Source organism: Perca fluviatilis, chromosome 12 (genome assembly GCF_010015445.1).
Source record: "Perca fluviatilis chromosome 12, GENO_Pfluv_1.0, whole genome shotgun sequence".
Taxonomy (NCBI): Eukaryota; Metazoa; Chordata; class Actinopteri; order Perciformes; family Percidae; genus Perca; species Perca fluviatilis.
This window is the reverse complement of record NC_053123.1, coordinates 18,685,214-18,804,986: the sequence shown is the minus strand read 5'-3', so window position 1 is coordinate 18,804,986 and position 119,773 is coordinate 18,685,214. Positions and strand designations below refer to the sequence as shown.

The 119,773-nt window shown below is 38.6% G+C and overlaps 2 protein-coding genes across 3 annotated transcripts; one reads left to right on the top strand and one right to left on the bottom strand.

The window, feature by feature from the left end:
- The first annotated feature begins 15,692 nt into the window (after positions 1-15,692).
- gpc6b (glypican 6b) lies at positions 15,693-100,299 on the top strand. 2 transcript variants are annotated; one of them, XM_039818677.1, is made up of 10 exons: positions 15,693-16,210; positions 34,612-34,770; positions 48,696-49,087; positions 55,344-55,509; positions 73,635-73,765; positions 74,419-74,562; positions 75,570-75,599; positions 96,933-97,069; positions 98,208-98,383; positions 99,025-100,299. In XM_039818677.1, the coding sequence occupies exons 1-10, from the start codon at positions 16,060-16,062 to the stop codon at positions 99,234-99,236; spliced, it is 1,698 nt and encodes a 565-aa protein (XP_039674611.1). In that variant the 5' UTR covers positions 15,693-16,059; the 3' UTR covers positions 99,237-100,299. The 2 variants fall into 2 exon arrangements, with proteins under 2 accessions (XP_039674611.1, XP_039674612.1); XM_039818678.1 differs by lacking the exon at positions 75,570-75,599 and having other exon boundaries at positions 15,694-16,210.
- Positions 100,300-102,434: 2,135 nt separating this feature from the next.
- Positions 102,435-109,881, bottom strand: dct (dopachrome tautomerase). The gene is made up of 8 exons (XM_039818923.1): positions 109,356-109,881; positions 108,687-108,986; positions 107,472-107,572; positions 106,004-106,170; positions 105,696-105,875; positions 105,459-105,594; positions 105,151-105,352; positions 102,435-104,101 (listed from the first exon to the last, which is right to left on the bottom strand). Exons 1-8 carry the CDS (start codon positions 109,642-109,644, stop codon positions 103,926-103,928), a joined length of 1,551 nt encoding a protein of 516 aa, XP_039674857.1. The 5' UTR covers positions 109,645-109,881; the 3' UTR covers positions 102,435-103,925.
- Between the last annotated feature and the right edge of the window lie 9,892 nt (positions 109,882-119,773).

The window sequence follows — 119,773 nt, the reverse complement described above, 5'->3', positions numbered from 1 at the left end:
TTGGCTCTATAATATCTTCCCCTGAAATACAGGGCAAAAGGAACATGATGCATATAATTAACTCTAAAATGTCGTGCTTGACAACATCTTCAGTATATTCACTATACTGAAACTTGCACCTACTGTAAATGTAACAGTTCAGCCAAAGGAGCATGTCAGTTGAAAAAGTACCACAGCACAACATGAAAAACTTTTAAAATAAGAGATAAGATAGAATTTTGTTAATCCTAAAGGAAATTCTTGCCAGAGATTGTTCAGAAATTACAACAACATAAGAATACATTTTGATCTTAATCTCACCTTTTACTGAAAAACTTTTTTCTTCAAGCTTGAATAAGTTTGTGACTTTCCAATAAAACATTGTCTAATTAAAATGTTGGACCATACATAGGCTCAGAATATTGAGGCTAATCGTGATTCAAACTTGTGTATATCAAGGATTCCTTAAGGCCCCCTCCCCTCACATCCAACTCTCATTCATTCAAAGGTTTTTTTATTTTTTCATTTTTGTTGCAAGCAGTTTGATGTTTGAAATCGAATGTATTCTTGATGAGGGAAGCTGGGAATTGGCTGGCTGTCAGATCAGCACTATTATCTGCCTTTTAGGTTTGAAGCAAATTAGACTTGGGGTCCCCAAGGTGCCTGGACCCTTGCATACTGGCAGTGTTGAATTCTCAGAGCGTGTCACTTCCTTGATGGAAATTCACTTTAATCAGAAGAAGATTCACAGCCCCTCTGGACTTGTTCACAGCTTTTTGATTTATTTTCAGGGCGTGTCAGATAGAACATTTTCACCTGAAACTAAGAAATGCTCAAGTGTATCAATTAAATACCGTATGACGTTTTGACCAGTTATTAATCTGGTGCAGGTGCGCTAAAAACGTTTATTATTGAACTATCACACCCAATGAGACACACATAACACCTCAACACATGACAGGACCAGTAGACATACTTTGATGTTGCAGCATGTACCAAGATTGTGACAGAAAAGTGAAATTAAGGTAAAAAAATAATGGATATGTACCATCTGCCATGAAAACAAATGGGTGCAATTCATAGAGCAAACTTCTCTTGGTACATACATTGAAAACACTTAACAGTTAATTCTATCCCAAAAATGTGTAGTTGGCTACACACTGGGCATATAAACTGCTTTTGTTTTGTGTTTATCTTGACAAGTATGCCAAAACAGTTGGGTGCAGTGCCTTGGGTAGAACAAGCTGAATGCTCTTGCTGGTGCATCTTTGAAATACACAATCAACTTTTCTGTGGTGGCCTTTGTTGAGGCACAGAAAGACAGACAATTATTTTTATTTTTTCTTGATATTTCTTGCAAAGAAAATGGAGATGCTGTTGTCTGAGACAATACACTGAGGATATCCCTGGTGAGAGGCCTTTGAAAATGTAAATATGTCTTAGGAACTAAATTTTAATACTGAAGCGCATGCTGTAATTTTGTTAATAGAAGGAGCTTTGTAAAGTGATGTTTACATCACTCTGGTGCAATTTTAGGAATCTTTTTGATTCATTGTTCAGAAGAAGGCAACCGATTTAAATGTCCAGCATAAGTTAGTTTACAGGAATCCAATGGCAATAACAGAAGTAAGGAAATGTAATAGTCTGACCTTGATTGTTGGGCTGCTTTTGTGTAAAATGCATGAATTGTGCAGTGAAGTGATTTTCGTTATGGAATCTGCCTCTTGGACCTTGGTGGCGAAAATGAATCCTGACCCCTAATGCTCACACATTGACATGCATACATGCTGTTTTCCACTTTTTTTCATGCCTCTGCTTTTTCATATACATGCCTGTGCACACAGAAACGCAAATGAAACGCATGCTATCAGAGCGCTCACATTTCTGTAACAGCACAGTCTGAATCTCGTTGCACCTTCTCTGTTCCCATCCATCTTGTGTTATCTGTGTTTATAAGCTATCAGGTGTGTTGTGTTTTACCGATTCCCACAGGTAATTTGACTTGCAATATATTTTCAGAACATCTTCCAGGCGCCCAGAATAGTCCAAATCATTATGGTTTCTGGCAGATACAGAGCCAGCGAAGGATTAAACCAGAGAGGAGCCAAGGAGTGTCAGGATTTGGTTTGTTTGTCCCAGCTGTGTTGTTTACAACCCCCTGTGCTATAGTCTGCTCAGTCCAGCACAACAGACCTCAGACAGCAAAGAGGCGTCGGACTACAGGAGCTTTGCCAAGGCCACCCCGCCCCCCACTCCCCACTCTTATTTGCAGGCTCTGTATGTCCGCCATTGGAAAGTGATTGACCACTAGCCTTAGATTGAAATTGATTGCATAAGGGCTATAACAATGAGAGACTGTTGGTATTCTGGCAGTGGCAGTGGAGGAGTGTCAAAGGATGGGATGCCACTGTCACTAGAACAACTGGGTTCTATATTAATGTATTGTCTAGTAGTCAGATTTCTAAGATGGGAGTAGGCCTTTGATCCGAGAGATACTGTGTTTCTAATTGGGTTGTATTGATCCATCCCGCTCCTGTTCATGACGGCACAGTTGTGATGAATGTCAGTCTGCTGTGCTGAATGAAAAACTGAAGTAACCATCCAAACGTTGCCTGGGGTTCAGCTGGGTTGTCTGCGTGATGTGCGGAGCCAGGGTCTAGACATTTAGAAGAGCATGAACTTAAATGGCAGAAAAGACATCATTACTAGTCTGTTTTGGATCACTGTTGTGGTTTTAAACCAGTTCACGGTCCAGTTTCAGTTTGTCATTCCCCTATTACCCTAATGAGAAACAAATCCCTGCCATGTCTTTTTTCAATCATCAAAAAAATAATTCAAAAATTAATTAAATTAAATGAATAAATGAATTCGAGGAAATTTGTTCACAGCTGCATTTTCATGAAAAAGTGCAGATGAGTAGGTGTGAATGAGAAAAAAGGATGCCCCTAATCTCAACCTAGAGCTGTTGCGTTTATTATTATTATTGCGTTATGGACATTAATGTATGATTTTAAAGTTATACAACCATCATTTTTAGACATGTTGTGTGGCATTTATTTAATTGCTCTGAACAAATTGGTCAGCTTAATGCACAACTTTAAATAAATTCATCTGACATTTATAACAAGCACCACAGTATAGTATACCAAATGCACAACATGTTTTGGATCATTTCTGAAAGTTTCATAGATCCATACCATTGACGTTGACACAGGATTCATCTAAGAGTATCTGCCACTGATTCATTATGCTGCATTAGATGCCTTGGGAGGAGAGAAGGGGCAAAGCTTGAAGGATTGCACAGCATATTAAATCTGTCTCGCTGAACATCAGTAGAATGAAGAAATGCCATGGAGATCCAAATGCAGATATAAAATAACAAGTCGCTGGTTGAAAACAAATGACTTTTAACTTGCATGCAATCCCAGGAAATGGATGGTCGCATAACTCTCAGGCGGTGATATGATAAAATATTTTTTTTTTTAAAGCAGGTCAATGTAATGTCACTTAATATAAATGGGTCATTTTATTGATAGATTTGTGTAGCTTTGTTGCCTGCAATGTTATAAAACTGTCCCTCCGCATGTGAACTAATTAGAGACTAATTGCAGAGATTACACTTATTTACTCATCATTAAATGTAATCATGAGCACATGTTTAAGTAATCAATCTTCAAATATTTGCAAAATCTACAGCAACATAATGAAACGTTCATAATTATGGCCAGCTAAGTGTTTGTACTTGAAACAAACCACGGTCTTTAAACACCACTACCATGAACGAGCCCAGACTAGACTGGGGCAGCCAGGGCCATCAGACTAAAGTTAAATCATTGAAATCGGCAGGTCTACTGACAGCACACTTATCTTTATGTGCTAATCTACCCAGCTTTATTGCTTTACCCTGGCTGTTTGCTAGTGTTTGCAGGTTCTGTCAGGTGGAATTTCTGTCCTCGCAGTGCTCCACATTCAGATTAGACTGCAACCAATGTTAGTAGAATGCTAATTCATTTTCTAAATCAGCGGGTCCCAGGGGGGAAAGGGGTATGGGCTTTGCTTTGTAGAAGATTGGAAAGGATTATAATTTAAAACTGTGCGTTAATTACATTTTTGCTTTTGAGGTTTACAAACTACAGTACATTTTGGTTTACCTGAACAGGGCTATGCTACAGTCGATTGGAGTAGACACGCAGGATTTATCAAGAAGAAAATGTGTTTTGTTACTTGCTGTATTTGCATACTGAAACTGTTGATCGTTCTTTGTTATATAATGGATTCACTTCTCATACTTTTCCCAAGACATGCCCCAAAGACATGTTTGTTTCTAAAGCAATAAACAATTGCTGAGGTGATGAAAAATGAGTAATGAAAACATATCCAGAGTCTTCCCTTGCCTCGGGCTTGTGGAGGATGTGTGGGACCTCTCTGGCCATACTTCACAGAAGATGGAGAGGAGTTCTGACGCAGAGACGCACAATTTTATCACCCATGCCTCAAATTTTGCACTTTTGTATATACCTGTAAGGTGTGGGTACAAATGTGACATTTAATTAGCTCATAAGAAGTCAGAAGAATTTGCTGTGCGCCTCTCTCTCTCTATATATCTATCTACTGTATCTCTCCCTCCCTTCCTCCGTCCCTCTCTCTTATATTTTTAAGGCTTCTCTGTGCTGGACCATCGGCCGTCTCTCTCTTTCTCTCTCTCTCTCATTCTCTCACTCGCTCACTCTCTCACTCTCTCTCTCTCTCTCTCTCTCACTGTCTCTCTCTCTCATGGACATGGTGTGGAAGGAAAGACTGCCACAGGACAGTAAACCGGTGTGGATACTCTTGTACAAGCCTACTCTGAACAAGAGGTCTGGAGACCTGCAGTGGAGGCTCCTCCACGAGGCTCTGGCAGTTCAAGAATCTCTTTCTGTCCAAGATTAATCCCACCATGTCCTCCACTTGTCCATTCTGTCCACAAACTGAAACCATCATTCACTGTTACCTGGACTGTCACAGACTGAAACCTCTTTTTTAACATTTTAAAAACTGTGTTTTTAGACTGTGGGGAGGTTTTTACAGAGACTGCTTTTATTTTTGGTGCTGCCTACAGAAAACAAAATGCAAAGAAGTTGCAATTGTTGAATTTTATTGTTGGTCAGGCCAAACTGTCGATTTATAAAAGCAGAAAAAACTAAATAGAAAATGTGTCCGGACAGGAGCTGACAAAAATGTATGTGTCTCTGGTAAAAGCCAGAGAGAGAGTGGACTTCAGATTCCATTTTCTGATGAAGGACATGAAGGAGTTTTTAGACCAGTGGTGTTTCACCACGGCTGTGTGTTCAGTGCAGGAGGAAGAGCTTGTCTTTCACTCTGTGTTTTTATGATATTATTATAGTTAATATATATATATATATATATATATATTATATTCTGGTAAAAAAAGAAACAATATAAAAATAAAAAATCTCTCTGTGTGTTTGTTTCAATCTCCCTTCTATCTGAATTATGTGCTTCAGTTTTTCTTCATGTGTGTTTGACGCTGTTTTGCCCTGCTTTTATAATCTGTCCTGAGTGAATCACCATCACAAGTGGACAGCTCTACGTTAGTATACACCTGGCATTAGAATGTGTCTTCGATCAGATGCATCTTAAATTACCACTTGTGATCAGGACGGATTTAAAAACTAGGTGAAAAACTAGGAGACGGCAATTAGCTTTGCACCGGATGTGGAATGTGATTAGTTTTTTAAAACATAATTACAATCTGCAGTTAAAAGAACTGTGTACAAGTGAGGTGTTTTATTTTTCAATTTTTAATGAGTCATGTTATCCCTACAGGAATACTGATATTGCCATATAACATAAAATATTATAATATTTTATACACTATCAACATGAAGCGCCTCAGCTTCACAGGATTCAACAGTCAAATTGATGACCCTATATAAATGAAAGTTTAACTTATATTACACTGATTACTTTCACTGACACTTCAACTACTTACCACTTACAGTACATGTCAACTGACAATTGAACTGCTTTCATCTCTTCCTCTTCAAATGACAATTCAAAAGCTTTCAGGACTTCACTCAGCACTTAAACTTAAAGTGACACTTCAACTTCATTCAGTGCTTACACTGAAACTGAAACTTATTTCAGCGCCTCCGTTTTAACTGTCATTTGAGCTTCTTTTAGTGTTTGTCTGCAACTTTAACTGTTTCTGTGTGCACAGAATTTTTCAGAAATGTAGCCTTTTCAAATTCTGCTTAGAATGGTATCCCTTTTCTTCTTAAAAGAAAACCCATAATGTACCATATGTTGCTGTGAGTAATGACAATGTTAAATAGGTTACCTCCTATATGACATCATCTTTTTACATTTTAGACACATCGGTGGGTTAGAATAAGAATACACGACTTAAAACTTTACATGATTTTATTTGTGTGGCATATTCCACCTCAAATTACAGACTTATTATGGTGGAGGGGTTTGTGAGCCTTGATAGCCATTAAGTTGTTTTGAGCCTCATGCTCAAAGGACACCCAGGGTGAAGTGGTCTCAGGTGTAGGCAATAGCAATTCAAGAAGAGCTCAACAAACAATTTGATAAAACCTCACCTGCAGTAAAATCCACAGGTGCCCACTCTCGGTGCAGGCCTGGGAGTGGGTGCACACAGTGAATGATTTAGCGTCCAGGTAACCCTTTGGGCTCAAGAACTGTGTAATTGTTTTGATTAGGCAACTTATTTAGCATCGGTGAAGCCAGTGTTTGTTTATTCCTTTCTCAGTGGGTCCTCTGCTGAAACATCTCTTTTCACTGGGAGTGGATTCAGAGTCCGTGTCCTCGGAGGAGTAGATGTTATTTCTCCCCACAGCTTACAGACTACTCATGCAAAAGCCTGTTGTCAAATCTTAGATGTGTAGATGGGGACAGAGTTGCCAAAGGTATAGCTTGATACAGGCTATTTCTCCCCAGGAGGCATTTCAATTTTGAAATGCCAGAAAACACAACTAAAACAATAGACATCAAATAAGAATTGTTTAGAGGCTGATAGACAAAAACACAAACACCATAACTTTTTCACATGCACTTATTTACCAGTCCCCAAGTGAGGGGTGGGTTGGTTTGGCAGGTTGAAAAGTTCACTGCATTAAACAGTTGAAATGATTTTTTTAACTGAATGTTCAGACGCTCTCAATTCAAAGTAAATTGGTTTATGGTGAGTTTCTTTCACTTGAAGAGCTTCAAAGCGAGAATAAAAGATTTTTAAGAAGTATTCTTGTCCTCTTTATTGTATTTCAGAAGGGGTGTTTAGCAGGTTTGTGTGGTTTATACCAATATACAAAAACTTTAGGTAGGAGGTTATTGATGTATATCATTGTTTATGAGTTGATTATTGCTTAGCTCTCTCTTCTCTCTTTTTTTTTTATCATGTATGAATCCAGGGTCATCTTAAGTTGATTAAAGGAACACGCCGACTTATTGGAAATTTAGCTTATTCACTGTAACCCCCAGAGTAAGACAAGTCGTTACATACCCTTCTCATCTCCGTGCGTGCTGTAACGCTGTCTGACGGCTCCAGCATTAGCTTAGCCCAGCACAGATCCTGCAAGTAACTGGTTCCAACTAGCCTACTGCTCCGAATTGTGACAAAAGTGACAAAATAACGCCAACATGTTCCCATTTACATGTTGTGATTTGTAGAGTCCTAGCGTGTACAAAAAACAACGTAACATGAGACACAGCCATCTTCTATCCATAAACAAACCGGGAACTACATTCTCAGACAGGCTTGCTGCGAGCATATCACTCCGCCCAAGTACTATATTCTTCCGCCTGAGAATATAGTTCCCGGTTTGTTTACGGTTAGAAGATGGCTGTGTCTCATGTTACGTTGTTTTTTGTACACACTGTGACTCTACAAATCACAACATGTGAATAGGAACATGTTGGCGTTATTTTGTCACTTATTCAGAGCAGTAGGATTACTGGAACCATTCACCTGCCTGTTCCTTTATGGGCTGATGCCGCTGGAGCCGTCAGACAGCTTTACAGCACGCACGGAGATGAGAAGGGTATGTATCGACTTGTCTTACTCTGGGGGTTACGGTGAATAAGCTAAATTCCCAATAAGTCGGTGTGTTCCTTTAATAATACAATACTTCCATAATATTTTGATGTATTGTATCATGACAAAGGGAACTCTATGGTATTTAATATACTGCAAGAGAATCATCTACAAAACAATATGAATTCTATGTAGGAAAATACACCCCTGAAATGGCAAACAAAAATGTCAAAGCAGGAACCACAGCGTTTAATAGTGCATTATGAAGTTCCAAGTTTTATGATATAAATATAATTTATTATTTATTATTTTCTTAATGCAACCTGTATTTAAACAGGCTCTCTCTTGAGATAGAGTATCTGATTGATAGAAATGTAGGTCTATTGAAATAAACTATTTGCCTAGTATGAACAAGTATACTCTTCATGAAAAATGTCTTGAAATTGGTGGTAATACAATAGCAGCAGTTGTAGAAGAAGTTGATCTTGTGAGATTTTTCCAAGGCCAGGGTGCATTGTATAACAACACAGTTTTTCTCAGTTCAGCATAGACTGTAGGTGCACTAATGTTTATCCATTCAGATGATCTGGTATGATAACTGGTAGAAATAGGGGCTTTTCTACAGAGGTCCAAGAATGGCTTTAAATAGCTGTATTAGCAATCCTCTTTTCAGTGTTTTCAATGTGGTCACTCCAGTTAAAATGTTTGAATTACAGTGATGAGTACATGATTCAACATCCAAATACTGTAGAATGAATAAAAAAATGGGTGAATGGTAGAAATGACCAATCCTGCACAAATAGTCAATGTGATACATGCAACAACAAACAACAAAAGGAGCACATATTTGTTTATTTAAATGTCAATGTGATCCAGTGATGAACTGATAAAGGGTTTAATATCTGCAGGAAAGAAAGGAACTTGTCTGCTTTCGTATCACAACAGCACATATAGCAATAATGATGTCTGTGTATAAGAAATCTTAGCAAAACATGTCCACCAAATATTACGATAGTGATGTTTTTGTCCCATGCCGACTCTCTAGGTTACGAGAAAAACGTCATGTGCTTTCAGCTACTCTACAGAGTGGTGTGTTTTGCACAAACATAGCTACAGTATTGTAGCCTATATGGTAGCTCTATGAAGATTACATGAAATTGAACGCTGAGGGGAAACGTTGACTTTGAATGTTTTGTGAAAAAGCCATTATTCAGACTGTGCATCATAGCATGAACCCAGGATCACTAATGCAACAGTCCTATATAAACATCTTAACTGGACTAATGCTTTGCTCGGATAACTGTTCTTAATTTTACCAGCATGTAAAGAAACCACTGGCCATCAAGGTAAATAATTGAGTATTGTTTGGGTTGTTTAGATTCATTGTTATTATTGATTAAATTATGCCTTTAATTTCAACAATAGCAATGACAAGGGTTTAAAGGGAGTAAAGCTCAGAGGTAGAACAGGTTTCAATAGCTACCAAAAATGTCCCAAAATATTAGTAAACATTAAGATCAAGGCTAACTGACCAAATACTTGCATAAACATATTTTCAGGCACATATGCCATTACTACTGAATTAATCACATAATAAGCAAGCAAGAAAGAAAGATGTCAAAGGGTAAAAAAAGGCATAATCAATTTCAATACTTATTTGAATACAGACAATCTCTGCACATCCCTATGGCCGACCAACATCAGAAGCCCATTGGGCAATAGATAACAATCACAATATTGCACAATCACTTCTGCAACAACTGGACACCTAGAAGAGTGTGATTGTGAAGGTGTAATTGGTCTTTTGTCTGACTCATAAAAAACACCTTTCTTTGCAAACTTTCCAAACTATACTTGTTACCAGAGAGAGAGAATCACTTATCAGTTTTCTTTTTTTTCTTCTTCTTTTTTTTTAACCTGAGACCATATTTATTGGACTTTTTGGGTAGTTGGTGAAACTAACCTATCAGCTGATCTGGTGGAGAGTTGAATCATATCACAAATGAGGTTGGTGTGTGAAATGTGCAAATATATAATAAGCATGTGTTCACAGGGAAAACTGTAGCATTGTTAATTTGTTTACATGGGTTAAACAACCCTTGTTTAAATTTTCTTGACAAGCAACCTCTTGTAGTCATGCAAATAACTTTCTTCTCAAATGACAGAGATGATCATATGTTGTTTCAACAGCATGTCATTCCTATAATAATAATAATAATAATAACAACAACAACAACAACAATAATAACAATAATAATAACTTTTATTTATATAGCGCCTTTCATGAAACCCAAGGACACTTTACAGAATTACAGTGGCTAAACTAAGGGAGTTGTAGGCTGTGGTGAACAGGTGGTGTTTCAGGAGTTTTTTTATTTAAATGTCCAGGGATGTAGCATTTCGTAAATCTGCATGAAGGGTGTTCCAGAGGGATGGGGCCGCAACACTAAAGTCTCTGTCTCAGAAAGTACAGAGTCTGGTGTGGGGAATGGAGAGCAGGCCAGCGTCTGAGAACCGCAGGTTTCGGGGTGGGGTGTATGGATGGAGGAGGTCAGAGAGGTACTTTGGGGCCAGGGCATGGAGGGATTTGTAGATGAGAAGGAGGATTTTATATGTGATGCGGGACTTAATTGGGAGCCAGTGAAGGTGGCTGAGGGTTGGGGTAATGTGCTGCCAGGTCTTGGTGTGGGTGAGGACCCTGGCGGTGGAGTTTTGGACATACTGGAGCCTGTCTAGGGTTTTGCTGAGGACCCCAGACAGGACTCCATTGCAGTAGTCCAAACGGGAGGTAATACAACCATTAATGAGGTTTTCTGTCAGAGAGTGATGTTTTTAAGATGAAATAAGGCAAATTTGTTGATAGATTTCATGTGAGTATGGAAAGAGAGGGTGGAGTCCTGGATTACACCAAGAACTCGACATGCATGACATGTCTTTACAGTGTTTGAGACATTTAGGAACTATTCATGTGGACTCAAAACAAAAAAACCTTAAGGAAACTCAGGCTGTTGATCGGACCTTAGAGTCAAGAGTAATATCAGATTGCAGAACAATACACTGTTTTCATTTCAACAAAGATGAAGGGACCATGGGGAAATGCTGACTTTATAAATTGTCATATAGCCTTTAGTCACCATACGTTGAGAGAGAGAGAGCTGTGTTCATATTGAGTACTTTCCACACATGACATCAGTTCTTCCAGTCAGGTAGACCACTTTGACTATTCACATATTCAGTAATTTTTCTATGACTGTCATGATTCAAAGGAGAGGCAGAAATCAGTTAGTTTGTATTTACCTTCTCCATTTGTATTTAAAATTCCATCCAAAAACATAAAACCCCTCTTTTTTTCTGAGAAAAGAACACTTCTCCACTTTTAATATAAAACTTGTTCCACTCATAACTGAGCTGGCCTCCTTCTTAACTGATCATGGGGTTATTTTGTTCTTATCAAGCCAACTGCACATGCACAATAACCTAGACAACTAATAAAACACAATACTTTTTCACAGACCTTTGTAATACAAATATACACATAATTACAAATTGAGCTTAATTATTCATAGTAAATTTTGGCTCTTACAGGTTGACCTAAAATGGGTAACTTCAACATTGGTCTTGCAGCTAAGTGAAACACCATGCACACACAGACTTGAATATAAAATACTTGGAAATACATCACAAAGGTATGTAAAACATGTACTTAAACCCCTTACACAAGCTCAGATAAAACAATGTACATAAGCATAACATATAACACATCCGATCATCATCACCCAACAACATTATGTGCGAGCATTTACAGTGCCTTGCGAAAGTATTCGGCCCCCTTGAACGTTTCGACCTTTTGCCACATTTCAGGCCTCAAACATAAAGATATAAAACTGTAATTTTTTGTGAAGAATCAACAACAAGTGGGACACAATCATGAAGTGGAACGAAATTTATTGGATATTTCAAACCTTTTAAACAAATAAAAAACTGAAATATTGGGCGTGCAAAATTATTCAGCCCCCTTAAGTTAATACTTTGTAGCCCACCTTTTGCTGCGATTACAGCTGTAAATTCGCTGGGGTATGTCTCTATCAGTTTTGCACATCAAGAGACTGACATTTTTGCCCATTCCTCCTTGCAAAACAGCTCGAGCTCAGTGAGGTTGGATGGAGAGCGTTTGTGAACAGCAGTTTTCAGTTCTTACCACAGATTCTCGATTGGATTCAGGTCTGGACTTTGACTTGGCCATTCTAACACCTGGATATGTTTATTTGTGAACCATTCCATTGTAGATTTTGCTTTATGTTTTGGATCATTGTCTTGTTGGAAGACAAATTCGTCCCAGTCTCAGGTCTTTTGCAGACTCCATCAGGTTTTCTTCCAGAATGGTCCTGTATTTGGCTCCATCCATCTTCCCATCAATTTTAACCATCTTCCCTGTCCCTGCTGAAGAAAAGCAGGCCCAAACCATGATGCTGCCACCACCATGTTTGACAGTGGGGATGGTGTGTTCAGGGTGATGAGCTGTGTTGCTTTTACGCCAAACATAACGTTTTGCATTGTTGCCAAAAAGTTCGATTTTGGTTTCATCTGACCACAGCACCTTCTTCCACAACTTTTTGGTGTGTCTCCCAGGTGGCTTTTGGCAAACTTTAAACGACACTTTTTATGGATATCTTTAAGAAATGGCTTTCTTCTTGCCACTCTTCCATAAAGGCCAGATTTGTGCAGTATACGACTGATTGTTGTCCTATGGACAGAGTCTCCCACCTCAGCTGTAGATCTCTGCAGTTCATCCAGAGTGATCATGGGCCTCTTGGCTGCATCTCTGATCAGTCTTCTCATTGTATGAGCTGAAAGTTTAGAGGGACGGCCGGGTCTTCGTGATTTGTAGTGGTCTGATACTCCTTCCATTTCCAATATTATCGCTTGCACAGTGCTCCTTGGGATGTTTAAAGCTTGGGAAATCTTTTTGTATCCAAATCCGGCTTTAAACTTCTCCCCAACAGTATCTCGGACCTGCCTGGTGTGTTCCTTGTTCTTCATGATGCTCTCTGGCGCTTTACACGGACCTCTGAGACTATCACAGAGCAGGTGCATTTATAAAGGAGACTTGATTACACACAGCTGGATTCTATTTATCATCATTAGTCATTTAGGTCAACATTGGATCATTCAGAGATCCTCACTGAACTTCTGGAGAGAGTTTGCTGCACTGAAAGTAAAGGGGCTGAATAATTTTGCACGCCCACTTTTTCAGTTTTTTATTTGTTAAAAAAGTTTGAAATAGCCAATGAATTTCGTTCCACTTCATAATTGGGACCCACTTGTTGTTGATTCTTCACAAAAAATTACAGTTTTATATCTTTATATTTGAGGCCTGAAATGTGGCAAAAGGTCGAAACGTTCAAGGGGGCCGAATACCTTCGCAAGGCACTGTAATAGTGAAGGGTCTCCACTGCAGTGATCCATGCTGGATAATGTGGAGAAATTTTTGACTCCCATAACATTTGGCTGATGACCAAAAGAATAATTTTGCAAATACAAGCAGCCAAATAAGCACTCTCCACAGGTGATTGTTCTCACTCTGAGATATGGTGAAAAGGTTCCGCAATGTCACATGATCTCAAAGCTGCACTATTGCCTTTTCATATTAGTCATAGCTAAGATGAGGTGTTTTAGGTACTTGGTGAGGATGTGGCGCTCTCCAAGGTGCTGATTAAGCAGCTGTCAGTGAACTGAACCTGTTTAACTATTGGATCATATGAGTTATTTCTCTTGGTTGCTTGCGTGTGTGTGCCTTTGCCTGATAATATGTTCTTCATAGTAGCTATTGATAAAGGTTGACAGTTTGGAGTATAATTATATCCTGTTTGAAGCTTTCTGTACTGTCAAGTGATCGCCAAAGTTGTAGTTTAGTCATCTCAGTGGCTGCAGTGTTTATTGTTATGCCAAGAAAATAAAACTACATTTTTCAGTGCATCTTCAGTCTCCTTTAACTGCACTTGAGTTTGTGACTGACTATTTTTTACACCTTCCTTTGGAGGAGTGCTGGGTATGACCAGCTGGAAGGAGACCCCAAGATATCTCTTTGACTGGTCCGGGAGTGCGTGGGATTCCCAAAAGAGCTGGAGTAAAAACATGTTTTGGCAACGCAATGTATCTGAAAATAGAATATGCATACATTTCATTAATGGTGTGCACAGGCAGCACTGAAGGCAGCCCATATGCACGCACGCACACACACACACACACACACACACACACACACACACACACACACACACACACACACACACACACACACACACACACACACACACACAGAAACCTTTCCTGCAGCTTTAAAGTTTCGTTAGGCAACTTGACAGCTATCTTAACTGAGAATTTCCCATGAAATTAATTTTTCATTGTATTAAAAAAATTAATTTGGATGAAACCATCTCTTGAGTTTCAAAGTTGGTTACGTTAATTAACTGTGACATGTCCAGGTCACAAGAAAAGAAGAGCGCAGAATTCACTCACAGGTCACAAGAAAAGAAGAGCCTTAGATAACATAAACAATAGCATCACATGACCACACACACTCCAAACATCTGAGACAGAGACACATAGGAGTGTGTTTTCTGATTCAAACTCTGTGTGGAAGTTTGACAAGGTTTCTGAGTTCACAATGTCAACAATGTTGTTTTTGGCTCAGGAGAAGATACAAAACTGCTACTGTGGTCAACGGACATATTCTGACATATTATAGCCTACTAAAAAGCATTTTTTTAACATGTTTACAAAAATGACTGACTTTCCTAAAAGCAATGACCTCATAAAAGCAGTGGATTTGGATGTTTGATCCTAATAATTCGAGGGCTGTGTCACCTTCTGAAACGAGTCACTTTAAAGCACCTTTCAAAATGTGGCATCCCATAGCAATAGGAACCCTACACAGTGATGGCAGTCATGTTAATCCACTGTTGATCTACCCTGGGATCAAGCTGTTCCGAAATCAATAAAGCCATGAAAGCTTGCCTTCTGGTCTCCATCACATCCTTTACATCCTCTAGTTAATACAGCTTGATACCGTGCAACTGGTGTTTCGCTTTGGTGTCAGATGAATGTGAAAAAAGAAACTGTGGTCATTTACATTTTCTGAATTGAGTCAAATCCCAACACTGGAACATAACCACATAGGCCAAAAAAGGATGGTTAAGTGTTTTAAATCATATTTAGAAACAGAAAATAGAAGGCGAATAAACCACATTTTACATCGAACAAATATTCATATATTTTGTTCAAAAAAAGCTGAAATATTATATTAAAAACAACCTAAATAGACCAATAAGGATGTAGAGTAGTGACAAGTTGTTACCTTATTGCATTACTAATATTTAAAATATTCCTACAGGGTTTTATAGAATCCCTGTAATAGTTAGAAGTCTATGTACAGCTGTATGTGTATTTTACAGTAAGTTCACAGACAGTTCACCCACCATCCTACCTATGTATTTTTTCTTATTTATTTATTTATAGCCCTACAACATCTCTGCTGGTGAGTGCCGACCCCCCCCCCAAAAAAAATAAAAAAATAAAAAAATGGGGATGAGGCTGGATTCCACTCCATATTTTGTGTCCCGCTTTGCCTCGCCGGTGAATCTGATGTGAACACAGAGCGCTCCTCTCCACACACAGCATTTCCTCTTCAGCAGAGCGACCAGGGGCTTCGTCTGCTCAGCGAAGTTGAGTCAACACGCCGGGAAACGCACTGCCTGGATTCATGTGGCACCTCCACACTCGCAGTCCTCTTTTTCTGCGGCGCCGGGGGACTTTGAATCATTATTGGTTGCACTAGAAACCCGTTTTGCTTTGGGAAATGTGTTTGTAGACACTAATAGTTGAGTTGCAACCATTAAACGCCCAGTCATTAAGTACCTGCGGATCTACTGCAGGGAGTTTTTTATTTTATTTTTATTTTTTTTATCATCAGAAAGGATACGGCAGAGAACCTTAAACAAAAAGGATCTTCACAGAAGTGAACAATGCTCCGACTAGAGACCATCATTTGCACTTTTTCTGTGCTCTCTGTTGCAGCAAGAGCAGATTTTAAGGCACGGAACTGCAGCGATGTGAGGGAAGCTTGTATCGGGAAAGGCTTCAGCTTCGCACATGTTCCTCTTCAGGAGATCCCAGGTAAGGCTGGACGAAGTGCGACCCGTCAAGTAGTATCACGACCTGCCAAATAGAGCAGTAGGCTATAGATAACCTCGGGAATAAACAGGCTCTTGTGTAATACACGCATCTGTATTTAATGTTAGTTAAGCTCTGGAAGGAAAAGTTAAGAATCCCCAAATATCCCATTGCAACTCATTTGTGACGCAAAGTCATTCCTACATTATTACTATAGGTCTTTGATTGGATGCTGCAGGGGTAGCCTGCTATACAGCAGAACCTCAACCACCTGTCACACTGTGAGTTTCAGCGAGTCTAACTGACCAAAGTTTTAAACCGCACAATAGTCCTAATTGACCTGATTGGATGACGACAAACAGCTGGGGCAGCCTCCTGCATCAGTGAAGTTACAGGCCTGTTGTTATCAAAAAAACACTCATTTCAAACGCCTGAACCCAGCTCTCCGTTAATGTGAGCTCATTTACTGATTATATATTCATGCTGCGACAACAATATTCTATCAGCCAGCATCAATAGGCTACTGGATGTGTAAAGAGTCCCCCAGGCAGCTCAGGGTAAGATCTGTGTCCAGTAGAGGTCTGCGACTGGGCTAACAAAGCAGAGATAATGAATGATCAACTGTGCAGATTAACTCCTGTAATGCGAAAATTAAGTGATAAGGTGAAATGGAATTGAGGGTTCTTGCAGTGCTTCAGTAGCAGTCCATAACCATGAGTCAACTACATAATTACAGCCACTACTACCCTTTGGAGCAGTTATTTCAAATACCTTACATAATGAATGTCACATTTAGTGTATTACATGCAGAGATAAATGATGCACGCAAATGATAGCCTACAGGTTTAGTAATGTAGTAACATTTTTCATATACATATTTTAGCTGCAAGTGGATATAAATACATTCTGTTTTAGCAGTTCAGATCATTTAATACAATGACTATTGAAACGTCTTAAACAATGTTTTACTGCAATAACATTTTATATAATAATTCCTAAATAGTATTCTGTGATTTCACATGATCAGTGAAAGCCATTTACTTGGCACATTATGTCTGCATCTGAAGAAAAGTAACTAGGAATAAAAGTTTTTTTTGTTTTGTTTTTACCCCCAGCTCAGTTGTCTCTCCAGGTCGTCATTGTTGTGCTTCAGGGTCAATCATTCTCTCTATAAAGCAGGAAATCTGGCACAAGTAAAAGGCTGCATATTTGATAACAGGCACACCTGTTCAGAGATGGGCTGAATAACCAACTGATTAAATCCTTTGGATCCATGTCCCTGACATCACAACTAATCTCCCAAATGAGTGAAATTTCAATCTCATCTCTGAACGTTGTCACACTGAATAAACGTCTTTTGATGTGGTCTTTGAACGAGTCATAACCTTACGTGTCTGCCGGAGAGACAACGCATTATCAACACCTCAGCAAATTCGCACAGTGATGGGCATGCCCTTCAGACTCGTGACTTATTGCCTCTCACTCATGCAAACAATAATGGAGCTAAGTTATTTCTTAGATTAAGTAAAGGTGGAAATACCTTTTTGTTTAAAAGTATCTTCTGATCAAAAAGCAAAAATAAAAGCTCAAAAGCAGGAGCAGAAATACATCTTCACTGTTTAAACTCTGGAGATTAATATAATTAATAAATTTGATCTCATGGATGGTACTTTACTTTTCTATACTATTTACATTGAGTCTATTGAGAATAGAGTAGTTGCTTAGGTTTAGTAGTTTATTTTTGGATAAATCTGGCATTGCCTGCTTTGATTTATCATTTAAGTATGTCCTTTCTCTGATTAAAGTGCACACAGTCATAGTAGAATTACTGTGTAGTTAAATGGTCTATAAAGGACAAAAAGAGAACACTCTATTGTGGTATACTTGTTTGCATTTTGGGGGTTTTGCTGACAGATTGCAACATAAACACTGCACACACACATTTGTGTAGCCTTTATTCATCATTCTCATGTAGCAGGTTTGTAATATTAGCTTTTTAGGAGCTGCCATGTGGCAGATGGGGAGCATCTTCAGTGACGAGAGGACTTGGGAGTTGATATTCCAGTACTTGCAGATTAGTTGGTCCTTGTGGGACTCAGTGTAGCGGGGCTCTTAAAGCTTCCCGTATAGCTTATTGTTTCTGTCAGCCTTACAGCTGCCATCACACTCTATTCACTCACTGATGATTTGGCAAAACATACACCTTCGTGTTACTGAGCCACCTCTATAAATGGCTGCTCTTTGCTGTTTGATTTCTTAAAATCTCTGTCGTTATCTGAGACTTCAACAGTAATGACAGAGGGATGTGTGTGTGCTCCCGCTGCTTTTGATGTAAGATGCCATTAGAGACCATGTTAGACATCAAATGAGATAGACTCCACTTCACATTTCTCTTATGAAGTTACATATATGCCACATTTTCTGACATACATTATCTGTTTAAAGTTAATCCTATTATACTGGTTAATTTGTAATCCCATTTATGTTAATAAATGCTATTAGTTTCCATTAAGAGCTATTTGCCTTTTTCAGATTTTACTGTTTTTGTTGTTGCCTTTCACATTATGATCACACTGTATGTTGTTTTTCCCAATATAAAGCACTCATTACAAACATTAGAAATATAATAGAGAAATAACAGCAAGGTATTATTGCAGGAGTATTGCACTCAGTGCCATTTAGACTGCTCAACCACTGCAACAATGTTTTTCACAAAGCTAAAAATGAAAAGCTTACAGTCCCATAGTTTTGGTGTTGTGTTTGGTCAAACAGAAGGAACCAGGTCAGGTGGAATGACAGCAGTGGAGTCAGTGTTATTGACAAAAATGTTGTTATGATCCAAAGCCTAAAGGCTCAGTTGGTACAGTAATTCCACAAGACTTAGGCGATGCTTCTGCCTGCTGACCAGGCCAGACTGGAGGCTGTCAACAGCTATGTGGTGAAGGTGTTTTAAGCGACGGGTGCATGGACTTGTGGATAGCTCTAAAAGTCTTTAAGTGTCTGCGCATCTGAAACAAGGATCTGGTTAAAGATCAGACCTGCACTCTGCAGTCTTGCCCCTGTTGTCTCAGTTTCCACTCAGTCAGTGGATTACCCAACATCTGAGACAAGATGGGAAGATATGGAAAGTGAGTCACGCAGCACACTGCTGGATTCAATGGAACATCTTAACATGCCATACTCTATGCTATCATTTGATGGCCAGCTCTGTTTACTCCCAGGCAGGAGATGGAGAAGGGACAGAAATAACAGCGCTGATATTTTATGTGATCCTTGGCGGCCTGCACAACGAGGCAAATGTTCTCTGCTGAAGCGTGTAATGTGCCCAGGTTCTCTACTGTCATGTAATGGGATGGAGAGGATTAAAAGGGCTAAATGGGAGTGCCTGCAGAGGCAATGGCTAGGTGACTTTGTTAGCCTCCGCAGCATACGCCACTGTTGCTGTGATGTATCGTCAGATTATTATGACCTCCCTGTCACTCACACGTGGAGAGATCTGGGAGTCCTGAGAGGTATTGCAGCTTTTGATGGGTTTGTGTTGTGTTTTTCTGCATTTACATTTCAATCTACAAACGATAAAATTGCAGATAATTGTTTTTTGTTTTGTTTGAGTTTGTATATGGTAGCACCACTATTTGAGGCTGCATTCTTCTACGTATATAATGTAATGTGAATGTGTCCTACTGAGAATCCACGGGGGGCACTATCAGGGAGGAAGAATCTAAACAATCATCATTTTTCCCGCGGCAGAGGGGATTTCTCAAACGCTGCCTCCATCTCCATGTCATCAATCATGCTCATGAATGCCAAAATGGCCTCATGATGGGCTTTCTCTGCAGGTGTTCCCTCTGAGAGCTGTAGGAAACATTGTGTCCCGCAAATGTTTTAGGGTTCCAGCATTAGAAGGAGAACAACACAACACTCAAAGCATATCAAAGCATAGATTATTTGTATATATATTTCTTTTTCTTTTCTTTTTTACGTTCGTAGTTCCCTTTTTAAATGGATGAGATACAATTTGCTTTACCATTTTGTATGATATTGTATGCAGAAGTGTATGAGGTACACCTGTACAATTTAATGCTGTCCAACTCATTAGTTCTGCATTAAATACCCTGAAACTTTATTTTCTCAGTTAGTGTCTTACTATGAGCTGTGTCAGACTGGCCCTTATCCCGAAAACAACCTATAGGTTGATTGTGAAAGCAGCTAATTACTCCCCATAATTATATTTCTTGTTAGGCGGCAACATCTCATTGCTGAAGTAATTATCGCGAGCAAACGAGGAAGCGAGGTGACAAAGTATAAGAGCGCCAAATTCCACGTAAGGAGGCAGGTTGGGGTAGTGGATGGTTCAAACAAACACAGGACTTTCACTCAGGACACCGGGATTCATGCACCGTGTAAAACCATAAGTCACTTTTTAAAATGAACTGACTTTAACCCTTACTAAGGACTTTTGTTGCCTAAACGTAACTAAATTAGTTCAGTTTTACAACGTTAACTCTGCTTTTAAAACTGTGCCTGTTATGTTAAATAGAATGGTCACATGATTGAAATTTCCACCGCGGTCACGTTATGGTCACATGTTTTAAAATGGCCACTGTGTGGCCTCATTTGCTCTACCTGCGAGAGGTCACTGCCTAACAGGAAACGTAATTATGGGTCGTTATGAGCTGCTTCCATAACGATCATATATGTTGTTTAGGGAGTCTTGACAATTGACCCGTTCTGTTACTTTATTATGAGGATGTGTTGGCCGTGGGGTTCAACATAAACACAATATTTTCTGCCAAAGTTTTCTTTACTTCTCATTTCTTCACGTTTTTTTATTTTTTTAAGATTATTTTTGGGGCTTTTCTGCCTTTTAATGGATAGGACAGCTAGGTGAGAAAAGCGAGAGAGAGGGGGTAGACATGCAGGAAATCGTCACAGGTCGGTCTCAAACCCTGGACCTCTGCGTCGAGGCATAAGCCTCTCAGTATATGTGAGCCTGCTCTACCTACTGAGCAACACATAGGAGTTTTTTTTACATTTGTGGTGTTGCCCTTACCAGGCACATTGGACTTGGGGGGGAAAGGGGACTGACTACCAAAATATGCTAGAATGAATAGCTGTGGATGCGGGCCAGAATTTTGTGCTATGCCCCTGGCCCTTACTATTTATGTTGTTGTATGTTGTCAGCATTGTCAATCAAATCTGATTCAACCACACCTACACATTCCTAATGAAGCTGTTTAACAAATGGGAGTTTTTGAGGAATTAACTCTAAATAACTAATAACTAAGAATGTTTTTTGCCTTTTTTACCAAATTTAACTTTAATGTTGCTTATGTAGTCATGAATATTTAAAGTTTTATAGAGATATTTTTATTTGAAACCAAGTTTTCAGGGGCTTTAAATCATGTGATTGGGAAGCTAATGTGCAGTTGACCTTATGTCAGAGATGTGTCATCTTGGTCTTGGTTTATACTGGACTTCATTATATTGACCTTTCTTTACATACATGATGAGCACAGGTGTATTTAATAAACTGTTGGTAATGCATGTTTTCTTCCATTCTTTGTACATACTGTATCTGTTCCTTTATTATATGTTGGCTTTAATTCATCATCAGATATTCACACTACCTCCATCACTGTCAGTTGTATATGGGCCATTTGATTTCTTCAAATGCAATATAGAAGTGGACCACTTGCATGATCACCTTCATAGACCCATGCAATTAGCTTATCTTTTCTGACCAACAGTGCAAAACCCAAGTTATTTCATTCTGTCAGTCTGGAACCTGCAGTCTATGCACTAATGCTCTGTTCCTGCTCCCAAAAGGAAGATGTCTGTTGATTTTGATGTCTGGGTTTCTACAGAAAAGGAGGGAAACTCATGTCTTCAGGCTTACTCTTTTTCTTTTTTTAACACTAAAAGTAGTTTCTGGATAATATTTCTAAACCCTAATCCTGTCTGTGACCCACACTTTCTGTTTATTCTGTTTGTGGCCTTCAGCAGGGTTTATGTCCAACTTTCTCCTGCTCATAACCCTGGTTGCTGAAGTGTTAGTACAACACACACTTTAAAATCAGGCAGTTACTAACAATGCTGTTTGTCATTATTCAGATGTTTTAAGTTGTCTTTAATTTGTTTCAATATAGCAAAAAGTTTTTTGTAAATTCTGAATACATTAAGATTGAAAACAAAAACATTAAAAGAGACACTTGGTTATTGAAGCTTCACCAAATACTGTAAGCCTGACGTGCCTTGTTTATACCGTTGATATGCAGCGGTTATCATAAAGGTTACTGAAGGAATGATGGTGAGAACACAGCCATAAAGAATTATTGTTTGTCAAACTCATTTGAGATAAATCTACTGTGAAAAACAAGGAAAATGGATTGAAGTGATTCTCCCAAGACGGCATGGCAATAGCTGTTTCATGGTTTAAGAATCATTTGAAATGTGAAAGAATGAGTGCTCCTGTTGTCAACAAGAGATTGAATAGATGTTATTTTGATCTATTAGTTCCTGTCAACAACTGTCCAATTAAATTCTAACCTGGAGCCACTGAGAAAGGGCTTTTTCATTCCTCATTTAACAAGCTGGCATAAACACATTTCCTCTAAACTGATCCTGTTTTTAGTTCTTTTTTTTCTCCTTTTTTTTTTAAAACTTTTGACCAGTACAGACTACACATACTGCATACTAGATGCCTGATTTGTTACAGAAATGGAAGCATCCAACTCCTTTTCGTGGGTTACATTTTATTGTAATCTGTTTCAACCAAGTTTAATTGATACAGTGGACATCATTCTGTTCACATTCTAAGCTCAAAATGGATGTTTTCACTTCTTTAGATTAAAGCGAAAGGCATGGAGGGGTTACCTACCTTGTGAGATTGACTGTCTCGTCTGCAAATCCTAAAATGCCACAGGAGATAAGTTCTGTATGTGTAATATTATGGATATATAGGTGACTGCAGTGGCGTAACGAGCCAACACCGGGCCCCTATGCAGAATTATCAAGGTGGGCCCCCCTACTACAGCACGTGATGACGGCGCAATGTCCACGAGTAGGCTACCATGAATAGGACAGGATAGGATCATAGAGACACAGCATATAAGAGATGATTGACAAAATCAGGAGTAGCCCACAACAACAACGAAATAACACTGGTGAATGTGCACCATAACACATGAAAAAACACACAAGGGCATTCCTTCCAGGATTTCGCGGCCTTTTTTTGAGATTGTTGCGGCCCAAAATGCCTGATTTCACGGGAGCTTTTGTAAAAAAAATTGCGATAAAAGTTGTGATGTCTTTTGTATGCTTGTTGTGATGAAGTTGCAGAAGACAGTGAAAGTTGCAAAAAAAGTTGCAATTTCTTTTTGTATAGTTCTCTAAAAATAAAAAGGAAACTTGTTTTGGGGAGAATAATAATTATTACTATTAATGAATTACTCTGGGCTGAGATTTCCTAGGAACCTTACCAAAAAGGCTCAGGATGCTGCAAATGTTGGTATAATATGAAAATGGCTGATGGATTTAAGACAAAAAATTATTTATTGAATGAATCAAATATGAACATATATGTCACTGTCAGTGGCTTGTTGATCTTTACATTGTTAGTTAATTTCTTGTCCTGGCCACACACACACACACACACATTCATACGGTTTGATAAAGTACTACAGTACCCTGATTGGTCCGGGCCCGTAAGCACCGCTTACCCTGCTTACCGATAGTTACGCGTCTGGATAACTGGCGTTATTATTCAGACATATTTGGCACGTATCTACTACTTGATATCTGACTACCTCATGTGATTCTATTTTTATTTTATTTTTTTAGAATTGTTTACACATTTCCAGTATTTGACACAATTCCACTGTCTCTTTTCAAGCTATCACTGCTTTTTCAGAAAACAATCCTCAGGATCAATGTGCGTCTCTTCATTGACATGAGGACACAAGGATCAAATATAGGCTTTTGGCTGTGACGTATAGCTGGTACCTTTCCCCGACACTTCGTCTGCCTGTCAAAACCTAGCCATCATGAAACAAAGTCCCCCTCGAATGCCGCGCCGCTGTCATTGGATCTATCTTTAGCCACACGTCTGCCACTCCTGTCTTGTTGACAACGTCTGACTAGACATGATGTGCAACTGGAGAGGATGCTTGCCTTTACATGGCTCCTTTGGGTGCTTCGGTGTGGCATTTTCCAGCAAGCCGCCGTGGGGAGCTGCGTGTTGTGCAGTTGTGTCCTCACCCTCTCATTTAAGCAGTCTGCTGACCTGAGGACACTTGCACTGTAACAAGTTAGCAGGGCTAATAATGTCCACTGTCTGTACACTAAGCTGTAAATGCTGAGTGAAAGGTAATGATCAGTGCAGGTCTCAAAGCCCTCCAGGTCTCCAAACAGCCACCAGCTGCTGCCTGTAGTGCAGTCCTCTGCTATGCTCCACTTAGCAAGTTGACGCAGGAGAGAGTGGCTTGCTTGCTCACGTCTCATTCTCAGGGGCTTCGAGGCGTGCTGCCCATGTGGATTGAATATCCACACCAGCCATCTCATGCCTCCACTAGGATTGTTATTACATAGTCCTCAATAAATATCAAAGCCAGACATAGTGCTACATATGCTGATTATGCGGTACTTGTGCTGCACATGGTGTTAGGGAAATCCATACATTAATCTTAGCTGTAATGATATTGGTGCACCTTGCAGAACGATAAGGCACATGAATATTCCATAGCTGTTACCCTCGGGGTCAAACATATTGTACTTTTTGGTTGTATATATATCTTCTTGGCAAAGATTTATACGATGAGAAAGCTCTAGTCTTTGTGTATTGTTTTATATGTAGGGGGATTGCCTCACTGTACGATGTAATGCAGGGCTGAAACTAATTATTAATAATCTAGAAATGTGTTCAGTCACCTTTATCTCTTCTGTACTAGAATACACAGACTTTTCAACTTTGAACCCAAGGGAGTAATTGTAGCTTCAGAGAAAGTTCTATGTTCAAATGTCAGTGTGAAGCCCAGTTTATATATATATATATATATATATATATATATATATATATATATATATATATATATACTTTTTTTTTTTCTCCACAACAACTTCTTCAAAGCCTCTTGAAAATGTTTCTTCTGCTGTCACAGAGGCCAGCTATGCATTTATATTTCCTTTCGCAAAGAGATTTTTGTGTCATTGTGTACATTTAAAAATATTTCAATATGAAACACCAGACCATTGTTTTATCATGCACACAGCCTTGCACATGGCATGTTGCAGTGGAATATCTTGACATATTCAAAAAAGAAAATACTGACACATGTGCTAGGAGAATGAAACTGTTCCAACATCTTTATTCCTGTCCTTTTTCCCTTCACGCTGACTCTCCTGAGGATGAAGAATACCATCATACCATTGTACTGTGCTGCTTTTGTGTAGACTGTTTTATGTCACTGAGAATTCATTTCCTCTTGAACCTGTCCTCATTCACCCAAGGACATACACTCCTCTGTAACAGCATCCCACAGTTATTTAAAACACAAACATGCCTTTTATTATGACTTCTGACATGACCCAAAATGTGATAGGAATAATACCATTCAATTGTCAGTGATTGATGCAAGTTCTAACTTGAGCGAGAAATTTGGCTATTCTGTACACAAAACCCTCTAGAGACATTAATAAGAGTGTCAAGGAAAGACTGTGTGGAAAACACTGATTTATAGATCCATGATGCTGATGTTCATATGCATTCCATTCTATCCTCGTGGTTCCTGAGGATCTGAACTCATTGTAGTTTTCTTAGTTTTCTTGCCAAAGTCTGATAGTCCATCAGTTAGAGGACATGTTTCAGTGTGCAATAGACTGAGGGGTGAAAATGAATCTATGTACATTAAGTGCCTTGGATGTCTGAGAGTGCATGACATTGAGTGGATATGATGAGTGTTGGATAGAACAGTGATTTATAGTAACCTCTAGCTAACCTCTTGATTTATTTTCAACAAGGAGATAAAACGATTGAGCAAACTTAGTCTGTTTTTGGTCTGATATAATGAGATCCTTACAAGGTATCCTTTCTAGATGTGATGATGCTTATGAAGCCAGAAAATAATTTGCATAGCAATGTATTCATACATACAGCTATATTATCCAACCACTTACAGTTTGACTAATTCCTTGATTTATTTGATGATGCATTTGTTCATTTGCTCATAGTTAGCCTGTCCATGCATGCCTCCCAAGACATCACAGCTAGCCAGTGTCCTTAATTTGATTCTCTGCAATAGTGTTTTAAAGTGCATATTGCTTTATGTTTGTGTCCGTGCTATGGATTCAATGATGTGGCTAAAATAACCTGAGTCTCACAGAGGTCAGCCTAAATCTCTTTAGCTCAGACTTTGCAACAAGATATTTTTCAGGGAAAATATCTGAGAATTGTTCGAGCCCATCAGTTAGAAGCTCTAAAGAAGTTGAATAGAAGCTGTCTATATGATAAAAGAATTGATTAGCACTGTTTTGGAGTTGAAATGAGTGTAATATTTTGTGTGCAGCGCTGACTGGATGAAGGCTGATTCTGATGCCCATCTGGTAAGGCAGGGAATTAGATCAGCCTTGGACAGCCTTTTTCTTGGGTAGACTATAAGCAAACATCAACTGAGCCATGTCAGTCCACAGTGAGCAAAACAAATAATTAATCAAATGAATTAATTATTTAAATAAGTAATTCATTTGTCAAAAATATTTTTTGCATTCTATTGTCTCTGTATCACCTGGAGCCCCAATGAAGCAATAAATCGGAAAACATTTCCAGAGCTTGTGAGAATGGCAGATAAAATGCATGAGTTCAACAATGTGGTTCGGTAGGAAAAAAATGGGCAGAAACTTGGACTCACTTTACTTAGAATATTCTGGAACAAGAGTAAACGTGTTATTGTGTAAGCCTATTGTGTAACCCGGACTAAAATATTAGCAAGTTTAATGACTAATAATAAAGATGTCCAGAGATTTTGTTGACAAAAATTAACCAAAAATATGAAGGAGTTCAGACTTAAACACAGGACTCTAAATCCAAGAAGGAAGTGCAGAACTATATTTAAAAAAAAATAAAAAATCTGCCAGAATTCAGAAGACTTTATAGTTGCTTTTAAGTGATGAAGTGATGTCACAAGGAAGAAGAAACTGTATAAGCAATGTTGATCTCATTAGGTCCGAGTGTGGCTTCAAGTGTGAACTCATACAGTTTGTCAGGGGGAACCAGGGGACACAGCAGATGGTAGAGTACATATGCTGTGGGTCTCTTTGGCCAGGTACACTGATGAATACTTCCGAGAGTTGGCCTACCTTTGCTGGAATGCCCAGGAACTTGGACAATCATTTCTCTCATAAGTTTGTAAAATATGCTAGTCATAATGTATTATAGACTAAAAAACTATTGGGATTGACAAAGCATATTGAAAACAACTGAAGTACTTCTTAAGTCATGTTCTAATTTTGCTCATAAGGACATGAAAGCGTGAACTACTTTTCGATTGCATCCTTCACTATAGTAGTCTTCCCTACTAAATGTATTACATTTAATTTGCTTCACCTGTGCACTCCTGCAAGAATGATCATAGCAACCAAATAGATTAGTGTGGAAACACTTGCATACAAAGTTGACGCTGATCTTAACGCTGGGCTTAGGTGCAAGGCTGCGACAGCTGAATGTGACAATGATGTGTTAATGTGTGTAGTTTTGAAATGGTAATTTCCTACACAACCTATTATTGTGGAAGGGGAATGGGGGAGCAGGGAAAACCTTGGACTTTCAGTATTAACACTGAGTCAGACAGCTATTTCTCAGTGACATAGAACTTGCATTGGAGTGACTGAAGCAATTACAGAAATAGCGGGTTTTTGAAAGGCACAATGTGGAGATGTTTTTTAAATGTTCTTAACGGTTCCTTTGGAAACGGATGCATGAAACACTGACTTCTACAAATTTATAAATAATGAACATGAAACATACAAGCAAAAGTGAGTATATCTAAAAAAAAAAAAAAAGAGACAGGAAAAAAACTATTTAAACATTAAATTAATGATGTAGGATTATTACAGATTCCCGTTAAGAAGCTTTACAAGTACTTAATTTCGAAGAATGGGGAAATGGTTACAGCTATGGAAATCCCAGTCATATTGTATTTGCAGTCCATAAAAAAGATCAATACTGAAATCCTACTATTAAATGACAGGTATGCATTGTAAAATATGAGCACATCTCAGCAGGAAATATATAATATTTTTTGTAGAGCTTCATCAGCAGTGATAATAAGCTTGTTGATTTGACTGACACTCCATTTGATTACAGACATGAGAGTGACATGAAGTAATTGCAATGTATGATGACAGCTTGTAGGTGTTATTAAATCACAGAGCGCATGCATCACCCTCTCATTAAAACACAGCTTTGAATTTTTCACAGTTTTGTTGCATGGTTAACACTTGTGACATAGCATTGATATGTGTATTTCTGTTTTGTTATTAATATGATAATGTGAGCAGGATCCGCTGCTCTGTATGCATGTTAAACATCTTGTGCCATGGCTCGATGCAAAGTGAAGTGTCCTGCTGTTTGCCCTGGACAAATAAAGGACAGGGAATGGGTTTGTACAGTGAGGTTAGGCTGTGACAAGTCTCTTTGTTTCACCCTCACAGCCCTCTTTATTCTGAATGACTTGTCAGCTTTGATATGAGGCTAGTGGGAAATAATTCCTCGGTCACAAACAGCTTTAGGGGGTAATCAGACTGGGTGCCATACCAGCAAAAAACTAACAAAACCCCATCTGCATAAGACTTGGCAGATCCAATGAGTACGCTATCCCAAAGCTGTGCTAAGACATTTACCAAAAGGACACTTTAGTTTTTACAACTGTTTTCACAAACTCTTTGCAACTCTCATGGGTTACACACACATTGTTCTATTCTTCTGTTTAAAACATTGGATCTGGGGTGATAGGAAAGCTGATACAATCTTACAGCTATAGTAAACTTCATAATAGAAAACACATTTTAAAATCTACACTGGTATCCAAAGTCAGTACAAAAGTACAATTTCATAATGTGTCTCTGTATGTCTATGTGAGTGATAGACAGGAGAGAGGAGCATTACTTCGACAATAGTTTGGATCAATGGAAGTACATTTCCAGGATAATTGCCTGAAATCCGGTGCGTGAACCTTCTGCCCTCTGTGTGTTGCCTTTCTCAAACTCCCGCTTCGGGAAAGAACAACAAACTTTGAGCTACCAAGGTACACGCTGAAACGGCAAGTTTTGAAGATAATTTGGACTTCGCAAACAGCAAACAGCAGGCCTGCTTGGTTCTTTCGGGGAATGATTGTAAAGATTTACAAAGAATATGTTTACAGCATTTACTATCTAACTGGGACGTTTTGGGACCGATTTGTGGGGATTTCTATGGACAAAGTACACAAAGCGATACACTGAGAGCAAATTACATTTAACCATGTAGCCAGCAAATTTAAATAGCTCACATTACTGTATTGTGTGAACAGTTAACATCATTTAATATTGTATGTGACGTTTTCTTTTGCGGGGTGCAAATGTTCCACCAAAATGTTCCTTCCTTTTTTGCTGAGCCACAATCGCGGAAATTAGCGCCACCCAAGACGATTCTGATTGGTTTAAAGAGATGCAAACAACCCAGAGCATTTTTTTCTCCTATCCTAGAAAGTATTTGTGGTGTGCTTCGTAGCACTGTGGAGAGTTCTGGCAATGCAAAGCTACTTTGACACTTTAGCAACGCTGTAGCGTGCCAATTTACAGTTTATTTAAAGAAAGTTGCTGAGTCCTATAGAAATGCTAACAATGGAACTGTATACAGCCAATAATGTCTGGCGGTGGACTTGATTGCATCGCCAGCTCTCATCTCCAGCTACCCATGGCACAGCAGGAATTTTGTATACCTTTTCCCAAAGCCATGAACCAGAAACATATGTGTACATTGTCTCTAATATAGTAGACCAGAGCTAGTGTGACTGTAATTTACTACTGAGACATATACTGAATGCCTTTTCTGAAAAAAATGCAGTGTGATTGCTGAAAGATCAACTGCTGGAGAAGTTGGGCAATGAACTGCATTGCTGGAAAAGCTGTGAGTGAAGAATAGGAGTGTTATTTGTACGTTGAGATAAAAAAAGGATAGAAGGATTAAAGAAATTAGTAGAACATAAAATTGAGCAAGCAACAAAAATACCATACCAAAGATGAAATGTTTTGTGCAACTTATAACTAACTGAAAAATCTTTTGACTCAGTGTTTTAACAAATGATCTATATGTAATAGTTATTGGTTTATTTCAAGCCCCATGAATTGAGCTCTGGGGTTGAATCACAATTATCTACATTGTAACTATGGGACTCACTAATGTGTAATAGTTTTTGGAATACAATTTAGGTCTATGGCAAAAAGAAGATGCTGTATCAGGCTTTTGCTGTAGGCCATACTTGTAAGTAGGATTAAATAAGTCATTGCTGGTTTCAGTCTTTTCATGTTAGATAGATGGACTTTATTGATCCCAAACTGGGACATTCATTTTATTGTTGACACAATAAAGAATAATAAAATAAGTTAATTTGCAAGACACTACAACAAACTTTAAGATGCAGCAGTTTGTCTTTGCTGTAAAAGAACTGTCTGGCCCACACCATCCTGTCAGTTGCTAAGGTGTGGTCTGTGCTCCACTGGATAGATTATCTGGGAAGCCACAGTGCTGTTTTAACCTTGGCAGGGAAGGTTGTGGTACTTTGCTGAGTGGTGAAGTCCCTTGAAAGCTCCTTCCCATATGTTGATGTATGACAGTCTTATTTTTAAGTGATATTGTTGCTCTGTTGAGACTGCTGGAGCACATAGGTTTGTATGTCAAGATGGATTTTTTTTTCTCCTCTTGACATATCTGATAAAAAGGCTGCACTCAAACTGTGTTGCCCAAGGGTCTTGCCAGTAGACTCTGTGTAATATTAATGACGTTTCTAAATCATAACTATATTTTGAAATTGAATTTCCAGTTTATGCAGGCCTGATCAGTATAGAGGAAGTGTGTAAAGAGAGAGGGGCTATGATGCTGGAATTGTGAGCTTCATGGAGGGCCTTATTTGACTAAACATCTGCAATGGGAGGTCCACCTGAATGCTCCAGTGACATATTTGCACTGGAGTCACCCTTTACTCCAAGATCAAAGCCTTTTTTGTGGATATGCATACCCTAGATCATACTGTGTATAAATGTCTCATTATTTTGATGGTATCTACTCTAATTTTCAGACACTTTCACACACCATGTTCTTGTTTGTGATAACCATAACAATGCACTTTTTTGGGAGAATTAAATATATAACATTCCCTATCCACATGCTTGGCAACACCCACTGCCTGTTGTGAAATGAAATAGAAGATGAATGGTACATTTCTATAAACAAACTCCCATTATGAAAATGATGAAACACTTTTTCCACACATTTGAATTCCATGCATTTAAAAAAAGGCTTTTATGTAAAACAAACACCCATGGTGAAGATGATGAAACAATTTAAAAGTCAAAATTCATACCATATAAAGTATATAAGACTTCTTCTTCTTTACCACCCTCTGTCTAGTTTTATGCCTTGTGTACCAACACACACAACGATTTACCCTCACAACTTGCCATTTAATGTGTGTTAAAAAGTAAGCCTAAGATTTATGTTTACTTTATGGAGAGTAAAGAGAAATTAACTGCACTGTTTTTATTTTCCACAAGCCTGTGTGGCTTTACCCAGCAACTTAAGCATTTGTTCTGCGTCTCTCACTGCCCCCCAGTGTGCAACACATTCACCCGCCCCCACCTGCACACAAACATTGCTGTACTTACTGAAAATAATTTAAATGAAATTATCAGCATAATGACACAATTTTCTATTATGCTTGTCACACACTGTAGTCACCATTCTGCATGTGTTTCTTGGTCTGCTTTGATATGCAAGACCCTGGCACTTAAGCCATTGGTTGGGAACCAATCTCTTATGACATATTACATACATTCTGGGTGTTGCAGTCTAAATCTTTAAGATGTTACCTCATGTTTCCATATGTAGATGCCAATGTGCAAAACGATCTCCTGCTCATATCATATTGTTGCTCACTCAATACAATACGGTGCTCGCTAAGTGAAATCCATTTCTTGTTCTGCTGCTGCGCAATCTATCTGTTGCTGCATACAGTGAGAATTTTACAGTTGCCGTCTGCTTACAGCTGCTTCCCTGATTGGAAGCTCATACTGATTGCAGACAATGTACATTAGATCTGCATTTTATGAGGGGAAACTGAAATCTTATTTGATTTGGCTTGTGTGGGGAGGATAAATCTGATTATAATGTGTGCAGGGGGAGAAAATGGTGAAATATCATCCATGTAAGTCATATGACTATTTAGGACATGCGATTAACATATTTTATGCCTATATGCATTATCGTTTCGCCTTGAATTTAAATTGTTGTGGGTGTGTTGATCTGATCACAGTAAACCCAACCACATCATATCAGGCTCATTAGATTTCTGAGGGCAGCATTTCTTTCAGAAATCACATTCAGCCTCATCCTTAAATGTGATGTAATTAGATTTTAGTAATTTATTGTCAACTAAGCGCATTTTGACTTTTAAAATAAGATCGACACCAAATAGGCTACTGCTCTTTGTCTTCACTTGGTAAAGAAAGAGGCCCCACTATCCCATCTTTTATTTAAAAGTAGGAACAGGATGAGCTTTCACGTCACAATTTAAATTGGGTCAAATGTAGTTACATAATTCCCAAAGGTTAAGTTGTAGATCTAGTGGCCCTCAAATTTGTTTTGTGCTCTCTTAAATCTTTTGTCCTCAATACACTTCCATAGTTTTTAGACTGTGAAAGGGAGAAATTACAGACTGAGTCTTCTTAAAATGGCTACTTGGGAAAATTGAAATGCTGTAGATCATTAACTTTTGATACACTTCAGTTTTTTACCAACGTCATCAATGATTTAATGATAGAGAATATTTGAAAAAAATGTATTATCTGTTCACCTCACTGATTTAACTTTGATAAGCCCTTGCCAGTGATACCTCTTATTGTCAGACCAAAAAGAAACACTACCTGTGATCCTCTTCTACAGTGCACAGAATCATGTTAAAGAACTTACAAGGCACACGCCAGTTTTTTTACTCTGTCCATTTCTGAAATCAGCAACTCATTTTCTGTACAGAGGAAATGCATAGTCTATCACATCTCATGTGGAGGAAAATATCATGTTGGTGACACCTTAAATCTTAGTTTGTGAGCTATAGTTCTGAGAAACCAAGGGTTATGTGAAAGAGCAGGAACTATAATGCACAATCTGCTCTCACCCCCTTATTTGTTTTGTATAGTTTTATGTTTAAAAGTTCAAATGTTTGAAAGGGCATCTGACAAACTGAAGTTCCAAATTATCTACACAGTAACATTTGACATCACAAAATTACATTTTTGTTTGCTACTGTAATTCATTACTGGCTCTTTTGTGGTGCCATGTCTCAAGGGAAAGGCCACAGAAGTTTTTGATTTTGTTAGGATATTTACGAAGTCTGAATATGTCTATGGTAACAAAGCCAATACCAAAAACGAAAAAGTGTGAATAGTTTAAACCAGTGTCGCTGTCTCTTATCCATGGAATGTAGCTAAAGCCAGGGGGAGTTGGTGATTGGTCGTAGGTACGCACATTCACAGCTCATTCACACTTCTTTGTGGCTACTGATTGATCGACTGAATGTGCTGCAGCTAGCTAAAGTTGATTTAATCTGCTAGAGACAGTTGTGATTTTAGGTGAAAAAGTCAACCGTTGCCAGCTAGAAATTAGATGCCTGTATTTGTCTACCTCTGTCTAAAATCAAGCACCCATTGTTTAAAAAATGAAAAATGACTATGAAATTTAAGTTGTAGCCTAAATCTGCCACGGGCATCATTGTAAACTACACATGTGCCCTGTAGTAACTAAGTGGAGATGAGGCTTAGCAAACTCTCAATTTGAACACATTTCAGCTAATTAAGACCTCCATGGGATTTTGCAAACCACAATGGAAGAACATAAAAGTTAAATACTGTTATCAGCTCAAATGATTGTGTCCAAAATAAGACATTTTGCTGTAAATGTTTTATTGAATCATTGAGTGAATTTTAAGCACCAGACTTGATGGAGTGAGAGAAAGAAAGGATTTCTTGAAGTTGAATGTTCTAATTTTATTTAGCCTACTCCAGTCATGTTGCATGTATTAAGTCTGTGTATAGATAGTGTCACTTTTAGTATGGATACAAAAACACTGTTCTGTTTTTTTGTTGTTACTATTTTGCAGGTGAACACCTTCGTGTATGTCCTCAAGGAAACACATGTTGCACCCAGGAAATGGAGGACAAATTTGGCCAACAGAGCAAACAGGACTTTGATAATCTGGTTGATGAAATAAGTCATGAATTGAGAAGCACCTTTGTTTCCAGACACAAAAGATTTGATGGTAAGTCTTTTTTTTTTTTTTGCTTAATGTTTTATGATGATACATTTTTCTATTTTGTCTCTTTTTGTCAACAGTTTGTTGGTAAGTCACCATAGAATAAAATGCTGCAATAAGGGAAAATCCAAGGATTTAGACTGTGTGTGTTAATTTGAAAAGGTTGACTGTTGTAGTTATGTAGCTGTCTTCCCTTAAGAGGAGAAAAGATGTGAAATCTCATTAATATGCTTTGGAGTGGAGAACCCTCTTGTTGGATTAGACAAACATGGCTTCTTGCACAGCAGATTGACAGCTTTAACAGCAGTACAGAGCCACACTCTGCATTATTAAGGCTGTTTGGTGGTCCTGTGCTCTGTGTGATCTTGTCGTAGCCCAATAGGGACTGTCTTGACCACCACACATCCACTGAGCTTGGGAGGGGATGTAGTACTCATTACTGAACTGAGACTCACTGTACCTCTCCACCTCTCCCTGTTGGTATCTTCTCTATGCAGTCTGCTCCTTCCAGTTACACTTTAATTAGAAATAATAATCCCTCCAACTCCCAACATTATACTGTGTAGGAAGCAGCAGCTTATCACTGTGGACAATAGTAAAGGGTGGTGGAGATGAAAATTGTTAAGCATAACTACCTGTCAGCATTGTCAAGCGATTTAAGAATGCAGCGTAAAACCTTTTAAGATTACAGTACCGTATCTGAATTATCTTTCTCTCCAAGTGAATGGCAGGACTCTTCCTAAGAATAGAATATATACTTTATTGTTATTGCACAAGCTTATGTACAATTAAATTTGCTGTGCCGTACCTGAATATGAAAGTAATAAATACACAAATACTCTAACATACACTAAGGCACAGTCATCACAGTCAATAAATATATGAACAAGCATGAACGAGGTGCTTCTCAGCATAAGGAAAGTGCCCTAGTGTTTCCTTTTTTAAATCAAGGAATATTGTATTATAATACTGAATGTACATTAAGAGTGATGAGACTTATAAGATGCTATCTAATATTGTTATTAGTACTTAAACCTTTGCATAGGCTATACTGTATACTTAACAAGCCTCCTATATTCAAAACCACACATCAGTTTTTGCTTCCAGTAGTTGATAAATGTTTAGTTAAAACCTTTTCCATTCGTAATCATGAAGAAATGGCAACGCTGCAACCATGTAACCATCAAACTTTGGCAGCCTTGACTGAAATAACGGGTAATTCTTCAGTGCCAGTATCAGCAACTTTATTTATTATAGCACTCTCCAAAGTAGTGGATACAAAGTGCCTTACAGGAGAAAGAAAAGAGAAATGTAGATACCACACATAACATCTAGAAAAGCCAAAGAAAACAAGAGAGATTAAAGTTTAAAAAGGCTTTTGATGTATACTGAGACTTTTGCGGGAGGCTATACTTCAGTCAAGGAGCAGCAACAGAAATAGCAGAATCATCGAAATAAAAGGATATTGTATACCCAACATGTTGCCATCTACGAGCACTGTAACATGACGGTTGATAGATGTTTACATTTGATTATGAAATCAAGCTCATTTATTCTATTGTAAATGGATCATATTTAGTATGATTATTACATAATATTGTCTTCATGTGACATGGTTTGCATAAAACAAGCTTCCTGCTTTCATGTAAGAGCAAGACATAAATTGAAGTTTGAGTCTTATTATCAAATTTAGCACATTTTCAGCTCTGTATTTTAAATCTATTTGCTTGCTTGTCATCTGTGGTATATAAATTGCAAAACGACTGTGAAAATGGAGAAAAGTAGGGGCCATGAATCTTAAATTACCTTTGAATTCAAAATTGGTATTGAACAGTAATAGTACTACTGGTGCAGAGCAGAGACTACAACACAATAAACATGTTTGATCTGATGTTTAACTAAAATAAAAGGTCACACTTTCTTTTTATTATTTTTATCTTGAATAGTTGTGGTCCGGCAGTATTAGCAAATATCAGCATCTTTGATTTCATGTCCTTGTCTGTTATTTGAATTAAGGCTTATCTTCCACTACAGTATATCGCCTATAATTCCAACATATACATTTTTATGAGACTTAAGGTTTTCTAGGTCCAGAATATACCACTGTTACATAATGCACACTTTGTGTCAGCACCTCTTTGTGCCGCATTACACCTTTTCACCATTCACAGTTTGTGGGATGATCTTTTACCATGCTGATATACATAAATTACATAAGATACCTTATTTCAACATGAATACAACCTCTTCTGAGATCTCATGATTGAACAGCAACACTCCCAAAGGTTCAGTTAATGTAAAGTAATTCTAATGTTGAGGGCTGCAACTAACGATTATTTTCATTGTCGATTAATTTTGTTGATTATTTTCTCGATTAATCGTTTAATTGTTTGGTCTGTAAAATGTCAGAAAATTGTAAAAAATGTTGATTAGTGTTTTCCAAAGCCCAAGATGACCTCCTCAAATGTCTTGTCCACAACTCAAATATATTCAGTTAATACCATAGAGGAGTGAAAGAAACTAGAAAATATTCACATTTAAGAAGCTAACTCAAACCGATGAATCGATTATCAAAATAGTTGGTGATTATTTTAATAGTTAACAACTAATTGATTAATAATAATCAATACATTTTTGCAACTCTACTAATCTTTGACCAAAAGCAAGAGGTTAAAGCATAGATATTCCATGTCTAAATATATCCAATGTCAATAACTGAATTGAGTGATTAATAGGACCATTCAATCACTAGGCAATGTCTTTCTGTGCTCATTCTTTTCAAACTATCCAACATACTGTATTATATGAAACAAATATTCAGTTACAGCATGCAACTCTCAGATGATTGCACATTGCCCAGAAACTCAATGTCACAATGCCTGGGTGATGGCTGTCTGTTTTTCTTTCCAGGAAGGAATATACACTTCTTTAGCTCACATGTGATTCCTGGAAGCGTGCATAAATAAATAAGTGTTATTTTGATCATCCGCTGTCAGGATAGTGAATGTCATAAGGAGCACTCCAGTGAGGGGAGGAAATGGGGTTTGTCTAGCAGCACTTAGATGCATGACTCCAGGCACCCCTGTTCCTCTTGGGGTTTGCTGCCATTCTCCATAATTCCATCAGCGTCAAAGCAGATGCCATATGCAGGGTTCAGCTCTGTAGCCCTCTGCTGTCTGGAGACTTTTGTCTGCTGATGGTCTCGACTGACCACCCGCTTGGAAATCTGACATATTGATTGCTGGATTTGAATTCCACCCTTATCTTTACACGGCATTAATTGAGTGTTGAAGGTTGTGTGGTTTTAATCTAGGAGATATCAGTTGAGATTTAACCAGCCAATAAATTTGAAAAGAAAATACATGTTTCAAGTGTTTCAAGCACAATTTGTATATTATAAGAGTCTGCATTTCTCTGACTCCATGTTTTTTCTCTTCATAAAGCAGTGATACCAACATAATTGTGTTGGCCTTGATACTGAATCCGAACACATACTGTAGTTAAGAATCCAAACAACACAGAGTTGTTAGATCATTTAGATGCTCTTTACTATCTATTTAGCACCTGGCTCTGGAGTCCCACCTACGCAGAGTCAGTGTAGGCTATGTGTATATTCTCTTCTCTTTATGCAGAGTTTGTGATGAGTGTTACTGTAGCTGACAGTAGCTGGCCAGCCTACGCATACCTGACACCACAGCCTACGTGTCACGGTGAGAGGGCACAGTCTCGACTATGCCAAGACCATCCGAGCACAGATACAGAAATATCCACAACAACCCATGTTGCACTGTACAGCTGTGTGAATCTAAGAGAGAAACGGCATCATCTGAAAAATCTGTGCCAAACATGCAGCCACTTCCTTACAAATTACTACAATGTATTAATACATTTAGTTTGCTAATTTATCTTTCAAAAATCATCTCTGAGTAATCTCATTGTTTTCCTATCCCTATTCCTAAGTCCTCAGGAAACAACCATTCAGATACATCAGATAAAGCACAGAGCATTCTTTTCCACTTGCTCATTAAACACTAAGTCAGGGGTCTTAATTGCTAATCAATTGTTGGCCCTCCTCTGACCATGAACACCATGGTGCTGGGTAGTCAAATAGAATATGAATGTGGTCCAACCTCCACAATTGATCTTCGTTGGAGTTAATGACTTATTCTGATATCGCTTGTCAAAATGTCCCTGGCAGTCTATTAAGACAATATTTAGCAGCTGGCACAAAATGGCATCAGTTGTATTGTTGCATCACTGTATCAAAATTGTAATACTTACTTACAGATATGTTGAAAATCACAGAAGACAATGGCTTATTTTGACTTAATGTTATTTTTTATTTTTTTTGTGTTGGGTAATTTAGTAAATAATAATAATAATTTAGGTGATATGGCCAAAATCTTAGGGTATATGTCATTTTATATCACGGTAACAGTATACATCACAATACAGTGATTGTTCTGTAAATTCAAATAGAAGTGGTTAATATAACCACACTGTATTTCATCACATGTCATTACTTTCTTCTTTTATTTCCATACAAACAAAGACAACTGCCTCACACGAGATAACACTTGAGTTAAAAACAAAAGACTCAAAACAGAAAAACTAAAGTTCTTTCTTTGTGTTTTAGAGTATACCAATAAAACCGACTTGATTTGCAGAATTCGCTCATCTATCATGTTTATGACAAAAACACTGTCAAAATAAACTACAGTGTGCAAATGTTTGGTAATTATCAACTCCAGCTTCAGTATAAACGAGAACCATATTTTTTATTATTATTAAGGTTGGGATGCCTCCTCCTGCACTGTATTTACAACTTCACATTCGTTCTTCATTCCCAAAATCACATTACCCAGCAGAGCAGCGGGATTCGTGACGAGATCATGCCAGAATCATTAGATCAAGCGAGAATAGCTACCATGGTGGAAATGGTATTGCCAAATCTCTACTTGTGGACCCATTTCTACAGTTGCACGGTATATACCGTCATGTTACCCAACCCCAAGGTTATTTATGATTATGATTGTGAATTTAATTGAATTTGTGTACCCTTTTGCAGTTTTGAATGTTGTTTTGTACAATTGATGATAGATTTGTAACAATTGTGAGGTAAAACTTAAAAATCATGCAAACACTCTGTTTAAAAAAAAAAAAAAAAAAAAATGGGTAAAGTTAACCCAGTAATTACGCTGGTGCCGTGCAGCGCTGAAAAGGGCATGCTTGCTCAGCAACACTCGCCTTTATATATGCAGTCCTATTGGACTATCCAGTTAGAGAATGGAAAAGTAATAGGGAATCAAGTAGAAATGTCACAATATCCCTGTGCACTACAGGATGTGGAAATGCTTGTGACTGTAATCTTCTGTGGGATTTCTGATTGACAAACTGAAACATTTATGGAAAGGATTTCACTGTAATTCTAGGACCGTATGCCAATCAAAGTTAATTCATGAACCAGCACTCTATCAAACATATTACAGTTTTCTTCCTCATGTTAAATAGTTGGATAAGCTAACTTTCAAATATGAGGAAATAGAATTGTATCAGATACACCAAATTAGACCTTTTTATTGTCTTGACTCACCAGCATACTATTCACTTTTTTATTTAGCAGCTGTGGTTTTACATTGAATTTCTTTGCTTTTAACTACCTCTGTGTGACTTACAATAGGCAGTCTACAAGGATTAACAAATGAAAATGGAGACACAAACGGCCAGCCATGTCATGTACTGTACAGTAGATAGCACTCAGATTAGCCATCTGTAGACCGGCGCCTCCTGTCAGGCCAATCAATAATCCACTTATGATTGACGTGGAATTAGAAGTGCTCCTTTTGCCACCAAAATTGTTAGTTTCATGTACAGGCATGAGAGCTCCAGTAGGTTGCAAACCAAGCTGTGTGTGTTATGTTATGCAGTTTAAATAATCACAAAGCGAGAGATGGGCTCCCTCTTTGATTGGCTGTAGTCCTGTAGGAGAAGACACTGAGTGGCTCTGCTGGAGATAACAGGCTGTTTATTCTGCTGCATGAGGGCCAAACAAGTCATTTTTGCAGTTGACTGGGTAGCTTCACTGATAAATTATAGATAGTTTATTATAGATAGATCTGAAAATCTTCTTGTATTGAATTCATCAACTTTCTGTGAATGCATTTGTCTCTTTTGGTACCTTCTATTGGAGTATGGCCATTAAATACAATGAGGCAATATGCTGTAAACTTGTCACAACACATAAATGTCATTGCAAAGGAGCTACCAACGACAGTGCTTACAATAGTAGAGCATTTTAGTTTTGGAAATTTCTTATTAGATATGCACAAGAATTAAAGCAAATTCAACCAGTATCTTGCATTGTTAAACAGTTCCATAATATTTCTGCCACAAATGTTCAGTTTGGAAGAATGCTAAATAATGCATGAAATAATCCAATTCAGAACCAAATTTACAAGCCCAGGTCAAACATCCTGGACCTCAACAAACCAACCAATCTCTCAAGTGGCACCAACCAATGCCACCTTGTTTCCCCGAGAGTTGTCTTCTCAGGCAGAGCTTACTCGTGTGGATTTAGAAGCCCTAACAAGTTCTACCAAATTATAGTTTGTCTCCCTAATTCCTTGACATTTTTTAACATCTCCATTTACCACAAAATAAATAAAAACGGCCTGTTTGTGAATGAAGCCACTGCAACTGCATTTATTTCTGCCTGAAATTATCACAACAGTCTCTGTTGGGACTGATTGGTAACCGAGGCCCCAGCTTTGATGAATGAAGGTGAACAAATTATCTACAATGTTCCCGAGATTTTACAGTATTTACACGGCCTCGTTGTATTGACTCTTAATTTACACTCCACTCTGAGGCCCTCTTTATACCACAGCTTGTGTCCAAATACTGTGTATATGGAATTTGTCTGAGACAGGTTAACACACATTTTCAGATATCCATCCCAATTCCCATCTCAAAAAAATAATTGCTCAAGATGTAAACAAAATTTAACTGTGCTGCTATATGGTCCATTTCCTGAAGTTTTAAACATTGACTATTAATCCACAGACTATTATATGGAAACCCATTTTAGGTGTTAATTGCATCCTGATATATGCTTTTGATTACTTTGTTTGTGCAAGCAGAAATCTATATACACACACACAATATATATATATATATATATATATATATATATATATATATATATATATATATATATACAGTGCCTTCTGCGAAAGTATTCGCGCCCCCTTGAACTTTTCGACCTTTTGCTACATTTCAGGCCTCAAACATAAAGATATAAAACTGTAATTTTTTGTGAAGAATCAACAACAAGTGGGACACAATCATGAAGTGGAACGAAATTTATTGGATATTTCAAACCTTTTAAACAAATAAAAAACTGAAATATTGGGCGTGCAAAATTATTCAGCCCCCTTAAGTTAATACTTTGCGGCGCCACCCTTTGCTGCGATTACAGCTGTAAGTCGCTTGGGGTATGTCTCTATCAGTTTTGCACATCAAGAGACTGACATTTTTGCCCATTCCTCCTTGCAAAACAGCTCGAGCTCATGTGAGTGTTGGATGGCGTTTGTCGAACAGCAGTTTTCAGTTCTTTCCACAGATTCTCGATTGGATTCAGGTCTGGACTTTGACTTGGCCATTCTAACACCTGGATATGTTTATTTGTGAACCATTCCATTGTAGATTTTGCTTTATGTTTTGGATCATTGTCTTGTTGGAAGACAAAACTCCGGTCCCAGTCTCAGGTCTTTTGCAGACTCCATCAGGGTTTTCTTCCAGAATGGTTCCTGTATTTGGCTCCATCCATCTTCCCATCAATTTTAACCATCTTCCCTGTCCCTGCTGAAGAAAAGCAGGCCCAAACCATGATGCTGCCACCACCATGTTTGACAGTGGGGATGGTGTGTTAAGGGTGATGAGCTGTGTTGCTTTTACGCCAAACATAACGTTTTGCATTGTTGCCAAAAGTTCGATTTTGGTTTCATCTGACCACAGCACCTTCTTCCACATGTTTGGTGTGTCTCCCAGGTGGCTTTTGGCAAACTTTGAACGACACTTTTTATGGATATCTTTAAGAAATGGCTTTCTTCTTGCCACTCTTCCATAAAGGCCAGATTTGTGCAGTATACGACTGATTGTTGTCCTATGGACAGAGTCTCCCGCCTCAGCTGTAGATCTCTGCAGTTCATCCAGAGTGATCATGGGCCTCTTGGCTGCATCTCTGATCAGTCTTCTCATTGTATGAGCTGAAAGTTTAGAGGGACGGCCGGGTCTTCATAGATTTGTAGTGGTCTGATACTCCTTCCATTTCAATATATTATCGCTTGACAGTGCTCCTTGGGATGTTTAAAGCTTGGGAAATCTTTTTGTATCCAAATCCGGCTTTAAACTTCCCACAACAGTATCTCGGACCTGCCTGGTGTGTTCCTTGTTCTTCATGATGCTCTCTGCGCTTTTACACGGACCTCTGAGACTATCACAGAGCAGGTGCATTTATAACGGAGACTTGATTACACACAGCTGGATTCTATTTATCATCATTAGTCATTTAGGTCAACATTGGATCATTCAGAGATCCTCACTGAACTCTGGAGAGAGTTTGCTGCACTGAAAGTTAAGGGGGCTAAATAATTTTGCACGCCAACTTTTTCAGTTTTTATTTGTTAAAAAGTTTGAAATAGCCAATGAATTTCGTTCCACTTCATAATTGGGACCCACTTGTTGTTGATTCTTCACAAAAAATTACAGTTTTATATCTTTATGTTTGAGGCCTGAAATGTGGCAAAAGGTCGAAACGTTCAAGGGGGCCGAATACTTTCGCAAGGCACTGTGTGTATGTATGTATGTATGTATGTGTGTGTGTGTGTGTGTGTGTGTGTGTGTGTGTGTGTGTGTGTGTGTGTGTATATGTATATGTGCACAGATGTCGAATGTGGACCAGGGAGAATGTAGTCCAAGAATGCCACAGTTTCCTCACCACACTTTTTTTTTTTATCATAAATTGTTATTAATCAACTGAAGAAAAGTGAATTGTGGTGGGAGACCAACCCTTTTAATCTTCCTATATTGTGGCAGGTTACAGTTCAGGAGACTTTGTAGTAACTAATTCTCCAGGCCACTTCCCATGAGGCTCCTCACAGTAGATGTCTTCCCATCCACAGCTCCCTCGGTTGGTTATGTGCTCCATAGACTCTATTGTTTCCAAAAACAGTGATCTGCTTATAAATAAAAAAGCATGCAACTTGCCTTCTTTTCTATCATCTAGCTCATATGTTTAAAATAGGAGCATTCTGTTTCAAGATTGTTGGAATTGAGACTACTACTGACATCTCTGACATCTAGGGGAGCATCCCTCACCAGGTTTCTGTGAGAGCAAGCAGCTGTGGAAGCACGGAAACACATGCTTTCTCTTTCTCACAGAGAGAATGGCTCTGCACAGGTCTGTTTGAGCCAAACTGAGGTTTCTTAGAGAAATGTAATAAACTCTGCAAGTTGGGAGTATTCAGATCACACATGTCCAGCATTTCAGCATCATTATCCTCTGTTTGCAGCTCTCTCAGCCATTCATTTGGACATACCTCTTAATTACTAAGATGTGTAGATTTATGTAAGCTTTCCTGACAATTTTCACAAAATTTGTTATTGTAAAATACGATCCCTCTTATGACTTTCCCCTAATTAGATTAAGCTGTCTGTTTTTTTACTAAATATATTAATCATTCAAAATGTAATTATTCGTCATTATCACTCCAAAACAGAGCTTAGAATGATATAAAATATACTGTCCACATAAATACTGCCTTAAAGGGGTGATAGAATGGTTATATATGGTATTTCACGCTGTTCCTTAAGGTCTCTTAATAGGGTATGTAACATTGGTTGGGCTGAAAATGACTCTTTTGCTGGTTTTTTTGGCGCTAATGCTACCCTGTTAAATGGGACTGGATTGAAACGAGAGCTTTTCTGCCTTTATACGGTCTGTTTATGAATATTTCGATGAGATGCACGCTGATTGGTTGAGCTTAGCACACACACACACACACACACACACACACACACACACACACACACACAGAGACACACACACACATTCCCCTCTAGTATTCCGTATCTCCTGAGAGAGCTCCAGCCAGCGTGCAGCGGGGTCTAACAGTCCAGGCAGAAAGTCAGCAATCCGGGCAGGCACTGCGCCGCTGTCATGGCAAACTGTGGAGCTCCTAAACGGCAAAACAGTCGTACTAAATTTGCAATTAGCCATACATTTTTGTAAAACGGCCCATATTTGAGCTTTATATAGTTGATTTCGCGCATAAAAAAGTCTCAGAAGTGAATTTAGTAATGCAACAGCAGATGAACAATGTATAAAATTTCGGAGATTTGCGTGAACGAGATTTAGAAGACTAATTGACCTCAGATCAGTTAGTGGCCTATGTAAATTTTGGGACGTTACAAAGATAGAAGGTAGAGCCAAATGAGAAGGAGTTGAGAAGTTGATGTCAACTTTTAGCTTTGTTCAGATTTCCCTGTTTTCAGAGGCAGTTTCAAATTGTGAGATTTGCAGAGGAAAGAGGTGTCAATGGGTTTTTGAGGTTCTATTTATGTCTATTTACCCTCCAAACTGTCATTTTTCAACTATGACAGGGTAAAATCGGTTTTGCATTCTATCACCCTTTTAATAACATTGGTTATATTCAATTAATATTTCAGTCACATTGGGCAAAGAACCTAACTGCATTTCTGAAATGCACATTTTTTAAATGAAATTAGTTTTGAAGATGTCATTAATCAGTGTGTATATCGCTCAGCACAACTGACTATTTTCATTAACAACGAGTCTCTGAAGCACAAATCATGCATGGAGCTTTGCATATTTAAAGAAGTGCTCACTGTAGTCTTTAATTTACTATAGTCTTAAGAATTACTTTGACCAACATCACAAGTTATGCGTACTGTATGTGCTACTGAAAGAAAAAGTCCTATCCTCTTAAGATAGAAGGAACATATGTGAAAGAGTAAGGGGCCATCCACACGGAAACGCTTTTTGGTGTAAACGCACGTTTCGCACTGCCTGAAGACGCACTTTTTTGAAACCTGGTCCCAGGGTGAAAAAATTTGAAAACCGCATACTTGCGATGATGTCATCATTACACCCCTCGACCTCTAGCCTTCGACCTCTTATCCCGTGATGGCGTCTCATAACAACAACAATGGCGGACTACATGCTTGTGTTCCTGCTGGAGAAGATATTGAGCCTGTTAGGGTTACTAGGGCTGTTTGGTTTCTTCTTCTACTGTCTGTTTGTATACAGCGCGCAAGCTTTATGCGCCTGCTCCGCCTCCTCTTCTCCATTTTGGTGAATTTCTGTAGCAGAAACAGCTCCACCTATAGGCCTGGAATATGAAGTAGCGTGTTGAGTCATTTACAAATGGATCCGTTTGGACGCAAACATTCTTGAAACGATGCCAGGGAAGACGGGGAAAAAAAGATTGTTTTGGTACGTTTGGATGTAGCCTAAAGCTATTTAATCAGTTCCCCAGAGGACATCTTACAGTTAACACTCACTGGTACCTAATAAGACGTGCTAATGAACAATAATTAATTGTGATAATAATAGAGAAAGCAAGTCTTTAACAAGCATATTGCATGCGATAAATCAGAAGCAGTTTTGGACTGAATAGATTTATGCAGGATTGGAATCTAGCATTTCTCCTGTGGCAAATGTGACCCTAACCCTCCAAGCTAACATGAAGTGAGTTATAGTAGCTGCTGGTTACAGCTAAAAATACATTTGTCTCAATCAGATAATAACATTATGAAATAACCTCCTGCGTGTTCTACCTTGCAGATGAGTCAGTCATATTTTACTTTCTGTTGGTGTGTGCAACATGGACAGCTCTTGTTAGGCTATCTAACCAGATGGGATTTGGTGTGGTATCATGGAGAGTCATACCATTTTGTTTCTATGCTGCTGCCATTTTTAATTTCTCCTGCATTGCTGAGCACTAATGACCACTTCAAATCCATTACAGTTCTGTCAGGGCCATTTCGATAAGTGACTGTAATGTGAATGACTCAGAGGGGCAGAATAGATCTCTTAGTGGATATTTGATCATATGACGAGCTACCGAATTGATTTACAGATGCTAATTCACGCCATGCTGATTGTGAGATATACAAGGGTGGCAGTTACTGTTAAATGCAGAGAAGGGTGGCAGTTACTGTTAAATGCAGAGACGGGATTCATGGTATCAATAGGCCGCATGCTGTTACAGGAACAACCCACACAGCTCATTATTTTTAATTATCCCCACCTTTTTATTGTTTGACTGCTGGCTTTGTTCACACCTTCACTGCTCTTATCACTAGGCCCTTGTACAGTGAAATTAGAGACTTTGAAGCTGCACTAATTCATTTTTCTATATTAACAATGGCTGAAATGACAATGTGTGATGTGAAAGGTGTTGCTCGAGTGACCAAACAACAGAGAATTACAGCCTCAACTCCCCAAAGTCTTTTAGAGTCTCTCAGCTTGTTTTGGTTTTGTGGCTCACAACTTTACTGTTGTGATTCACTCTCTCTGTTCTAATCAATCCTTTTCCAGATGCAACAGGTAGCTGTTTCCAATGACAAATCTCTGACAAACACACTGTATATACATATACTGTACGTGCCCAGCTAATGGCAGACAGACAAAGTTAACGACTGGCTGGTGTACATAGTGCAGCATTTAGCATTTTACATTAGGACTTGGCAGAGACCAAAACAGAATGGAAAGGAAAGTAAATATTGGACTAAAATTTGTGTCCAGAAACACGATTCCAATTAAATGCTTATCTCTCTGGTACATGTGTAAATAGGTGACTGTTTGCTAACATGTTCACCATATCAACATTATGAGGTGATTATATGTCAATATTGTATTTACAGCTTTCCGCTGATTCCAAGTGGCAAAATGAATTCTGCTTAAACGCTTTGGATGGGACATTATTGCCCTATAAATGACAATAACTGAGGAATATAACATACTTTCTGTCACCTCCATCACCCTTTATGACACTGGAGTCTCCTCTGTCTAGTCTGAATCTATTTCACTTTGCAGTTAAATGTGCAGAGTTTTGAAACCTATTTAAATTTTAATTTTGGTCCTTGAACGCCAGGACTATCATTATGGATAGCAGATGGTCAGAAATATTATCATATCTTTCCAATTTGTGGTGAGTCATAGAGGTCATGAGGTAAACAACAAGTGGTGTCTAAAAAGGAGAATGCAGAAAGGCTGCAAACCTTACAGACAAACTATTGTGGAATCATAATCATATTGAAGGACCATGTATTGCACTTCACCTGACAGCCTTATGCTTCCAGCATATGGAGCAATACTCCAGTGCAAATCTGTGAATAGGATATCATTCAGCAATATATAGCCTTTCTATCAAGGTACAGAAATGTATTTGGGGTTTACAGGCGATATATGGACAATATAGACCTCATGCACTGCAAACACAGAACTTATTGCTTTCCAGAAATATATATGAGGAAGGCTCCCATTGCAATGACAAAAGTAGTTTACTGAAGATAAAAATTAACAAAGATTTGACGTTTCTTCAAAATGAAATCAACATCAGAAGCCCTAATTCATTTGCCATTTTAGTATTTTTTGGTTGCCGATGTTTTTGCCGTCGGTGTCGCAATCAAGCAGAGTTTTTTTGCTGCATTCTATCTTGCAATCGGACACCGTTAATGTAATTTTGCTGCATGTCTATTTTAATCACAAATTAAAGAAGGGTTCCCATCAAGCCATATCTACAGTATGTTTTCCATGTAATGTATAGTATAACCTATACCAACACAGTCACACGTGAAATAAAATCAGACAATAAGTAACACTCTTTCTTTTCTTCTTAACCCAGAATTCTTCCTGGAGCTATTGGAGAACACAGAGAGGTCCCTTAATGAGATGTTTGTGAGGACTTATGGCAAGCCTTACATGCAAAACTCAGAGGTCTTTGAGAACCTGTTTGCAGAGCTGAAGCGCTATTACACAGGAGGAAATGTTAACCTGGAGGAAATGCTAAATGACTTTTGGTCGCGGCTGTTGGAGCGTATGTTCACACTGCTCAACTCCCAGTACGTCATCACTGAGGACTATCTGGAGTGTATCAGTAAGTACACCGACGAGCTCAAGCCCTTTGGAGACGTGCCCAGGAAGCTCAAGGCTCAGGTTACCCGGGCATTCATCGCTGCACGCACATTTGTCCAAGGGCTCTCTGTTGGCCGGGAGGTGGCCCAGAGAGTGTCTAAGGTAACAGTGCTCACCACTTTAGTAAAATTTAACTGGATTATAAAACACTCAATCAACTGCATGCTTCTGTCATTTCAACTTAAAACAAAACCATATTTCATTTGATTGCTCTCATTGCTCATTCTGATGGAAAAAGATTTAGTATTTTTTTTTTTTTAAGATCATGTTTTGGGGCATTTTAGGCCTTTAATTCCACATGACAGATGAAGACATGAAAGGGGAGAGAGAATGGGAATGACATGCAGCAAAGGGCCGCAGGACGGAGTCGAACCCGTGGCCACTGCGTCGAGGAGTAAACCTCTATATATGTGCACCTGGTCTACCAACTGAGCTAACCTGGCCGCAAAGATTCAGCTGAAATTGAGACTTGCTGTGTATCTACACAGATTTTCAAAAGGTCTTGTTTAGTGTTTTTGCAACAAGCACATATTTCCCCCTGTTTTTTTCCACTGCAAACAAGTTTCTCCCAGATACTTTTCTGACTAATGTGTGCTCTCTTGGTGCATGTCTTCAGGAGGTTTGGAGCTTGAGGCAGCTTGTTCAGGTGCTGTCTATAACACAGTGTTGAAGGGTATGTGGATTGCTCAGGAGAAATGCCCAGACAATGAAAAATAAGACAAAAGACATGTTGTGCCATCACTGTTTATTGCTCTATTTCCTAGTATGTGTTTACCCAGTCTACAGAAGCCATTAATCATGCTGTAGCCTTAGTATTCTGTTTGATGCGATGTAATCTTAATGCAGCTTCTGCCGTATATCACACTGCTCTGGGAGTGTGTGTAGTTTAGATCATGTATAAAGTAAGATTAAAGGAAAAGCAAGAGGCTAAGGCTTGGATTTAGTCACACTCCACAACAACAGGGCTCTTTCTACACGCCTTCTTGTGGGCTGAGAGAAGCACTGATAAGCACTATGCTGCAAATCCCCAACCACCCTGGTTTCTTTTCACTACTGTATTGATATCAGTTAGACTGGATTATCAACACTATTATGAATATTTATAGACCTGCTGTACAGTATATAAACAGAAGGCAGGGTGAAAATATAGTAACCCTCAATCACCAGAGACCGAGAGGAAGACACTAAGGAAAAGACACTACTTTTATCTGAGACATCCAAAATTAGTTTTCTTGTAGCCCCACCATGGTGCACTCATTGAACTTTAAACATGTTCCCTTCACTGCATGTATCAGTTCCCCCTTGCCAGTAGTAGTGGTAAGGCTCATTTAGGAGCAGCTACAGAGGATGTGTTGTTAGTATGAGTTTACTGAGTTACACTCTGCATTTCTCATAAGCCAGCATGTCCCAGCGTCACCTCTTGACATTTCAGTGGGACCTGAGATCCAGGTCATGTGTCTGGGACTGCAGCCCTTTGATCCCCAGGGTATAAACTCATCATGAGGGATTGGGTGTAAGCATAATGAAATAAGACACCCTGCTAGAGGTGTCTGTTGGACAGCACCTCTAAGATGTGACATCCATGCTTAATGCTGCTGGGATATATATTGAATTAAAGTAGATGATGTAGTACTTTATTGCTTTTCACAGCTTAAGAGACAAAAAACAAAACCCGGCGCAGCTTTGAGGAAGCTGTATTTGGACTCTGCATCTCATAAGCAAAGCTCATACTTATCCCAGATCATTACCCAAAGTTCATCTGTTTCTGCTTATCTGAAGTGATTCAAATCATATAATCATCGTTCTAGTTATTACTACTTAAAATATTTTCAACTTTGCTATCTGAATGCACTCACTGTAGTAAGGTGCCAATGAATTTGACAGAAGCAAAGGTGTAAGGAATGTGGCAACATTGTGCTCTCTTTTCATTAAAGTCACAGTGACCGTTAATGGGCTGAATCAACGTTGTAAAATGGAAATATTATGATATTTCACAGTATGTTGCCAGTGTATATTCCTAAGTGAACCATTGCCACAGGAGGGTTCCTTCACTCTATTAGTCACTTATTTGCATTTCTATTTCCATACAGTACAATGGAACATATTTATTGATTTCATTCACTTCTATTGTTACTAGTGTTGGTTATTATTATTTTGAAGGTTTTTGGAACTCACAATGTGCAGGAATTTGACACTCTTCACTGTGTTTGTATAGAGTTATTAAAGTGTGGAAGATTTATTTATTATTATATATAAAATATTAAAATTATTTTATCATTTAAAATACCAATATATCACTAAAGAATGTGATGATTCATAATGAATGCTAATAGTAACACCAATGATTATTTCTCCTCATGACCTCTAAGTCAGCTGAGAACTGTCTCCTGTCTATTTTGTAAGGTTGCCCTACCCCTGTGTCAGGTGTGATAGATGTTGACAGGAGCATTTCTATAATATTCTGTGTCAAGTTAATATGTGACATGTCACACCAGTTGTCGGTGAGGTGATGTGTGAGGGTTGTCTGTTATTCAGGGCGGGTGTGTTTGAGCCTTCCTCAAAGCCTGACTCTGGAGCTACAAAAATACCTCCAGTCCTCTCTTTATGATACTAAGCACTGGGCTGAGAAAGAGGTAGGGGTTCAGGCACATCACACATTAACACATATGACTAAGCTGAGGTCATTTCTCTTTTTTGCAGACCTAGAGAAGGTCCTCCATGTTTTTAACTCCTCCAGGCTTGATTGTAACTGTAACTCATTTTATTCTGATCTTACCAGGCAAAATATCCACCGGCTAAGACAAAATGAATTTTATCACATTCAAAGAGAATTGTCCGTAATAAACCAATCTTTGCTGCACCACACTTACCTGTCAATACAATATAACAATAATGTTACAATCATTGATTTGTTAAGATTTTATTGTTTGGTTTTAAAAGCTTTGCTTGGCTCCTGCTCTGTGATCAGCTCATTCCCCACAGGTCTGATCACAGCTTCAGCTCTTGTGGCAAAGCTCTTTCAGACTTTTAGTGGGTCCAAAATCTCTGTTTGTTACAGAACTTGTTGTCCGGGCTCCACATACATTTCTTTTTTTTGGAATTGGAATTTTTTTTGTCATCCCACTTTTATTGTACTTGCTTTTTTAACCATCCATTGCTGTATTATCCCTGTTTTACTAAAAATTACGTTGCAGCATTGTTTTAAGAAGTGTTTTTATAGATAAACAACGTATTAAAGTCAGATGCCACTGTCAGAATGAAACCTTCTGCGAAGTGTAAATTCACTTTACTTGTCAATTTCCTTTCACTTGACATAGTAAATGCTTTAACAACTTACTTGCAACAATATAACTATTTACTTAAAGTGCTCATATTATGCTTTTTTGCTTTTCACTGTCCTTTATAGTGTTATATATCTTTTCTGTGCATGTTATAGGTTTACAAAGTGAAAAAGCCCAAAGTCCACCCCAAAGGGACTTACCATCTCCGACAGAAAACACTGTTCACAAACAGCTCCAAACACCTCTTATGTAGTCCAGCCTTTACTTCCGTGACAAACGTGCATCACTTTGTAACACACGTTATAATGCTCGCCTAGCTGCTAGCATGGCACGCCTTCATACTCTGCTTCTGACTGGCTTGTAGTCCTTACCTAGCTACTGTGTGACTCCCAACAAAGATGGAACAGAAGTGTGATGCCTCACTCTGTAGCTAAAACAGAGAGCTCAACACACAGGGTGAAAAGAGGAGCTGCAGTAATGTGCAGTACAACAAATATGTTTTTTTTGAAAATTAAACAATGTAAACCTATTCTGATATAACCTCTAAATAAAATTATGAACCTGAAAATGAGCATAATCTGAGCACTTAAAATAATTAGATATAAAGCAGTACAGATAAAGATCTTGAGAATAGCAGGTTGTTTTTATAGCATCACTTGTTTTGTGACGTATTGTTCAGCCACAGCAATCGTATTTGGCTGTAGCTAAATCATCTGAAACTTATATCTGCAGCATAGAGGAAAAGAATTGCGACAGTGTAGCCAAATGTCATGACCACAAAGTCCCGTACAAAAACCCTAGCCTATTTATTAATATTTCATATGGTTGCCTTTTTCTATGCTCTGAGAGCCGACCATCGGCTGATTAAATTGTTGCCTAGCAGCAACAATATAACAATACTGTATAGGTTGTTCTGCTTTAAAAGCATAAACTGGAATGGCAGTCTTGTATCCCTGTGTGATAGGGCTAATATTCCACTGAGACAGAAAAATTACATTAATCATACTGCTGCGATAATGCAGTTACATTCAGTTTTAATTTTGTATACTTTGTATGAACTCATTTATTGTCTTTTGTGTGGCTTGAGGTACGTCATCAGGTAAAGAAACCTATGACGTTTGGTGTATATTTTCTATTCAATGTAAACCTATTCGCATAAGGCATAAAATGCGATAGGAATTTCTTCTCTTATGGGTCTTCACATTGCATTCATTTAGCAGAAGCTTTTGCCCAAAGCAACTTACAATGAGTGTGTTCGTCGTCTGTAGAAAAAGCTGGATCTCTTTAAAAATTGTTAGTGCATCCCTTTAAAAAAAATAATTAAAAGAAATACAGCAAGAGTGTCTTCAATGCTACAGTATATGTGCTTAGAGTAACATTTGTGTTTGTTTTATGAAAATTAGACATTAGTATGTGCTTGCATGGCATATATGGGTGTAGTCTGAAAAGTTGGGTTTTCAGCCTGTAAGATACTTACTAAGATGCTTGTTGGTGCTTCATAGAACAGACAAAAGTCCATTAGCTGCGACCCAGGAGCTTTCATTTCAAACATCTTGACAGTGCTCCATTATGCAAGCATTTGAGTGTTAAAGATAATGTTGAGTGCAGCGCGTTCTTAACAAATCTAATAAAATCAGCTTTACTAGGTCACGCAGTCAAGTTTGTATTTGCTATCTGAAACGTCACCATACAAGCTTACACGTGGCAAAACAAACAATCACTGATAAAATGTTGCACTTTAGGACGCACGTAGTCTACACATGTGGCCTGAATGTAATACAGCAGGGCGGCTAATTTAGCCAATGGTTAGCAGTTTCCTGTAGTTTGTTCTCTGGGTATTCCCTCACTATCACAATACCTCCTGAATGAGACAGATGAAAGCCTTTTCTTCTTTATAGCTTGTCCAATCCCTGCTGTTCACAAAAGTCACACCAATTGAGTCAATTTTATTTACAATAAATAGAAGAATTTGTGATTTTAGCTTTACAATTTGTATAACAAATTACAGTCTGTGTTGGAAAACATTTGGAAAGCATCAGTGAGTTGTGTTATGGGTAACTTGCTTTTGGATTAACAGCAACATTCTATAAAATGAATTCAATCATTGCCACAATTGATTGCTAATTATGTTGTTGTTTTTCACCCTCTTCAAATGCATTATGCATTAAATTGTGGCTAATTCATTCATTAAAAATTTGCCCACTAAAATAATAATCCTGTAGTTCGGACCAAAACCACTTGAATGTGCATCCAAGTGTTATATTTATGACTTGTGAACTGCGACACATCTATACAAGGAGCTCTTAAACACATCATAAGTAAGAGATCTGCGTTAGTATTGCTCATATGTCCTGAAATATATTATTTAGTTTCAGTATTTTTAAATCAATTTCTGTAACATAATCCTGTTTTAGAGGTACTTTCAATATCTGTGATAGATTTTTAGGCAAAAACACAAATGCAGGCTCAATTTAAGAGCTTTGAGATCTGTGGTCAGCAAATTGAAAGTCCTATCCTATCCATCCTATCCTTTTTGTATGTGAAATAATGGAAACAAAAAACAGAGAAAGATGAATAAGTGAAATAAAAAATGCTTGACAGCTAACTCTGGCTGATGAGCGGGCAAATGAAAAGTTGTCTTTTATTAATATTTTACATTTAAATGCAGGTTAAATTGTCTGTTAATGTCACCCACTCTGTGATTGACAGTTTTCACAAACATTCAAAAGTCTTTGGTGAGCAGAACATCTCTCTTGTCTCGGCTCTTCTGGCATTTTGGAACGTGCAAACTAAAAACATTTTAATCAAAATAACAAACTGACAATATAATTCGTATAGCTGGTAGTAGACTCTTTTTTGGACTCACTTTAAAATAGCCAAGAATCCTCAATTGTGGTGCGTTCAGTAACATTAAGTAAAAACAAGAAAAATACGTAAATGTAATGTAAATAACAATTATTTAAATCCTCCTTGAATTAATGCAATTACTAAAGGACAGAATGAAATTCAAATTATGATGGGTTTTGAAGGAACTGTCCAGGTGCTAATGACTGCCGTCACACTCTGTGTTCTTGCAGGTAAGCAGCAGTCCAGCATGTATTCGAGCCCTGACCAAGATGCTGTACTGCCCCTTTTGTCAGGGCATGCCGGCAGTTAAACCCTGTAAAAACTACTGCCTGAATGTCGTGAAGGGCTGTTTGGCCAATCAAGCTGATCTGGATCCAGAGTGGAACCTGTACATTGGTAAGTCTTTTCAAGTGTCACTCCAGCCGTTTTTCACCTGGGTCCCATCAGACCAATTAGATATTTTTATATGTATTCATGCCTTGGTGTATGGCTCTACAAAATGGCCAAATGGGTCTAATGGATGTGGTAGATATGGGGGAAAAACACATCATATTAGCACTCGCAATAATGACACATTTGTAGAATACATTTTCACATTCACCGTTGTGTCATAGCTGCAACAATGTGTTGCTTAACACAGTGTTGCATGGTAAAAAAAAAAGCTGTCAATGAGCTAAAAACAGTTTAAAGCATAAACTGAAAGCTGCAGACTGGAGTATTGCTTGAGTGAGATTGGCAATAACTGCAAGCAACCCTTTACACTACAGGGAGTAACTGGATTCAATTTATTATCACAAATATTGCTTAATGTGGCTTTACACCTTTTGTCTGCTAAGCTCATGAAAGAGTAAACACCTTAGTGTTTAAACTTTAATTATTTGGCACTTTGAGGCTGATGTTTTATGGTCACAAAGAAAGGCTGGTAAACAGCAAGTCCTCCAAACTATACAATAATATAGATACTATACCCTCTAATACCACCCACAAAAGCATTTCTTTGTTTGACCCATCCACCACCACATCCTGCCTCCTTACACGGAATTTGGTGCTCCTATACTTCGATACCTTACTTTCTGTTTTGCTCCCATCATAATTACTACGTCCACTACAGGGCACCGTCACTAAAAACGTAAAAATGAGTCGTAAATGCTGCTTGAACAAACAACTTAAGCAGGTGTTTTTCAGGGGAGGATAGTCTTAACTGTTAAAACTAATGGTGAAACAGAATTTATAGCACTGAAAAACTTTCAGCAGAATACATTTAACAAATAGGTATGGAGTTGCTCATAGGATATTAATTATAATGGCCTTTCTTTTCTTCCATAATTTTGGGTGTTTTTTGGGGGGCCAAAGCAAGCTGAATGTTGGCAACTATAGTAAAGCATTTTACACTGGTTTTGTTCAAAATGGACTGATATGATAAATAAAATGTAAAAACATCGCTCAGGTGAAAATGTTAACCTTGTAAGTCTGCAAGATTACAGAAATAGGTGTGTTATGATGTTTAGTTTGACTTTCTATTTTAAGAGAGGTTACAGCTGGTGCTGTGTTGTTATCATGTTTTGACAACATCTGTTCCATTGACACACAATGGGCTCTCGGATAAGAGGCTGCTTTATTTGTCATTCTTCTATTAGCGTTTTCTTGCATGAAAAGATTTTATTCATGGGAGTCCGCTCTCCTGCTGGGCTAAATGGGGACTTGTAATAGGGCAGAAGTGCACAGCGGGGAGTGTTAGGTTTTGTGAGGAGAAGTTCAGTGGGAACTTGTTCAGCTCAGAGACAAAAAGTACAAAGATGAATGTAATATTTATATATTTATTTAATATATCATAGAATGCCTAACACAGATGAATCCCGCTGTCATTTAGATAAGCTCATCCTGTAGGATTGAACTAAAATAGTGAGAATGTGACTAGGCTGCAGGAAAAGGAGCTCCCAGCACTGAAATTGCAGAAAATAAGAGTGGGAGTTTTTAGCAGAATTAAAGATACATTAAAATGAAAACTTTCTGGGGGCTGTTTCACAAAAGCAGAATTTATAAATCCAGGATAACCAGTTGAGCGAGGCTTGACCTAGTCTAATCTGTGCATCCTGGCTTGGTGCGTTTCACGAAGGCCAAGCCAGGTTGAGGAGGAGGGACTAGGTCGAGCCAGGATGAAGTAATTTGGATATATGCGCGTTCACGGCTTTCTTTAACAGACCGCAAGATCGATCACAGATTTACTGATGCTAAAATGAAGAATACGCATTGTTCCTACTTTATATAGTACAGAGTGAGCAGCAGCTTCTTGTGGAAGTATGATAACGTGAAACACATTATTTGTAAAAAAGAAACACGGCCTCTGTAATGAAACGGCAAAAGAAAGCGTGGCAGACGATCGCGGACAGACTGAATGCGTAAGTAGCCTAAACATATACATTTACTGACCACGGCTCTGAATTGAATGGCCATAATCATACCATTCAAGGATTAGGCTATCATTTGCACACTCTGAGAGTCCTGGCATCCGGTTGCCTTCAAACTCGTCCATGCTTCCTGTTTCTCCATGGTAACTTAGGCGCCTCTGCTTTTGTGAAACCGAGTCAAGGCTAAATTGAGCCAGGATAACTGGGAAATCCTGGCTTAATCCCTTATCTTGGTTTTGTGAAATAGCCCCCTGGTGCTGTATCCATGTTTCACTGGCTTTGTTACATCTTGTTCCTATAATGTATATATTTTAATATATGACCAAAAGAAGAAGACATACTTCATTGATCCCCAATGGGGTAATTGCATTTTTACACTCTGTTGATATTACACAGAAAAGACACACACATGCACATTAGGACCTATACATGCATTAATGGAGTGATGTCAGAGTGGGGGGGATGCCCATGAAATGCGCCCCGAGCAGTTGGGGGTCTGAGCTACCGCTCCCAAAAAGCATGTCTGGGCATTTATATTTCAAAATCCATCTTTTCTCTTTTTAATGCCACATCCGACATACTAGAGTGTTTACTGTATCCAGTCAAACGTGATATAGAGGCAACTAGCTAAGCCCTCCCATCATATAAAACCAAGTGTGGAGTTTGTTGGCTGTGCAGAGAGAGGTATGTGTTTACATGTCAGTTGGTAAAAGCTTAAATCTTTACATTTCCAGAAGAGCGTATTTAAGATCTAATTTATTTATTTCCTCTCATCCGCCTCCTGATCTAACATCACTGGTTGAGGATTCTCCAAAAACAAATTCTTGCAAGTCATGCTCACTTTTGAGTGATTAAAAACCCTGAAAGATTTGATCAAATCCCTCTCGAAATTATTCCCTTGCTCACATACTCTGTTTCACTCTGAAATATGTCACATAACAGAAGCTAATGCAAAGACCTTAGACATTTGTCTAACTTTGTTTCTCTGGGACTTAAGGCTAAGACGTAAGACTCACAGAAGCAGAGGCCTCATACTGTATCCGCTTATCAAGACTGTGTTAGCAAACAAACGGCTACTTACCTATCCAGCAGATTCTGAGCACTTGATGAATGTACCTCCAGTATCCTCTCTCCTTTTTAGCTTGTGTTTGTTTCTCTTTTTTTTCCTTTTCTTTTTTTTTTTTTGGGGCTTCCTTGATGTTTGGCCCTCCTCACCAGTCCCTCGCTGTCTTTGGCACTCTGCCATTTTACGTTGGGCATGTAGTGTACAACCAGCTTGTGCAAGCTTGTGACCTTGGAGCGCCTGCATAAAGTTTTGTGCCCGTCTTTGTGAGAGCCACTGGGACTGTTTGGACCAGCGGACCAAAACAATGACCAGCTCAAAGAGGGTAAAAGCCGCAAAGAGCTTCAGGGTGGAGGGTTGATCAGCTGGATCAGCAGCATTAGCAACATTTTCCCATTACAGAGTCATTTGATTCAGGGTTCTTATCACAACCATCTCAATGGAGCTTTGACATATACTGTATTTGATGTAGAATGAGTTTCAACAGCAACGACCACAACAGAGATGTCTGTAAAAGTGCATAATGAAAAATAAAAACAAATTGTTTATTTTCTCAGTGAATAAAAAAGCATGTGACTTGTTTTAGTCTTCATTTTGTTAGTAATCAAGAAGGTCAGGGGTATTTTTGCTTCTTTTGCAAAGCACTTGAAAACAACCATTTTAACAGATTACTGTGATGATATGATACATGATGTACTCTACCTCCATTCATGCTGTCTAACAGTTTATTTCTGAGACTATACATTGCATGACAGGAAGGAAAGAGAGCAACATCTGTGGGTGTTTGCTGTCAATGCATGCACTGATATCGATATGGAAGCAGATCTGTTTGAATGATCTATGCTGGCCTGAATGTCTGTTTTCAACAAGCACAGGGCAAAGCAGCTGCAGTGTGGAAGGATAAAGGACAAGTTGTTTGGGAACTTTCTTCTAAAAGCAGGGGTGTAGTGGAGTGTAAACACACATTATCCCAGTTAATATTCCTTTAGTGTTATCGTTCAGGAGGTTTTTTACCAGGAGCTGAATTATACACTCCAACTGGTAAAACCGGTAAAAACACTGAATAAAGCATTTTCACGTTGTAAATTAGTTTCTCTGATGCTGTTTGGCTCATTGCCGCTAACGTTAGCTCAGCTTGTTTCTCTAAAAACTTAAGATCCAGACGTTCAGGACCAGAGATCTCCTCCTCCTCCCCAGTAATGTAGAAAATCGATTGCTAAGAACCACCTGTCACAGATTACATTCAACAAGCAATCAACAAAGTAAATGGGGCCCCATCAGAAGTTGCATTGATATCCCTAAATGACAGTTTCAATCGGCCCAACAGCTGTTAAATTTACCTGTACGTCTGTATGTCTGTACTATAATGTTAATATATTTATCCTCTTCAGTGTCGTCAACCAAGTGTATTTCAATCTAACTAAAAGGGTTCTACATTTACTCCACTAAAAAGGAATATAATTCCGACACGGCTCAACTTGAATTTGACAATTTTACATTTTTGCCATTAACCGTTGTGCAGCAGCCATTTGTCTTCATCAGGACTCTTGTCAATTGGATTATTGTTCCTCAGTGTAGATTAAATGGCAGTTCTATATCTTTTGGCTCTGACATTTCATGCTCATTATAGGTCGAAAGATTTTTAATTAGCTAAGGTCTAACCACAAAAAAGGTATTGACTTGGCTTGTGGTGTTAAATTGTCAGAATGTGTCGTTATCTTACATACAAGCAAATGATTATTACTCCGACATTAGTGTTAGTCTTCTTGCCGTTATTTACATGGTGCGATCAAAGAAAAATGGGTCATATCAGCTCACTGAAAAAGAATAAGAAGCTTTGGCTCGAGGGCTCAAAGAGAAATTGGGAGAAATACCTGAGAGTCCTGACACAGAGCCAGTACAGACTTGAAGCTAAGATTTTGATTCCTGTTGCTTCCATTCAGACCAACATCATATACCTGCTCCACTGACCAGAGAAGACAAGATATTGGGGAGTGAAAACTAATCCAACCAAAGAGTGACAAATCCTTTAAACCTAGAGGCTGTGCCCATGATAGCAATGATTTTCCCCCAACACCTTCTCACTGAATGACTCACAGGAAATAACACCATCTGATTAAATGATTCCCAACTTGTGACAGAACTTCACATTAACAAAGGTCTCACCTTAATTTATCTATAAATCCATAATGTGTGGCACTGAAGAGACGAGCTGAAACAGATGTTTGAAGGGCAGCTGCACTGCTAAATACTCCTCCCACTTGAATTAATTTGCTGTATCTATACAGCATTTTTATAGAAAGAAAAAAAAATGTTTCAAGTTTCTCATTTGGACATATGGATGACTTTCTTTTTTTCATTTGTTGTTGAGGCCAGTGTACAATAAATTATGGAAAAATTGCCATCCTAAATCACATCTTTCCCCTGTATTTGTATTCATGTGATATACAGTATGCAACCGCATCTCGGTGAGGGAATCTTTAATGTATCCACTAACAACCTCAAATCAGTCCTTGTGCATATTATGCTTATTTTACTTGCCCCTGAGCAAGAGATTAATTAGACAAGCAAATCAGATATGACCAAGAAATTTCATTTAAAACATGAGCTGACTCTAGGCTCCAAAAGGCAAATGTCAATTGTACATACACTTGTCACACATTGTCATTTTAGATTCATTTTGAAAGGTGCTGTTCCTGGAACTAATACCGCTTTAGTTCCAGAGGGTCATGTCATTATTAATATTGATGTAAAACATTTTTGCTCAGTAGTGTTACTAAATATGTGTTCATGCAGCAGCTATAATGATATCTCTAGTTGTAGGAAACATAAGTTAAACAGAGCTAGAAAGTCAGGCTATTGTGTATATTTCTGCCTAAATAATACACTGAATAAATCAAATCTGAATAAATCATACAGTAGATTAAATGGGCTCTGCTGAGTAGTCAGTCTCTAATCCATTTGTTCCCACTGGAGAACAAATCCTTGCTGACCTCTCCCCATGCTGCGTCTGAAGACGACACTTGCTCTGGGCATTCATTATGGAACCAGATACTAATTAAAGAATGTTCATAAGCAATATATTATTTTCCCTTTTAATCGCAAACACCAACATTTTGAAATTCATTTATAATAAATACTACGTTGCTTATCATCATAAACCTGCATTAAAAAAAAACAGTACATGTGTGCAATTTGATGATTTTAGGAGTGGGATTAGATTTTAATTACATGAATTAACTGAAGCATGGAGCATCTGATGAAAAGCTGTCAGTCTGTTCACCACACCTGAGAACTCCATACTGAACATAATCAGGACCAACACATCAAGTCCTCTGGGATATATAGAGCATTACGCTTTCTGCATAAATCCCTGGATATCTGTTTTAAGATGATCACTTTGACAGTGTTTACTTGTCTTTGTGTTGTTAAAAAACTCTTCTGGTTGGGTTCTTTTTGTTGAACAATGTTCTGAGGCAGGCTGTTTTTAACCATTGTTATTTATCAGGCTGTCTGCACAAATGTCTTCTTCATCTCTTTTAAATATCAGTCACATGCTGTGGTGATACATATTGTCCCCTGCAATTTACACCCCGCCTCGTGTCATTAACTTTTTTTTTGTGTGGACAGGTAGTTGACACCTGTGATGGAACTTTTCCTCCCCACCTTCACAGTATTCTCAGTGACACTCACGATTGGTTTAACGTCATTCTTCAGTGAACTGGTTGACTTTGCCACAGCTGTATTTGTAATCTTGTGGCACTGGTGTTTACAGACTGTTACCGTTCTCCCCGGAGAGACATGTTAACACATTGGAAGTGATCTGCATCAATTCTATCTGCTCATTTCTTTTAAATTAGGTAATTTGTTTCACTTGGTAACTGGAGCCAGCCACAACGTCACTGTTTATGAAAATTCAAGCCAGCAACATATCCTCATCTTTGTGAGAAAATGCCCCATGAATAAAACATTGAGTGGCAAAACACACTGAGTGGAGAGCTTATGGCTGAAAGTCAGACCACAAACATTTTACACTTAACCATAATTTAGGCAAGCTAATACACCTTTCACACCTACACAGTGAAGCGGGTTAAACATGCGTTGCCAGCTAATCTAAATAGGTCAACTCATGTCACCTAATCTGGCGTAGTGACCCTCCTCCAACCAAGTTTGAATGTGGTTCAGAGAATACTATTAAAGTGCTCATATTATGCTCATTTTCAGGTTTATAATTGTATTTAGAGGTTATATCAGAATAGGTTTACATGGTTTAATTTTCAAAAACTACTACTTACTGCACATTGCTGCAGCTCCTCTTTGCACCCTGTGTTAAGCTCTCTGTTTTAGCTACCGAGTGAGGCATCACACTTCTATTCCATCTTTGTTGGGAGTCGCACATGCACAGTAGCTAGGTAAGGACAACTAGCCAGTCAGAAGCAGAGTATGAGGGCGTGCCATGCTAGCAGCTAGGCGAGCATTATAACGTGTGTTACAAAGTGACGCACGTTCGTCACAGAAGTAAAGGCTGGACTACCATAGAGGTGATTGGAGCAGTTTTTAAACAGTGTTTTCTGTTGGAGATGGTAAGTCCCTTTGGGGTGGACTTTGGACTTTTTCACCTATAACGTGCACAAAAAAGATATAACACAATAAAGGAAAGGGAAAAAGCCAAAAAGCATAATATGAGAACTTTAACCATATTAATTTAATTTAGTGTTATTAATATTTAACATAGATTTAACGAACTATCCAACTGATCTGACAAAGGAAGAAAGAGACAGAGAGCACATGAGTGGGCGAAAGAGAGAGCAAGTGCATTGAAAAAGCTAAAACGTATCTCTATCTGGTACCTATGCAATATAGTTGTACGTATTGAATTATAGTTAAAGGCTTGAGTGTTTGAACGGTAACAGCCACCGATTAACCTATGACAGCAGTCTCCTGTTAAATAACCAGTGGTGTAGGAAGTATTAAGATGCTTTATATAAGTGAAAATACTAAAAATGTAAAAAAAATTCAGTTACTTCTGTCTTTATTTTGACTATTGTCTAGCAAGTGGTCACTGATTTGTCTAGAATCAGCCGCTCTGCTTTGTTCATCCTGCATTCTGTATCATCATAAATTTATTAGATGGCCTTCAAGAAAAAGGGAGACAGAAAGCTGCATGCATCTAATCTGTGCCTTATAACACATCTGATTGTGCAATCAGTGCTACAGGGGATTTAAAACCAGAGAGCTTGAACTGTCAGAAGCAGCAACGATTCAACCAAAGGTCTTCTATATTTAGTTTGCATTAAATCTGTTTAACTCCAAAGGTGTGGGTGAAGTGGCTTTTAGGCACTGCTGTTCTACTGTATATCACTGCTGTTCAAATGCATCTATCCTGGATAGGAATTCAGACCTCAAACAGGAAGGAAAAACACGAAGAGAACAGAGGATGTAGTTAGTTTGCAGGTACATTTGACAGTAATTTTAGTTTGACATTACATCACAGATTTGACCCCAAACAGGTTGAAGACTAATTATGGCCAGTCACATTCAACCTTGGTCGGAGGAGGGTCACTAAGCCAGGTTAGGTGACGTGTGTTGACCTATTCAGATTGGTAAAGGTAAAGGAGCTTCACCAGGAGGGTGTAACTTAACAGTAAACCTTGACCCAAAGTTATACAGAAGCTGTGTTTTCTTAAAATAAGGCTTAACTTTTTTCAAAAAAAGTGCACTTTTTCTTAAAGCAGCTATAAGAATATTTTTGTTATAATAACAATGGATCAAATTACATTGTAACAATTGTAAAGGGATCACTTGTAGTGATGAACCTGCAGAGAATTATCAACTGAATCTGCAGCTCGCCTCGACTTTACAGAGTTGTATAGACAGTTTCGGCTCAGTTTTTTCGGCTGAAGCAGAAAGCTGTTTTCAGTGAAAAACTTCTAAAGCCCAAAGTATACCTGCTTAGCACCAAACAGCAAACTGGTAAACATAGTGGAGCATTTAGCAGCTAAAGAGCCATTTTACTCATGAGTTGGTAGAGACTAAAAGCAGAGCTAAAAGAGAGGGAATAATAGACTTGCATTTTATCAGGAGGCCAGAAACATGACTCAAAATTAATGATGATGCTGCTCTGTAACTGTTGGATGTCTAAATAAGTATTTGCTAACTGTTTTTATTGTTTATTTATGGGTTATGGTTGTCCACATACTTTTGTCCACTATATTTGTCCATCCTAATATATGACTTACTTTTGGTAGAGGGTGAGCTCAGTGAAAAGACTCCATAGTCTCCATGCAGAGGTTTGCTTGTTCCTCTGTCTTCATGCAGACATTAACTTAACGCCTAACCTATATAAATTATTGTGCATGCTATATAAGCATTACTTAACCATAACTGGTCACTTGATTAATGTATAATAATACTGAATAAGCATTACTAAACCATAATTAAACCGCTTTTAATGCTCTTTGGTAGCCTTACTGTAAAGTTGAGAACATATGCACATTAACTATCAATTGATTAATGTATAATAATACTAAATAAGCATTACTAAACCATAACTAAACAGTTAGTAATGGTCTTTGATAGCCTTATTATAAAGTTGAGAACATATGCACCTTAACTAACACGTGATAAATGTATAATAATACTGAATAAGCATTACTAAACCATAACTAAACAGTTATTAATGCTCTTTGATAGCCTGGAAATCCAGACACAAATCCGAAAGATTAAAGGTCTGGCATTGAGTAATGAAAATGGCCCAACTCGAGGGCCGGCACCAAACATGCATTTGAAAATCTCACTGCATGCAATTGGATAACACTACGACCAATCACAACAATACACGGGGTGACATATCCAGAGCCCCATACACTTACCTACCAGCGGAGCTAACTGGTAGATTAAACTGTTGTCATCTGTTTAGCTCACCTCTGGCCCGCCTATATCAAATACACTGATGTGATTGGTGCAGCTCGGCTAAGGGCATAGGTAATGAGCATCGTTACTCAATGACAGAGCGACTCCCTGAGCAAATTCAAATTGTGCTTTCGCGAGAACTCTGGATTTCCAGGGTTGTTCTGTAATAGCCTTATTTTAAAGTTGCGAACATATGCACCTTAACTATCACTCTATTAATGTATAATAATACTTAAATTGAGACAGCTAGCTAAACTATCTATCAACTGACAGTGACAGTTTAATTAATTATGGTGAATTAATGCACAATTACTCAAGGGGTATATGCTTTCGTCTTTACAATATTGCTCACATAGAGCATTAATAACTGGTTAATTATGGTTAAGTGATGTTTTAGCAGCACTAGTATTCATTTATCAAGTCTAGGTTAAGGTGCATATGTTCTCAACTTTCCAATAAGGCTAAGATCATTAATAACTGTTTATTTAATTATGGTTTAGTAATGCTTATTCAGTATTATTATACATTAATCAAGTGGCCAATTATGGTTAAGTAATGCTTATGTAGCATGCACAATCATTTATATAGGTTGGCCTTTAAGTTAATGTCTACATGAAGACAACGGAGCAAGCAAACCTCTGCATGGAGACTATGGAGTCTTTTCACTGATCTCACCCTCTACCAAAAGTAAGTCGGTCAAGTAAAGGCCGTTTTACAGTTGTGCGGAGTCTCCACGCAGAGCTCTCGCCGTAGCCTACGTAAGTGGCCTGATGTTTATACTTGTGCGCTGGTGTGTGCGTCGAGCCGGCGTGTGTGTGTGGGGAATGGGTGATAGAGCGAGGGAGAAGTGAGAGAGTACCGACTCTAGAGTCATAGTGAGAGAAACAAAGTGTCTCCCCTGTGTTTTCTGACCACGGTCTGAAATCTGGAGCAGGAAAAGTTAACCCTCTCCTTGATTTAACATTGTTTATGGAGAAGGAACAGGAAATGAGCCGGGGGAAATGCAGCGCTACCAAGCCACGGCCGAGCGACGTGCGTCGCTGCGGCGTTCATCACTGCGACGTTCATCGCTGCGACGTGTATTACATTTGAGAGGTGCGCATCAGGCTATGGCGTAGGCTACGGCGTAGACGCAGAGGGGTCTGCGCGGGTCTGCGGGGCTACGCCATTGATTTTACGCACGACTATAAAATGGCCTTAAGTTGGAGGATGGACAAATATAGTGGACAAAAGTATGTGGACAACCCTAACCCGTAAATAAACAATAAAATCAGCTTTCTCATAATGAGATGGCTTGGCTGTGAACCTTGAAACATACATGCTATCAACCACCTAGTAATATTAGGAAATACCTTAATTAACAAGTAAACCCTTCAAGATGTTTAATATTGTATGATTAACTGTTAACTGATGCGTATTACTGTAATAACTAATGTAAATAGCATCTTACAAACCATTAAATAAGGAATCAAGCAATACCTTAGTTAACATTAACATTAGTAAATGATAGTTTGACACTTTAGTTAGCTGTTATTTCCAGTTTAGGCTTATTAGTACATTAACTAATGTTAAAATAGACACCTCAGTTAACTGTCATTAACAGTTAGTCAATGCTTATTACTGCATTAACTAATGGTAAAATAGACACCTTAGTTAACAGTAATTAACAATTAGTTAAGACATTAACTAATGGTAAATAATGCATAAATTAATACCTTAGTTAACATGAACAAACATAAACATTGTTTAGACATTTTTATTAGACACCTTATTTAACTGTAATTAATGGTTAATTAATAACTATTAATGCATTAAGTAATGCTAATTAATGTACCCTTATTGTAAAGTGTTACCGATATATCTTTAGAATTGCCCTTATTTCAGTATTTGGAATAAATATACAACTCACCCATCCAGTTCATCTATTAATGCTTCCAGCTGTGAAAAAACTGTAAACTTTGAATTGAAAATTGAGGGCTTAGGAAATGACATTACATTATATAGCTTACACACAGGAGTTATTTCTGGCAGAGTATAGACCCAGCCGGTGCCACCCTTTCACGTCATTTGTCTAAAAGCCTTGAACAAATATTGGGCAACATATTGTGCTCCTTCTCAAGGCAGCACCAGGTCAACATTCCTTCTCAAGGCAGCACCAGGTCAACATAGTGCTCTCGCTCTGTTTCATGTGCAAAGGCATTTGTAGCTACATTAATTTCCATTTTGTTTCATAAATCTTTGCTTGTGTAATCCCTCACAGTTACATGAAGATGTGGTTGAGTGGATCTAATTGCAGACTCACGTCCCACCTGTGCAATTACAAATCTACAGAAAGATAGACATTTTGTGAAGAGAAATAAATTATTCTCTCTGGTGTATTTATGAGCAGCGAGGCCTAACATTGTCTTTGCTCGAAGCTGCTCCATTGTCTTTGCTGTTGAGCCTGTCCAGATCATGTAACGTGGATTTTACAAAGTGAAAGAAAGGATACTGACTGTGGGGAAGGGCTTCTTCAACATATTTGTGTGCAAAATTGTTGAAACACTCCTGTCTCACATCCATAGGCTGAAATTCCATGACATCTTTCCAACCCCATTAGTAACACAATATGCTTGTGAATGGCTCATTATTGGATTATGCTGCTTAGTTTCATTAGCAGTGCAGTGCAGTATCAGTGCTGCTCCAGTATATGGCTTTTACATTACTAGCCTTGCATACTATTTAGTGTGCTTTTATCACTCAATTGCAAATATGTACTGTAATAATGGAAAAAGAATGACGATGAGTGTGTCATGGTTTATTTTTAAACACGACTAAGAGTCTACACGCTAGCAGCTGTACTTAGGCACAGCTGTGCTTTGAGCTAAATGCTAACGTTTGCATGCTAACATGCTGATGTTTAGCAGGTCATGTTCACCATGTTCACCATCTTAGTGTTACATCCTAACATTTGCTAATTAGCAGTGAACACAAAGTACAGCTGAGGCTGATGGGAATGTAATAGATTTGCAGGAATTTGGTCATAAATCAAAGAAAATAGAAATGTTGAACTGATGATGGCTCTAGATAAAGTTAATACAAATCCTGTTGAAGGGCACATTGTTGTCTGTGCCAAACCTCATGGCAATCCATCCAATAGTTGTTGAGAAATCTCACTCAAAACCAGACATTCTGACCTCAGGAAGGTGCTAGAGATAAGGCCAAGGAGATCACCAAAACTGTAGGATAGGAACAGCCTGTTCTCATGAACCATTCGTTCAAAAACCTACGAAAAGTTAAGCACTGTAATTCGTAAGCATTCCACGTTTTTTTGTGCTGTATTCACAACATTAACAGGGGTGGATGGTTGGGAGTTAACATACAGGACTTTCAAGCCAGAGAGCGGAGTTTGCTTCCTGGAGAAAACTAAAGCCTTTCACCCAGGAACTGCATGTTCCTTGAGGAGTGTTTTAGTCCTGTGTAGGCCTATGTAGCCTTCTGTATTTATACAGTCATGACATGCTCTTTGTAATCCTTTTATCAGCAGAGGATATTTTGATAAAGGCAACAGTATGTTGTCCTTTTCTGTGGCTGCCCTTAACAAGTCACTGGAGGTTGACAAGGAAGACAATAATTACCACCAGCCATGGAGAAAATTCAGCTTCTATTCTATTTTTTATAACAGAATAAAACATTTTAACATTTTAACATTAATATGCATTTCCCCCAGCCTGCCTATGGTCCCCCAGTGGCTAGAAATGGCGATAGGTGTAAACCAAGCCCTGGGTATCCTGCTCTGCCTTTGAGAAAATGAAAGCTCAGATGGGATGATCTGGAATCTTGCTCCTCATGAGGTCATAAGGAGCAAGGTTACCTCCCCTTTCTCTGCTTTCCCCGCCCAGAAAATTTGGCCCACCCATGAGAGAGAGACATCATGGCTTTCAAACGAGCAAAGTGGCAGTTGGTCAAGGCCACACCCCCACCCTCCACCTTGCCCCCCCGCTCTCTCCTCCTCAATAGTAACAGACACAGAAATGGCACATACTAAGGAAAGCTCATTGTGGGACTGGCTCTAGTGACTGTAATAATGAACCAAGGCTGAATTTCGGGAAAGAGACTTCAGATACAGTATTAGGGGACCACTAAGGTCTATATAAAAGCATCCAAAGAGCACCATGTCATGGGACCTTTAAGGTTTGGTAAGAAAAAATAATTATTGTGTGAATATTGTGTGTGTGTGTGTGTGTGTGTGTGTGTGTGTGTGTGTGTGTGTGCCCGCACATACATGTATGTTCAAGGACTTTTTTGATCAAGACACTAAGTGTGACCAAGGAACAACATGCATTTTCTTTGTATCCATTTTTATACCGTTTTATATAGCACCATTAGTTGGTTGACTGAACCACAGATGAGCTATGCTTTACAGAATCCAAATTACACTAGAGCCATTTTTCATTCTGTGGAGCTCTTCACAGGCAAAGAGCCATAGATGGGCCAGTTCACTTTCCTTATTTGTCCTTGTCTGCTGGAGGTTGCCGCTGGCTGACATAGCCTGATTTTAAGTGGACATCAATCTCGATGAAGAGGCAGAGGCCCCGAGTAATATTACCTTCTAAGATTGTTTTAGCTGTTGAGCAAGACAATGCAAATAAGCATGTTTCACATGCCAAACTTAAACATTCAATATTAAACAAAACAAATTTGGATAATGCTGCGGTTTCAGGCCATTGTGCCACTTTTTAGTTTTACATGTCATGCAGGCACAGTCTCAGTTGTTGTTTTTAAAATCCTCAGCTCTGAATAGGACAAGATGCGTCTATTTGCATGGCTGTGTCGTGATGATAAAAAGATTTCCTCTGGCTGGCCAGTGGCCTATCTCAGTGCTGCAAAAGTGATGCAGGGAAAATTTGGCTCAGAGTGGCAGCCATGCCACAGCGGACTGGACTTCATGCACTCCTCATAAATGATGGTCATTAATTCTCCATGTAGGTAGAGTTTTTTCCACATGTGGTGTAGGAGCCCTTCCTCTAGGACAAAGCCATACCCTGGCCTGACTCAACCCAATCAGCACCACTTCTCATTCTCCTGCTCTCTTCTTGCTCTCTCTCTCTCTCTCTCTCTCTCTCTCTCTCTGTTCCTGTCGCTCCCTGTCTGCTCTCCCTCAGTTATGTATGAAGACAAAGTTCCTGGCCCCCTCTGTTTGTTGAGCCCATCTGATAAGTTGCAGAAAAGTCGCCATGTTTTTTCATCGTCTCTGATGCTAGAGGCACTCTTCTTTTCTCTTATGAAACATGAGTTGTTCCCAGTTGGCTCTCTTGACCTACATTTTCAGTATTTGCACTTGGCAGTTTTTAAGCTTACGCTTGAATTGAGATTGTTTTTAATGTGTTTGTTATCAAGTAAGCAGACATACCTGAGGCAGATGAATGAATTTACATCATAATCAGATTAAACAGCAAGCTATATGGCAATGTCAGGTTCAAATTATAAAAAACAAATATACAAGAACAAAAACAAAGCGTTCTGCCTAAATTCCAGTTTAGCATCATGAAACACATTAAAGAAGCTGATCAGCATAAATGCTGATAGACTATTAGTATAAAATCTTAATTTTTTTTGTTTGATTTTTATGCTGGTACAGGTGTCATATACACTAAGACCATATGTTTGCACAGTGGAGCGATTGAGGTGCTCCTTCAGAAAACCATTTGGCGCCGACATAGTCTGTGTATTAAAATTTCAGCAAGTGTCACAGGCTATTCGATCTTTCTATGTTACCAAACAGAAGAGCTCTTCAAAGGCTCAGACTTTGACATAATTGGAAAGGATATCGAGCCAGAGCTGCGCTAATGTTTCACAGCTCTTTTCCTCTGCCATTAGCAATCTCAGGACAGGCCTGCTATCAAAGAACTGTGTGATTTGTTTTTGTTTATTTATGTTCAGTATTTGTCTCCTATATCCCCTTTAAGTCGTTGGCTACCTTTTACACAGAGTATCAGTCATTCTTTTTTCAACTAAGGCCTATTGTTTTCATATGTGGTTTTTACACAGTGTCGGTCACTGCTTTTTGCACTGTTCTCTGGAATATTATCTGTGCCTTTACCGCGTGGGAATAAATTATACCATTATCTTATGATGGGTGGGGTGATGGGAGCAGCAAGCCAAAATAAATATGTAAGATATTCTTCAAAAAACAATACTCTTACTTAATGTATTTCAGTGTGGATAAAATAAACTAATGAGGCAGTCACAAGCACGTCAGAGGTCATCGTTTCCTTAGTCTCTAAATGGCAGGATGACCTTATTTAGTATGGACATAATTGTAGAGTCATTACAACAGCCTAGTGGTGAGGTCTTGTCCTGGGAGGTCTATAGATGGAGAAACCTCTCCTGACAGACTACTTAAGTACTGTCTCCAGATCTGGGACTCGCTCAGTTATGAGTTAGTGGTTTGGTGATGTCCAACTCCCTGTGGCACTCCATTCAAATGCAGAACTGCCATTACAGAGACAGTGGTACATTATTATCACATTAGTATATAAACCCTGCGAGCGTGAGAGCACTTTACCACTGTTTCTGTTTCATGGCAATATCAATTGACGCAGTTAACCTCTAAAAGTCGACAGCTGTTGCCTAACCACTTTGAGCTACTGTGAAATATGCACCATCACAGCTGTAAATATAAAAAATTTTAACTGAACATTTCTTTTTTAAATGATCAGAGGCATTAATTGAAAGTGATAAAAAACAAATAGACTCTGTGGAGATGATAATGGTAAGTGTCTCATGTTCAACAAGGACTTCTGGCTGGTGTCCACACAAGGATAGTAATGAGCCATTGACCTTATAGTATTCATGGCCTGCCCGGATGTAAAAAAAAAAAAAAAATGCTAGGCTTTCAAGAGTTTAATTAAATCAATTACTCATCAGCACTATTTGTTGCATGCAACGTAACAACATTTTGTTGACGTGATTGAATTAATCTACATAAAAATTGAATTTGCCCCGAGAAGCATTCATGCTTCATAAGTGTGTGTTGGTCGACTGTGATGAGAGGTGGAGGTAATGGACAATACTGTGTAGTAATCAGAAGGCAAGATACAATAGTTTGCTGTTTGAAGCTATGACCGTAGTCTTTTAAATGTCAGAAAATAGTGAAAATGCCCATCACAATTCCCCAGAGCCCAAAATGATGTCTTCACGTTGCCTGTTGTATCCGACTTACAGTCAAAATACCCAAAATATTCAGTTTACAGTGATATAAGATAAAGAAAACCAGCACATCCTCACATTTGAGAATCTGGAACCAATTTTGGTAATTTTGCATAAAAAATGACTTAAACAGTTGGCAATACATATTGTTTCGATTAATTGTTTTAGTACTGATTAGGTAGGCATAGCATTTTAGCATTTAAACAAATTCATGTAAATACAAGTTAGCAATATGGAAATGAAACCGTATTTCTTTAGTTGTCCAAGGAGTCAACCTGCTTCTTCTTCTGTGCGAGCTGACAGAGCCTGACACAATGCCACTTAAGAAAACACAAGCAACATGGCAAATCAGAAATAAATTAGGAAAACACTAACAGCAGTTTGACAACTCGTGCATTGCATTTTGGAAAGCACTTCAAATACTGAAAACATAAGCAAATACAGACAACCCTTACAATATAAATGCAAGCAGTTACTAGCACAAAAATACACCCAAATGCAGAAATACTGTAAATGCACACAACCGAACTGATCTGCATCACAGTATCCAGGGAAATGAGTGGAATCCTTCTTGCTTCTATTTGATGATTATATTATGCTCATTTGCAGTGAACTTCTAATTGTGTAATCAAACGTGTTAATATGTTCTCTCTATTTGCTTGTATTTTCTTAAGTTGCAGTGCACTGGGTTATCTCAAGTGCTACTAATATTGGACCCTGCCACATCATACTTGACAAGAGTGTGTCACTGAGCATGTGAATGGGACCACATAATACATCTTGGACAAAATTGGACAATTTGTGCTATGTTGAAGGTTATTTTTGTATGCAAGTGCTTGACCAGTTAGATACCAGTGAAAAGTGTTTCTCCAACTGAATGTGTGTCTGTTTGCATCTCTGTTCCGTCTGTCCCTCCCACACCCCATCTTTTACCACTGTTATTACAGATGCCATGCTGCTGGTGGCACAGAGGCTGGAGGGACCTTTCAACATTGAATCTGTCATGGAGCCTATTGATGTCAAGATTTCAGAAGCCATCATGAATATGCAAGATAACAGTGCCCAGGTCTCCTACAGGGTATGTCAATTGGGTTTATTCCCCAGAGAACTAAAGCAACACCTGCGACAGGCTGTTGAAGTCCAACTTGAAGCATAACTAAGAGGGGATCTTGGGGCTGGGCTGTGTCTAAGGTGTGTAGTACAACACGTTCTAATTATGTCCAAGTTTAGGTCCTATATTTGAATTATATGTTTCAATTTGGTCAGATAATCTTAGTTCAACTAACAGTAGTTAATGTGTTTCCTGTGTTTTACTGCATTTTTCTTTGCCCACAAAATTGTATTTAGAAAGAAAAAGAAAAAAAATTGAAGGTGGTTTGAAGATTTTTTTCTGCCTACGCAGTTTTAGATGCCTGTTCTCATTCAAAGCTAATTGCTCTGTTGGCTTTCCCATGCAACAGATGCAGTTTTGTTTATCTGTTAAGTATATGTGGTATTTTCCCAAAAGCCCGTAAAAACTTAACTCTGTCATCCTAAATAGCATTGGTCACAACTCCAAGTTGAATCACCTATCTACATGGTTACCTCAACTTGACAAAAAGCACTGTCACGCTGGTAATGTGGGGTGAATGCTTCACAAGACCTTAACAAAACAGTATGTTTTCCCTATTTTCCGCTTCCCAAGTAATTTAAACCCCTGACAATTGGGTGCCCATGTTTTTGTAATTGCAGGTTTTTCAAGGCTGTGGCCAGCCAAAACCCGCAGGAATGACTAGGTCTACACGTGGTGTTTCGGATGTGTTCAACGCTCGCTTCAGGCCATACAGCCCAGAGGAGCGGCCTACCACTGCAGCTGGCACAAGCCTAGACAGACTGGTAAGGAGACAGAGCCAATGCTGCTGTTTTTAGGCGAGACACTGCTTCAGTGTAAACATCATTTGTCTTTCTGACTTGACACTGTTGATTAAAGCTGGTGATTTGCCGTCGTAAGCCCCTGGAGCCGGAAATTAATTCTTTGTACTCGTCTTCCATTCAGGCCCCTCTATCGATTTGTGTTTGTTAACGAATCAACAGCTTTACCCCAAGAGGGCAGCGGAAGGTGCGCTGCGCTGTGTTCAGTGCCCTTCTCATCTCTGTGTACTTGGCAAACAGAGAAGAAAGGGATGAAAGAAGAGATGGATAGATTTTGTGAGGCTGACCATATCAATTGTTTGCTGTAAAGCACACCTTTATTTTCTATCAGATTAGCTGTATGTTTGTTGGATTGAATCTTGATGCATGGATTTCCATCTCAAACAACCTTGAAACCTAAAATGCTGCATCGGGGTAAAGGTTAACACGGAGCTGACACACCAATTCAGCTGAGAGACAGTTCTCATCATGGATTACCTTTGCAGCCACAGTGCCCTTCTTTCCTCCCCTCTAGCCCTTTTCAAAGTCAATCTTTTCAAATTGTATCTTAGCTATGTTGAAGAAACTAGAAACCAAAACAATTTTTTTTTGCATTATTGACCTGTTGACCTGAAAAGGAGCAAATGTATTAATTCAGTTTACTGGAATGGCAGTCTCGCCCACAGTGTTTAAAACATGCAAAATGAAATGTCTCAAAAGCATTGTGTCAGGTTAATAACAGGTTGATGAATACATTATTTGAAAAGCAACAGTTTTTGCCATCTGGCTCTTGGAATCCCATAACAATTAATTAGTTATTTGTTTTATTCAATGCTAATTATGTTTTTGCGCAATCTAATTCATTCTCCACATTTTTGATGTCTCATATACAGCAGTTGTCTCTATAGCTTTGTATGTCCGTCAACGATTTCTTCCCCCTTCACTGAATTAATTAAGACTTTCTGTTTCCCTGCCTTTATGCTGCAAACCAGAGGATTGTTTGGAATGTGATGCAACACAGTGTAAGGTTCAACATTTTATACTCATTTCAATTCCATCTGCAACTGTTTGATGCATTATGACAGAGCAAAACTGACGTTTTAATATTGTGTGGTTGAGGATACATATTGTGTTCTAAGCATTAAAGATTTACAGCAAACAAGCAATGTTAACTGTAAATCCCAGTAGTATGTGGCACTTGGTGTGCTAAGTGTCAGTCAGGTTCTCATTTCCATCTCACATGGGAGACAGTGTCACCTAGTCGCATAGGATTTCCTATTTTGTCTTTAATTTATTAGGGGATCTACTGCAGGAACTGTTAAGACCTCGATTATAGCCGCTGTGGTGTATTATAGCATCAGAGTATCAGCTGTTAAACATGGCATTTTACATTTGAGTTGCTAACACCACAGGGATTGTTGAACACATGCCATGGTTTCCTCAGCTAGTGAGGATTCCTCTCTGGAGATCCAACACAAACCTTCGTCAACCACCCCATCTATTCTAGAGACATCCCAGTTAAAGACCCTCATTGCTATAGCTAATAGAGTCAACTCCTCGAGGAAGCCAACCAATCAGCAGGTGACCTGCTCCGTCAGAACTGGCAGAGGGGAGAGCTGTAAAGAGTTGGTGGGGGAGTGTTGAAACCAGCATCTGCTGTAATGGTACAGTGAAGTAGGGGCTCCAGACTGCTCATGAATAAGCGGGCAATTAGCCTGCTTGGAGAATCTCACAAGATGGAGCTAAGTGACAGGAGCTCATTTTTAACATAATGATAACTAGACCAGTGTACCTGAGTGTTTTATTTGTTATTATTTGTTGTTATTTTTTTTGTGGGGGGGGGCTTTTGCCTTTAATTGATAGGAAAGCTGTGAAAGGGGGGAGAGACAGGGGAAACGACGTGCAGCAAAGGGCTGCTGGTTTGAATTGAACCCGGGCCACTGCGGTAAGGACTGAGCCTACAGGAAGCTGCAAATCGCTAGCTAGCTGTTAACTTTTTCTGCCTGCTGTTTGGTGCTGATTAGGTATTGTATTTTGGGTTTATTAGGGCTTTTTCCTGAAACAGCTGCCTTGCTGCATCCGCAAAAGTCATTGTTGATCAGAGTGGTGAGAGTGAACCCAAACGGTAAAGTTACAGGCCTTAAAGCAGCACTATGTAACTTTTCCCGCTTCTATCCCCTACAGGTTGGAAGCGGAATTATCCATTACATTACATTGTCCAGTTCATTCGAACTACAGATCCGCTACCCGATCTGGCAAAGTAACATAATGTAATGTAATGGACAATTCCGCTTCCAACCTGTAGGGGGACCAAAGCGGGAAAAGTTACATAGTGTTGCTTTAAAACCAAAACAAGGAGCTGATACATGCTATAAGGCAGTGCTTCCCAACCTTTTTTTCATGTCTAAGAAAAGCTGAGCCCCCCCGCCCCCCCGAACCCGAAGTTGAGGTAACTCTCGAGATAGAGCCTTACCTTCTTTTTTGATACAGAGCAGTTATCAGCACTTTTACGTTTCTCCTCAGTGTTTCATTCAAAAAATAGTGATGCCGAGGGCAGCAGGAAAAACGATGATGATAGCAGCTAGCAGCTGACCTGATGACAGCAAGGGTCACAGGTTAAGAGGTCCCGGAGGTTTGGCCTACTAAGTAGCCTGCCTACAATTTTAAGCGACTTTGTGTAGACTTTTGTATACATTATATATTCTAGTGTATTATCATAATTTGTTTAAGATGTGCAAATATTTTTTTTTACCTCAACCTCAAACCAGATAAAGACTTGTGCACCCCCTGTGATCTTTGCCGCCCCTCTGAGGGGTGCCCAGACCCCAGGTTGGGAACCACTGCTATAAAGCACAGTAATCCTGAGGGCCAAATGGTCTTTTGTTAACAAATAATTATTGATTATAGATGCCTATATATATACAATTTGTCTATTAATATTGTCAGTTAGAAAAAAGTCACGCACTGTAAGAAATTGCAAATGGCACTTCATATCAACTCATATTTGACCATACGTGACTGTTAACCACATCAGATACTGTGTAAAGTGACAGCATGTGACAATCAACACAGCTGAGTGTGGAATATCTTAAGGTGCCGCTCTTCTAACTGCAACTAGATGCTGGCTCAAATAATACACTGACACTGTAAAGTCCATGATATAACCTCCAACTTGTCTCTAAAAATACATTGTTAATAACTATTAATATATGATAACATCAGTGTTGTAAAAAGAAATATAAAAATAGCCAAAAGCTGTGTGTTATGGTGACAATTGTGTAGTCCCTCTGGATTAGGTTTCTTATAATGAGCTGTGAAACGAAATATTAAATACATAAAATCATTTCAGAAGGCCTTTATAGTCCAAGCTGCTGCATGACATAAACCAAAACTTACAGGATTGTATTTGTTGTAAGTCTTTAACAGCTGCTGAAATCCTCTGTGTTTGACACAACTTAAAGGTTTAATTTAGACAATAATGGTGCACTTTTGACTGATAAGTGTGTTATACGAGTACTATAACAGTAGTTTCATCTCATAAATGAAAACTGACTGCTGAGTGCTTGTGTGACACAGTTTTTGGTTGCAGTAAATGAAACAGCCACAGTGGTAGAGTATTAGTCAGCATTAAGTATTCTTAACAAAAGTTATATTCAAACAGTGAGACATAGTCTTTAACATTGTGATGAGTCATCTTGTGGGAATATTGAACTAATTGGTTTGCTCAGTTAACATTGAATTACGTTGGTCAAGCTTATATGTTTTAGAAATCACACACATCTGCTGTTAAGTCACTCCTGCAGCTTACCTCCAACATTGGTTGTTAACATATAGTAAGCAAGCAAATGCATGGCAAGAACAAGTATACAAATGTCCTAAAAAAGCATGACTGGCCTGGATATTCATACATTTCTTGTAAAAAGTTTGATGTATTTATATTGGGGTCCTACAGTTACCACCACTGCCTCTAACAGCCAGTATACTGGCAGGCAGAAAATATGCTACTCTCGATCTTGCTGCATATAGAAGCATCAATACTGACTGCTGAGGTAGCTAGTTTGCATGAAATAATCTTATTAAAGAAGATAATAAAGATATTATTAAAAAACATTTCCACTATAGTGAAAAAAACCTGAACGAATGAAAGAAGTACCTTTGCAGGGATCATTTAAAAACAAAAATGTCTTTAAGAGAAAAGAAGGTTTAGTACAATGAGTCAGGCAACATAGGCTACTAAACTACTGTAGCCATGCTGTGGTCAAATGAAGATTGCAGCAGGACTATGGTCTATGGTCGCATTAGCTTATTAAGAAACAGACGTGTTATGGACTCATCAGTAGCCACTCATTATATATATGTATACAATTAAAAGTGTCAGGAGGATGGTTTACCTGGTTGCTATATGCAAATATTCCCTGTTGATTTGTCTGAGGTTGCATTAGGATGCATGCTATTATTTGTTTGGTGTATATATAGCAGCAGGCATCACATGTATTTCCTGCCACTTACCATTGTATCTCTGTGGTTCTTCAGAGTAGGTGGTGGTCAGTGGGAAGCTTGTGTGAAAAGCAATGTATTAGCCATTGTTATTTATTAATTCTGTTCCTGCTTCCTCCCTTCAATATGGCAAAGCTGCAGTACCCCAATATGTTGTTAGTAATCTTTTTGAAAGGGTTTTAGGTTTTGAACAAATAGGTGTCAGTCTGAAACTGCTTTTTATATCCAGCATGAACAAAACAGAAGTTTTAAATGTAGGTTTGTACCAGCTCTTGGATGCCTGGTACACCTGAGAAATATTACAAAAATATGATAAACAATAGTGACTTTTGTTTCTAGCTGAAGCTTTCTGTCAGTATGTATGTCTTAATTAAAACTGCTGCCAGTTATTTGTTCATGCCTTTATGCTGTATGCTCGGAAAAGGTATACAGGTGTTATTCTCATGTAGCTGCCTCCTGTCATCATTATTGTGGCAGCATTTATGTGTAGCAGGAACATGACTGGGTTCCCTGTGAGAGGACATCTTTGTGGTCCCACACACTGTCCTCCTTTACATTCTGGCACAAGATAATTACCTGCGACAGTGACACTACTCAGCCTCGTAATAGTTGACAATTGTTTAAGTTGTCCTTTGATAAGATCTCCTTGTCTGGATTTAGCGGTAAGTTTGTGAGTCAAACAAAGTGCAAGGAATGGAAGGGAGAGCCTGCGTTCATTTCTTCTGCTGGCTATAGAGAAGCCTGGAGGAGCTGGCCCACCTCCAGCTCAATGAGCCATGACTGTTTAATTGCCTGACATTCTGTCAGAGCACACGCCCTCAAAGCTCTGAGAGAAATGGAGATTTGAAAGTCCAAAGAGGGGATAAAGGCACAACAGACTGTCAGGCTCAGAGGCGCATTATAGATAAGAGGTGGAGCTTTTAATTTGACATTTGTAACAAGTTTGGTGCAATTCAATTTAGTGTAGTTTTATTGGTCCTTTTTGTCTCCCTCGTGTAATACATGGTTCATGTTTTATCTGTATGGCACTATAAACAATTGGGGGAAGAAAAAAAAACAAGACTAGACTGTAGAAAGAGCCTGTAGAGAACAATATCTGTCAAAAAAGGATTCCTTTGATCCATAACTTTATGTCTGTTAATAGCATTGGAGCCTCTTTTTACATAGCTTTCACATGATTGTTGTTGAAAGTCAATCAGATGTACTTTTTTTTTAATCATTAAGACCTCAGCTGTAGGCTTATTCATACATGCTTTTCCATGATTATTAATACATGAAACCCAAGTCATCAATTACCAGCTACAACATCCTTGATGGATTCAGAAAGCCGTCTTCATTAAGGCTCGGTCAGTTCATTTATATGTATGCCTAGACTCGTTGGGTTTTTACAGAATTTCACGGAAAACTATCTGGAATGTCTGGAAGATTTAAAAGCACATAATTAAGTTGTGTTTACTGGTACAAGAAGAAAACTATTCTCAGTTTACATAAAACAAGGTATTCTTGCAACTTTCCAGAAAATTAGACAAAACAGAAGAAAATTAGTGCTGTCAGTTAAACGCGTTATTAACGGCGTTAACGCAAACCCATTTTAACGCCGACAATTTTTTTATCGCGCGATTAACGCATAGACAGTTAAAGAAGGATTAATGTTCTTTCGGATCTAGCTAGGAAGCAAAGGACGCCAAGACCCGCCCTACGGGGGTTGTTAGGATAGCCCATTGGTCAGGGGATAGGACCTGAACAAATGGCCTGGCCAATAGTAGTGATTGAAGGGCGGGTCTTGGCGTGGCCATAGCAGACCGGAAACAAAACAGACACACGCTGCAGCCGCAGCCGCACACAATTGTTTGGGCTATAGCTTGCGAGCCGTGTAGCTAGCTAGTAGGCTCGTCACGGCGATTAGCTTCGGAGCGAGTAGTGACTCTACAGTCAGGGAGAGAAACAAGGTGTCTCCCCTGTTCTTTCTGGACAATGGAGGTAACACAGGGCTCCAGACTGCGACCAAATGGTCTGCAGTTTTGTTGAAGTCACGGCGATGCAGATAAAATGGTTTCAAGTGTGGTTACAGTTTTTCATAACTTCACGCAGACAGCGTTTGCTGCGATATGATATTAATGGCGAGCCGAAAGCGGTCACGGTGCTGTTGACGTTACATTACACTTCCCGAGACGGAGAGGCTGAGGTTGTAAGGCAAGGCAACTTTACTTCTACAGCACCTTTCAGAAACAAGGCAATTCAAAGTGCTTTACATGAAACATTAATGAAAATAAAACAGGCTAAAAAAATTATACAAATACAATAATAAACAAAATATATATATATATTTTTACTGTCATGACAGCGATGGGGCTGTCAGTTTACCTTATATGTTGCATCTTCAAAAGTGACACTGAATTTGAAACAGCACATTGTAATTTCTTTATCTATTATCAAAGTATTTATTTGTAATACAATGGAAATTAGTATAAATGTGAATATTTGGTAAGCATGTTGATTTACGGTGTGTGCCCCTAAATTTTCTGGTTGTGCCCCTAAAATTTTCAGTTGGGGGCCACTGTGCTCCTAGTGAAAAAAGTTAGTCTGGAGCCCTGTAACAGTGTTACATTATGTGCCAGATTATTAGTTCCAAGTGAGAATGTTGTGAAATTGAACACTACGTATATGCCAATGTTGTTTTCAATAAAAAAAAACATTTGCACAAAGCAAGCCGATCCACCTTTCCATGTTGATAAGAGCATTAAAATGTAAAAATATAATGGGACAAAAAGAAATCAAGGGACATTTAGAATAGATAAAAATGTGAGATTAATTGCGATTAATCGTGAGTTAACTATGACATTAATGCGATTAATCGCGATTAAATATTTTAATCGTTTGACAGCACTAAAGAAAATACAATTGAGGTTCCATTTACCTTTATTGATTAAGTACTATATAGTCCGTTTTTGCATTACAAATGTTTCCAAATAGGATTTTCACCAAAATGTTAGCATTTTCTTAAATCCCCTTTTACCTGCTTCTCAATATTCAAATATATATATATAATATCAAATATTTTGTTTTTCTGTGCACACAAATATCATAGAAGCTTGATGGTTGAATGACTACTAAGCTAAAATTGTTAACAAATGTGCAGATATAATGTATCCCTGCCATTCTCTTTTTCTCATTTCCCTTTCTGTCTCACCCTGTCAAACATTTTTTAAACCAAAGTCAACAATCAAGAGTGGCTATCCAGCATGCTTTCAGCCAAAAACCCTAATATTAGTCTTAACTTGTCACAGCAATTCAAACAGAAAAACAGTTTACCTAATATTGTAGGAAATAGTCTGCATGGAAACTGCCTAACACAGTGGTTTCCAACCTGGGGTCACAAAATAAATATGAGGGGTAACACGAGGATTAACAATGTTTTTCTTGGGAATTACTGCATATTTTTACTTACTCCATATTTTTACTTCTCCTGACCTCTGATAATTATTCAAAGAAAACAGTAAGACTTGGTTGAACTGCTCACTCTTTTTGAAACTGGTACGTGCTGGAATCTGAACAGCCAAACTAGTCGTGATGTCACAAATCATGCTCTCACGTGCATGTCTTAAACACAGATTTAAGGTGAGCAGAGAACCTTTTCTCTCTTTTAGCAGATGAATGTGAAAACAGCCGTCTGAAGTCCGACTCTGCACATACTATACATCATTCTGCACAGTGAAGGTCAAACATCCAAGTGAGCTAAATGCATTTGGCTTGGAGTTGGACTTTTTTAGAAAATAATCAAAAGCCACCTCCTACTGTGACATTAGATCAAGGGCAGTTTGTCGTGTTATATCCTCAGGTTTGCTGTATGCCTTTATCGTGCCAATGTGCATTTCAGTAGTTGATTCAAGTCCGAAAGAGACAATCACTCCTGTCCTGGCTAGCCCTATCAGTAAGAAAAGGTGGCAGCATTGTGGATCAATGCTTAGAATTTCTGTCTTACAGCAAGAATGTTTTGCACTTTAATCTTGGTTTTCCCCATGTTTGCTTCTGTTTTTTTTGTCTCTCTTGAGGTACTTTCCTACAACCATGGCATGCAGGTCAATAAACTGCAGTTAGGTGTGACTGTGTGATGATTGTGAGAGACCAGTGATCTGCCCAGGGTTTTTCCTTGTTTTGTTTCCAGCCTTCCATGACTCTGATTAGTGTTAAGCGTGTGAAGAGTGTGAAATAAAAGGTGCGAAAAGGTAGTTTTTCTGCTACGTGGGAGTGATCTGACTGGATTGCTCAGTCTGTCAAGCTGCTTACCGAATCTTGTGAAATTACTTTTAGTTTCTGCTCACATTCATGTTTGGATAAATTATTCACTCAGACTCTTAGTACATGGGTAACGTGCAATAGTATAACATTAAGTAAAACGGAACATTCATGCACACAATCCTTTTTTGCCATGTTCAGTTGGAAACACAGAGTAAAACATCCGTGTGTGGTTTGTGAAATCAGAAGCGCAACCACTCCTTTCCCAAATTCTTGACCCTGGCATTATATTTCTGCAGTCCAGGAACATGTCAAGCCACTGAAACATTCTTGTTTTGGATACAGCTTAATGGAAGCAAAGTGGGCCTATCCACAGCTCCTTTCTCTGAGTTGTTGTACCTACTGACTCTTGCCCAAGCCATGCAATTATGGAGATTCCACAGATTCTAACATAACTTTTTCTAAGACCACAAAAAAATAAATAGTCTAACAGTGCATATGTGGCATGATAGTTCAGGGCATTGTTTGACTGTAAATTTAACAATTCCATTAATTATGGGTGGCACTCAAGCCTAAATATTTGATATTATAATGATAACCTGACAAATTCCAAATCTACCTTTTAAATGTAAATCACCCCTTCAGCAAAAACCTGTTTAAAGAAACCTGAACCCAAGCACTTTTTTAATTAATTATTACTAGAAATGTGAAAAACAAACATGTATTAAAAAAGTTTAATTAGTGACTGTATGATGTGTATTATGGAAGGTCAATGACCTCTTAAATTGATCAGTTTCCTTGTCAAGCCAACTACATGTGCCATACACAATAGTCAAGCTTTTATACTAGCGATGGTCTTTGTGATGAATATTTAAAATTAAAGTCCCAAACATAAAGCTTATCAGTCAAACAGCTGTGTTTACTGTAGGTGAAGTTAGAGAGAAAGTAACTTCCATTTACAATAACGGTACGCTGGTCTGATTGTTTTGGTCTGCATGTGGTGTAAAGCTGTGGCCTTACTCCACATGCAGACATTCTACATTTCACAATAGGCAGATTCCTAAAGGCACTGGCATACTGTATGTGCATCTGCGTTCCCACTTAGCAGTTATAGTACCGTATGTTCTCTTTTTCAAGCATTTACATTAGCGTCTGAAAACAGCCGACTACAGCTGACTACTTATATCCCAGTGTCCATCACCCACACGCTTTTAAAGTAACATTTTAAAGCTTGTTGTTAGGTTTGCTGCTCGTTGCCAGTTAAAGAAGGGTGGAGCTGATGTGGGATAGGGTTGAATGCTAGGAATTGAGGTTGTGGGATTTCCCGGGATTTCTCACTAAAATATGGCCCTGTTTCCCAGGGGGAAATACCTGCGGGAACCCTGGATTTTTAGCATTTAGCACATTTTGTATAATAATAATTTGTAACATAGTGGCCATTCTCAGGATAAGTCCTGAGCTCCATCAGAGCTGTTGGGACGTTTTAATTCTCAGCAGAAAATCAGAAATCTGTTTCTTTGTTTTTTTTTCACCTCAAAGATAGTTTACTCTAAAAACAAATTGCTGTTCTATTACCACATAAACTAATGAATATGGAAGAAAAACCTCAAACTACAATAACATTAATACAGTATAATAAAAAAGAGTGATATATTCCCGGGAAGTAATAATTCAGTCAGTACCACTGTTGACGTATCTTTGAGCAAGGCACCTATAAATCCAACTGCTCCAGTGGAGCTGCTCAGTGACCAACAGATCAGACTGTCATTGCACTGGACAGCCTCCAGTTGTCAATGTTTGTAATTGTGTAAGTGTGGAGCAGGACATTAATTGAAAAGAACATTCAACCTTATAGAATCTAGATAAAGGTTTTGAAAAAAGGCCAGTTCGTTTAGGTGTGTGTATCCATGCAGATGAGTCTCTTTTCTTGCACACTAAAGAGCAACAGAACACTTCGTTTTTGAATGGACCTCTGGGATCTGTACTATATTTAAACCCACTTAAGATGACCAGTAACCACAGTAACCACAGAGCACCACGTCCACCACAAAGGAGCTGACGGATTCCAGGAGGAACACTTCATGACTTGTTCATAAATGTATCACACAACATAACAAAAAGCAGAGACAATTGTGTCTTTGTGGCCTGATTGCATGAGTGAAAAGTCTCACCTTCTGAGAGGGAGAGAAAGGAGCTGTGTGTGCAGATGAATAGAAAGCACAGCTATCCCTCATTACACAGCCATCACTTTGTGTCAGGTGAAAGGGCATATTTAAATTATGCGTCTGACGAACATGCAAGGAGACGTATCCCATAGCAACACATCTCAATCAGACTGCATGGGGTTACAGCCTTACAGTACACCAAAGCTTCACGACATTGGCCCTGTAGTGAGATAAAGACATCACACAAGCTGTATTAAGCCAAAAGGTGCAACAACCATAGAATAGCTATCAGCCACAGTTCACTTCTGTCATTCACAAGGCAACACAAGTAATGTTGTCAAGAAAGTTCTAGAAAGCTGTGGCCTCACTAGTGCTAACTCAACAACTCATAGGCTCTATAATATTAGAAATTATAAGAGAGGAGTTACAAAGTAATAGCAAGTCACCAGTATGAACATTTAATCATATTGATTTATTCTCTGAGACAAACCCAGACATATTCCATGCATGCACATGTGTCTGTGTAGTGTGAAACTAAGGATAACACTTCTATAACCATTTCACACACTTTAGACCTTTCACCAATTCCAAAGTCTAATCCAAGGTGGTTGGAAGTAAACTTCAAAGGGATACCAATTGGGGTCTGTATCACAAAGTGAGTTCTGGGCCTATATTTATCACAGTTCTGTGAAGTACATTTTAAAAAAAGCTCTTTGGAGCCAGTGTAGGAGAAAGGAAGTTCCATCCTAGAAGGGGAAATGAAGACAATTTTGTCAAAAACTAATTCCTATTTACAGCAAAGTGAAACATTTAGGAGTAACTCACAAGCAGTCACGTGAACATGACATGTTACTGTATACCCAGAGAGGAATGGTAAATCAAACACAGGCATTTCACATGTTTGCACTGTTTATTCTTTCAAAGAATCCTTACGTTTTCTTAGTGTCTGTTATTCTGCAAATGATGATTACATTTTTTAAGTTGATTTTATGTGTGAGCGTTTGAGTAGCAATTACCATGCCAAATTAGTAGCTACCAACAATAAAATAGGTATAGAATAATGAGAAACCTTTCAAAATGGAAACAAAAGAAAACTAAACTGGAGCAGGAAAGGCTGCTGCTGAAAGAGGAGGTACATCTGCCTCCTGGTTTCCATCCTCACTGAAATTCATTGACATATACTTCTTAAGTGTTAAATTAATTTAAAATCACTATTTTGGTTCAAATGAAAATTTCATAACATCCAGAGGTTTAGAAATTTGAACAGTATCACATTTTAAGCAACGCATATAAACCTCGAATGGAATGGAAAAGTTCAACAGTGTCAGATGTTAAATATTGTTTCAATCAAGACAGTTTTGTTTGAAGTCAAGACTGTTGAATCTATGTAATATTTAGATTTGACCCACTCTCTTGATTGTAGACTTACATCTACCTATGAAAACAAACGATACAGATCTAATCATTTGTGATCGGAGTTCTGAAGTTGCATGCATTTGTGTTTGAGAGTTAACAAAAGGGAGGGCGCCTGCGTAGCTCACCTGAGTTAATTTGCCCATACTGAAAATAATAATTTCATAATAATAAAGCTAAAATGGTTCAGTTTTTACATTTTTCATACGCCATAATCATGGCGATATTCAGTACAACGTGTGAATTTTACAATGTATCCCTGTGAAATCAGAGTCCAAGTCAACCAGCAATTATAACGCCAAGACTTTCACAAAAGAAGCTCAGTGATTTTATTAAAATGATTCCATGCATCGTCCCGTCTTTTAGCGACTAATGCTGGTGCCATAAAGGCTCTGCTACTTTTCATATCTGTCAATACATTAATGAGGCACATTGGCCCCATTAGACTCTAGGCTGCCTGCCTCTCTGGGGAACAAGGGCAGCAGGGAGAGCGCAGGCCTGCCGATGATTGCTCTGTTCTCCACAGAGCATAGCTTCCCTTTAATCATCGCCCTTTTTCAAACTTCTCCTGTCGTGGCCTTGGGCGAATCACAAGAGCAAACTCACCACTGTTTCATTAATATTCTGTCATTTTTTCTCACTATGGGATCATTGTGTGATACATTTTGCTCACTATGATACACCATATTGGGGCAGAGCAAATGGTTTGAGGCAATATTATGCAAAGCAGGCCACTGAGTATGTGTCCATTGACAGTATGTAAATAGTGCATGAGCTACAGCAATGTGTCATTAATGAGAGAAAACACCTGATCGTGCTGTGTGAAATATAGACAAAAATGAAGTTAAGGCCAGTTAAGGTTGGGCTTTGACAACACCTGTGTGTTGACTCATTTTAACGACAGCGATTTCCAAACATGTCCCTAAAACCACAAGGGATAGCTGCAACTTTAAAGTGCTCATATTATGCTTTTGGGCTTTTTCTCTTTCCTTTATTGTGTGATATATCTTTTTTTGTGCATATTATAGGTTTACAAAGTGAAAAAGCCCAAAGTCCACCCCAAAGGGACTTACCATCTCCAACAGAAAACACTGTTCACAAACTGCTCCAAACAGCTCTATTGTAGTCCAGCCTTTACTTCCGTGACGAACGTGCGTCACTTTGTAACACACATTATAATGCTCGCCTAGCTGCTAGCATGGCACGCCTTCAAACTCTGCTTCTGACTGGCTTGTAGTCCTTACCTAGCTACTGTGTGACTCCCAACAAAGATGGAACAGAAGTGTGATGCTTCACTCTGTAGCTAAAAAGAGGTGAAAAGAGGAGCTGCAGCAATGTGCAGTACAACAAAAATATGGTGTTTTTTGAAAATTAAACCAAGTTAAACCTATTCTGATATAACCTCTAAATACAATTATGAACCTGAAAATGAGCATAATATGAGCACTTTAAGATATCATTAGAGCTTTATTTTAAATGTAACATATCTTTGGGGATTAATTCTCAGTAGAGTAATCAAACCTGATCAAATTGGCCGTAAGAGACCAAAGTCGTTGGTTTGTAATTATGCGTCTCTTGTAACAACACAGCTTCTGCTATTTTTGGAACTAGCATTATCTTTTTTGTGTTTTTTTTCAAGGTACACAGAGATTCAACGTCACATTAAATTGAAGGCATGATGAATTATTTATCCTACAACAGTCATGAAGTTATGCCTCCAGGGTGTCAAAGAACTGAGCGATTAAATTCAGTTTTCTCTCACTGAAGTATGGAATCAAAACTAAATTTGACAACTTATACTCAGCCAATATGGCAGCAACTCCAAGACAAAGTACTTGAGCAATTACATCAACGAACTTTATTGTTCAAAGCAGTAGTTTTTTTAAATCGTAAGGTATGTGTAAGATTGATAAAGTAATATATATTCATTACTCTTGTTTATTGCCTCGATAGTATCTGTATCCCCTCCCCACTTTCTGTCAGATATACCATTAAGATGGATATCACAGCATTTCCGCTACTGTTCAAAACCCAGGCTGCAAAATCAAAACAAATGCAAAATAATGGCCATTTTTGAATAACAATAGAATTTCACTTCATGTCAAGTATCCACTCCCAGGAAGCAGCATAATAACAATCTCACAGTGCTGTCACTGACAGTGCTGTCACCATGAGATATAAAATAGATATATGCACTGCCGCCGCTGACGCTTTGTCGTGATGTCCATGTTAAAGTCGTAGAATTCTGCCGTGGCAGATTTATGCTCAGACATAATCATTTGTAATCAAGGGAAACAAGAAGGGCGGCTCCAGCTGACAGTTGAAAAAAGGGCAATGGCCCACACAATGATGCTAAAAATGGGTTTATCTTGATCACATTTAGTGTAGCCTGGCAGCAGAGGACAGAACCACCGCTTTACTGTCATATCCAACCACTTTTTAGTTTGCAAGTGGTTATGCTGTTTTCTAACTATGATTTGCTTTGGTGTACAATTCCAGGGCTCCAGACTGCAACGATTTTTTTTTAAACGGTGCAAGTATTCTTTACAACATACTCGCACATGTGCAATCTGCAAATTTGACAACTTTTTTTTATTTCATGTAAAAAAACGAGGAGGGAGCGAGTCTGCAAGAGTTGGCCAATGTGTGTGAGAGAGGGAGGGCCGTGAGTGATTAGTCAGCTGTGTGGGTAACATCATCTACACTTGCTGTCTCGCTTTTGTGGCGTCACAATCATCGCCCATAAAAGTGTGCTGTCACGGAAGGCTTGTATCATGTGGATGCGCGACAGTTTTGTTGTCATTACTTAGAATTCCTCATGGGGGCGACAGAAACTACGCACTATAGCTTTAACAAGGAACTTGAGTTTTCAATTTAAATAAATAATTATATATTTTCATTCTTATAATAATGCTACTTGTTCTGAAGCTGTAATGAAAGTGTCCAGTGAAGTAAGTGATCACTGACCAGTGACCACTTACTTCATGTTTACATTTCTATTCATTTGTTATCTTTTGGTTTTTGCACTCTAATGACAGTAATAATACTTTGTTTACATTTCTGAATGTCCATTTGTTATGCACCATTCAATTAAAATGTGTATGTGAACTGAAATAAAACCGCACATTGTAGTTTTTGTATTTATTACCAAGGCATTTATCAGTAAAACAGTTAAAATGGGGAAAATTGTGTTGCAGGTCGATTTAAGATAAGCACCCCTTCATTTTCTACCTGTGCACCTAAAATATTCAGTTAGGGACTACAGTGCTCCTAGTATAAAAAGAAGTTAGTCTGGAGCCCTGCCATTCCCATCTGTGTGAGTAGTGCAAGATAAACAGCTGGGCAATGTCTTTCTAGTCTCATCTATTGTGAAGTCACAGAGGGGAAACGTATTTGCTCTTGCCCTCTGTTGATGGATATTGATTGGATGAAAACAGCCCACATCTATATGCACTCTGGTAGTTACCTGCTCGAAGCAACACTGCCAGTCACCTTTGAGGTGGATGTTTCCAGACAAGGACAAAACGAGACCTGACAAAGGAGGGACAACTGCTACTCAAAACATTATCACAGAGGTCATTTACTTGGTATGCTTTAGACTAGCCAATATTATTTCTACTTTACCGATTTTTTAATGTGCTAAAAGTGCTTTGGAGTCCAGATGGCAGGTCTTGGATGAGATAATCCTGCTGTTTATGAGTAGACCTGAAACAGTGAGGAGGACTTTATGACGTGTTAGACACCAGATTAAATAGCCGTGTCCAGGAACATGCACCCACAGGGCGTCAGCACCCTGATACTCGACACTGTGGCAGTTGATCAGTTGGCTACATGACCACATAGTGCACCCAGATTTAGAGAGGAGAGTGTATTAGTTTTTTAGGATTGGCTCAGTCAATAATATAACCTGATGAAGAATGTGATGAAGAGGCAGAGTTATTCTTACTGTGGCCTTCCTCCTTGTGAGAAACTATTCGGGCCTGTCCTCAAAGTGGTCACTGGTCAGGGAGAGACTTATGGCATGGCCAAGGTCTTGGTATGAGCAGAACCGACTCCCTGACCTCTTTCATTTGATACGAATGCAGTATTCTTCCTGCATCTCAATTACAAACTATTTTAACGCAGACAGGAGCAGCAGTTGCCAGGGAAAATAAGTTGATCGAGGAGTTGTCTGCCCCTTGTGGTTTGGTGGTGAGACCTGCTGCCGAGTCTATGATTAGATTGAACATGCACTAATTTAGCTCAGACTTGCAGCAGACGGATATGCTCTGTGTCAAGCAGCGGCGACATCCCCAGATAGTTGCTTGAAAAAAGGACTAATTGGTAATTAAACAAGATGCATGTGTTATAACTAGAATGAGATAGAACCAGCTGACAGAACAGCCAGCTGAACACTGTAGGTCAGCTTTGGCAGTTGCTGTGAGCGTGATGCTTTTTGAGACTAAAAGTTAGAGAGATAGTCTGTTGCATTTTTTGAAAGGCAGATAGCACGTATAGGCATCATCCCACGGCCAGATAAGAGCTTAGGCTGCTGACATTGTGCTGTTGCCAGGAGTGTGACTGCAGCTTCAAAGCCAGTGACACGTCAGCTTTTGATCTGAGAATAGGCAAGGGCATCTGAAAACCACTGGTCAAAGTACAGTTCACTCACATGTTTGTGCTGAGCTAAAAGGTGGCAAACATCTGCCACTCTGTTCACAGAAAAAGAAGCCATGACCTGCCTGTATGTGCACAAAAACAAGAAATACATGGAGTATCTGTAAACAAAGACCTTAAGCCTGCAAACACCTTTATCTCATTAATTAATATTGTTGTTTTTAGAAATAATTATTCTTTGTCAACGCTGCCCCATGTTTGTCCATTCAAGCCAATTACTTTTCTACTGTGGGTAAACATTGTACTGTATATCCAGTATGTTTGGGTGGATTTTATTTGTGGTAAAAAAACAAAACAAAATGTCTGGATCATGGCACGCTAAGCTGTGTGACCTGTAATACATTATGGGTTACTTTTTAGTGCTGTTTACTGCTGAATTGATCTTCTGTTTTGAGGATTAGCTGTTTAATAAACATCCTGTTTTCCTGTTCCTAAAGAAACAGAGCAGGAACACAGACACAGAGAGAGAGAGAGAAGAACATTATAGATGATTGATTTGTTACATTTATGATTAAATTAATATTTATTAGAAGATGAATCATGTACTAAGTGGCAGAAAAATTAAGAGCCATTGCCATCATGCTCCACAGCTCATTTTCATTGTGGTACTCAAGGAGAAAAGATGGGAGAGGACAGATGCTATACAGTCCAGGGATGTATGAGCACACACTGTTATATAAAGACCAGGGGCTTTTTTTCACAAAGCTTTTTAAAAAAAATAGGAGTCTGGTCTAAGATCACGAGTCAGCTAGCCATGAAACCTTCACGTTCACTTAGGACTGTGGTAATAGGAAGAAAGTCCAAAGAGAGGAGAGACGAGAGTCATAGCGAGGGGGCAGAGAGAGTGAGAGAGAGAGAGAAACAGCATGAAGTAATATATGGTTTGTGACAAGAAGCAGGTAGACGATGGAGAGCGAAAGAGAAAAAATATGGCTGAGGAGGAAGAGTGGGCAAAACTACGCCTTGCTGCAGTATTTTATCCTCAAGGTTTAAGTTGATGCTTAATCATGAATCTCTCCTTGTTTTAGCTAAGTCTCAAGAAAAGACAGAAACCAACAATGAATTAATCCTTTGATTATCTCTGTAGCCAAAGCCTGATATAGCTCACAGTATTCCTCTGTTCCATGGAGCTGCATTGTTGTCCAAAAACTATTAAAAACATAAATTAGCCAAATATGAGTGGCATGTTCCTTCCTTACAATAAACGTTTACTCCTGTTTTACTCCTGAGTTATATTTGCTAAAAACTACAGAGCCCAGCTGTTTTAAAAGATTACTGGGCCTTTTTTAAACAATTAAACTATATATCTGTGTGTAACCTGTTTTTTTTAAAGATTTACATCTTCAGTAGGAACCAATGGGTTGAGGCTGAATTCCATGGGGTTGGGAAGTCAGAAAGTATTTAAAGAGACAATACTTCAGTGTTAAGTTTGGTCTTTTGATGGTATTTGCTGACTGGAGAATATAAAATAATGGCAGACTTATCCTTTAAAAGATTTTTTCAAGAGTTTGTATCGTGCAAAGGGTGAGACAAATATCTAAATTGTCCAGCTGAGTCACTGGAACCTTTGCACCTCCAAACCTGAAATATCATAAATACATTCTCCAGATGTGCCATGTTTTTAATTCCTAATGTGAATGTCTAGCTGTACGACAGTACTGTACGTCAAAGACAACTGGACTTTCTGTTTTATAGGAAATGAAAATGAAAGAAATCTGTTAATACTAAAATCCACTTACCTTTCTAAACATCCTGCAACTGTACCTGGATGACTAAGAACCTTCATGGGCCTTAATGTGAAGCAGAATATTGTGTTACAGTTTAATTATTAAGACATCTCTAGATGGGCATTTCACAAAATTGCAGGGAACATGCCTTTAAGAAATATAGAATATAGATAATGTGATGCATAAAACAGAAAGGGAGCAATGCTGTGTAAAGCCCTGTAGGATGGGCCAGCCTTCCTTGTAAAAGTTGGCAAAGTGGAATATATATTCAATTCTTCTGTTATTCATTTCAGTGTAGATCACTATATGATATAAACTGTCACAACATTAATTTACTTTTTTAAATTGTATTTAACCTTTATTTAACCAAGAAAAAACTCATTGAGAATATAAATCTCTTTTTCAAGAGTGTCCTGGCCAAGACTGGCAGCAGTACAATCACACATACACACAAACACAAAGTACACAAAAACATTAAAAACATAAAACAGCTGAATCAGAAAACATTTCCAAGGTCAGCCACAATCATAAATACGTCAGGCAAAACATCTACAGCAGATGTGTCTGCCTCCAAGTCATTTAACATCCTCTTAAAAGCAACCAATGAGATCAGCTCATTAAGTTTTAAGGATTTCTTTAACTTGTTCCAGGTAGAGGGAGAAGAAAACTTAAACGCCTTTTTTCCCAGTTCAGTTCTGACCTTTGTAACAGACAGCAAGAAAAGATGCTGAGACCGAAGATTGTAAATATTTTTAAAAATAATTTTAAGATTTTGCAAAAAGAGAAAAAAGATTAAAAGAAATTGAGTTTTAAAAAGATAACCTGTGATGAGTTGGGTCGAGGGTTAAATCACTGATCTAATTATATCCAATATGAAAGCAAAACTCCAAAAACAGGACTTTATCTGCAATACTTTAGAGTCAGTTAAAGTAAAGTCTTACATTTTTCGATAGTCTGATGGGCTTTTAAGTGATTTATTTAGCTTATGGAATATGAGAATGTATATCAAACCATAAAGGAAAAATATATATCCTGTAGTTTATCTGAACATTTCAAAAAATTTTTTTTTTTAATCACCAAATTTAAAACAACAAAAAAAAAAAATGTGTGTGTGTGTGTGTGTGTGTGTGTGTGTGTGTGTGTGTGTGTGTGTGTGTGTGTGTGTGTGTGTGTGTGTGTGTGTGTGTGTGTGTGTGTGTGTTTGTGTGTCAATATGTCTGTGTGTGGGGGGTAAAACATTCTATTCTATCAGTGGAAGATTGCATTCAGTAAAACACATCTGTACAGCTACTGCGTATAATATATAAGTTTGTTTCCCCCAGCACTTGTAATACCTTCAGATGCATATGTTGACAATGTTTTAATATTTTACTTAAGCTCATGAGAACCTTTCAAAGAAAACCTATAATATAAATGGCCATGGCTTGCACATCCAGTGAGTAAATGTTTCTATCAACTGCCTTGTCAGCCCTTATTACAGAACCATAGGTATCACACACTAATAACAACTTTAATGTCATAAGGTATTTAAATAGCTATCACACTTCATGATAATAGTCATCGTTAGGATGTCACTGAAAACAAATACACTGTAATATCCTAATGTGAGGCGACCTATGTATGATCTTTATTGTGATTATGTGATAATGAGAATATCAACCCTGTCAGCTAGGCAAGCTGATTGTGATGAGGATCTCTGATCCACACACCCCCTCTCTCCTTTCTCACATACCATCACTACTGGGATGATATTTTAAACTGTAGATTGTTTGTACATAAGTCTTTCATTAGTCTTTCTACTGTCATCTGTTTCCATGGCAATTACAAGTCTTCGTGTTCTAGACCACATGGAGATCCATGTGAATGTGAAGTTTGATGTGAAAGAAACATCATTAGTCTCATCTTCTCTCTGTAGTTTCTTTCTGGTTGCTCATCTGTCTCCCCATTTCTCAAAGACATAGTGCCATCTAGTGTGCATTGTAGCCGGTTGCATGCCAGGGCTGCTTGTTGCAGTTGTATTATTTATTCATGGGCAATGGCCAGTGAAGAGAGAGGCAGACTTTTCCCAGAGGCATATTTATTTTTGTGTGAAAAGGCTCAACCTTTCCTCTTCTTATTATTTTTTTTGTTGGTTTAAGCTTCATATACTTTAAGGCATTCTAGATTTTCTTTCAGTTTTCCATCTTAATAGGGAGTTTTATATAACTATATAACTATAATAATGTGTTTGTTGTGGTTGGTTGAAATGGAAAACATCCAATCACTCTGTATAATGGATATATGGCTGAGTACAGCTTTGTTTGTCAATACTGCACATTATAGAATCATTAAGACATTGTTAGTCATCTAAGCCTATAAGTGGACTGTTTATCTATTTTCAGTCACATGAAACATGGCAGTATCATGTTTTGTGAAGGTGCTAATTATATATTTGCATTACCTTAAGGCGAGTTTGTCATTCCCAGTTCAATTCACACTTTTTACAGGTTTTGCCTGCAGATCCTAAGAAAAACTGTGAATCTCTCACTAGTTAAACTAAACTTAATGTTTGAGGTTTAGTCAAACATTGCCAGTCAATCTCTTGCATTGAGTGCAGTCTTGACCCTCTGGGCAATATCAGAGCTGCTGAAGTGCTTTGGCATCAGTGTGACAGGATTAACACATCAAAAGCAGAGTCGGGGCCTACAGCAGCGTCACACAGTCAGTACAGCACCTTTCATGTTCTGCTCAGGTTCACTACAATTTCACGTAAGCCAACAGCAAGTCAGTCGGAAAAAGATAATGGGGCCAACCTGCTGCTATCAGGCTTTCCCTCAGCTTCAGTGAAATATGTCAAATTCTGTGTTTGATAAAAGATTGGAGTTCAACAGGCTCAAGTCAGAAAACGATATCTGACTGTGTCACATGGCCGGGATGCAAAGGAGCATTTAAGTCTGACATTCAAGATTAAATTATTGCTGCGAGCCTGCATGGTCTTACTTTTCATGATGCAAACATTCGATAGTCAACACGGAGGGAAAATTAAACCCAAATCATTTTAGGGGAGTCAGAGAGAGTTAAAATGTCTCAGGGTTAAATCCCAAGGATTTATAATCCCTTTGATAAGATGTGGTAATAAGTGATGCTGGGGCAGTTTTATAATGAGTTTACAAATGAGATGTATCCTGAGTAAGGGAGAGTTTTTTTAAAAGACTAAAGCTCTGTTAAGATATAAATGCTAGATTTGTATACCTTCAATCTGTCATACAGTATACATCAGAAACTTCAAAGATATCTTGTACTGTCTGCAGTTTCTCTCAGATGATTCTACAAAGGATATGTGGTAATTATGAATAGTGTTGTAATGCTTTGGGGGCTACAGCATAAATAAAGGAATAGGGATGTGTGTTAGGTTTGTCATCAACCTTTAAAAGAAAAGGCATCGTTCACACTCTGTGCTATATTTCTTTCTTATTTTCTTGCTCGGAATAAATAATGTCGGATTAAAGAAATTGTGTACAAATGTGCATCCAATTAATTTTTCTTTTTTTATATATTTCCAGCATTATTTACTGTGCATATGCATCATTTTCAGCTGCAACTGCTATATTGGAACACAGACTTGATTTGTTTATTCAGGGTTTTTTTCCTCCCATGTATAACAACGCCTGTTTTTGCTTAGGTGGTTGACATAAAAGAGAAACTAAAGCTGTCAAAGAAATTTTGGTCCATCCTGCCTGAGGCGATGTGCATGGAGGACAGAGTGACCGCTGGAAATGCCAGTGATGATGAGTGCTGGAATGGACACACCAAGGGCAGGTGAGTGCACCAGGGCCTGGGGGCTAACGCAGGCTGATACAAAAGGTTATTAGAAGTCCAAAGTCTGTTCAGCCTGACTAATGTTAATCAGTCTAATCCTAAAATTAAAGACCAGATTATTTACTTTCCCTGAATTAAACTTGGCTGTGCAAGAGCTTGGCATACTTTGACTTTTGTTAATCAACTGAACAAATAAAAAGTGGTCTCTTAAACACTTAATAGTTGATCACTCTGGTTTACATTCACCCTTTACTATAAATTATAATCACTTTTTTAAATGCTTTTTGCATTTCTGTCAATGTTAATTTATGGAATTGTGTTTTTTTTATTGTTGTTTAAAATGTGCCAACATGGTGTGTCCCTGATAATCTGATTTCATTTCTTATTTTTTTCAAGGAAAGTATTTGCACGAGTGCTCCAAATGCTCGCAACCATGGGGTCACAGTTAATAGATTTGTGCTACTTTAATTCATACAATCAACTGTATGATGAAAAGACTTCATTCATTCATATTTTTAATTACCTGAATAACTCTTAAAGCCGATCATTCAACCCTGTATATTGGTATTGGGTGTGGAAGCTGCTGCTATTTTCAGTGACCAAAAGGAAGAGAATTTCACCAATTGACATCAAATGTTTCCTCCTCTAACTCGCCGTGTTTTCAGAGATGTATATTACCCAAAGTGAGCTGGCCTAACGGGACACAAATGCTGTTGTCTGAGACACTTTGTGGCATGCCCTCACACAATGACCAGCTGCTTATTTATCAGACATGTTTTCCCTAGAGAAATATCCCACAAATATGTTGGAACATTACCCCACATGATTAGGTCAAAACTGTTATAACCTCAAAGAGCCACTCTCGAGTGCAGTATGAGAATTAGACCCATGGCTTAAAACAGCAAAATATGTGTGTATCAGTCCACCCTTTCTCTAGTCTTCTCTTTGTTTTTATTGATGTAGGAGAATAATTTGCACGTGAGAGAGCTCAGACTCTTAATACGTTTTTAATGCGTTTGTCTAGTTTCACAAATACTCTTTCTCATTGACTAATGATCTCTCACCGGATTCCTTGTCCTTTTAACAAGCTCCTTGTCTAAAATAAGTCATTAAGTTGATTTTATTTGATGTATTAAAGGTACTTCCCTGAAGTTCAAAAGGATGGACTGACCAACCAGTTGAATAACCCTGAGGTCGGTGTGGACATCACGCGCCCAGACACCTTCATCCGCCAGCAGATCATGGCTCTGAGGGTGATGACCAACAAGTTGAAAAATGCCTACAATGGCAATGATATCTACTTTCAAGACTCAAGTAAGCAACTTTCCACTTTCCCCATGCACACACACGTGACAACATGCTACTTTTTGTCTTACGGCAGGAAATGTATTTTTAGTCTGACCATTGGTCAAAATCATGCTCCAACCTGTCACTCATCTTGATGTCTATTTTGAAATACTACCTAACCTTGAGGCGGAGGTAATCAGCATCAGGAAAGCGGCAAGAGGCACTGAAGGAGCAAATAACTAACATGGGCAGTGTGTAAAAAAAACATAGCGGTCCATTCTTCATCAAGGTATGTGAAAACTTGATGAAGACAGTTATGGAAAGATTTGGAGGCAGCGTATTCGTTATGCAGTATTCTTCTTCATTTAATATCAGTCCAAAACAGTCCATCCATCATAGATTTAGGATTTGGTTGGGTTGGGTATCGTATTGAGATTTACAGAGAGCACAGAGTCATAAGCAGATACAGACTGGTATTGTACTGTATATGGCATTTTATTGTTAAATCTCCATAAATAAAAACAATGAGCTGAAAGAGACTTGACTGTGAAAAAGTTGCATACTGTAGTTTTAAAGCAACCGTTTAGGAATGAAAAATGTGCTTGAATTGTTGACTAATGTTTTGTCAGTGATGTGCTCATGGCTTGTGTTTTGTTATGTTGTTGCAGGCGATGAAGGCAGCGGCTCAGGCAGTGGCAGCGGCTGCACAGAGGTCTGCCCCACAGACACGGACGTTGTCGGTGCTGCCACCGAAGCTCCGGTGGTGGAAGCAGACCGGAGGGGGCCTGTGGATGACTCTGCCCCACTCCGTGCACCCTCTGTAGCCCTGCCAACCATGCTGGCCCTCTCAGCCCTGGCACTCCACCGACAATGGAGATAATGCTGGAGGAACCGGCTAAACATGGACAGCAGGGTTTTTTTCTTTTTCTTTTTTGCAGTTTTTGTATTCAGGCAGATTGGAGCTACAGTCAAGCAGACAGTATTTAGCCTGCCAGCCTGGAGGCTAGAGGAGTCTGCTCTGAAAAAAGAGAGCAGTCATGCATCGTGATTTCCCACTTTCCCAAAGATTGTGCAGTGCCAACCTTAGACTTGACATTTTATGGCATCACTTCACCATCTAACAATGATGCCGACAAACTCTGTTTCAGAGATTCCTTGCACATATGGCAGGTATTAATGTAGGTCTCCATGTGGAAAAATATAACACGCACTTTGATTGTTTTGTTTCTTTTAATGCAAAAATTGTTTGTGTTGAAAGATTTTGAGAATGTGGTTATTTGATGCACCTGAAAGAGGAACAATAAGATCAACATGTGTTTAACATTATATTTTGAAACAAATACAAAGGATAATGACAGAAAATTCAGGAACATGGTTTCCATCTACAATTTTAATTGAATCCTTGTTTCATAGCCATTAAATCATGTGCTAATTATTGATTTATGATGAGAAGCGATTGAATATTCATCAAAGTCATCATAAATCCATGTTTGTTTTTAGATCAGATGCCGCCACTGAATCATGTTGCTTCATCTTGTGTTTTATGGTCATTTCAACCATGACGTTTAGCGAGATCGTCGGTTAAGTATATAATTGGTTGGTCATGTATCTGCTCGGTTCAACGTCCGCCTTGTGCTAAAACTCACACTTTGTTTAAAGAGATAAGATTGACATTTTTATATACTCATGTACCTTGCAACAAATTTACTATCTGCAAAATATTCTCATATCATGCTGGTTTCTCAAGCTTGGCTTTAGGAATAGACAGCCGGGACAGAATTTATATGGAGCAATTTATTGACACAGAGAAGGTGCCACCAATATACAGTATACATATAATACCTTAATGATGCTGGTTCTGTAGTGTAATAGGGTGCATGTCCTGGTGTGTAATTAATGATTTAAAGCATAACTCTCGCCAAAATGCGACCTAGGGTCTTTTTGTGAATATACCCGAGTCAAACTTTCATTTAAAAGCATATTTAGGATAGAAGCGTCACTTTTAAGATTTACCGTATTCTAGTTTTTCGGTCAAATGGCCTTTTGAATGGGAGTGGTAGGGGCACTTTTATGCTAGCCTCAAAATAGCTATTTTTAAAACACTAAGGGCCCTATTTTAACGATCTGAAACGCAAGTATGAAACGCAAAACGCAAGTAGCTTTGTGGGCGGATCTCGGGCGCTGTTGCTATTATACCGGCGGGATAAATGAGTCTTGCGCCCGATGCAAATCTGAAATGGGTTGGTCTGAAGTAGCTAGGTGTGGTTTGGGCATAACGTGAAAATAACCAATCAGAGCGTCATCTCACATTCCCTTTAAGAGCAGGCGCGCTTGTTCCATGGCGGATAGCTATTAGGACGGCGGATTTGCCTGGCGCACGCCAGCGGGAGCTGTCCGGGATGCGGCAAAGTAATAAATGCCTGTCTTGGCCGGGTGGCGATGTTGCTGCGGCCACTCGGGCGCATCTCCTCAAGTCTGGAGAGGATTGCTGCAGCCATGGAGCATGGGCCTCCAAACGCACCACTTGCTCCTGTTGTGCCCCTTCCTCTTCCCCCCACTCCATCTCCGTCCACCCGCTCCATCAGGAGCGCATCGCGCATTACTCCCGGACCAGATTCCGCCGGAGTGTCCAATCCCACCGTAGTTCAACATCACGTCTCCTTAATTCCTCTAATATTTCCTCATTTATGTCATCAACACATCCATGATTCATGGAAATGTTGTGTAAAACACAACAAGCCACAAAGAATGCCCCGCCTTTTTGAGGACTGTACTGTAAAGTGCCTCCTGATCTATCCAAACACCTGAAGCGCATTTTCAGTAATATTTTTCTTTGTAATTATGTATGGTTTGCAAAAATGGGAACTGCTGCGTCCGTTTACATGAGAGAAGTGTGTGCGCATTGTGCACACGCTACATTATGGCCAAGCATGCGCCCCTAAAATAGCATATGAATAACGCGCTACTGACTTAAGACTAGCGCCACTGACTTTAGACCAGGTTTTTCCTGGTCAGTGGCGGAATTGTTTAGCAAAATAGCACCAGGTAACGTTTGCGCCGGAACACGCCTCCTCTTTTCGCTGAACCGCCCCTGGGAGCACAAATACATTCCCTAATTTACCGACATGCATCTGTGGAGAGAAAAGTCCGCTGTGCGTCGGGTGCAAAATAGGAATGATACATGTGTCGGTGTAAAAAGGCAATTGCGCTGAGTGCAAGATAGGGCCCTAAGAAGGCTCGACACAACATGAAACTTTTTTCGAAGTATCACCAGGGGCTCTACACCTTAACTACACCGGTGCACAAGGGATATACTAAATATGTGGCTACTTGTTTTGATATCGACTCGTTTTGACTGCCGAGGTGGTAGCGGCCTAAAACAACAAGAGCTACGGTGAGTTAGTGTTGTTCAAAACCTTTCTTTTAAGTAAACTCTGGGTACACAAACAATGTTCTCAACGCTTTCGTTAAGGTGTAGAGCCCCTGCTGATACTTCGAGCAAAGTTTCATGTCGTGTCAAGCCTTCTTAGTGTTTTAAAAATAGCTATTTTGAGGCTAGCATAAAAGTGCCCCTATCACTCCCATTCAAAAGGCCATTTGACCGAAAAACGAGAATACGGTAAATCTTAAAAGTGACGCTTCCGTCCTAAATATGCTTTTAAATGAAAGTCTGATTCGGGTACATTCACAAAAGGATCCTAGGTTGCATTTTGGCGAGAGTTACGCTTTAATCAGAGGGCTAAATTAAAATCCTCACTTATAGATAATTATTGATCAATAATACATTTATTGTTTTTATCAGTAGGGCTTCATGTCTCCCTTAAGTGAGAAGTCACTCAGCTTCCACTTTACCACTTTATAGCAAAAGTGACCTGCATGCAAAGCCACTTAATAAAGAGATTTTCAAAAATACACAATTTTTAAAATATATTAATAATGTTCTTAAACATACTCTGCTAACATTATAAAGCCTTATAAAGGCACAGTGAGTAAAAATCATGCATATGTGTGAATGGACATTGCTGTATAAAAAGCACACCCGTTCAATACAGAATCACCATCACAGACGGGAGTATTCTGCTGCTGTAATCTTTATATTCATTTACAGTAATTGGGGCCTATAACATTTGCTTCTGCATCCTCGGAATAGTCTATACGTTTTACACGTGATTTCGGGATTTGCATATGCAGGAACAAAAAAAAGTTGCCACTTCTGCATATGTGATTGAATAGCAAAAGCTTATCCTGTAACAGCGTTTACAGTTTGGGTAAAATAGCCATATGCATTGTGTTTGTAAAGCTAGTAAAACTAAAATACTGTCAGACAGTAGTAAAAAGTTAAGTGTTGCTATTACTCCAAATATATTACCACCTTTGTTTAAAAGGTGAGTAAATTATTAAGAGAATACATAGCAAACAGCACACAGTGCTTACTGGAAATGCAAAGAAAGGGGCCCTAAATGTATCTGTAAAGCTTGAATGGTTATGTCTGCAGCACAGACTGGCTGGAAGCCGACCACAGTCACCTGTGAAATGAGAATCTGTGGAGAACGGACAGGCCTGAATGCTTCAGTGAAGCTCCTCAGTAGAGCGTACTTACAGAGAATGTGAGAGGCCTGGCACTGCTAAGGGGGGCGGACAAAACCAGCCTGTATGTACGTCCACTGTTCTCTGAGAGCCCATCAGCTCCATAACCACCAGGCCAGCTAAGCTTACATATCCAAGGAATTAACCAGTGTTATGCCCTTCCTTCGCAGTATATCAGTGAATATTTGTTGAGCTTTTCTTTATTGCATTTAAGTCAGTGTTTGCATCCACATCGCAAGAACAAAAATACAGAGAAAATATGTCAAATGCGTCATTTAAAAGGATTCTTTATTATGAATATTAATTTTACAGGATGCCCTTTTTATGTTTTGTATCATTGAACTTTTAATGGTAATATTTTTGCAATAAAATATTTTAAAAAATGGATGTCTGTCAGACAAATTACCTGATAAAATAGAATTAGCATGAAATGCTATGAGTCTTTTTTTTTTTTTTTACAATCAATGCATTTCTGTATGAAGTAAAATCCTAATGAGGTGAAGTGTGTTTGGAATTTCAAACTAAGAGACGTGAATAACTAGTTAAGCAAATATGCCTTATTGTTTTCCAGTGCAATTAATATGATTGCATTTGTGTTTTGTTACTGTTCTTGAGAATAAATATTTATTTAAAACATTCCAATAGATTTCTTTGAAGTGGCTGTTACAAAGAAACTGTGAAGTGTTCATAAAAATGGAAATGGGATCATGCTTTTGTAAGCTCACAAAATTAATGAAATTATACATTCATTTTGATTGGTATTGGGAAGTTTCTATTACTATTTCCAATCAATATTATATGAGTCACATAATTGTTCTTATATGAAATTGGATTTAATCTAAAAGGTTCAAGTGTAGTTCGTATACAGGATTAATATTTTCCTCTTGCATCACAGTAGGGCATACAGAACATTGGTGATTGGCTGCTCCATTTCTCTAAGGTATTTAAGTATTGAAGTGTGTTTAAGAACAACAGGTGAAATCTAGGCTTCCTCTGTGTAATTTCTATTTGTGAAGTCTGCTTTTATCAGAGGTTCAAAGCCTCTATTTCTCCGTTGACGCAGGTAGAGCACAAAGATAAGAAGAAGCACCAGGAGACCGATGAAGACTCCCCCCAGAGTGGAACCCAGCACAAACACAGCCGGCCCTCCATCTGCATCTGTTAAGATGAAAGACAGGTGGAGAAAAAAACTAAATGTATATCATGTAAATCATTATGTTAAAATAAGATGTTTAAAATATGGATTTTGATAGATAGTTGTGAATCAGTGTTGGGCAGTAACGCATTACTTAGTAATATATTACTGTAATGTTATTACTTTCCATAGTAACGAGTAGTGTAAGGGATTACAATTTCCAAAACGGTAATTATATCACAGTTACTAATCCAAGTAACGCGTCACTCAAATGTGATTTGTTTTTGTCCCAGGTAGGCTTTCTTATGATGACGTGATGTGTACGCTTGCCGTAATTTAGCACACGGCAGGTCATGGCCAGGGCAGGTCATGTCACGCCGGTAGACAAAAACCTAAACGCAGGATCACGGAGAAAGGAATAATTTCAAAAGCTGGAGGTATTTTCATTATATAAAGCCTTTGATCTGAGTGGGAACATCGATGACATCCAACATGTCACTGTGAGCAGAGCAGAGTCCCTTTCCTCTCTTGCCTTGTGCACGCAGGCAGAGCAAGTTACTATGGTAATGGGAATCTGCGTCGCCAGGTCCTCCTAATAATGTAAGCCTATGTGAAATTCAACAAAAAACTTAGTAGGCCTATGTAAATGTGTGATAATCGTAACATACAGTTGAAAGTAATATTGTAATGTAACGAGTAACGTAACTAATTAGTAAATTAGAGTAATTAGTAAAGAGTAACATAATACATTTGCCGAGTAACTTGCCAAACACTGCTGTGAATTGACATCAATGACTGGTTTGATATTTTGTTGTACGGATTAGACAAAGGAGATAAAAAAAAGTTAACTTTAGAAGTGCAAGTAAGCGGGATTTATTACCTTCGGAGAGAGCCAGGCTAGCTGTTTCCCCCTGTTTCTAGTCTTTTTGCTAAGCTAAGCGAACCTAGCCTGACATTTACCCTACAGATATGAAAGCTATTCGAACTTCTCATCTCGAGTTATAACTCTCGGCAAGAAGCAAATAAGCATATTTCCTAAAATGTCAAACTATTCCTTTAAATATTTGCTCACCATCTATGGAAATGGCATAGGAATATCCCAGCTGCTCAGATGTAACATAGATCTCCTCGTTGGTGATCGGAGGGAAGAAGGGAACCATGTTGTAGTCCCTGTTGTGACCAATGGGGGCCATCTCATCTGGGAAGGTGGCATTGGATGGAACGAACCTTTTCATCCACTCGTCAAAAATGGCATCAGTGAACGCGTGGAGCACCTGCAAGGTAAACAACCGGAAAAAACACAGTGATTTTAATGACAGCAACTTTACCCCATCATTTTACAGTAAAGCATTACTTCACACAGTCATTTCAGATTCTGACCAGAAAGATGGGGTCGTTGGCTGCAGAGTGAGACAAAGCGCTGGTTCCATTGACCATGGAGTGGACGAGGTTGTGAAGGTTGTTGACCGCTTCATCCAGTTCTCCATCTGGTTTTTCGTACCCTTCAAGAGCATTTCTGTTGGTCACAAAGCACAAGTCTGTTAATTTGTAGTTTTGCAAAAGAAATAGCAGGTATACATTTCAAAGGATTATTTATGCAAAATAGTAGCGTTGTACCTAAAACTAAAGGAGGAGTTGGTGAAGTACGGAGGGCTATCAAAGTCTTTAATTCCCAGACAGCTTCTGACGTCGGTCATGGTGGGCAGAGACATGTTGCCTCTCTCCATTATCCCTCTCTGAATGGAACCCTCACGGGTGCCATTACAAAGAGTCACCAGGCGATTGTACTCATCCAAACTGCAAATTCATAAAATATCTGAAATATTTAAAAACGTGCATTCATTTGCCCCACAATGTTAATTTCATCATAATCCAACCAACAATTATTAAATCTGTTGCCATTTCCATCAGTATTTTGTGCTGACCTGTCACATACCACCCCCCATCTGGAGAATCTGGACTGGTTACTGACGAGGGATGGGTTGTCTGGGTTTCGGCCTCCCAGCAGAGAGTCGGTACACACATCACACTCATTTTGCCCCGTGGCAAAGTTCCAGTAAGGGATCGCAAAGTTCTCATTGCTGGTCAATCTCTGCAAGGAATAGGCACATTTGTTTTTACATTAGTATTAAATTCAATATCAACAATTTTGACAGCCAATATATGATTGCCATGATTGCTACACTCTAACTGTGACTTCCTCAGTTTGGATCCAGTCTCAGAGCTACGATTTCCTCTACTTCTCTTCCCTGAGCTTTAACATCTCTTGCTTCCATTTTTCAAAGTTTTGACCAATTCTCTGTGTTTTAAAGATCTTCCACAAGAATTCACCTGCACATGGCATTTCAAAACAATTATACTGTAGAAAGGTTATCTGCTTCTTAGGGCAGACTGATTACATCAAACAATTCAATACAAGAGTCTCTGGTATGTATTCGTGCTTTTAAGAATGTATTCACAAAAATGGCATTGATTAATAAACTGGAAAATAACAACTTGTGGGTGTTTATGTAGCTGTGGTCTGAAAAAGAACCACCACTGACGTACCAATATTTAGTCCACTTTATGATTTAAAATGACTTACAAAAGCAATTGTTATATATATGGTAATAACACATTGAAAAGCTGGTCACTCCAAGGAGAAAATTAAGCTATAGCATGAGTTCAGACAGGAAGACTATACTTTTGCATGCTTAGGCCTTCTTTATTTCTCATGCATCTCAATTTAATCGCACACGTTCATTCACTCCTTGCTGTACTGCTGCTCTCATCAGCTGGTCACATCAGCTGATCTCATCTATTCAATAGCTCAGTGACACACCTTTATTGTAAGCCTATCATCCTGCTTCTGCCTCAGTTCCAATGTGATTCTCTGTGCATTTATGCTGTAGTTATGCATGCAGTGTGTCACAGCTGTTTAAATCTGTTCTCCTCTCTGTTGTCGTCAGCAACCATTTCACTGCAAATTGTCGCAAATGGCAATGCGCCCCATCAATGCCAGTTGTCGCAGATTCTTCAGCTCCATCAGCTCCATCAGCCTCATCAGAACCATCAGCCAGCACCACCAGTGTCTGGACTCCGTAGGGTGATTTATCTGGCTGCTGCTCAGGGCAGACTCCCCTCAGTTACAAGTCTCCCTGTAGAGTCTAAGCACCAAAGACTTTCTACCAAGACTTAAATAGCACATATCTGTAATAACGTATGTTCATGTTTAATCCATTCACTTGTCTCTCCTGCTTGAAATTTGAATGTTAACAGTGACACAAGCCTATTTATATATTCCCAACTGTTTGGTTAAATCAGAAATCAACCGTTTTATTGTTACTGATCCAATCCAGTCATGCCACAAAAAAAGATTAGTTTAATGATATGTTTTCAAAAGATTACACATACCTGTAACTCTCTTTCCAAGCTGAGGAGGTGATACCTGTGCCAGGTGATGAATGCTGGTCCTTTGTGTGAGAAATCAATGGCTTTGAACGGCCGACCGGGACCTGCAGGGAAACCGTAGTGAAAGTGTTTGATGAGCTCTGTGTGATCACAAGGCAATAATGTGCACATCACTCACTATTATATGTAGAGGAATATTATTTAATCCATGTATGAGCAAACATATTACTTTTGATTCATATCACAAAAAATTATATCATTAAGTCAAAATCTAAACAATACCTAATACCCAATCTTAACAAAATCAAAACTGTCCCTCTTAATTTGTTTTTTATTCCTCATATCTAATTATATATGTTTGTTTTATGATGCTGTTCAAAGTTCGATTACTTCAATAATGTTTAGAAACGTAGTAACATAGACCTGTATTTTTAATTAGGATCAACTAAGAAGTTTGAATTTTTCGGTTAAACTAGAATTATAAATTTGAATAAATCTCAATTGTATGTTTTTTTACAACCTATATGGATTAGGTCTACATAATATATTAATTCATATTATTTGGAAATGTCTGGAACAATCTTAAATAGAGCTAAAAAATTACCCGGTGGAAGAAGATGTATATGATCAATACATGTCATAGGGCTGCACAATATAAGGAAAATATACGAATGCGATAATGTTGAATATTGCGATAACATATTACCTGCGATAAATACACAGATACTAAAGTGTACTCAGTTCTGCCTTTCTGTTGCTTTCAGTATTCTGCTAAAATTTAAAACAGAATTTAAAACAAATGACAGGAAATCATTTCCAACATTCTTTTTATGTACAAATTAAACTTAAAATGAAATATAAAAGGCACCACAAGAAAAGAATGACAGATACATTTTAAAGTGCCGTTTTCTACTGATATTTTCTTTCAACTAGCACAAAAAAAATCTCTGATTGTCTTTCGCAATATGTCGCAGCCTTTCGCGATGTGTTCATTGTGCCAGTTTATATAATGATGACGATAAAAAAACGACATATTGTGCAGCCTAATCTGTCATACATCACCAGAGCTCATTTAAATAAATGGGAATGTTTCTATAATATATCCCTATGCTATTATATTCCTAATAATTGTGTTTTTATGTTATCATATTCCCAATAAACAGACTACATGAAAACAAACCACATTAACTAACAAGTTCACGAATTGTGCTCAATTACCCAGAAGAGTGTCTCGGACAGAGTAATAATGTTGCCAGACAAAGAAGTCGTAGATGGAGATGCTGGCAAACTGGGGCTCAGTTCCATTTGGTCCCAGGAGTCCCAGCCAGTGCTGGGTGGCAATGACATAGTCTGGGTGGGTGGTGGTCTTAGAAAGGTCCAGAACATCGAGAAACTCCTGGAGCTCTTCTGGGGTCAGGGAGTGGATGTTCTTCCGTACCACAGGGGCTTTCCTCTGGTCACAGTTTGGTCCGGTCCAGCCAAATTTACACTGACCACAGTCATACCCGGCAAAGTTACCTGCAACACAGAGAGCAAACTAAACGTGTTAAACATATTAATGTTGTTGATGATGTTCCAGGTTCAGCATTAGTCATTATCTAGTTGACTTTATTTAAAGTGCCTATATGTAACTTTCAGTTTGTGTTGATTCAAGCGGTCGCTTTGGTGACCCGTCAGAATGTGTAACTGTAGCGCCGTCTACCTGCCGCAAATAACCCTACTGACTGACTGAGGCCTTACTGAAAACTATATAAAAATGGCGTTATTTTCACTGTTAGTCTCGTTTGCTGTTATAGGCAATTTAAGACCGTTGTATGAAAAATGACAGAGCTTCAGAAACATTGAACAGTTAGTCACTTTAATAAAAGTGCGGCCTACATGACTCACCAGTACATCTGCAAGTCTGATTGAAGAATTTGGTCGGCCACCTCTCTCTGTCATCAACATTTCTCAGTCTGTACGGTCCTCCCCATGGTTTGTTGTCGACTCGAACAGCCGAGCAGCTTCCTCTCCCCGACAGAGAGCCGCACACATTGGCTGCATCTGAGCCCAGAGCGGGGCAGCACTTCTTGGACACGATTCCCTCAACTGTGCAGCACACTCGAGGAAACTGAGCCTCCGCAGGCTCAGGCCAGAGGAGCAAACAAAGAAAACCAAGACCCAGAGCGTTCATCATATCTCACCTGTTTGTTTCCTCCACTCAGTGGTGACAAATCAGTTAGTACTTCAACTTGTAGCAGTAATACGGCCAATTAGTTCCCCCAGAAGAGTGTGCAATCTCAGTCTGCTATGGCCCCCAGTTGTGTATATTCAAATTAGATACAGTGATAGTTTTAACATAGGTGGAAACAACACTTAAAGCCAAATCATGTTGTGTTCCAGTTGGTTACATGCACATTAAGAAAGCCTCTAATTTCTGTTCTTGCTTTTGTAGAGCTGAGGAGGATTAAGCCTGTCGGTCTTGTGATCATCAGGTGACAGAGCTTGCTCTACACTGGAGTAAGAGCTGGATGAATAGGCTATAGGGAACTGCCTAAAGGGTTATATAATGTTAGAACGCTACTTTGTACTAAAAGACTAAATTGTTGATGTTTCTAACGCCCTGAAGGCAGATCATTATCCTTCTGTTAAATCAAAGAGTTGTTCAAAGAATTGAGTGGATGATGCTGAGAATACATGAAGGAATTTCATGGGACCATGTATCTCATCCAACAAGTCCTCTAAACCAGAGATATTCAACAGCTGGTCCGTGACCCCTAGCGGGTCCTCAGAGTTAGCGGAAGCGGGCTGCCAAACTATGTTTAAAAAATAATGTTTTGAAAGTTACTTCTTTCAAAAATGTAAATGTCTGAAAAGATACATTAAAAGGAATCTAACATTGTAATAGTACAGATACATTGGCCTTTTTGTAAAAAAAAAACATTTAATACACATTGAAGGTAAGCGTAATATAGGTAAGGTAGTCACTATAGTCGCCATTCAGTTCAAGGTCCCATGGCATGAAAATTTCACTTTATGAGGTTTTTTTCCCCCAGCCAGCCTATGGTCCCCGAGTGGCTAGAAATGGTGATAGGTGTAAACCGAGCCCTGGGTATCCTGCTCTGCCTTTGAGAAAATGAAAGCTCAGATGGGCCAATCTGGAATCTTGCTCCTTATGAGGTCATAAGGAGCAAGATTACCTCCCCTTTCTCTGCTTTGCCCGCCCAGAGAATTTGGCCCACCCATGAAAGTGAGACATCATGGCTTTCAAACGAGCGAAGTGGCAGTTGGTCAAAGCCACACCCCCACCATCCACCTTGCCCCCCCATCTCTCCTCCTCAATAGCTACAGACACAAAAATGGCACATCCTAAGGAATGCTCATTGTGGGACTGTCTCTAGTGGCTGTAATTCTGCACCAAGGCTGAATTTCGGGAACAAGACTTCAGATACAGTATTAGGGGACCACTAAGGTCTATATAAAAGCATCCAAAGAGCACCATGTCATGGGACCTTTAAGCCATTCATTTTCATCCATCCGGCCCAGTTTAATGCAACTTTATTTTATTCAGCACATGTAGTAGGGGATCCCTACTCTGTCTCTGTTTCAGCTAAGGGGTCCTTGGCCTAAAACATTGAAGACCACTTCTCTAAACCATATGACGAAAATGGTAATTTCTCTTTAATACGACCCACAGGAGGATTCCATAAACAATCCTAGCGTTGGCAGGAAATACGAACCACAGGAGCGTTTTCCGTCCTCATATCTAAACCAGAGAACGTAGGTTGCAGTTTTAAACACATGGTTAATGTTGTAAAGCGGTCGCAGTTTAGTTAGCTTTAGGCACAGAAACTAGGCCAACTTGGTTATGATCGTAGTTTAGGTTAAAATCTGAAATATAAGCCTACAAATTATGAATAGCAACAATGTGATTGCAGATATCTGAAATTGGAGATCTTCCTTATAAATTAAAATTAAAAGTCCAAGAATAATAGCCTATATTGCAGATAGGCCTATCTAGTTTGTGGAATGTTCATTATGGATAAGAATAACTTTATAGATAAAATAAATAAAAATAAATATCCATTCTAGCTATTACAGTATGTTAAAAAAAGGCTTGCCATAGGCGATCGCCGCCCCCCAATTCATGCCGTTTGACTTGAATGGGACAAAGTCCGGAAGAGAAATTATTTTAAAAGCAAAAAATGAATAAACTAATTCAGCTAATTTATAAATAAAAAAATAAAAAGCTTTTTTATTTTTTTTTTAAACCTTAAGCCATTAAGATCATATCCATCACCTCCCACACAACTTGACAATCCATGAGGTTGGACAAAAAACTTGATCTTTGTTTGGAGTCGTTATTGAGTGTTTTTTAACTGCCCTCATACGACCCTGCTAGAGTTTGTTTTTAAGCCTTTGTTTATTGTTCTACACCTATTAAAGAAGCCTTCCAATGGGAGAAACTCCTGACGCTTTATCTCTTTGACTGATGCATTCCAGTGGTCTGACATGGGACTGCTGAGAGCTAAAGTGCAGTTAAGGGGAGTCTGTATTCCACCACACCAAAGAGAAAGTCATGGAGTGCTTTCCAAAGTCGATTACTTATTACTATTGTTATGAAAGCTATACATTGATGAGCTATGAGCGTATCATAACTGAGGCAAGATTAAGAGATTAATAACATTTGGAAATGTATTCTATTACCATCCCTTCCCTGTCATACCTTTTCTGGAGTCCTTTTATTAGCGATAGAGCTGTCAGTAATACTTCAATCATATAAAAGCATTGTTTTCCAAGCATTTCCATGGAGTCAGCTTGCCTGCTTACATCCATATCTCTCTAAATGCATTGGGAAAAAAGAGTTGAGCTTTGTTATAATAGAAATCCTGGGGTCTGAATCTAAATTTACCAATATAAATAAAATCACAAAGAAAGTCGATACGTTACTGAAGAAGTGACATATTTCAAATCAGTCCAAGTCCAAGATACCTTTAACCCTTGTGTTGTCTTCCCGTCGACCATGCAACTTTTTTTTTTTCTGGGTCACTGGGACACTTTTCACTTTTTTTTGAGTTTTTGTTACTTTTCCCGATGTTCTTTATCATTTTTTATGATGTCTTTGTCAATTCTTTCTGCGCTTTTTGACATTTTTTTTTTTCAGACTTCATTGTCACTTTTCCAACGTTCTTTTATCAATTTTCTTCTTCAGATGCTATAAGATTTAATAAAACACCCAGATTCAATAAAAGTAATGAACTGATCTTTTATTTTACATGTGAAGAGTGTTGTACGGAACCATCCACGTTATGTTTTTGACAATGGTTGAAGAAACCCAAATTTCTGATATAGAAACTTTTTGAAAATGGGTCAAATTTGACATGAAAGTCTGTACATAACATACATACATAAACATGGCTTCATTAGAAAAGTCATATGAGTGTTTTACACAACATGCCGTGTGAGGTTCATTGCACTCAACAGGATTAGTGAGCATCATTTCTGGAAGAAGTCAGATGGAATTTTTCTATAGAAATTATTTCACATTTATGTCAGTAAAAAAAGAGAAGTCTAAGTGTGTAAGTGAGAGCAAAATGAATGCTCAGACCCAGGGTGTATGTTACTCTTGTGAATTTAACAATGACTTGATTGTTGTTCATTACAGTCATGGCTCGATGTAAAGGAAAATGGGATATTTTGCATGAAAAAGCATAATCTATAAATCAAAATAAAGACAAGATTAAAATAAAACATACCTGCTTAAATGTTTAGCAAACTAATTTAGGGAAATGAAAAAATACTTGTTAATGTGCATGAATGAGAACCTTTACATAATACAAACTCACACTGGTGCATATAAACGTATACATAACTACTACAGTTTGACTTTTTGAAGGCCAAAGGTCGTAGGATTTAAGATGTGTTCCTTATATTTTCAGCAAGTTATGGTTAACACAGATTTGGTATTGGCAGTTGAATAGTATTTGTCATTCTTGTCCATGTTTAAAAATACAAAAAATTTGAACAGAAACAGAATTGTAAATAAACATATTTTATACTATACTATATATATATTTCATGTTTTATAACAAACAGTGAACACTAGTTAGTAACATTTAAATTGTTGTTATCTGGAAATGTTTTTTTAATTGGTTCTCTTTTTGTTTCTTTATTATTCAATTGTTTAAACCATTTAATATTATGTACCAATTTTTGGCAATTTAGTTGTTTATTCAAAATAGTCAGAATTCCAATAACACTGAATTGAACCAGTCATTGGATTGGCCCTAATCAATTGCAGTGTGTGATGCTCAACAAGCAGATGCATACATCTTCCTGTAATGTTAAATAATCCAAACAAAATAATTATTCTTTCAGACATTGAGTTCCCACTATTTTAACTGGCTATTGGAAATTTCTTCTACCAAAAACTGACTTCTTAAAAAATGTGTAAATAAACATATTCCATTATTCCTACTGAAACACATGATGGTGCCAGAGAGCCATGACGAAACACGCCATCACATATAATGGCACGGTTGTGTGAGTGACAAATATTTTTTATAATCTAATATAAAAAAATATATATTTTTCTTCTGCTGATCAATTTAGGATAACATAAGAATAATGGTCAACATATTTCTATGATTATCTAAGGATGTTTTGAGGTGACATGATGGAAAGATACATTTTTAACTAAAAATAAAGGAATAGTGGCAAGAACAGATTTTGATTTGCATATCACTTAGTAGTTATAAAACTCATTGCATCTATTCACTGTCTTTTCATATGGAGTTTCCAACATAAGGATGAGCATAATGGTCCATAATGCATCTTTGAAGCAGAACAAATGAAACCATTCTGTTAATAGTCTTTCAAAGAGAATCACAGACGGATGTGATTATTCATTTGTGAAATGATCTACTTGTTACCATGTGGATGAAGAAATGCATCCATTTTCTTGACAGCTTTGTGAATATTGCTCTTAACACCTAACCCACTCTGCATATGTTTTATAGGAACATGTTCTAGCTAAATAAAAGAAGGGCTTTTAAAATTTTAATTGAGGCCACTTCAGATACATTTACAGAGAACAGAGCTCAGTGTCCTAGAAACTGGTTAAAACCAAGCGATTCACATGTTTTTGCTTGTTTTTATTTGGTATTATTTCATTAATGATGTGTAATGTGAGGAGCCACTCGACAACACCTGCTGCTTTGGGGTTTCTTTTCCATATTCATATTAGTTTTTTTCTAAAATGATCACATACCAAACGTAATGCACTTTTACTCTTGAGAAAATGCACGAAAACTAAACTTTAAAAAAATGAAGAAGAATGGACAACAGGTCATGTAAATGCTGTTGCGGTTTAGTCATTTTTAGCATGGAACCTCACATATACCAAACCAAATTACTAAATGAAATAAATTAATGACTTTAAACAAACAAGATAAAACAATATCTGCCTGTAGTTCATAATACGTTTAAAAACAAAGCACAGGTCTCATGATCACCTGTAAATTACATAATGCCTCACAATACTTTTATTGTAGTTATCTAAATATTTAACAAAATACCAATCACTGTTTGTAATTATTCCAACATTGAGATAAAGCTCTTTGCATTTAAATCATCCTGGCATGCAACATTTTTACAAACTCCACTTCCTCTCCACAACTGAAAATGATTCTATCCTATCAGAAAACAGTAAAACCACTGTCTGATTAATCTTTCTTATTTACATTTATAGCACACTTCCTCTTTTTACATTGCAAAACAACACTGTGTTAATCTCCTGCAAAAGTTTCCTATTTCTTTTGTGGTGTTTTCAGTTGTGGTTTCTATATTTTTTTTCTGATATTATGTGGACATTTTCTAGTTGTGGCTTTTGTCCTTTCTGTGTCAACTGTCAAAACGGTCTCTTAAAAAAGTGCTATGCAAATATTAAAAGTACCTTGTGGTATTATGCCTCCTTTACATTCACTATGTCAGCATATTGTAGTGTGAAAGAAGGAGTGATACTGTGCAGACAGAGCGATGCAGTGTCTGTAGACAATAGCAGGGGGGCAGTGTTGCTGTGTCTGGTGGCCCTGGTTGACTGGAATGACTGGCCCTAACAGTTTGCATTTCCTTCAGGATGCTCCAAGAAATATGCCATGAAATAGTCTGGGATTGGACATCTTTGTACTTTAACTGTCACCATTTCAAATCTCAACCATGCCAAGCAGTGACTGACAGTATATACAGTGGGTCTGGGTGGTATGCAGTCGTATAATATGAGTAGCCTGCATAGAGTTTTAATCCTCTTTAGGACTCCTATCCATCTCCGAATTAATATCTAGGGGCCACGTATCCGTCTGCACTAGTTTGTGCTTGTATAACCCACTCTTGCAAACTGATCAAATTATCCACTGGAAAATAAGATTAATAGTTACGCTGCGAAACATGCTTGAGGTCAATTATTTGGGAGATTCCAATGATATACTCATTACACTATAAAGCCAATTCAAGGACGAATAGCATGAAGAACGGTGTTGTAGATTAATTGCCATTAAAGGTCAACATGCGTTCAAATTGACGAAGATGGTATCCATTTTATCAGTATGAAGTGCACAGTATATGGGAAACCTATAATGCTCATTACATGCATTTAAATGAGTCTCTCCTAATTACTAATCAGTCTCTTGTACCATTAGAGATGGAAATTAGAAATACAAAACAGACCTCTGGGCATCATTCACTCAGAATATATTATGTTTCCTTTATTACTTGCCATTTTGAAAATGAAAACCCACAACCCTCGAAAACTTTTTCAAATATATTTCAAAGCCGGGAGTCTCACTTTTTATTACTTAAGCTAAAATCTCAGTGTGTATCACTAAAGAACTATTGTTTTTGAATATAACAGAGTAGTGTGATGTATTTCTGTTCATAAACAACAACAAAAACTAAACATCTGGCCTCTAAAAAACTAAATTATACTGTTTATTTTGCTATGCCCCAATCAGAATATTGGCTAGACCCTTCAGTGATTCTTTCTTCAGTGATTCCCGCCCACTTCTCTGGCAGCTTACCGATTTACATTTGAGCATAATGCAAGCATTAGAGGAGGCACAAGGCAGCCCTGATAAGTTACAAAGTGCTCCAGGGGTAAACCTCGTAAGAGAGGGTTTGGAGTTATTTACAGCGTTCAAATCCTTCAAAAATTCATGTCTGGAGGATGAGATTGGTTTTGCAGTTGATGCTTTGCACACAAAGCAAACACAATGCATATGGAGGGTGTTTAGCTGTAAATGACCAGATGACATTAATTCTAATTGACTGATCTCATCCCATGCTTAGGACCAGTGTGTATGATACTGCTCAGGACACAAGGGTCCTGTCAAGGCACAATGTTACACACAAAGCAACAAAACAGAAACACTAAGATTGGCTTAAGAAATGAGGAACACAGAGGACTAAAAATGATTTTTAAATGCAATTTAATTTTTCAATGAAGCAATACTTAAGTTGTATGGCATTTTCTATTCAAAGATATGTTTTGATTGTGCAATTCTCATAATAAGAGTGCTCAAAAATTGCAAAGCCATTACAAAGGAGGTTAAAGGCAATGGAATTCCTTCTTATCACAAATGCTTTCTGTACAGTTGTTCCATTTGAAATGCATTTAATTGCAAATAGAAAAGAAGAGAGAGAAAGCCAACAATGCGAGGGTCTGAAGCATTTTTCTCGTCTGCTTTGAGTGAGCGTATTTAAATCTAAGCGGGCAGACAATGAAGGAAAGGAATCGTGCTCTGAATAGCCTCTCTCTCTCTCTCTCTCTCTCTCTCTCTCTCCCTTTTCATTCCCAGGCCAATTCACAGCCTTCCTCATCTCTGCTGTTAGGGGCGGGCTTTCCACTCGCAGCTCAAACTTCCTCTGTAGAACAACACATCCACCCGATAGCAGTAGCACCACACATGTAGTCAGTATTCATCATGTCACTGTGAGAGCCCTGTGTGGGAGTCTGGGGGTCCTCTGTAAATACTGTCTCTGACAATCTTGAAGACACACTCTGAGTCCATGCTTTGCTCTCACAGAGCTGTTCACCCACTTGTTTGACAAAGATGCAGCTCCTCGCTTGCATCAGGCTTTGCCAGGCCCTTCCTCTGAAGCCACGGCCAAGCCTTGACCCGGGATCCCTCTCCCCACTCGTTCCACTGAGGGGAGGAGTATCTAGGGATCGTGGGGCACAAAGTGCTTGAAGCTTGTGTCTTTGTTGGGGCAAGCAGGGAGAGCACACCCCCAGCAGATATGCTGACAGTCTCATGGGAGCAAGAGAAGAAGTTGAAGCAAGAAAGTGCACCCTTCAAACTTTCCAGTGCAGTGCTAGGAATTCTATTTTTTCTCAACAAAGATTTATACATATTTATACAAGCCCAAATACTGATAGGAAGGTGGTAGAAAAAAAATCTTGGAATTGCAGAGGTAAACTATATGTAAATGCCATAAAGTAATAGACTTGTAGTGCAAATCACACCATTTTATCTTTAATTTTGCTTTCGTACCCTCCCCACTCCCCCCCCCCATCCTCTTTCCTCTGGCTTAAAGGTGCATCAGAGATATGCATTTAAGCATATTCAGAACACGGGGCGTGAAATTAAATGTGTGGCAGAGTGAGAAAAATATACAGACGCTGGAGATGCCTTAAAAATAGTCATTTATGCAGATGGAGAGGAGTGAAATCATTTGCAATGGGATGACCCTCTCTCCAAGCATTTCTCCCCTCACTGTTCTTCCCTAATCTTGCACTGTATCTTCATTTTTCATTGAACTCGCCAGTTTGCTGCTAAGCAGCCTTGTAGATAAGGCAAAGTGCTAAAAGGAGACGACAGAAGGAGCTCAGTGGGCCCGTTTCTATTGCACTTTCACCCAAGGCAATGGGCAGAATTTAACGGATTCCTTCCAACATATGTTTTTGCCAGATAAGTAAACAGTGTGTGTCGGAAATGAAAAAAAAGCATTTGCAATTTAATGACATTACAGCTCCCAGCTTAGCCCGCCGTGCTGCGAGGCGAGGAGCAGAGAAAGGGGAGAGCGGAAGAATGGAACCGGGTGTCATCAATGTTTTTTTTTTTCTTTTCCCTTGCAAGAAGCAGCACTGAATTCTTCTTATTCTTTTCAAACCCCTTCCCTTCTCCATCCCTTCCTGCTATTTTGTTCTCTTGCCCATAGTTTCCTCGCCTTTGTCGGAATGAAATTATCTATTATTTTATTCAGAAAACTTGCCATCCCCTGCCATTCTACCCGCTCCAACATCTGATTCTCTCAGATTTTCTGAGCTAAAAAACACATCCACCCTGGCCATGGGTGCTCTCTCTCTCTCTCTCTCTCTCTCTCTCTCTCTCTCTCTCTCTCTCTCGCTCTCTCTCTTTCCTCTCTTACACCCCCCACCCTTACCCTCCTTTGTCTGGCTTCATCAAAGTGCAATAGATGCTTGGCACAATAAAGAAGAGCAAGCCTCCATGTTGTCACAACATTCAGACCTAATGTGAGGACCAGTAGGTGATGAGTTGGAGAGAGAATCACATCAGAGTCTATATTTCAGTGGCAATAAACGATCCATCCATCCTATGTGAAACTCAGTGATTTTCTTCTTTTCTCCCTGCTGGCTGTCAGGCAGCTGCCTTATTATAGAAGGCTAATTGTGCAGGAAAGCAGATTATGAGAGTGGTAGGATGTACTCCTTGACCATGTGCTAATGTGATGACAAGTTTGGGGACCCTCTAAGCAAAAAGCGTTGCACGCCAGGGCACTTTTGGCACTGGCTATAATCTGCCTTTGGTATTAACTCAGCAAACCGGCTTGTTTGAGTATGGATCAATCGCTCGCTCATTATTTTTACAAGAAAGCTTTATATTCGAGGCGCTTTCCTGGTGTTGATCTCTCATTAACCATGCTATGTAAATGCACTGGCAATCCCTGTGTAAGGGATACGTCACCCCAGGGCCCAGGCTTGCAGAAGCATGTTAAGGAGAATAAGGGGCAGGAAATTTGGGTCAGTTGCTTTCGCCAAAACTTGAATTTCAGGTTTTTGCTTAAAGCCCCCTGGTCAGCTTTTCTCTTTTAATGTGTTTTTGTTTGGTGATGTTGTGTTTTAAATGTCAGCCCTGGAGCTGTCCAGCAATTTAGGAGGCACAAAAAGCCCTGTCTCAGTATCGCTTCCAAGTATTCATGTTACCTCTGTAATCGCTGCTGGCTGCAACATTACACACACTCCATTCACTCATGGTCTTTTATCACCTCTGAGTGTATTGACTGTACAGGTAAAAGGTTAGATAGGGTCA

Bases quoted from the DNA above. Each gene is read 5' to 3' on its own strand.
- dct (XM_039818923.1), bottom strand. From the start codon at position 109,644: ATGATGAACGCTCTGGGTCTTGGTTTTCTTTGTTTGCTCCTCTGGCCT. The intron at 105,595-105,695 runs GTACAACGCTAC...TGTGACCAACAG, and splicing joins AACTCCTCCTTTAGTTTTAG to AAATGCTCTTGAAGGGTACG. The intron at 104,102-105,150 runs GTGAGCAAATAT...TCATCTTAACAG, and splicing joins CTATGCCATTTCCATAGATG to ATGCAGATGGAGGGCCGGCT.
- gpc6b (XM_039818677.1), top strand. From the start codon at position 16,060: ATGCTCCGACTAGAGACCATCATTTGCACTTTTTCTGTGCTCTCTGTT. The intron at 75,600-96,932 runs GTAAGGTTCAAC...GTTTTTGCTTAG, and splicing joins GGAATGTGATGCAACACAGT to GTGGTTGACATAAAAGAGAA. The intron at 98,384-99,024 runs GTAAGCAACTTT...ATGTTGTTGCAG, and splicing joins TATCTACTTTCAAGACTCAA to GCGATGAAGGCAGCGGCTCA.